Here is a 144179-nt window from a genome sequence, read left to right as displayed (position 1 = left end):
GCGGCCCTGTGACTGGGAGACTGAGTTCCCTTTTCTGTAGCTGGCTCTGTAGCTGATCCCACCCTCCTGTGTTGCTGGGAGGAGCCAAGCGCGTCCCCACGGGAGCAGCACTATGGGACCAGAGCCCGGCCCGTAGGGCGCCCTGGGCGCCTGCTCGCCGGTGCTACCCTCTGCCTTTAGAAAGTAAGTCATGTCTTAATCATTAAAAGAGCTTTCTATTAACAGAAACATTTACTCAGGACCTTTTAGAACATAGGTCACGGTAAACCTGTGACCATAATAACAATTAGCTCCCTCGTCAACTTCAGAATGAGTTTTCTTAGGGTTTAAGTTCATTTCTCGGCCAGCCTCTGGGCAAAGAAGAAGGGCATTTGCTCTGGAATTGGGCAAACCTAGCATCAAATTCCAGCTCTGCTGCTTACCTGAGGGGCAATACTGAGACAGCAGGAAATTCCTTAATTTCTCTCCCGTTCTGTGTCATCATCAGTAAAGGAGGGCAGGATGAAACTGGCTTGCAAGGTTATGGTGAGAATTAAATCTGCAATTACCACACCCCAATGTTCATAGCAGCATTATTTACAGTAGCCAAGACATGGAAACAGCCTAAATGTCCATCGACAGATGACTGGATAAAGAAGATATGGTATATTTATAAAATGGAATACTATAAAAATAGAATACTATTCAGCCATAAAAACTGACAACATAACGCCATTTGCAGCAACATGAATGCTCTTGGAGAATGTCATTCTAAGTGAAGTAAGCCAGAAAGAGAAAGAAAAATACCATGTGAGATCACTCATATGTGGAATCTAAAAAATAATAATAATAAAGAACATAAATACAAAACAGAAACAGACTCATAGACATAGAATACAAACTTGTGGTTGCCAAGGGGGCAGGGAGTGGGAAGGGACAGACTGGGAGTTCAAAATTTGTAGATACTGACAGGCATATGTAGACTAGAGAAACAAGACTATACTGTACAGCACAGGGAAATACATACAAGATCTTGTGGTAGCTCACAGCGAAAAAGAATGTGACACTGAATATGTTCATGTATAAAAAAAATTGTGCTCTACACTGGAAATCAACACAACATTGTAAACTGACTATAACTCAATTAAAAACAAATCTGCAGTTACCCATAAGTGCTTATCGTCCTGCCTGGAACACAAGGCGCGCCCCACAAACGTCAAATACCAGTAGTAACAGTAAGCATCTCCCTCCGTGAGAGATCGTGACCAAGAGATACATTTCCCGTGAAGTTTCCTCCAAAACCCTGTATCGATTCCTGATTCCTGATTCCTTAAACGCTCGCTTACTTGTTACGTTTCACAGAGGTGGGTCTCCTATGGTTTATTTATAGCCTGTGGTAAGAAGTGCATTTTTCCTTCATATTAAATGTATCAGCCAGGATAAAATCTTCTCAAAGAGAAGCCCCAGAGCCCAACCCACCATGCTGAACAGATTGAAGGTGACAGGAAAGTCTCTGCAGAGGACTCTTTTCAATAACTGGCCAGGTGTTTCTGTGGGTCTGCGTTGTGCCGTGGAGAACAACAGTCATAATAATAATAACTAGCATGTTCGAGTGCTTGCTTGGTGCCTGGGGTCCCACAATCCCTGTATTTCATCCCGGCAGCTACACCGGAAGATGGGTGTGTAAACCAGTTACTTTTAATAACTTCCTACTTTTAATGCCACCAAAAGTCGTGGCTGAAACCAACATCGCCTGACTTTTGCAACGTGTCCACGTCGCGTGGACCTTCTGCAGGTCCTCTGCGTGAGCTTGCAGGCGGTGGCGAGGGGCTGGGCCCCGCGGGAGCTGCACCCATCTCCCCCGAAGGTCCTTCCTCCTGGGCGCCGCCCTCGCCCCTCGGCCAAGCTGACCCATGGTTCTGTTCTGTTTGCTGGTGTCCTGTGTTTTGATGTCCCGCTGGCCACGGAACGTCTGGGCGAAGCCTGGGTTCCGTGGAAGAGGAATTCAGATGGAAGGAGTGATGCATCAGGTCTGTTCTTGTGGAAATCCACCAAGGGCAGAGGCTCGTTTTCACAGAGGAAAGGAAGCTTCTAGTCTTGACGCATCTTGCCTGGGTCCCGCAGCCAGCGGGCGGGAGCCCAGAAGCTGAAGCCATCCCGGCTCGTTTCATGGGACTCTCAGCACTAGTGAGCTGGTCCAAACCAATCAGGGTTTTTCTTATTGGAATTTTGTTTGTGGAAAGTCAGCAAAGTGAGGCGATAAACCCACAACATGACTGTCTGTCACAGACACGAAGACAAGACGGTGGAGAAGGGGGCTTGCCCCTCCAAAAGCCCCTCAACCCCTCACCCTTTGCTTCCCTGCTGCAGAGCCTGGGAAGCTAAGCCAGGTGCGGGCACACAGTGAAGCGCTGGACCGCGAGAGGTCGGCAGAGTTTGCTAGCGGCCTTGACTTCTCAAAATGTAAAAAGCATTCTTCTGGGGAGGACTCTTCGGACGCCTCCTCGTTTCCTTTTTCTTCAGAAGAGCTTTGTTGAGGTATAATCGGTACACAAAGAACTGCATGTCATTAACGGGTACAATTTGAAGAATTTCACCATGTGCCAACAGTTGCAAAACCATCACCAAAATCAGGAGGATGGACGTACCCACCACCTCCAAAGGCAGTCCCCTCCTGTCCCCTCCTGTCCCCTCTCTGCCTCCCTCCTCCCTCTTTCCTTCCTCCTTGTGACCAGGACAGTTAACAGGAGAGCTGACCTCTCACACGCGTGACCACACGGCTCGAGCTGCCGACCACAGGCGCACCGTCGAGCGCGGCTTCCAGGGCTCATTCACCCTGCGCGACTGGCGCTTGGCCCTTGGTCAGCAACAATCTCCTCCCCTTTTAAAACCTGAATGTGGAGCTGCCTGGAGGGGCAGCAGGCCTCCTAGAACCATAAGAATAAACACTACCGGTCAGGGAGCGGGGATCAGAAACCAGAGCAGGAAACTGAAGCTGTTACTGCGAAGCCGCAGGCCCTCCGCCTTGGGACTTATTCTTCACGTGAGGTAAATGAAATCATAAGCACCTCTGTCATGAGTACCTCTTTTAACTGCGCTCTCTGTGACTTGCAGCCGAAGGCCGTCCTACATGCTTTAACATTTCAGAAGAAGGAAAGTGACAGTGCGTTCATTTTTCAAGCAAATGGTCTGAATGAACAGCCCAACAATCTGCGCAAAACTTTTATAACGTCAACTCTCTGTTGTGCTGCTGGTGCCAATTTCCTGTTGCTGAGGACGAAGACTGTGGCCAAAATTACAGAGATAATTAAGTCATTGCTTCCCTCGCCTTGGCTTCTGGAGGCGGAGTCAACGGCCTCAGTCAGGTGGGGCTCAGGCCGATCGCCCTGTGATGCGGCCTGTTCACTCAGATGTTGTAACTTCATGCTCTGGCAGCAGGACGGTTTTAAAAATACATTTGCAAAGTTCAGATAGAAACAGATAACAGCGTGGATAATACGCTTCAGAGCGTCAGTGTTGATTAAGTGAAACATCCCCCAAACGCTGTCTGAATGAAAACTCATTTTCACAATGTAACAGAAAGGTAGCCCCTGACTCCATGACCCAGTCGGGCACGGAAAGCACCAGGCCATCTCAGGTTAGAAACGCAAATGAATGAATCCTTTGGGATTGTTTTTGACACGCACAGTCTTTCTGTGAAAACAGTTCAGAAGTGCTCACCCTTTGTAGCTTCAGTTCATGTGATTTTCTGATCAAGCCCAAGGTATTGCTGCTAATTGAAAATCCTGCTTCGCTTCTAATCGTGTGGCCGGGAGAGTTCAGCTCCTCTCTCTCAAGTTTGTTTCATCCAGAGTGAAGACAGGAATGCTGAGAGAAAAGGACTCATTTCTGGGTCAACGGGTTTTTCTCCTTCTTTACGAAAAAGAGATTAAATAACTGTAAAGAAACAGTAGGACGCACCCTAGTCAATAATAATTTAATGGGATTTTAATTTTATTAACAAAACGGCCGCCGTTCAAAGAAACTTAAGAGTGAGCTTTCTGTGGAATTTGTCCTGGGCTCCATGTTGTGTCTGTGTGCAAGCTTCAGCGTGGGCAGAACTGAGGGCAGCACCTGGGCCAGTCCAGGAGAAAACAAACAACACACTCACATCTCCAAAAAGACAGAATTTTGTGCATAATTATCCCTGTATTTCTTTGCCAATTCTGGAACCAAAGTAAAAACAGTTTCAGCGTATCAGGCACCACTTGGCGGCTAATCATCTCTCAGACTAGGTCATCAATCCACAAATACTACTTTTTATAATGTGAGAAATGTGTTCGGCTCATCCCCGATGGGCACAGACAACTCCGCGTCGTGTTCCCGGAGTCCTCAGGAGGGAGCTTCCCATCGGGGGGTAGTCAGGGGCTATAAGAAGACCCAGCGGCCCTCGGGCCGAGGGCGGATGGGGGGGGGCAGGGCCAGGCCCCGGGCAGAGGCCGCGCCGGTACCGGCGGCTGGAGTGGCCTTGTCTCTGTCGGCTCGGGCTGTCCTAGCAAAGTCCTCCAGCCCAGGCAGTTAGACAACGGAACTGTATTCCTCACAGTTCTGGGGGCTGGAAGTCGAAATCAGGGAGCCGGCCTGGCCAGGTTCTCCTGAGAACTCTCTCCCGGGCTTGCAGATGTGAACACACATAGAGGAGGGAGGGAGACAGACAGACAGACAGAGGTGAAGCTCTCTGCCATCGCCTCAGGGGCCTCTGATCCCATCAGCTGAAGGAGGCACTCTTACTATCTCGTTTAACCTTTTTTTAAACTTTATTTATGAATTTATTTTACAATATCATATTTTTTTAACTGAAGTATAGTTGATGTACAATATTATATGTTACAGTCATACAAACCAGTGATTCACAGTTTTTAAAGGTTATACTCCGTTTATAGTTGGTATAAAACGCCAGCTCTCTTCCCCCTGCCGTACACCATTGCAGCTTATTTTACACCTGAAGGTTTGTCCCTCTTACTCCTCCAGCTCCATGTCGCTCCTCATCCCTTTTTTAATAAAATACTTTATTTATTTTTAAAATTTTTGGAGGGGGGAGGTAATTAGGTTTATTTATTTATTAACTCTTGGAGGAGGTACTGGGGATTGAACCCAGGACCTTGTGCGTGCCCCACATTTGCCCTGCCACCTGAGCTGTACCCCCCTACCCTGACCTTACGTAACCTCGACCACCTCCTTAGCGGCCCCGTCTCCAAATCCAGTCACACTGGGCGTCTGGACACCAGGACAGTGCTCTGCATCACAATCTCCTCAACACTGAGAGTCCGGAGGAAGAGACTCATGGACGGCAGCTCGGGTGCACGCCCCGAGCCCCGACCTGACATCCCTTCTGAGTGACCAGGTGAGGCCACGCCAGCCTCCTCCTGGGCTCTGCCTCATCAGTCTTCTGCACCACATGGATCTCCTCGTGCTCAGATGGACTCTTGCACCACGGCTGGTCCAGGTGGAGGTGTCCAAGCTGTAACACAGACACGAGAGGGGTGGGGAGGTCCAGAGGGGCAGCATTCTGGTCCTGCTGATTCTCACCCTCCCTGGGGACCCGTGGGCTGCCTCTGCAGATGCCCAGATACCAAACACTGGACGGGAGCATTGTGACGTGTCGCCAGGGGAGGAGATGCAAAGTGACACTTCTGTTCTGGGCCCCGAGGTGCTTGAAATTACCCCCCACCCCCGACCCTGCATCGTAGTATTTAGACCGAAGTTCACCAGGACAACGTGTTGCCAAGCATAGAAAGTACCTTCCAAAAAGAAAAGCAGAGTCTCATGGATTTCCAGAGACTTAAAAATTCCAACGGCCTTTTATCAGGAAACCAAAAGGAGGGAGGAACCACTAACACAAATCCTTGCTGCGAGAGGAGCGCCCGGACCGGCCCCCTGCAGCCGGCAGCCGGCAGCCGGCCGCCGGCCGCGGGCAGGTCTGTGCGGCTGCCTTTCCAGGAGCGGCGGCGGGCCTCGCGGTGACCCAGCGGTCCGCTTTCGCAAAGTGGTTGGCCAGCGTTCTGGAATGCAGTTGGTGTCTGTTCAGTAAATTCTTCCCTCCAGGCAAACAAGCTGGCTCTAGAAGTAATCACACATGGCCGTTTATCCCCATTAGCAACCCCCAAACAGCAGAAAAGCCTAGGTTATTTTTAAATGTGCTCAGTTTAACCTGTCTCATAATTCGTGATTTCCCAACCACAAAAAAAAACTAATGGCACGCCTGTTCGAGTTACAGGAGGCTTCAGAAGGCAGAGAACCACGTGGGGAAAGAGGCAACAGAGGCCGTGCACACGTGATAAATGGGTGAAAACCACGGAACCCCAGGCAGAGGCGCCGACTTACATTTCTGCAAAGTCCTCATGAAAGTGAGAAGAAACGCCTCACGGCTTTCAGTAGCAGTCAGGGCAATGCACTGATCTCATGCTTTTCTCCCCACAGGCTTCTTGTGTTCATAAAAAATAAACACTCTCCAAGGCAGCCCGGCTGTGAAGCCCAGGAGGGCGTCAGGGAGGAGGAGGGCTCCTGGGTTCCCACCTTGGCAACTCCGCTGAGTCCGTTCAAGTCAGCCTGACTCAGCTGGAAATCCCACAGCCCCGGGGACAGGGCTGTCCGTCGACATGGAGGGGTACCCAGGCCGCCCACCCCCGATGTCCCGCTCAGATGCCCAGGACAACAGGCACAGCGTCACCAGCAGAACGTGCCTGGTGGGAAATAAACAGGAAGGTTGACACTGATTCCACGCTTCAATTAATGGGAAATTTTCAATCATTTTACACCTGTTTCTGCCACAGGACTTCCTTCCTCTGAGTAGGCTCTGAAATCAGCCATGTGCCCACAGTTACAGACAAGAAAGGACCTGGCTTTTAATATGTGACGTGATTTCCTAAAGAAATGTGCTTTTTAATAGACCTCATCGCTGACAAGGCCATGTTACAAGTCAGCCTTGCTTTCAAAAGACTCACCACGTCTTACCTGAAGGCACCCTGGCTTACCCGTGGGGCTGCCATTTCTCGGGCAATTGCTTTCATCGGTAAGTGAGGAAGTGAGTCAGCTTTACTAAGGGCCACCTCATGGTTGCTGTCCTGTTATTCAGCAGGGAGAGGAAGGCATTTTGTTAATCACACAAGCCTGGATCACCAAGCGTACAGGTCACTGTTGATACGTGCTCTTCAAACAATGACAGGTCTTGTTGTCAAGAGATCTCAACCGTCTTCTCGATTGGAAAAGTGCCCGGCTGGTCACAGGAGGCGTGACTCATCACCGCTGCTCAGCGTGAGCCAAACACAAGGCTGAAAGGACAAAATCAGCTGTGTGATGTCATCTCATGTCTGTGTATCTTTGACATAGTTTAGATACAGAGGTGGTTGAGTAAGACGCGAAGCTTTCAAATGAGAAGAATGCGTCCGAAATCCTCAGGGAAGGAAAACACCCCGCAGGGTCCAGGAATCCGGGGTGTGTGGTCTCTGCTGACACAAAGTCTTCCACGAGGTTTCAAGACCTATAAACCAGCCACTTGGGTTGGTCAAAGTGTAACTCAACTGAAATAGTTTAGGCTTCAGTTGCCATTTAAGAATGTCGAGTTTCCAGAGCAGATTGAGAACGTTTCTCATTTCCAGTTATTTGAATCCTACAAACATAACATACAGAGACCTCCTAAACGCGTTTCAGAATCAAAGGAAATACAAACAGTGTTTGTACGCAAGTGGTGGGGAGTATCCGTAGCTTCTTAACTTTTCTCTATTCTCTTCCATTGCTTTAATGAGCAGGCATTGCTCTCATAGTGACAAAAATTAAGCAGAAAACAATAGTGTTTCAGGTTTCCCCGGAGTTAGCATCTTGAGATGAAAAACACAAAAGCCAAAACAAACCGAGTAAGTAAATTGACAGCTACTTCGTAGTTTTTGTTATCATGTCAGTGAAACTGCATGACCAGGAGTGAGGTCACTGTTTACCTAACTCCACACTTGGTCCCAAAAGAGCAAGTGTGGAAGCGGCTCCCACATCCATCAGTTGTTGTAACACTAGCAGTGATCGGTTCTGTGAAGCTGGGTCACTCGTTTTGGTAAAAGCCAGCCAGGAGGAAGGAAGTACACAGGTCACAGCACAGCCAAGGTGAAGGCAGTATTTTTAGTGCTCATTTTATTTGTTTTTTGTTTGTTGTTTTTTTTTTTAATGGAGGCACTGGGGATTGAACCCAGGACCTCATGCATGCTAAGCACATGCTGTACCCCTGAGCTCTACCTCTCCCCACCCACACAGTGCTTTTAATTAAGCTGATGACACCGCTTCCTCAGGACGGCTCTGGTTGGAGAACAGCGGAGAAAGGGGTGCAGCATTAGGAAAGGTTTGGCACCACGTGAAAAACTCGTTTCTTTCAAATGTAGCAAATCATTGTTTAACTTCCTTTTTTTTTTTTTTAATTTTTTTTTTTTAACCTGCATTGCCTGTTTGCTTCTGGAAGGTCTTAAGTAAATATAGAAACTTGCTCAGATCCTTAAGAGGAAGTCAAGAATTGTAAAGGGACAGCATATCCGCCTCCCTAACCCCCTACACAGAAAGCTTGTTCTTGAAGAAACTTGGTCCAGCACGCACTGTGCAGCGTGTTTCATGAATGCTGCAGGGTTGACACCACGTTCTTCTGTCACTGAATTGCCCTGTGATCAAGCTGCCAATTCCGTGAGAGCCCCTCATCACGCAGTTCCACGGTCAGATGGGTTCTGAGTCGTCGTTGACGCCGGTCCCTGTGACGCCAGGGCTGGCCCTGAACTCCGGCTCTGCGATTGCCGCCGTTCTCGCCATGTGCCTCTCTGCCCTGTGCGCTGACGCCGTGTCTCTTCCCACTCTCACCTGCCATCCTTACGTCCAGGACGGGGACGGATCACCTTAACCTTGAGTGATCGCTGGAAGCTGCGTCATCACAACCAAGGCTGGCGTTAACGGAGACCAGGACCGTTTTCACAGGCTGTATCAAAAGCAATATAGGGAGCCCCAAATAATGACTACATATGTCAGTTGTTTTCCCTGGGTTCCCTTCTAGAGAGACCCTGATGGTTAATAATGACCAGGGAAATACGTTTTTCAGTAAAGACATAATTTAGATTTCTCTGAAAAACTGGAAAAGTGGTGCCATGTAGTCCTTTTGTATCAGCTTGCCTTAGACTTGGAATAACTTAAGTTTTAAGGGGTGAAAATGACAAATATAGAGTAACTTCATTTCTTTCTGTCATCTTATTTGAAGTTTATTTATTATTCAAAACTAACGTAACAAAATGTTTTCCCCACAATTTAGCGATTAAGTATTTTTTGATACGAGCTGCAGAAGGTCTCTGTGGGATCAGCGGTCCTGTCCTCTGGATGCTGAGTTAGTGCTGGGTGCCCAACCCCACCTCTCGCCGCGTCAAGCTGTATCCTGGCCTTCCTCCTCTATGGCCAGCTGTGTGCACAAAGTGTCTTTATCTTTAGTAAAACAGAGGACAGACTCGTTCAGACTACAGTGGCTGTGACTATCAGGTCTCTCAAGTGCATGAACGTTTTAAACAGAAGAGACAAATGAAAAGTAAATGAGCGTTATGAACGGAAGCAGGAGGTCCTCCACAGCCCCCGAAGTTTACACACAGACTTCACCAGTTTCTTCTGTTCCTTGAACAATCATGGAAATACCCTCTGAATCAGACCACAATCTATAATCTGACAAACAAAATTTTTTCAGAGTAGTAATTTTACATAGATACAAAATTCCTACACAGTTAGAAGATTTCAATTACACGTAAAGTTTAAATGACATTCAACAACTTTCCTCCACCAAATGGAGTAAACACGTTGAAAATCAGTTATCTCCTGGAAAACAAAAGACTCCTAGTGGCCACCCTGACCAGTAAAACCAGACGGTTAAGAAAAGGGCCGTGATTATCTTCATCAGCAACAGCATTCTTCTGCCTTTATTGACCCTCGGTAATTCTCCCTTCTCTCCTGCTCCACCGCAAAGTTCACCCTCTTCCTCCATGACCACTCCCACAGAGTCTTTTCTTTCTTAAGTACTAATATTTTAAATAAAATTTTAATAAAATTATGTGTAAGTGTACCCAAGCAGGACACTGAGGGTGTGTCTGTATGTAAATGTGCTGTTGCTTGACATTTGGGGTCTACCTTCTCAAAGCATCGGGCAGGTCAGTGATGGGAACGAGTGAAAAATTTTAAAAAGAAAGGAGGGAAGGGATTCGCCACCCTCCAACCCAAACAAGTAAGAAGAGAAGTTAACCATACAGGTAACGCATTTCAGTAAATTAAACTACCATTGTATTTCATGAAAGCAGCTGATAGGATTTAGTTCATTTCTACTCATCGGGAAATAGTTCGAATCAGTAAATTTGAAATGAAATTACTCCGAATGTCCATGACAACTTTTCTAGATTCAGACCGCCTTGTACTTTTTATAGTCATTATTTCACTTAGCATGGGAAACAGAAGAGTATATATACATGTATACACACACACATAGATATAGTTTTGCACTTTTTACACACACACACAGAGGGAGAAACAGACACAGAGAGACAGAGAGACAGAGAGAGAGCTGTAGGGTTCTTTCCTGTCTTGATTTGAAGATAACAGTGTGACTGTCATTCTTTATTTCAAGAAAGACTGTCCTGTGATGCTACGACACCAGTTAAATATTGTGTAATTATTTTCCAGTGGATTTGAGACATCTGATGATTACTGATCTCCGGCCAAGCATTTTAACATCGAGGGCAAACAGAGCTGCAGAGACACAGTGAGCCAGCTGCAGAGCGTCCTGTAAGGCTGGCTCCTGTCTGGTCCTTTCTATGCTAAATCACAGCAGTTGACTCAAGGCAAAACTGCAAGACTTTTCCCTTTTGAAGCCCATGGATCCGTAGGACTAAGGCGTCTAGGTTTTGTATAAATTACAACCTAGGCTCAAATTATAATTAAGGGAGGAAATAACGACCGTGTTTGGGTGTCTCCCCCCAGGCATTATGTGGATGCAGTTTCATACTCAGGAGGAGATGACCAGAATTTGTGACATCACCTGGGAGTGACAAAAAGCTAAGTGACAGAGAGTATGCTTTTTCACTGTCTTATAAAATCACATTTTCTTCGCAGAATTTAAAATATTGCTATTATTTTAGCTGCCCGAGTCCCCACGGCAGCCTGGAACAGAGGCAGCGCTGACCCCAGCGTACGGCTGCCTGTCAGATTCTTAGCTCATTTTGCAAATGACACACTCACTGTGTCTCATTTCTAATTTTTTTTTAAATTGGTATTTCTGTCATTTCTAATGGCTACATCTGGTTAGAATTCCATCACGTAGCTGAAGAACTTTGGTACCAACGAATATCTTAAACCCATAGAATATTCCATCATCGAGGTGCGGCTCTAAACTTAAGACTCTTTGTCAGGTGGGGAGCGAGCTCTTCAGAAGGAATAGGGGGCTGGCGTATTTGTGCAGCCCGTGGAATCTAAGATGCGCCTCTCCGGAGGATGACGAAGCTAAAACAGAGACCAGCGAGGAGGACCAGCAATGCAGATGTGCTAAAAGCCGTGTGTTTGAGCAAAACTTAAGCTTAAGAGAAATATCCTTAAATGACTGATAACTCACAGTATTTAAACACACTTAACATACATGTGCTCTGCTCAGAGGGTCAGCTGAAGAATCTGCTCTGATACGCTCAAGCCGTGCATTCAAATTCCGTGGAAAATCAAGTATCACATAGAAAAGACAGTGCTCTGCACGCTCAGCCTCACAGAAAAGAAACACCTAGTTCTTTCCAGTTTGGGCTACATTTGTTTGATCCAAATTAAGTTAAAATGTTTCTATGACATGAAAAGTTAGATGACGAGATAAAGAAATCGATCTTCTGAGAAAATCAGCTGGAAAGCATGAATGTTGTCTGCAGCATTTACTGTATTCAAAAGCCATACCGAGGAACGCGGGCCCACAGCAGCCAGCGAGGAGAAATGCAGCCTGCAGGGAAGCAGACATTTTTATAAGGGTGCAAATATAGCTAAGAGTTTTTCAGACTGCTGATGTTTATAAAGGTAACCTGAATCTCCACTGATGTCTCCCAGGGCAGGTCAGCAGAGAGAAAAACAGGCTTAACGATCACACACAGTGTTCGAGACATTGTCTCAAATACATTTCTACTTTAGGAATTACTGCTACTTTCCAGTGAACAGTCACATCTGATAACCCAGCATTTTGTAAACCAGATATCACAGTAATTGGCTATTTGGTGTATCTGCAAAAGCCCTCCAAATCCCAGTAATTCTACAGCCACCACCGCCAGCGCAGGAGCGGGGGCAGGGGGGGGGGGGGGCTATTCCAATGAGCGTTTATTTCAGCCAGATAGTCCCAAGAAATGAAAGAGAAACAATCAAAAAATGTCTAAAACTGAGTAACCCTCAAGGGACTGATTACACAATTAAAGTGTGTTAACGTTTCTGAGTAAAACAGTTATTACGCTATTGCAAACTTAATAAATCTGCTTAATGTACTGACTAATGCCACTGTTGGTGTGGGGGGGGGGATACACTATCAAAGAAGCAATAAGAAAACAGATTTTTTTAAATGACACCCAAAATACTTCCCTTCATCCTTGGAGGTCATGCAGCTTCTAGTCAGTGGGCACTTTGCTTGAAAATCATTAGGCAATTCTGGATCCAGCGTCATTCTAAGGAGACAAGATTTGGGAACAAAATTTAAAATGCCAGTACTATAGCATCTTCAACAAAACCATGTAGGGAGCTTGTAAAAAGCAGATTTCTGGGCCTTTCTCCAAACTTCAGCCGAGTGGGTCTCTGTGCGCACTTTAACGGCCCCCCAGGTGCCTGGGGGCTTGAGAACCACTGCAGCCAGGAGAACAGCATGGCTCTGAGTGTCTGCTTTTCCTTTTGAGACAAAACTTTGTGTGTGTGTGTGTGTGTGTGTGTACACTTATTCCCTAAAAATGTTATGTCTGCATATACCAAAAAGTGAATAATCTTAATCTTTGTAGATTTTTCAGTAATAGAGTATTATTACTAAATATGATGACAATTTAAAAGCATATTATGTTATGATCACTGTGCACACAAAGGTGTGGAGATATGGCGATACAGATAGAAATACAGACAACAATAAACACCAGATTATAAACTTCCTGGAGGCGGGCGTCACTTCTGTCTTCCCACCTTGTCCCCAACACCTAGCAAAATGCCTGGCATGTGGCCAGGAATCGTTAAATATTTTAAAGTGAATAATAATGAATATTTTCAACTGGTCTAACAGTGAGATGAAAGTTGCCCTGAACAACATCCAGAAAGCCCACCACCCAGGGCACTGCCGAGCGGACTTTCTGGATGGCCAGCCCCCTTCCTCGCTGGCCCAAGCACCGGACCCGGGTGGGCCATCCGGGTGGGATCAGTGCATCGCTGAGGGCTCCTCTCAGACACCCGCTCCCCTCTGGGAGTCTGATTACAGCACAGTCGACCTCAGGGCTTCATTTGTTTTTGCACCAAATCAGATTGTGTGGAATCAGTCCCCAGGATTAGTGCCTGACTGGCCGGGACAATGACCGAAACCCCCAGGTCTCCTCCGCGTGGCCGATTCTGCTCTGCGGGGAGCCAGGTTCCAGTTGGTGCCAGTCTGATTAGGAGCAGGGCAGAATCCGTGACAGAAAACCAGGAATCAATTCCCAGGAGCTGTGGTTAAGGAGAGAGAGCTTAAACCTTGGTCCTGGATTGTGCACTTAAATTTATTGTTCAAAAATCAGCAGTATTTCTCATAGCAACCATTCAGTTTGGGGGGCCTTTCTGTGAACGGCTATGTAGTATGACCCCTCTGCTCCAGGTGCCCCGGACATCACAGATGGAATCACGCCGTGACAACCTTGAAAGACTTCCTGGTGGAGCTCAGGGTCCAAACACTGTGTCCCTCAGGATAATTCCAGCCTGCTGCCTACTTTTGTATGACTGTGGTCTAAGACTGATCTTTTCATTTCTTTGGTGATTGAAAACCAAAACAAGAATAGTCCTTTTTTTTTTTTTTTGAGGTATAATTGATATGTAGCATTATATTAGTTACAGGCGTACAATATAATGGTTCCATATTTGTGTATATTGCAAAACAACCACAATAAGTCTAGTCAACATCCATCACCACTCAGAGGTACAAAACGTTTTTTTGCGTGGTGACAACTTTTAAGATCTACTCTCTTGGCAACTTTCAAATATTCAATTCACTTTTACTGGCTAGAGTCACATTGCTGTACGTCACATCCCCAGGACTTACTTATTTTATAGCTGGAGGTTTGAAGTTTGCACCTTTGACCTTCCATTCATTTTTCCCACCCCTGACTCTCCACCTCTGACAACTACCAATCTGTTCTCTATATCTTTGAGTTTTGTTTTTTTTTTTTAACTCCACATGTGACATCATAAGGTATTTGTCTTTCTCTGTCTGACTTATTTCACTAAGCATAGTGCCCTACAGGTCCATTCGTGCTGTTGCAAATGGTAAGATTTTGTCCTTTTTATGGCTGAATAATATTCCATTATATTCATATACACACACACACACACACACACACATAATACACATACCATGCTTTCTTCATCATTCATCTCTTGATGAACATTTAGGTTAAGGTTCCATATCTTGGATATTGTAAATAATGCTGCAGTGAACATAGGGGTGCAGAAATCTTTTAAGAGTAGTGTTTTCCTTTTCTTCACATAAATATCAAGCTGTGAAATTGATGGGTCATATGGTAGTTCTATTTTTAAATTTGAGAAATCTCCATACCCACACTGTTTTCCATAGTGACTGCACCAATTTACATTCCCACTGCAGTGTAGGGGGGTCCCTTTTCTCCACATCCTTGCCAACATTTCTTACTTGTTATCTTTTTGAGGACAGCCATTCTGGCAGGTATGAGCTGATATCTCTTATGGTTTTGATTTCTCAGCCACTCATTTTTTTTTCTGTCAGAAGTGAACCCAGAAGTGGCCTTATCTACATTTATTTTTTCTTTTTTCTCCATTGAAATACTCAGTGGCCTTCTTTTTAAGCATACGTTCTAGTCCGTTTCTTAATTTTCATATGAAAACATCCATTTTGCCTGACATTTTGATTCATATAAAAATAAATAGAGTTCTTATTTGCAAAGGAGAATTTGGGCATACTGATTATTGCCAGATAAAACAATCATAGTTCTCTGTTAGTTGTCATTAAAAGGCACAGAGAATTCCAGAAGGACATGGGGTCATTTTAATACTCTAGATATTATAAATTATATTCTGGATAAAGACTATTAGAAAGCTATATGCTTGGGCAATATCCTTTTGGATTTTCTTTTCACTAAATTACACTCAATATTATTTCTTTGCCTACATCAGTGCATCAGGAACAACCTAAGATTCGTTGACAAGAGACTGGCAAATGAAATGTGGTGTATTAATACACCGAAGTGCCATTCAGCAGGGCAAATGAGGAGACTCCAGTAACACTCAGAACACGGATGAACATCCAAAATGTAACATTCAGCAGATAAAGAAAAAGCAGAAAGATACAAATACACTCATTCCACTTACAGGAAGCTCAGAAACTTGCCAGAGTAAGTAATAGGTCGTTTACAGATGGGTGTAAGAGGGAAATATAAATCAAATCAAGCAAACAACAAGCATGAAATTTTAGCACGTGTAATGGCGTGCTGTCTGAGGGCACGAAGACGGCCTCAGAGTGACTGGCGGTGCCACCTGACTCCAGGGAGAGATCACGTCTGTGTGCACACGTATGAATGTCGTGTCTGTATGTAAAGCAGTATAAGAAACGAGAAGGCCGGGGCGGCCTCGTGGAATCTGGTCCCGTGTGGCCCGTGGGCGGGGTGTGCCGGGTACCCCACTTTCAGAGAGCCTGCTGGAAACACTCCTCACAGGCCTCAGGACCCAGAAAACTTCTGATTCAACTGAGCGACTGGTTTGTTTTAAACTTTTGAACTCTTGTGATGAAGCTAATTTATTCTCCGTTCTCATCCGAATCCAACTTACGGTCCCTGACAATGAACCGAACAGGGTCGCACGCTGTGCCTGCGTCCCGCTGCCCCTGCTTCTCCTGGGACCTCTGACTTGTCCCTTCCCGATCTGAACAGTCTTCACGTGTTTGACACCGTTGGACACCTCGTCTACCAGAAGCAACTCAGTGGCCTCCTCTTCCCCACTCTCCCTTCCCCCTCCGCCTCCTCGGCCCCCGGGTCTTCAAGGCAATGGTGTCCAAGTCCCTTTAGAAGCTCTTGATTGGGGGTGGGGGAGGGTTCAGGCTGATTCTGCCGATGGCTGTAGGTGTGGCCTCGGCAGAGGAGAGAAATGATAAGCTTTCAGTTTCTCTAACGCCTGCCAAACTGTTTTGTTGCCAGAAATTTTATCTTTGCAGTATTTTTCTAAAATCCCAGTCTCATTATGCTGTCCCCCTGCCCCCACCCTCTCCAAGCCACAGCCCGGCCATCTCAGTGACAACCTCATGCAACCTGGCCCGTCCCATCCTGGTCACCCTCCTCCTGCCCAGCCTCTGGTCAAGAGCCACCAAGGAGGCACACAGATCTGACCCTGCTGACGTCCCCACTGCCCCTGGGCAGCTCTCAGCATCCCCCCCCGGGGCTCCCCCGCCCAGCGGAGGACGTCCCTCTCCGCTCTGCCAGCCCCCGGGCTGGCCAGGCCCCTGGATTCCAGCCTCACCGCCTCGCGCCAACACTGAGTCCATGTTTCACCCCCCTGCACTAATCTTATTTTGTTTGTGTTTCAGGTAGCCAGCCGTTTTAAGCACACACATCCACACTGGATGAAGAAATACATTACAATGCCTGTATCTGCAGCAGTTTAAGTCTCTCAGTCCATTAGGGCGAATACTGCCAAAATTGTAATAATGCAACTTGAGCACTTTGAGTTACTAGAAGCCCGTGTGCTCTTATTAGACTAATGTCACCATTACTTCCCGTCTAATGGAGCCTCTGGCCTCTCCTCTGAGCCACCAGCCGTCAGCATGGGGCACTTGCGAAGCTTCATATCCAGACGGCGTAATTCCTAAAGCAGAGCAAAACGCAGGAAAGGCTGGGCTCCCAGAGGACAGAGGTATCACTCTAGAGAGAGGGTCGTCCCAGAGCCGGGCCCCGCGTCCTGACTGCCCAGCCCAAACCGAGAGATTGGAGGACTTTGGGGGGCTCCGAGACGGTCTGCGTGGTCTGCTGTCGTGCGCTAGAGGCCCACAGAAAGTTCCCGGAGAATTGCTGAGATGAAAAATGTCGAGAAACCACTCCGGGGCACTATTAACCTAACAAGGGTGACTGGAACCACTCACACGTGTTAGGAAGATGCCGCCCATCACAGAATCCTTTGCCATTAACAACTGAAGCAGATACGTGACATAAACCATGTTCAAGCAGCAGGATTTAGATTTAAATTTTAAACCATCCCGGGTAATTTGGATGTGGGGAGCTGTTTTATTATTATTAATGATTATTATTCATTTGGGGATGAATAGCCAACGTAAACACAGAAACCACTGCATGCCAGGCGCCGTTCAAATTGCTAACAGATATATAATAAATACATTAACTCACTTTATCTTTGCAAGAACTGAATGATCCCCTTGGCAGTACAGATCCGATCTGTTCTGATAAATGGAAAAAACAAAGCTGTACATTTTTTTTCCCCTAAAAGTTGTTTGTTTGCTCTGTAATCTCCTCTCACTGAAGCCCAGGAAGAGCATTAAAATCAGCTTGAGTTCCAGGTACAGAGCGCTAGAAACAGTGACTCTTCAAAGCCTTACTTAGGACGCAAATAAAATCTCTAGAAGTACGGTTTTAAATAGGAATTGCTTAGAATTTTGCTTGCGTTTTACAGAAAAAGCTTTCCTTTTGTGGGGAGAGTCTTTTCTTTTGTACAAGTTCAAATACACCTTAGTCCTTTTTAAAAAGAGATTAAACTCTAATCTCCTCAGTGGAAAAATGAGTGACCTGATTAGCACATTCTGCCATCTTCACGTTGGGCTCACAAACTCTCACAAATTCTGCCACCGGAATCTTCTGAACTCTACGCAAAGTATGGGATTTCTAATGAATATGCTGTTTACTTTCTGAGTGTGTTGGGACCTGTTTTCTGGAATCCTCTGTTAATTGGCTTAGATGTTTATTTGAATCAATAACAGAAAAACAAATGATTGGCATATGAGTACCCTTCAGAATAGCTGATGTTAGAATCCTGGCACACGTGGGCACACATGGGCACACATGCACACACATGCACATGCAGACACACAAGTCTTTTCTGGGTGGGAGCAGAGGAAGCAGCCTCACCTTGCTTCTGTCCCTCTCCCCAACACCCCAGCCAGAGCTTCTTGGGGCCCTGGCTCGGGTGGGATCACCCCCAGCCATCTGAACCAGGTCCCTGTGGCGGTGTGTGGGGACAGCAGTGAGACAACTGTGGGCAGGCGTGAGGCACCGGGCATCAGATGAGGTGCTCCCGCCAGGCCACCTGAGCTCTCCTCTCACCCAGACCCATGGACACCTGCCAGGTCTCTGGGGATCCATGAGTAGGAGGCTTCCCTCAGCCTGTGACCCTAACGCATGACTCTGGCCGCACAGACCTCCTCCCACAGGGAAGGCCGTGTCCCCAGGGAGGAGACCCAGCTCTGTGATGGCTGGTGGGGGGAAAGTAGCTCCTGGCCACACTGCTTCCCAGGCCAGCGCCCCTGTACCCACTGGAGAGTCTCCAGTGAGCCCGGGTCCTCCTGCCCAGCCACTGGCCACGACCCCACCAGCCTGCTCCTCGTGTCGCCTCTTCTGTGACCGTTTCTGTCCCATTTCTCCCCCCTCGAGGCCGGGGACTGAGTCTGTGTGTGTGACGGGGTGGGGAGGGCTGGCGTGGAGAGGGAACTATCACCCAGCTTTGTTTTCCTAAGAAAAACAGTTCTTTCTCGGAGAGGGAGGCACAGACTTGCTCCTCCGGTGGCCAACCCAAGCCAGGGCCGGTTTGAAGCCGGTCTGTAACTACCCTGCAATTACCAGGAGCCGCTGTCGTAGCCTGGGGGTTTTGTCTGATTTTCTGGAAGATCTGTGATACCGGAGCTCCAGGCTGGGCTGACAGGCGGTGACAGTTTGGGACCTCAGCCCCTCCGAAACTCCCTACTCATTTACAAGGCCATTTACATAAATCTACATACTTGAGATGTGGTTGACGCAGTGTAATTTTCCTATCATTGCATGACGCTGTTCTGTGCTTTTAAGTGTTTTAAGCACTGCACCCCCCCTCCTCCCACCCACCCCCCGCCAGCCCCTGACTTAAGTGCCGGCTTCTCTTTGGAGGAACCATGAAAGTGATGGAGTTTCTTCCTTCTGCTCCAGAAGGTTTCCTCCAACATCCACTCTGTATCCTTCAAACACTTTATTTAAGGTAAACTGAGTTGTCCGAATGTAGCCTGAGGTTAAAAGTCTGCTGGAGTCCATATGCTTGGGCTAAATTCCAGGGGTTTTCATAATCTTGTACTATGCACTCTGCAACCTTATCTCTCCTCCAAGTCACCGATTCCTTATTTTTAGAGCAGAGGCTTCCCCATGACCTCACGGCCGGTGCATTCCGCTCCTGGGCTCTGGACCTACTGTTCCAGCGTCGGGCAGAATCTGCTGGCCCTCCCCATCAAGCCTGAAGACAGGTGTACCAGATTTCCCCTCTGAGTGATTTTTTATTGCTTGGAGTTTAAACGCTAACATGGGAGCAGCATCCAGCCGTCGTGACATGGGATGATACAGTGTTTTACAATATTTACAATATTTCACAGCAAACCCATCATCTACCCCTGTTGCACGTGCATGTCATCACCTAACAATTTTTCTTAATGAAAGCTTTTTTCTTTAAAGAAGCCTCAGTCTCCATATGGACTGGACTGCTGTCCAGACTCCATGCTCACCTTGGCCCTAAACAAAACAAAAAGTCACACGCCAAAATGATTGCATTTTTAGCCAAAATATTTTCCAAGAGATTGAGGTATCTGGTGAACATAGGCTGGTGGGGAGGACATGAGAACGGCAGAACTGTATTTCAGAGGCTTTCCGGAGATTTTTTTCATCTTAGCTGAACAATTACAGCTTTTCGTGATGGTGTTCAGAATTGCAAAACTTGTGGGAAAAGATCTAAATACACTAGATGACCATTTTGGGTATTCTTCTTCTGTGGAATATTTAAATATACAAAATTACGACTTGGAGTCCAGGACTAGATAAATTTGTAAAGTCATAGAAAGGGGGAGGGTAGAGCTCCGTGGTAGAGCACGTGCTTGGCATGCACGAGGTCCTGGGTTCAATCCCCAGTGTTTCCATTTAAAAAAACAAAACAATGAAGTCAGGGAGAACCATCGTGTGAGATAATTATATTAAGCAGACTTTTTTAAAAGGTCCTTTCTTAGTATATATACTAAGGTGACAAGGAAATTGCCTTTTCTTCTGATGCTGCGTAACATCAAGCAGAATAGATGCTTTAAGAATATTTGTAGCCGGTGCATCTGTGAGAAGAGAGAATGAACATACAGAGTTGCTCTGACCCCAGAAGCCGCGCCTGGCCAGCCAGGTGGCCCCCCAGGGTGTCGCTAAATTTCACCCAGCTCTGGGTCTTCTTCTGTAGAGAGACGCTGGCGCCCCCACAGCGTCCACACTGCTCTCTGGAGTGTCCGGGTGGTAAGGACCCCAGCTGCACCTTGATCATTGTGTTCGGACATTTCACGTTCCTTCCTACAAACCTTCATGCCGTACCCACAACAAGGGAATCGACGTGGAAAAGAGGAGCCAGAGCGATTGTCTCAGATGTCAGGACTTGCGAATGTAAGTTAGTGTCAGTGGTGACCCTATGGCTACAGACAAGGGGTAATCCTCAGTGTTCGCTGGGGCTCTCTGTTGTGACCTAATTTCTCCTTCAATCACAGTTTTATCGCCAGACCACGGTCCTTTCCTTGCAGATTTTCCTTCTCTTTGAAGATCTAGGGCATAGCCTGCGCTTGGTCTTAGGTCCTTTTGACCAGCTATCTAATCAGGGTAGCTGATCGCACTCACTCATCACTTTGATAAATAAGGGGGAAGAATAGTTGAATTTCCCAGAAACCAAGTCTGATTAAAATAAAAGTGCTTAGCATTCCTCCTCCTTAAACAAAAGACCCAACAAAACAAATGGTGTCCTCAAGAGGAAAGTCACGTCGTGCTCCGGGAGCTTCCTGCCACACACTTGCTCTAGACTGAAGCCTTATTCTTTTCCATGTTTCGGTCTTAATGATGCCACAATGAAGGGTCTTGCAGATTTTCATTCACACCGAATACTGTGTTTATTTTAATTGACCAAATGCAGATCAAGGAACAGAGTCGTTATTTGAGAAAGAAGTGAACGAGGAATTCAGATAACATCACCCTAGAACCGTAGATCACACAGAAGGGTTTCAAATAACTTCACACCATAGGCAGAGACAACCTGCCTTTGAGAAAAAAAAAAAAAAAGAAATTTAAAAAAATGCTTTTTTTTTTTTTCCTTAGCGGGGGTGTAAGAGGCTTGTGGAGTTTCATTTAATTTTAAGAGGTTACATCTCTACCACCTTTGAGGGCAAGTCCTAGAAACAGAGAGGCCGTCCTTCTAAGCTGACAGCTAGAGGACACACACGGAGTCTTCAGAAACAGTGCCGTCCTTCAAAACTTTTCGTAGAATTCATACAATAAACGCATTTTTTTGGTAAAGTGCTGTATAGACGCTGAAGACACCACAAAATTGCAGAATTGCCATCTTCCTAGGTAGTTTAAGGTAATACCACACTTTAGAATAAAAAGCACTGCAGTGATTTATCTGCATGTGAGCCTTAGCTGACGCTTTTGTCCTGTGACTAAAGCAGCCCTGAGCGGGCCCTTCCTAACTCTGGGGATTCCTTTGAAAAGGAAGTTGACTTACAAAAACGTCATGTCAGCATTCATACGTTGCAGCATTTGAGCGTGTTTTGGGGGAATGCCCAAAGATTAGTCATGAGAAAAGTATCTTTATCTTATTTATTGAAAGCTTATCGTAAAACTTTTGTTTACCAAATTCCCCACCGTGGCATTGAGGATAACAGATTTCTAGGAGAACCATCCCAGCCAGTTCGTGAGAAGTGAATTTTTGTTTTGACCGAGGATCTACGGAAAGCAGGAACCCAAACCAGTCCCCACTGGATTCTCGTCCACGAGGGAGAGCAGAATAATCAGTTCTTCAGCCAAGAATCCAGTTCCTTCTGGTGACCGCGTTGCTGGTCTTTCTCTTAAAAAAACAAGCCAAAAAAAAGTCCTGCTGTGAGATGAATTGGTAGGCGTGGCTTGAAGATGAACGGTTATTTTAGGCAGGGGTGCCAAGTGCGAACGTCTAGGAATAATGCAAATTGAAATGGGATATCTCAGTTTCCTGATTACGCAGTATCATTCAGCCACCACAAAGAAGGGAATCTTGCCGTGGACTGACCTGGGGACACCACACTGACACGTCAGACACAGAAAGACAAGCGCGGTGTAGAATCTAACAGTGATCGTGTGAGGTGACGGCTGCGCTCATCAACTTGGTTGGGGCGATCGTTCCACCATGTATATCAAAATGTCACACTGTGTACCTACAGTGTATAATGTTTTGGTCCATTATACCTCAACAAAACTAGGGAAGAAAATTGAAATAGCCTATCCTGGAAATCTGTTTTTCCAAAGATAAAAAAACTTATTAAAACCTATATGCTTAGCACTCAAGGGCTGAAGGTAACTCATTTTGCTGAGAGAGAAACAAAGGTTTGAAACCGGAGACGTCTGGATGCACAGATACTCGCCCATCACTGTGGATTCAGCAAGCCCCCCATGCAGGGGCGCCACCTGAACCCCCAGCCCTGGCAGCCTTTGGGGGACAGCAGCCCTGGCCAATGTCCCACTGCAGCTGCATGAGGGACCCCAAGTGAGAACTGCACGCTGAAGCCCTGGCCTCCAATGTCACCAGAAAAGACAAAATGGTGGTTTGAAGTTGCTAAAGGTGGGAGTAACCTGCTCACAGCAGCCATGACGCACGGTTTACCGTCACAGACAGAGACCCAGGAGCACAACAACAGTGCTCCCTTAACTGAGTGATTCCAGAGCCACCGGGGAGGATGCTGGTGGCATCCAACTACCTGGGTCTCTTTTAAAGAAACATGGGAATTGGTGGGAGTAAAAAAAAGTGGAGATAGCCAAGCAGGTGCTGTTCCTAGAAGGTGTCACAATGACCCTGGTTTAATTCTGCAGCCACACGTCACACAGCAGCAGGGGCAGATGGTCTGTGGCAGGGGCAGGGTCACCTTTGGGTCCCCATGGCAACATTTTGGGGCTGCATCCTTCTGACGGTGTCATAAACTAAGGCATGGAAGCCTTCTGGGCACACTCGCAGGCAGATGTTCCCAAAACTCACACAGATGTGCCTTTTCCACCACGTGACTCACACTGCGCCCAAGTGAGGGAGCACACGCATTCAAGACCAGAGTCGTGGATACCTGTAAAGCAGCCCCCCTTTTCTCCCCTCTGTGTATCTGCATGGCCAGAAAGGAAAGCAAAGGGCACTCTCTGGTTCATTTGGAATAAGTGAGACTCTTATCTCTGGCAGCAAAAGAGAAGATTTAGTTATGAGAATGTATCACAGCACCTCCCAGTATGTCGGAAACGCTGCACCCAAGTGCCCAACGTCACACGAAGAACAGTCTACACGGAGGGCGGGTGCAGCTCAGTGGCACAGCCCGTGCTCAGCGTGCACAAGGTCCTGGGCTCAATCCCCAGGACCTCCATTAAAAAACAAATAAACCTAATTACCCCCTACCCCGCCAAAAACATTTTTTTTAAAGAAACAGCCTGTGGATCCAGGTTCTTCCGGAGCCCTGGAGAGCATCTACGTTCAGAGGCCTCTAATCATGTTTTAAAAGGGCATAGGAGTAGTGCTTTCAGTGTCCGCGTGAATCTGGCCAGTGGGACCCAGTTACGCTAGTGGCACTGGGGCGGGGTTACCAGAGAGAGCAGGTGGGCCGGGTCCCCACCCCAGAGCCGCAGGTGGTCCTGACCTGTCCTCGGCTCAGCAAACATCACGGGCAAGACTCAGCAGGGGTTGCTTACAGGGGCTAGTTAGGCTCCTGGGGCCTGGATTCTGGCCGGGAAAGTTCCCTGCTCTGTGCTCTGGAGCTTTACCCAACTTCCATTAAACCCTTGGCTTCCCTCACGTATAAAGGGAGAGCCGTCCCAAACAGGATGGGGGTGTCTTTACAGCCAACCTGATGGCTTCTGTCTAACCCCAGGGGAGCAGTGACTCCGGTGACCACTGTGGTGTGTGGTCTTGCAATTGTTTAAAACGTGGGCTGAGTCCGTGCCCATCAAAGGTAGGCAGACTCGCAACATTTCTGCCGCCTGGTCACCCCTAACACACCTGGGGGATGCGAGAAGTCAGGCCTGGGGAGGACAGGGCCAGCAGGCGCTCGAAGGAGAAGTCAGAGCCACAGGCCAGAAGGTGACCCGACGCGAGCCCCGTGGAGGCCGGCTCCGCACCGTTGTTCTCTTCAGCCGCCTGCTCGCGGACGCACTGTTGTCTGCAGGCAGCAGGAGGCGGGTGTCTTTGGGGCATTATTTTGAAACGTGTTCTAATCCAGGAGGGATGGGACGGCCACCACAGGGGAACCCGGCCCGTTGGCTTGTGAGTGTTTACGCACTGCTGTCCTGGCGTTCTGGGACACGGACCACGCGGTGTAACGGGGACGGGGTGCGTGGAAGTGACCCAGGAGCCCAACATCACGTAAGCGCGTCAGAGCCCTGGAACAGACGTCCAGGTGAGATGCACCGCCTGTGAGTTTTCCATCAGCCTTGGTCCGTTTGGTGCTCGCAGAACTCAAACATTTAGGACTTAGAGGAAATGGGAAGAAACGCCAGCTCTTCTACCTGCAAGTTTTAGATTTATGGGAAAGGGTTTTTTGTTTTTTTAACTGAGGTCCGGAAATCTGTTTCTCATCAAGCAGAGCAACACACGTGTTGGAGGATCATGGAGTAATACACAACGCAGAGCTGAGCCCCGGTCACGACGTGTCCAGGGAGGGGCTGCTTCCCCACGTGACGACCGCTGCCGCCACTCAGACCCTGTCCGGCCCTCCTAAAGGGCCGCCTTATCTCGGGAAACTAGTGCAGGAATGAGCAGTGTTACCATGGCGATACGGGGCATGTGTCCATAAAACGAACACGAACCACTGATCTGGAGGAAGACGGTATCTGAAACCTCTCGATAACCATCTGCACAACGGCCAAGTCACCAGTGCGGGAGAGCTGGAGTGCTTCCCAGCAGAACCAGAAGCCAGCAGGGTCCTGGGTGCTCTGGGATCCTTTGGGAGCGACAAATTTTACTCCCTCAAAAATGCCCAGTACCTACCTATTTGCCGATGAGTCGAGGTGGTAGATTTTTTTCTTTCCTCTCCAAGTGGGAGAAATTGTGTCTCTGCCGTGTTCTGCTAATTACCATGATCATTGATACATGAACCCTGCCCTTGAAAGCACACAACATATGCCGACTAAGAAGGTCCAAATTAATCACCTTCATGACCCAAATTTGAAAACTGATGATTTCTACATTAAGGAGAAGAACTCCTTAACAAATTACACCTGCAATGTGCAGCCCCGTGACTACGGTTACAGTGCTGTGGTGTCTGTTTCAAAGTTGCATAAAGCGTAGATCTTAAAAGTTCTCATTGCATGAAAAAAAAATTGTCACTCTGTAAGGTCACAGATGTTGACTTAACTGGGGCGACCATTTCACAGCATATACACATACCAAATCCTAATGTTGTACACCTGAAGCTAATAGATAATAGAATATTATATGTCCTTTATATTTCAGTATAAAAAAAATTTTAAGAAGGAAAAAAGGAGAAAGCCTCCAGTCCTCAGGAAACCTCCTTTAAAGCGCTACCTCCTTGCAGAACCAAAGAACATAGGGAAATTTTTTTTAACAAGGAGTTTTTATTCTGTAGGTTTTATTCCCCAGCCCCCGACATGGCGCCATCTTAGATGTTCTGAGCAGAAGACAGACGTGGTTTGGAGTCGCCCGTGTGTAGGGGCCCCAGGAGGGAGCGCTGTGCAGAGGCAGTGCTGTCCTCGCAGCCACAGTCAGCACACCCGGGCAGTGTCAGCGGGAGGGGAAGGGCTCTGGGGCAGCAGCCTGGGGAGCGAGGAGGCTGCAGGCTAGGAGCCCTAAGGCCCTTCCGTTGGCCCAGGGTGAGGAGGGGGTGTGGGCTCAGGACCGGCTGGAGGCTAAAGTCCCCAGAACACCCTCGGGCCTCCTGAAGCCCCGAGCAGCCCTGAGGCCCTGAGGCGTTTCCAGGGGGAAGGAGGCTGGCTGATCCTCAAAGGGCAAGACTGCCGTGCTGAGTTGGGAAACCACTGCTAACCACCCAACACCCACCCCTCTCTCCTCCACACGGGTGTCTCCAAATAGATGACTTTTGACGTTTTGACAAACTTGACGGCACAGACAGAAGCGCTGGGTGCCGATGCTGTTGCCCTGCCCCGCCCCTGGGGTCCCACAACGATGTCTCCCTGAAATGTGCCGACCCGTCTCCCCAGGGAACCTCCCCGTGCAGGGCTGCCTCCAGGCCCACCCAGCCCATCCCTGCGCGGTGGCAGGCCGCCTGGAAACAGCCCGAATGCCTGCGCCCTGTGGAGGGATCGTTTGCATTTCTTCTCCATCATTATCATCATCCTAACAGCATCTCTCCTGCGTCACCGTTCTCCACACAGATTCAGAATCTGAGGTCTCTCAGGTTGGAGTGTGCCGCCACGTCTGCTGGCCACTAGAATTTCTTCCTAAGGGTTTCAGTTTCCAATGAAAAGGGCTCTTGCTTGAGACTCCCCTTGGCTGCTCTTCCAGAGCGGAGGGCTCCTTCGAAATTGATGAGACCTTCAAGGTGATCACTGAATGTCGCGGACCCCTGCGAGCACCTTCAAAACCCCCAGTTTGGAAGCCCCTGGGGCTCCAACCAGTTCCTGACCTGGCTGCCAACGGTGTAAGCTGGTGAGAGTTTATGAAGCGCACTGAGAGCACGCCGGGCAACGCCATGTCCTCGAACCTGACCTCAGGGCCTGCTGCCCGGTCCACGGGGAAGGCGGTGCGCGGCCCGACAGAAAAGCTGCGGAGACGCTCGGTGGCGAGCCCTGAGGAATCCCCGTCAAACTGAGATGATCCCAGGCGCTCCCTGGCATGTTTGTGTCTACACTGAAAAAGCGAAGACACGTCCTATTAGTAAGACCTTCATTTTACTCTCTGAGCACAGAAAGTTATGTAACTCGCTAAAGGAATGCACAAGCAACTTGTGAATGTGAAACAGCTTTCAGGAGCAAACGTAGGGTGATGCTATTAAGATTATCATCAAAATTCAATTAAATGTTCTCTAGTTTTTAGTTACGAGAAGAAGAACACATAGGGCAGGGAAATGCTAGCCAGCCGTTAAATAATAATTAGCGGAGGCAGTGTTTCCTGATTCTGCCCTGAGAGCTAGTGAAGCATTCCAAATAAACTTTGTAAAAGCAAATTTTAAAACTACCTGGAGTCTCATAGAGCACGCCTTGGGAATTTGAACTCTTTCACAGATGAAAATTTAAGCATTTTTCTGTTCTGTGCAAAACATTTTCCTTTTTTTTTTCCTTCCTGTCGAAATGGTTACTTTCACCCATATATGGCCCCAGACTTAGAAACCATTTCAGCGTGCCTGTCGAAATGATTCACTCTTGACCCAGAGCTAATTTGGGATTTTCACTCCTAACAGTCTCTTCCGGGAATGCGGTCAGTGAAAGGAAGACTGTAATGTCCATGTGAAAAGCATGCAGCGCTCCCGAACAGAAACCACGCACGTGTTTGTGTTTTGTTTATTTGTTTTGGGAACGTCTGTTTATGAGAAGCTGCCCATGACAGTTGGGAAACACATTTCCAGGCGTGTGTGCCGGGGAACTCTGAATGCACTTTGCTGATTTCAAAGCACGGCCATAGCTTTCCGATGACCTCATCTTCCACGCCCCTGTACCGGGAACGCGCTGTCCTCAGAACTGCAAGTCAGGAGTGGGAGCCAAGGCTGTTTCACCTGTGAGTCTGCTTCCTGTAAGCCCAGTTTAGGCCAGTCAACCACACACAGGGAGCAGACAGATCTGATAGAGAGGCAAACCTCCTCAGTTCTTACATGTGTCAGCGTCTGGACTGATTCCTTAACCTTCACGAGAGCCTGGCCAGTTCCACACGGAATGCCTGCACCTACCGGCCTGCCGCTGTCCTCCTCGGCAGCCCGGCCGCCGGGCATTCAGAACAACGCAGAATGATTGATACAAAGTGCTCTGACCTTTGTGAGCGTGAAGTGAACCTTGTCATTTGTAATATGTGCTGTCGGCCATGTGTCACAACCCAGCAGCCAAAGCTCCCCTGCCAGCCCCTCCACAACTGCACAACCATGTGCCGAAGTTCTTAGACACACAGAGCGACAGACCGCTTTAATGAGAATAAGAGGGACTCCTCCTGGGACTCCAAGAACAGTGCCATTCAAAAGACAGAGGAGTCGACACAGAACTTCACACGCACGCACACGCACGCACACGCACACGCACACACACACAGAGTAATACATATGTTTATGTGGACACTGTAGAATGTTCTCCACAGCCTGTCCCTTCCCCCAGGAATTCATGTCACTAGGTAAATCTGATTTCCTCAATTCCATGTATAAAAACAAATAAAAATGTTCTTCTGTTTAAAAATATGTCAGAACAATTCTGAATGGAAGAGCATGTTGTTAAGCTGTTGCATTTTTTTAACTCCTGGGGGTGACATGTGACATGGGGACGTAAACTTGGACGAAGGCTGTGGGCCAGCCCATGGCTGTGGCAGAGCTTCCCCTTGCAGAGCCAGGCACTGCCAGGCTAGGTGGTGAGAAGAAATGGAGCCCAGATTGAACAATGCAGCCCCAAAATAGCAGCGAGCACCAGGCTGACAGCCACGGCAGCAGGAGTGGCTGCCCGTGCTTTGCCAAGGACGTCAGCTCTGGCCTGTCACTCTGGAGGGGCCCGGGGCCTTGGGGGCCCAAAAGCAAGCGAGAGGACAGCACACCGTTCCGAACCCCAAACCTGAAACACGAACCGTAACCCCTGGGGCAGAACCATCTTTCCGAGGGGTTTCCAAGGAGAACGAAGGAGCTGGTGTCACCAGCGATGTTCGGGAGTTGACCAGGAGAGTCTATGAAATAGGTCTGAGTGTCCTCAGGCCACAAATGAGGAAACTTAAGTCACAGCGAGTCCAGCCCATGGTGGCACAGCTCGAAGCTCTTCCTTCCAAACTACGGACCGACAAGTGTGCAGGGAGTTAGGGAAAGTGTTACGCAGGCATCCTGAGCAGATGACGGCGTGCAGGTAAAACCGCAGATGTCAAAGTCATTGTCAAGCAGCACCCAGGGACACGGCACTAAGGACACACGGAGGAGACAGGCCGGCGGACCAGGGACAGCTGGGAGAAGCCATCAGGCAGGACTGCTGTCTGGGAAGGGGAGCCTTAGCGAAGGAAGGGCCGTGGGGGAGACGGTTCACGTCGGAAGTGCACGGAGGGAGAAGGCGTGGATTGCAGGTCTTCACCACCGTCTGGGCCAGGACGTAACTGATGAGAAGCCGTGCCAAGTCAAACGGGAGAGGGTTCGGGACTTGGATTCCAGCTAAGAGACTTCGCCTGGAGGGACTGTGAGACCGTATGATGGGAAGTGAGAGAAGCAGGCAGCCCTCTGTCCCTCTGCTGTAGGGGATGCACGCCTCCACGCCAGTGCCCGGGGGAACAGGTCAGGAGAGGGCCTGACGGAGCAGGGGGGCTGGAAGCTGTCAGGTGACCCGATCGTCGCTTTAGTTTGAGCAGAAGCAGGAAATGACAGCCCGGTCCCTGCCCAGCCCACAGGACCTTGATAAGCAGAAGCAATTCAGGAGTAGACTGTATTTCTCAGGTTCCACCTGGGACGCCGAGATCCAAGTTATTTCTAAAGGCGAGGGAGGAACCAAGTCATGCCTGGACTGATTGAAAGCCTGAAATTTGCCCAAATCTACTTCGTCCTCCCCAGGTTGTGCCTGATTGTAACCCAGGCCTGAGGCCCACCTCCTGAGGGGGGCGTGTCTGACAGGAGCCACGCCCCCCCAGGAGTCTCAGGCTTCAGCAGGAGGGGGTAGGAGCACACTTCCACCTGCCACAGCAGCAGCAGCGTCTTCACCATGGTCCACGTGAAGCACAGAAGGAGTCAGGGGTCTTGGCACTGATCACAGATGCACAGGGACCGCACGGGGCATCAGGCGGACGGTTACAACCAAGCCTGCCTCAGCCGGGCTCATACCTGACTCACACAGAAGGCCACCTCGGGCTCAGGGGCAGGAAGGCAGGGTCCTGCCCATCTCACTCATTCTTTACAACTGAGAGCAAACATTTCCTTCACAATTGCAGAATGCCTACCTCCACGGTGTATGATTCTCCTGAATGCAAATAAGATGTTAATTATTACAACTTAAGTGATGCCTTTAGAGTGGAACTCTGGATGAAGCTTTAACCCACACTTGAGAGAGCAGCACGGCCAGAATGGAATTCTCTATGGGAATTCTGAAAGAGAAATGGTGGGAGCCCAGACCCGCCCATGTAGGCAACAAGACTTAAATTGGGGCCCAGCCACGACTCAGTGTTTGTCTACGGGTCCCCCTGCACCGCAGGAAGTCCTCCCCCCACTGATAAGATGCTGTTTCATTCTTACTCTAAGGGGACTGTGACACCCAGTGAGTCACCCACGTGGCTTCCTGCAGGTAAACCTGGAAGGTCCTCCAAGTGGGTCTCAATGACTGAGAATCTGACCCAAATCACGTCACCATCGAAGGCAGCCCAGGATAGCGTTCCAGACGTGTGTGGACTGGAGGCCTAGGTTCTCCTCCTCCCAACCCCCGCCTGTGTCCTCTGCGCTCTGGACCCTGTCTTCCTGTTGATCTGACCAGCGGCCCTGTCTGGAATCCTTCAGCTGCTGAGTTACAGCGACTTGCACAAATGCTAGCACTGAGGCAGAAGCATCCTGCCCTGAAGGCAGCATGACCATGAGTCACACAGATAAATCCTTTAAAATTAGCCCCGGGAGGTCTCAGGGGGTGGGGCAGGTGGTGAATTCAGGGAGCATCAGACCCCGGTCCTGCAAATAGTGCCCACTTGATTTCATGGTTCTAGGAAAGAGCTGTAGAGGGGTTTTTTTGTTTTTTTGTTTTTTTTTTAAACTGGAGGGAGGCTCAGAGATCATGCCATCCAACACCATCACTTTGTTGATGTGGAAAGGACAGGCCAAGATCAAATGGTCACTGAGGAGCCACGCCAGGCAAAAGTTCAGGTCTCCGGAGGTCCGCACGGCGGGAGCAAACCTCTCCATCTCGGGAAGCCAGCGTGCATTTGTGCTGGAGCTCTGGGGGCAGGAGTAGATGAGGACTTCCCCGGGCAGGGCTGCGGCCCCGCTTACGCTGCCAGGCAGGCCCCATCCCTTCCACTGGGGCAGCTTCGGCCGCAGCACAAATAGCAGACACGGCAGCCGCAGCTGCCAGAACCGCGCAGTGGACGTTTCCTTCTTGGTGTTAGAAGGCGAGCGTCTCTCTCCCTAAGAGCTTGTTCCTGGCAACACGTACCAACAAGGCCGCACACGCGGTGACAAACGGTGCGGGTCGGAGTCTAGCTGATGACATTCTTGGTACTGAAACAGGAAGTGACTCAGCCACGACAGACCGTGTATTTTATTCCGTTGTGTTGGCTCATTTAAAAAAAAAAAAAAAAGCTTATCGCAGGGCAACAGCGTTTTGTTTTCTAAATAATACATTTTCTTTGGAGGAAAAAGTAACATAGAGATGAATGTTTTGAGATTTTAACGAACTGTTTTCTAGGAAATTAGGTCAGACTTCCTCAAGTGATACATCATCATTAATATATTGCAAAATAAGTTCCGCAAGGATTATACAGAATCAAATGAGTATTTTTTAATGATGGGAAATTCATGCTAATATTTTTAAGGACATGGATTCTAGTATTTAGCTTACAGCTGCAAAACCATTTACAGCTGTGACCAGTAGTGTGACTGCTGTTAACTGGAGGCTTACATTTGGTTAAGGAGACCTGTTAAGACATTAAAAGGTCCTGAGTTTTTAAATTTTTGCTAATTTCAGAATTTTTGTTCATTAGGACCAGGGCTGAGCTGAAGTTTATCTTTGTCCACTGAAACTTTACAAATTGATAATGTAAAAAAGGATACTTCAAATTTTTTTAAATGTTAAAAAAATTCAGTCTTTGTCTTCTAATTCCAAAAAAAAAAAAATTCAATTAAAAAAAGATGTGTTTCAGGACAAATGCTTAAAACACGTAAACAAATTTTCATATAAACAACTGAAGTTAATTGCCTAATTAAATACTGAGAATATGTTACAGTTCACGAGGGTATTCAAAAACAAAGCCTCTTCTATGGAAATGTGCTGAAAATAAGTAATAAACATGTGGGAGGAGCATGTATCTCTGTGGTAGAGCGCATGCTCAGCATGCATGAGGTCCTGGGTTCAATCCCCAGCACCTCCTCTAAGAGTAAATAAATAAATAAACCTAATTACCCCCAAAAAATAAAAAAATAAAAAAAATTTGATCACTAGACGCTCACAAACTCCCCCACCCAGGCCTTAAATGATTCAGAGAGAGAAGCTTGCTGACAATGGAGGTAGCTGTGCGGCATTTCTTGTCCATCGCTGGCCTTCCAGTGACCAGAACCTCCACCTGCTTCATCATTTACTTCACAAGGAATCTCTCACATCCCAGGATGCTATACAGAGTCTGTGGGTGGCCCAGCCCTGGGACCACGTGGGTCCCACTGTGGGCTGGAGGCCATGCCCGGGTCACAACCAGAACCAGAACCACAGTACGTGGGCCCTGCCCATCCCTCCTCTCAAAGACCTGCCGTCTCCCCTCGTGGGAGACTCAGGACGGCCCTGCTTCAGTTGTCCACAGCATGCTCTGGCATTAAAAGGCTCTTAATTTTTTTTTTTCTGCTTTTTCCTCCTTAAATCTCAGAATGAATAGTTTCCATCTGTAATTGTTGGTTTTATAAACAGTGAACCAGGAAACTCAATGTCTCATTATCTCTGAAATGATTCGCTCATTCGCTACATGTAACTGGGTTGATAACAGCTGAAGACTCACTTCACTTTGTCTGCTCAAAGAAAGTTTCTTTTCTTATTTGCTTTTACTGTTGGTCTGTATTGCCAGTTATCTGCTCTTTCCACACTCTGCATAGATCTAATTTAAGTATTAAAAAAAAAAAAAAAAACTCAGATACCCAAGGCATTCCCCTGGATTGGCAGTTTCAAAAACGCATGTGGTTTCAAGCCGTCATTGCAGATCTGAGGCAAATTATCCCCGTAAATGTGTGAAAAATGGACTTTCCTAAAGAATGTCTCATGGTGCACATGAGCTAAAACCTATTCAAGAAAACCACAGTGCCTGACTTCCTCTCCATTATTTTCCTGGAGACATGAAGTGTCTTTGATAATTTTAGTCTTCTAAAATGACAGATTCCTTCCATTTGCTTTTTGGAGGATCGTGTTTCCTTGCACTCTGCCGTGCACTATTTTACCTTAAAGCATTAAGGAAGCCTGTCTCTGCTCTGCCATCTGGAAGGGCTTCTGGGCTCAGGAGAGCAACACAGCTTCTCACAGAAGTTCAAGGCTTTGTGGTCATATGCTCACTGCACAAAGCGACAGTCACACCATAAGGTTTCATGCTGCCATGACAACGTGTGATTTCCAAGTACCACTTTTTCTGCCAGGCAGCTCCAGGATTTAACTCCCAAAGAGATGTTGCCTTTCCACAAGGTAAGCTTTTAAAATAGTGCTATAAATAGCTCATCGCCCAGAGGGTTTTCTTTCAAGAGCGGGCTGTCTGCGGATAGGTAATTCTAGCCGAGTATTTGCTACCTACTCCATCCCTAAAATTAATTATTGAAACTCTCTTGAAACCTGGCATGTTTTTATGAATCTGTTTATCCCAACAATACTAAAAGTGGTCTAAATATACTCATTCAGGCTGTGATTTGCCCAAAGCCAGCTGCAAACTCTAACATCCCATGAATGAACTGTCCACAAGATAGCCAGGTGACCGCTGTGTGGGTGAGTGTCTGTGAGTGTGTGTGTGTCTGTGTGTGTGTGTGTGTCTGTCTGCAAACAGGAACATCTGTGACTGTCAGAGTGTGTCTGTGTGTCTCTCTGTGTATCCACTCCCAACCAAGACTTTTTCTGGGGAAATAAGAGCCAAGCCAAGAAAGAGATCAAGGAAGACAGAGAATACTGGGACCAGAGTCACAGGGATGGGCTGCACGGGCGTGCCCCCAGCCCAGCCTGCTACACACTGGCCACCATGGACCCCGCACAGTGGGGACACTTGGGAACACTCCTGTGGCCTGAGGCTGTGGAAAGGGTAGAGTGTGACCTGACGTCCCTGTCATCACACAGAGAGGGAAGTGTTCGCCCTCCAAGACTTCACCCTTCGCTCCGCGCCCATCCCTGAGGCACCGGAGGAGAAAACGGACCTCGCTGGTCACAGCTGATGTTACCCTCAGTTTCTATCCCCGGGATCTTCGCAGGAGTCAGGCTGAATTTGTCATTGTGCCTTAGACAAAATCGTGCTTACAATTAGCAGAACTTCTGTTATGAGCGAAACATACACAAGCTCATTTAATTCCCAGCCAGTCATGTAAAGGAGGCATGTTTTCAACTGAAATTCAGAGGAGCTGAGAAATGCGTCTGCAGCCAAGCAGCTGGTCCGTGCTGGAGAGTGGACCCTCTTCCTTGGCACCGAGTGGTCAGCTGGCGACAGGAGTTCAGTGTCCCCCGTTTGAGGAGAAGTTACTAGAGGTCGTCAACCCCTGGTCACCTGGACCAGCTTGCACGTCCTTCAGTAACAGCAGGAAACGGCGGAGAGTACCAAGCCCTTTGCTGTTGAAATTCCAGTTCGGGGCTGACACCTAAGCCTCCACCTCAGACACCCCTTCCCAGAGCCCTTCACATGTGGTGAGGACTCCTGGACGGCTCCTCCCCGTGAGATACCTCGGAGCCTCTGGCTCAGGGAGGGCGTGTGGACCCCAGGCTGCCCAGGGCCCCTGGGAGACTCGGAGCCCCGAGGCTTCCTTGTTCGTGTCTAGTGACTCCAAGAGAAGGAAAGGATCACATATTAAACGGAGAAGTAGCCCCTCCAAGGACCCAGTCAGGCCAAGGATGCAGTCGTGCAAACGGCCCAGTCGTGCAAACAGCCCAAGCAAAGACTTTTTGCTGGGAGTGAAGCCAGTGTTTGCCCCCCTCTCAGCAGTTCTGGCATCACAAGAAATAAATCTTGAAGAACAGTCGCTTGGGGGTGTTCTGGGCTCTTGATCAGATCCACAGAAACGTGAAAACCTAAAGCAGAGATGTTCTACTGGCTTGGGAAGTGTTAAGCAAAACCATGAATGAATTGGATTAAAAAGCCAATTTTATCTTTATTTCTTAAAATTAGAAAATACTCTGAGGTTACATCATTAACCTGTGGATAAGTCCCTGTTCTTGCCTACAGTCACTCAGGGACACATTCATTCAAAAAGTATTTATTGAGTAGCTGCCATGTTCTAGGCATTGTGCTAAACGCTAACGACAAAGACATAAACCAGCATCTAAAACCCTGAGTATCTGTACTGCTAAAAGTGGTGCCTACACCCTGGAGGTACATGTAGGGCTTGTCTGCATAGAACAGTGCACACGCTGGAACCCTGAGGATGGTCTATACAACCTCCCTCCTTTGACATTTCATTTCTTGGGAAATTTTTTGTGATTGCTAAGTTTTCAGAAAGCATTATCGGTGGTTCATTTCTATTTAGAACATGGTAGATCAAACTAAGATTAAAGGCATCTATCAGCAAACGTAGGCACAACTTATTTACAAGGGCAGACTTTAATCTTACTTACAATCGCAGATCTCCAATTATTTTACTCAACCGTTATTTTTTTCATGTTCTCGCTGTTTCTGTTTTTTTCCTTGAACAGTGTAATGCTCAATGACAGGCTTTGGATTTATACCAAATGCATCGATCATTAATCTTCAGCAATCTCCCCTTTTCTCTTTGTCTTCTTAGAAACTGTAGCTCTGAATCTTAATTGTCAGAGGCTGCCTTACAGAGAAGTCGGCGACATTACTCGCCTTAGAAAACTCCCTTAAGAAGGGTGCCTGCTGGTGTCTGCAGAGGCAGGAGGGCTGGCGGAAGGCTCAGGGACTGCCTCCTCGAAGTGGACGGTCTAACAGGGAACACAGGGCTTCACAAGCAGCTGTAAAGCAGGACAACCACGAGCCCCAGACAGGTAGACACTCGGAACGTTGGCCCTCCATGTGCCATTTCCAGTGCGGTTGATTAAGTTAAACGTCCGACTATAGCCATGAACTCTATCCATCTTTGAAAGTCCCGTGGTGGCAATGAGATGTGGGGATGGGACACAGTGCCCCTTTTTAGGGAGCTCACAGGTCTCGGGAGGAGAAACGCACAGCGATCTGTGGTCACCACACAGAAGTGACAGAGGACGTGGCGAGGTGCCTGGCACTTACATGGTGTGATAGAGAAGGCTTGCAGAGGTGCGTTTGGGCCGAGTCTCAAAGGACCAGTGGGGGGACAGGTGCAGAGGGCCTCCATATTCAAAGGCTGGACACACACCCAACTGACCAAGACACAAGGAGCTGGAGGAAGCAGTGGCCCCAACGGGACAGCCTAGTGGTTCCAGCAGCCAGGACCATGGGCGAGATAAAGGAATTAAGGTCAATCTTTATTTACACAGCTCATCACTCCAGACCCGAGGAGGGGTGACAGTTTACCTTTCCTCCTGTTACCCAATCCTGGTGATTGTCATCAAAAACAAATCCACCATCTTTTCTCTGTATCCCCAATGCTACTATCCCACGGCACCGTGGTCCTGCCTGCAGGCCTGGCCCTCAGACTACCCTGGTCTGGGTCCCAGACCTGTCACCTGAGGCTGCAGGGCTTAGGCTGTGAGCAATGGAGCATCTCCCCACCCCACCCGTCCCAACGTTTCACCCTGGGCTGCAACTCACAGCCCAGTGACCCCAGGCGAGTGACGTCACCTCTCCTCACTTCAGTCTGGACCAAAGTGGGTAACAATAGCCTTTATCCTGGAGGGTCATGCTGCCAAATGCATAGCGTCACCTTCCCCTATTCCTAGCGGGGTGATTTTGAGCATCTCTTGTGCCTTGATTTCCTCTTAACTTGGCAGTGGTGGGGTGGTCATGAGTATTTACATGGATCATCCACAGAAAGCACGTAACAGTAATTAGGAAATGACAGGGTATCCATGTCTGTTTCTGTTCAGCCTGTCTCATGAGAGTTGCTTAAGGCATTTACTGTATTTCGCCGCCCAGCTCTTCCTTACCTCTAGCCAGGCAATCTTGCCATTGTCCACACTCCCGCCAGAATCCCTTTCCAAGAAAACTCTACCCACCTCCTCCAGCCTCACCCTCCCAGTGCCCACCTCCACGGAACACTGCACAGGTGCCAGCACTGCTTCTGGTCATTCCACCTGCTTGTCACCGCGGGTCAAGACCAGCACCATGTGCTCCCCGTGCCTTCACCGGAATCAGCGTGTCCTCTCCGCATTCCCCCGGCACCGTGCACCCCTGTGGGAGCTCTGCTCTGCCTTCTCCAGGCTGACGACTCAACACTGGAATGCTGGACGGAAGGGGGCCTTATTCCTAACCCTCATCCACTGGCCAGAATTCTGTTCACCTCTGCTTTCAGACGTGTATCCTGTACAAGCAGCCTTCAACATGGGCGTCCGACCCCCTTCTGTTTTTATCAACATTCCGTCAAGCTTTTATGGGAACACTGAGACTTGTGCCCCTAAAGATGGAAGGATACTAGTTTTTTATCAGAACAAAAGGATTAAACCCTAAAAGCAACCATATTATCTTTAAAATTTTAAGTGACATCTTTGCTGTCCAAAAATATTTACTGTTGACAGTCTAGGAAATTAGGTGGCATCTGCCACAGCCTATTATCCTGCCACTAAAGTACTGTTTACTACAAGCTAACTTGTACTGTTCTCATAGACCGCAAAAAATCCGACCTCCCAAAAGATATCCACATTAAATCCCTGGATCCTATCAGTGTGGCCTTATTTGGAAAATGGGACTTTGCAGATGTAATTAAATCAAGGATCTTGAGATGAGCTCATTCTGGATTTCCCAGGTGGGCCCTAAAGCCAATGACATGGGTTCTTAGAAGAGCAGGGAGAGATTTGAAACAAAAGAGGAGGAGGCCGTGTGACCAGGGAGGAGGGGTTAAAGGGATGTGGCCACAAACCAAGGAAGCAGAAAGAGACGAAAGGGTCCTCCCCCTCACCATCCAGAGGGAGCAGGTCCCTGCCAGCACCTTCATTCAGACTCATGGCCTCCAGAACCATGAGGGAATAAATTTCAGTTGTTTTAAGCTATCAAGTTTGCAATTTGTTACAGTGTCCATAGGAAACTAACACATGATTAAATATCACCATCATCCACCACCACCATCAAGCACCGCCATCACCATCACCATCACCCACCATCACCCACCATCAACCACCACCATCACCACCAACCACCGCCATCACCATCACCCACCACCACCCCCATCACCCACCATCACCATCACCCATCACCCACCACCACCCCCATCACCCACCATCAACCACCACCATCACCCATCACCATCAACCACCGCCATCACCATCACCCACCACCACCCCCATCACCCACCACCACCATCACCATCACCCATCACCATCACCCATCACCCACCACCACCCCATCACCAATCATCACCACCACCATCACCATCACCCACCACCATCACCCATCACCCACCACCACCCCATCACCCATCACCACCACCATCACCCATCACCATCATCCACCACCACTACCATCACCCATCACCACCATCAACCACCACCATCACCCACCAACACCAAGAGAACTTCCTCATGGCTCTCACAAGTCAACTTCCATGTCTACCCACTAGAAGCAAGCAAACATCAGTTTTTCCTGTTTTAGAACTTGACTTGGTCTGAATCTTGCAGTAGGTACTTGTGTGCGCAAGGCTTCTTCCACACATTCCAGTGTTTCTGAGATGTTACCATGCTGCTGTATGGGCGGCAGTCTGCTCCCTGCGTTAACGAGCGGTACCACAACACACAAGAACACCACATCTCCTGGTGATGGACACCTGGGCAGCGTCCAGTTTTTTACTACTGTGGATAACCTACTATGAATGATCTTGTTCAAATTTCTGTGCGAACACATTCTTTCAGTGCTCTTGGTTAGACGGCTGGAAGACGGAAGGACTGAATCACAGAGTAAGTGTACGTTTAGTTTTATTAAAACAGCCAGACCTTTTTCACAAGTGGTTGTAGCATTTGACACCCTCACCAAGATGCAGCAAAGTTCTGGTTGCTCACCACACAACTTCACCAACTCCTGTTGTTTCAGGTCATCTTAACTTTAGCCTTCAGTGGCTTTTATCTCACATTTCCCTGGTGATGAATAACACCAAACACGTTTCATGTATTTACTGGCCATAGATATGTACTTCTTGTGAAGTATCTGTTCAAATATTTCCCCTATTTTTTATGTTCTTAAAAAGAAGTTATACAGCCATGTTCTCCTTCCACTCTAATGACAATAAAAAGCCAGATAATCTACAAAATCTTCATTTCCTTCAGCCTGTTTAAGAGCAGATGGCCACAGGCCCTCACGTGCACTGAATCTCAGAGGCTAAGACTCTCCGAGGAGAAAGGGCGCCATGCATGAACCATTTCACTGGTGGCCAAGGAACAAGACAGCCACCTCAGGAGAGGACAAGGATGCTGTGAGAATTTGTGATCATATGCCTGTGGGCTGGTGGGACCGGACCGCCTGGAGGAAATGGGGACCTGAGACAGGAGCTCACAGGAAAGGTGGGTGGGCAGGGCAGTGGAGGGAGAGGGAGGGAGGCGTGAACCCCACCCACAAGCCCAGACTCTCCTCTCTAAGGAAGCAGCAGAGCAGGGGCCCAGGCCCGCAGGCGCAGCCCGGAAAGCAGGGCTCATCCCGTGCCGGGAGAGGGGTGGACAACGCTCCCAGCTACGCTCCCCTCCAACAGCCCTCCTCCGACCACACAAAGCCTGGCTGCCCCGGCAGGAAGAGGCTCCCCCTTGACAAAGCCAAGCCTGGAAGCCCAAGTGCAGGGAGCCAGCCCCAGACTTTGAGGCTGCGGTCAGATCAGAACTGAGAACACATCCTGCTCGCGGGGTGGGCCCGCAGGCAGGCCCCGCCCCTCACCCCTTCGTCAGAATCTGGATGCTCCCTCCCAGCTCTGATTTCTGAGAGTTTGTATCTTGATGGGTCTCTCTGAGCTTCATCTTCTTTTAAAGGACATCCCTGAGGCCAGGCCCCCTAGGACAGTCTCCCTTTTCATGAACACAAAGGCAGCTTACAGTGAGGTGGCTGAGGTGACGCTAGGAAGGTACCCACCAGCCGCACCCAAGGGGAGGGGTCCTCAGGGCAGGGCACTCACTCTAGGATTCTGCTGGCCACAAGCTCCTTGGATGCCCATCCAGTTGGAGAATTCCTGTTTGAGAAAGTCTGGACAGGTGAAAAGTTCACAGAAAGACAGATTAAAATCTTCATCCTGCCACGGACGCAGTTTAGAATCTTGGGCAAGTCACATATTTTCTCTGAAATTTAAAGTTCTTTTTTTTTTCCCTTAACTGTAGATTATAACGCCTGCTTCACAGGTCTCGGGGGGCACTAAACAAAATAACATGAAGAGGGTTTAGCATAGGGCCCATCTCAGGGTATATATTTGTGGAATGTTAATTAATTCTCCTCCTTTTTTTTCTATAAAACTTTGATGTGTCGCTGAATGTTTTCCCACTGTCATCACACATCCCAGACTTTCACATGCTTTAAAAGAGGGCTACTCATACTGAGGTCTTAGATACATACAAATTCTCCCCCTCGGATGCCCCAGAAGCATCACGGCCACTGTCATGAGCACACTTCACATGCTGATAAATTAAACAATTTAAATGTCTCTTTAAAACTATCAATAGAGAACTTGCCTTATTAGCTATTCTCGGCACTAATAGTGATTTTAAAGAGTGGATCTATAGCTCAACGTGATTTGGTCACTGATGTTTTGGTAATGACACTGAAAACAAAAGAAAATCAAAGTGGGTCCTTGCTCAAGAGTCAGAGCATTCCGGGTCCATGTATCGGGGGGCACAACTGGAATGATCCTTAGATTCATGACTCCTCTTAAAAGCCCCTCTTGAATTACCTAGAACAATAAGATCAAAACTGCTCAAAACAAATAAACCACCCCATACATCTTTAAGCTGAAAGATAGATTTAAAATGCACACTATATTTTAAACAATAGATTGTATTTCTCTAAATGTGGCAGAGAACTTAGTGGTATAAAACAGACAAGTGTAACGGGACGTGTGAGGAGAGAAGGAAGGTGGAGGAGGGAGTGGGGTGGGCGAGAGGAGATGACACAGGGTGGCTGGGGGTCAGACACCTCCACCGCCGGGAACAGGAAAGGACCCTGATGCTGTCACATGGAAGGGCCCTAACCCTCTGAAGACAGGAGAGATGGAAAGCTTGAGAAGGAAAGATGGGGTAAGCAGGTGGGCTGCGATCATGCTCACCAGCTGGAGTTTGCTCTTTTCTCTCCAGGACTTGGGGATGGAAAAGGTGGGGGAGCAAGGCTCTTCAGTGTGGGCTCAGACAGAGATGCTCTTCTGGCACTACTGGTCCTGACTGTGGGTCCGACGTTGAGCTTAATGGCTACATGACCTGCAAGGGTGAGTTCATTGTACTGTCTGCAGTCTCTCATCAATTCAAAAAAAAAAAAAAAGAATAATAAAATATACAACCACAGCAAACTTAGAGATGGATGAGTGTTGAATTCACGAATGGATGAATGGTGGATGTTGACTGACTTCAAGTTACTCAATGACTACTTTTTGCCGTGAAGCAGGGATTTTAATGCATTATCTCTTTCTACTCTATCAAACTGATTCTAATAGTTAGACATTTTTATCTCCTTGTAAAGGACGTGACCAAGTCCACACACACGGGGGGGTTACTAGAGTCTACAGTCCATCTTTCACAAGTGCCACACGTCCCCCTCTTTTGACTTCTGTGGCCCTTCTCTGTTGATGCTTTTAGGTTTCTTTCTTTCTTTCTTTAATGGAGGCACTGGGGATTGAACCCAGGACCTTGTGCATGCTAATCATGCGCTCTACCACTGAGCCGTACCCTCCCCTATCTTTGTTGATTTTTTTAAAAAACTCAGGCGGCACTAGGATTGCTTAGATCGCACACATCCTCCTTTTCACGTAGGAAGCTGTTATTTCCCCACCAAACAGCTACATGCACCCGGAGCGGTAACAGCGCTGTTTGAAGACATCTCCCTCCCTTAGTGCCGCCTGCCTCCCCGATCACAGGGAGTTTTGCCTTTTTTGTAAATGGTGAGTCCCAAGTACCTGGCCAGTCATAGGGTGTGACTAATCTGTGCTGAATGGCTAATGGGTGCAGAGGAAGGCCAGGGCTCATCCTCGCTTATTCTCTTTGAAATCCACCTCCTGTTTTTACACTTCTTATTTTCCTGAAAACTACCATTTTGAGTGTATCTATATCGTGTCCAATTAGATTCACTATTTTAAAAATAAACTATACAATATTTTAAGAACTGGGAGGTACATGTAAGAGACAAGGACAAATTTACCCTCTATAAGAAAGTAGATAAAGAAATGTTTAAAACAATAAATAATTATCATGAAAACATCACTAATCATCAGGGAAATGCAAATCAAAACCAGAATAAGATACCACAGCTGTCAGAATGGCCATCATCAAAAAGAACACAAATAATGTTGGTGAGTGTGTGGAGAAAAGGGAACCCTTGTACTCGGTCGGTGGAAATGTAAATTGGTGCAACCAATATGAAAAACAAAATGGAGTTTCCTCAAAAAACCAACAGACAGAACTACCATGTAACCCAGCAGTTCCACTCCTGGGTATACATCCAAAGAAAATGAAAACACTAATTTGACGAGATACATGCACCCCAATGTTTACAGCAGCATTATTTACAATTGCCAAGATATGGAAGCAAACGAAGGGTCCATCAACAGATAAATGGATGAAGAAGATGTGGTGTGTGTACACAATGAAATATAAGTCATAGAAAAGAATGAAATGTTACCATTTGCAACAACATGGATGGATCTGGAGTGTATTACGCTTAGTGAAGTAAATCACACAGAGAAAGATAAATATTGTATGCTATCACTTAAATATGGAACCAAAAAAACCCCAAATAATGAATGTATCAAAACAGAAACAGACTCACAGATACAGAGAAAGAACTAGCGGTTACAGTGCAGAGAGGTCCGGGGAGACGGGATTAAGAAGTACAAACAATTATGTACAAAATAAATAGGCTACAAGGATATATTATACAACACAGGGAATATAGTCAATATTTTGTTCTAACTATAAACGGAGTATTCTCTTTTAAAAATGTGGATCACTATGTAGTACACGTGAAACTTCTATGATACTGGAAATCAACTTCAATAAAAAATAAACAAGATAAAATAAGTACTACTAACAGGAGAACAAAAGAATAATGAACTATCCAAAAGGGTAAATAAGAATACTGTAACCGTGACACCCACGTGCACTGCACAAAGAGCCATCATGGCATCTTCACTTGGACAGTATCTCCCTCCCTTCACCTAAGTCTCCTCCGCATGGTCCAGGATGCTTGCCTTCCCCTGCACATTCATCAGATTCTTACAAGTTACCAAGAAAACCCTACTCCTGATATAAGCGCATTCTTGGAAACATATCCCAAATACAACCAGCTGCTTGGTCACCAGGGGATTGGCTCATCCTGTGGATGATTCAAAGCAAGCCAGTCCTATTCCTGGAAATTAGAGTCAAGGTGCTTGCCCCACCTGTGGAGGGCAAGTCACTCTGTTTCTGGGGCAAAAATAACACAAACACAGGCCAAAGATCATTTTAATCAATTCATTATGAGTCATCTTCACAAGACTCTTTAATAGATACAATAATATAATAAGCTTTCCTAATGTGATTGACAAGGATCCCCACCTAAAATAGTATAGGATCATAGTTTTGGTATACTTGAGTTTGCTGAAAACTAACATACAAAATCCTCTCAAAATTCTTTTGCAGACTTCATTTTTTTAGAAACTTTATTTAAAAGAGTGTTCACTAAACTCTATTTTAAAATAAAAGTGAAGGCAGTAGCTATAATTCTGCTTTCCATTTCAAATTTTAAAAGGCTCATTCTTCGTGGTCTTGGCATTTTTCTTGAAATGAACATTATAGTATATTTCAGGAGATAATTTATATTAAAAAAAAAAACCCACATTGAATGTCCATTTCAACCTAATTTAAACTGTTCACACATTCACTAGGGAACTCAGTCTAGTTGTTGACCTTGGTGAGGGTCTCTGCATCTTCTTGGAATGAGGACTCTTGTAGGGTAGGTGACAAGTGAAAGGGCATTTTTTAGAACCCCAGGTCCCAAACCGTAGTGGCAACAAATTGACCTGGGGAGCTTATTCAAAACACAACGGCTGAACACAGTTGGAAACCCCTAGCTTCTGCTTCTGTAGGCTTGGGACCAGACCGTGGAAGCTGCAAGTCTAAAACGTACACATATGCAGTGGAAGGTATTCTAGTCCGGGGACCCTACTGAGAAGTTACAGGTGCCCACATTTTTAAAGGAAAAACGGGTTCCCACAGAATCAAGAGTGTAAATAATCCCCCTCAAGAGCAAGCAGATCCAACCTGGGCCTCCCTGACCCTTCTGATCCTTTTCCTGCAGGTTAGGCAGGCATCGGGGGCCCAGGTGTGCTGGCCAGGTGCTCGCCCTGTCCCTGTAAGGGGGTCTGAAGGAGGGATCTCAGAGTCACACACAGCATATCCCAGCGGTTCTGCAGCACCTCAGGCCCCTACCTGCCGACCCTCCCGCCCCTCACCACACCTGTGAGGCCGCTCAGCCCACTACCCCTGGGTCGCAGGTGCCACCTGAGGACTGGGGGATGAAGCTGGTACAGAGGGGGACAGATGGGAAACGGGTACTAAGAAGGGACGGAGAGGGGTGGAGGGGATGGAGGGTAACAGAGGAGGACAGGCCGGCACCGAGGTTGGAGGGGAGGGACAGAGGGGACCCGGCCTGGCTCCCTCAGCCGGGTGGCAGCACACTGAGAAGGGGACCGGGGCAGGGGACGGGGCCCGGCTGACCGGCCTGGGTGACGAGGACCAGGGACCAGCCCGGGTGATGGGGACGAGGACGGGGATCGGGAAGACATGGGGACGAGGATCGGGGACGAGACGGGAAGGGGCACCCAGCTCCCCGGGCCCGGCCGCGGCGCACTCAGCCGCTCGGCCGCGCACCTCCCAGCGCCGACTCCTCCGGCGCGCGGCGGCCCGTGCCTTATATACCCTGCTAAAAATAGCCTGCGAAGCCGCCTTCCAATCAGAGCCGGCCGAAGTTCGAATTCAGCCAATGGCGAGGGCTGTGATGGAGAGGCTCGGTCACGCCAGGCGGGGCCGCTGTGAGCCGCCGTCCGCCATTGGCCGGAGCTGACATCATCGTCGTGCAGCCCCCGGGCCGGGCGCGGCGTGATTGGGCGGCGCGCGGGGCGGGCGCGGGCGAGTCACGTGGGGAGGGCGGGGGGGCCGGTCGGGGAGGAGGGGAGGCTGGCAGCGGAGCTTTGAATAGGGAAGTTTTTCAGGGGTTACGTTTGCAGTCAGTCCGGTGTTTGCAAATATTGTGTGGGCTCGCGAGCGCGTCTCCGGGCTCCAGCAGGATCCGAACCCGCGGCGCCTAATTGCTGCGCACTGAGTTTGCATGAACTTCCCCGGCGCTGCAGGCACGGCTGCTGCGCTCCCGACTCCAGACCGCACACCTCCCTGTTTTCACAACAGCAGTGACTGTCTTTTCCAACCCGACATGGATGTGCTCCCAATGTGCAGCATCTTCCAGGAACTCCAGATTGTGCACGAGACTGGGTACTTCTCGGCGCTGCCCTCCCTGGAGGAATATTGGCAACAGGTAAATAGGAATTTTCGTGGGCCAGGTGCCCCGGTGCGCCGAGGAGGGAGTGCATGCACTCACCGACAGGACGGTGTGTGGTTGGAGGTGCATTTCTTTTTCTTTTTCTTTCTTTCTTTTTTTTTTTTTTTAATGGTTTGGGTAAATTTTTAAAAATTAAAATAATTAGTCTTAAAACGTACTTCTGCTGCCTCCGGTGCGGAAGGCACTTTAAAGGGGCCTTTTACGGCGTGAAGCGGAGTTGTCATTTGAGTGGGGCGCAGCAAGCGCTTCGTCGCTCCGAGTGTTTTTGCCCGTTTCTGGGGCTTATGAACTGCATCCGCCGGAGAGCAGAACCAGCTCCGGGGCCTGATCCCGGCCCCAGCCTTTGGCAGAAGTTTGGTGCTTGTACCAGCTCCAGACTCCACAGCTGGATCTGGTCATATGAACTTGCATGGACTGCCAAGGGTATTTTTTTTAAGAGATTTTGTTTTTGTTTTTGCTTTTTGGTGTTTCTACATCGAGGGCTTTTTTTTTTTTTAACTAAGAATTTCACCAGCGAAGTCGTCCACTAGCTCCGTTTCTCTACCAGACCATTTTCAGTTTCTCTAACCTTCCTTTGGAACCCTTAAGATTTGCCTCACTCTGCCTTGTTTTTCTTACCTGCTTCTTTTGTTGACCGAAAAAAAAAAGCCAGTGTTTGCACAACCAGTGACTTATCAGTCATATGACAATGAGCCGGTCTGAATTGCTTCAAGTCTGAGTTGGGGAAGAAGAGTGTCTGTTTCCGGCATTTTTTAGTAGAACTGGAATTTTTGGCATTGGACATTTAAGAAACTTAATTCCCACCCCCCTTCTAATTTGTGAGGATTGCCTGAAGGGAGACAGATTCTGACACTTGTCCCATTGTCTTTAAAAGATAGAAAGAAGGTTTGGGGTTGTCTCTGCCCTACTAGGCTGTTTTCTTTTGTCACAAAGTGATTTAGCTGATCAGATATATTCTGTGGGTTTCAAACCCTAGCAAGCTTTTAAGGGAGGTGAAATGCAAACTGTTAAAACCTTCACATGCCTGCTTAATTGTTCGCAGCCCTCTCCTGCCCCCCCTCCCCTCCCTGCTTTTCCTCCTAAAGAAGCTGCTTCCTAGGACGTGATTGAAATTGATCTAAGTAGTTTCCTTCGGGCGTTTGGGATTTGGGCCACAAGCCAGGCCGAGCGCTCGGGTCTCCTTCAGAGGCTTTTAAACTCTCCGAGAGCTTCATCCTGGCCCCCAGTGCTCGTCAGCATAATGGAGATTTTAAATTAGCCAGATTATTAAAGTTTAACAAGATCTCCATCTCTGTGCTTGCCTCTTCCTTGGGAGCACCCATAAAATACCCTGCCGTCTGGCCTCAGAACACTCTAGTATACTTTGTAACCCAGGCATCTAATTTTAGCGGTAACAAGCAAACCATGATTGTTTTTCCCCCTCTGCTTGCTTCAGCTTGCTATGTGACAAGTCTGGGGGGAGGGGGACGGTATGTGCTATATTATTGCAGGCAGGCTGCTAAGTAAGCCAGCGGGAGCCCTTTGGGTGGGCTTTGCTAATCCTGAAAATGATTTGCTGAGAAGAGCAGAGTATGCTGTAGAAAGTACATCTGTAGGATCGCGGGAGTATAGGCAGCCTTATATGGACATGCAGGCTGTAGATCCTAGTGAAGATAAGGGCAGACATAATTTAATCCTAAAATGTTTCCTACCATTTTTCTTTTCCAGTGGCTAGAAAGTTTGAGATGGTGGGGAGAGGGGATGCTGGTCTCTCGGCAGTTGTAGCTTCTGGAAAGGTTGGTTGTGGGGCTGGGGGGGCACCCTGTCCATGACACACTGCATGTATATTTGAACCGGGTCCTTTTTTGGCTGCTGGTCAGAATTTCAAAAGGAAGTCTGCTTTGGCATTGCGTGAAAGAAATAGAGTAATGACTCATACAGTTGTACTCTTGGCCAGTAGATAAAGTTCTTGTCCACTGTGGGACTCCCAGCAGACCCGGGGAGGAACTCCCCCCCTGCACCCTCCACAATAGCAGATGGCCATTCTGGAATGACTTCTCCACTCCTGTTGTTGTCTTCCTCTGACCACGGTGGAAGTCCTTTAAGTTGGGTGTGCGCACAGCCTTGCGCTTGGGAATGGCATTCTTGGAGAGCCTCCTAGGTCCTGGCTCTGCAGGAAACGGGTGGTTTCTCTGCAGCTCCTTTGGTGTTCCTGAACCCAGACCATCAGCTAGCTGCGTCTGCTCGCTGACTGTGGCCCTGAGCTGTCAGCTGCGTCTCCAGAGGGAGACACGTGCCTTGTCAGAGCACACGGTGTCAGTGTCTGTGCCTGTGCCTGTGCCTGAGAAAGGAGGAGGGCAGGGCCTTTCCTGGATGCACAGGGCTCTCGAGACTGTCAGATAATCTGGTTAAACCTGTCGAGTGGGGAGGTGGTGTCTGAGGCAGGTTTTCTTTGTGTGGTTTACAGAAACATCAACACTGTAACTATAACAAAAAGCGGGCTCCGTGACCCTCAGCCATTTGGTCCAACTTGGGGAAGCGGAGAGATGTTTCACCTCCGGCTTTTCTGCTGAACTTGTACCCATTCCTAGAAACAGCTTTCCTCTCACTCTCCCGTCATGGGTTCTTACAGTGACAAGGCCACACAGTTTATCTGCCCTTGACTCCCAGTGTTTTTGGAAATGTGCTTTCGGTTCCATTTTCAATAGTCGTCACAATCACGTGCCTTCTTGTGGTTCCTTTCACACAGACCTGCCTGGAGTTGGAACGTTACCTCCAGAGCGAACCCTGCTACGTGTCAGCCTCCGAAATCAAATTCGACAGCCAGGAAGATCTGTGGACCAAAATCATCCTGGCTCGGGAGAAAAAGGAGGACGCGGACCTGAAGATGTCCCCCAGCCCCCCTGAGGATGCTCTCAGCAGCCCCGGCTTCGGCTACAACCTAGAGACCAACAGCCTGAACTCGGACGTGAGCAGCGAGTCGTCCGACAGCTCCGAGGAGCTTTCGCCCACCACCAAGTTTACCTCCGACCCCATCAGCGAAGTGTTAGTCAGCTCGGGGAACCTGAGCTCCTCCGTCACCTCCACGCCCCCTTCTTCCCCAGAACTGAGCAGGGAGCCATCTCACCTGTGGGGCTGCGTGCAGGCGGAGCTGCACCCCCCGGGGAAGGTGCGCGGCGGGACTGCGGGGAAGCCGGGCGACAAGGGCAGCGGGGACGCCTCCCCCGACGGCCGCAGGAGGGTGCATCGGTGCCACTTTAACGGCTGCAGAAAAGTTTACACCAAAAGCTCCCACTTGAAAGCGCACCAGCGCACCCACACAGGTCAGTCCCTCCTGCGACCCAGGCGGGGGGCTCCTGGCGGGTGCCGCTGAATCACACCAGCCCTGGGAGGGGGCCGGGGCTCCACAGGAGACTGTCAGAGCAGACACATCCTCACCTCCTCATTCTTCCTCCAAGAGAGTTGGGTCTCTGGGGAGGACAGATTAGGAGCTGAAAAGCTGGACATGTGTGCCCAATGAATGCTTATCGCTTTCAGATTAAACAGACAAGAGGTAAATCACATTCTCCATCTCTACCCCATCCCCTACCTACTCCAACCATCTAGGTTTTCAGGGCCCTTTGTGCCCTGTCTACAGTGCCCATGCATAATGTTACGTGGAATGGCCTCTGATTTTTGGAAATGAAACTTAGGGGTCGGGAGTGGGTGGCTGGGTAGTGAGAGCTCACAGCGCTGACCGCGGTGTGGGGTCTGAGCTCCAACTGTCGATTCTGTGAGGCCATGTCCACCTGTGGGTACTTAGAATTTCTCTGTCATGCTGCCTTTGTTTTCTGATACCAACTTATAAAAATAAAAATGACTTCTTACAGAAGTACCACCACCCAGATCATAGTTCCATTTGAAAGGCCCATAACGGTCTAGGATCACTGGTAAAGAATCAGGAATTTTCGAGCTGGAAGGGACCTGAGAGATCAAGTCATGCAGACTCTCATCTTACCAGCAATGAGAGGAGATCTCTGAGCCCTCAAGTCAGGACCTCGGAACAGCCGAAGGCAGAGCCAGGACCGGGGCCTGGGTGCCCTGGAGCTAGGCTCAGCACACTCGGGACTGGCTGTGGCCAGTTTTGGGTTTTTGTTTTGTATATACTCAAGTAGCACTTTTAGTGAGTTCCTATTTATAATCTGACCAAGGGATGAAGTCGACTGGGTCTTTCGGTTGTCATTTAGAAAGTGCTTTGAAGGCCTTGGAATGGGGTTTCCCAGAAACTCATGACCTCAGTTTTGGAGAAATGTTGTTTCCTGGAGGAAACTACAAAGCCTCGTTCCACAGGGGAGTGAGTAAGGGACAAAATAAATGCTAGAGAGAAACCGTTTCCATGGAGAAAGCAATAAAACCCTGCCCTCGCCGAGGCTGCGGGTCCAGCGAGCTGACACATCGCCTCGGAAGCATGTCTCCCGTCTGAGTAATCTCCGCGCTTACGCGGTAACTGATTACAGCCGTGAGGGCCCAGTTCCTCCCCCGGCAGCCGGAGGCCTGAGGCTAGGTCAGGAGTGCCTGCCGGCTACCTCCGGAGTGCCAGCCCGCAGCCCTGGCTGAGGTGTGCTCTGAGTTCCCGGCGGCAGAGGCCCCGGCCTGCCGACGGGCCCTTTCCTCCCGCGCCCTGTCCTGCCAGGGAAGCAGCCTTCCCTCACGCTCCAGTGCAGTCACAGCGCGCCTGTCCTGTTCTCTCTTCCCAGGAGAAAAGCCTTACAGATGCTCATGGGAAGGGTGTGAGTGGCGTTTTGCAAGAAGCGATGAGTTAACCAGACACTTCAGAAAGCACACTGGTGCCAAGCCTTTTAAATGTTCTCACTGTGACAGGTACGTGCATGAGTCGCAGGGGTGCGGGGGTGCTGTGCCCGGAATGGGGCAGGCACGCGGTGAGCCTGAACCAGGCAGGCGTTTTCCTGGCCTGGACTGGCATTTCTCTTCCCCGCCCAAGAGGGTTTCAGAAGTCTTAAAGATGCTGCTTGTCCAAGTTAGGAAGAACCACGGTGCTGAGTGCCTGAGACGAGGGTGACTTCATTTGCACTTTCTGAAATGGGCCTTTAACAGTTTTCTAATCTGAAGGCCAGACAGTAAAGTCCAGTGAAATTCCAGAGAACTGAGTGGAGCCCTTCTTCATTTATACTCCCCTCAGCTGGAGTTTCCTGCACCAAATATGGGTGGTGATGACTCAGCGTGGTGACCGCCACCCTCCCCTGGACAGGGCTTAGATGGGGAGTGCAGGCGAGGTTGTAACCCCGGCGGGGCTGGAGACCTAACGTCCGGGACCCCGATTCTCTCTGCAGGTGTTTCTCCAGGTCCGACCACCTGGCCCTGCACATGAAGAGGCATCTCTGAAGGGGTGGAGCGGCGAATCCTGCAGGCTAAAAAGGCTTCCAGGCTGAGACGGCCGTGGAAGGAGGGTGCGTGTCCCAGCCAAAGCCATTTTGCACCCTACCCGGTCGCCTACAGGACCTACTGGGAAGGTCTTTCGAGGGCGAAAAAATTCATGTCAGAAGCGGCGGAGCACCGCAGTGTGTGGTGTTTGGGTGGCCCTGGCCCGCCACTGGTACCTGTCCTCCGAGTGGTCCCTGAGCCTTTGCCGTGAGCATGTGCACTGAGAATGTTAATGGTTGGGTGGGCTGTATGTGGAGGGTCTCCCACAGACTGAGTGATGAGGCAAGAGTCCTTTTCCTTGCAAAACTGCAAGAGACAGAAAAAAAAACGTGGTTTGAATGTTTTGTGTGTGAGGCGTGTTCCGTGCGTTGAGGTGATGACCTCCAATTGTTTTCTGGGGGGGTGTCTGCGCCTTAGAGGGGAAAAAGAAAAAAAAGAAAAAGAAAAAAAGAAGGGAACATGTGGAGGGTAGGAGTGGGCGGTCAGGACCCTGGAGTGGCGAGTGGGTGTGGGGAGGGGAGCGCCTCTCCCTTCCGAGTGTGAGGAGAACGTTCGGTGTCTGGTTCGGCTCTGAAACGTGCAGTGTGCGATGCGAGTGGCCTGAGCTGCTTGCTGCCACAGCGTCCATCTGTTACCCGCTGTATAAGCTGTGTACTTACCAATATAACACATCGGTGACTCTTCCTTATAAGACAAACGTAATGCATGGTCTGGGGAATTATCTGCTTTTCCATTTTTCAATCAGGACTCCAGTTCTGATCCAGTTCACTGAGCAGCTAAGATCCGATTGGTCGAATTCGGTGAACCCTAGCTGTCTGGGCCTGGCAATACACAATCCTTCCCCCACTTCCATTTTGTAACACTCCCCTTACAGAAAGGCATTGTGCAGCACAGGACTGTTTTTGCAATGGTTCCAAATTTGAATTGCCTTTCTGGAGAATTTCACGATGCCCGTGGAAGATGTGGGACACGCTGGGTGTCCAGAGCGCTGGGGCTGGGGATTGCTGGTCTAACGTGTTACCTTAGACTCAGAACCTAGAATTCTCAGTTGAGTGGATAAAACCACTAAAGCTTAGAAACTGTTTTCTCATGCAGCTAAGTGTCTCTTACTTATGCCTTGAGGACTAATTTCTGGTTTCCTAGCTGTTAATGCACTGTAGGTCTTAATAATGGTGCCTTATGCAAGTGGCCCCTCACGTGGGGCCTCCTACAGGGGTATGGGTGATGATGCTTCATTAAGGCTCTTTTTTCACCTGGCGTTGTACTGTATCCATATATAATACAGAGAAAAGCAAATCTATTTAAGGTCCTCCTTCACAGAGTCAAATAGATGAACACCCCTCAAACAAGTCAGTATTTCCTCAACAGTTCAGACAACTCGACTGTCAGTGTTAAAGTGGAAAACACGAGATGTTTGGAAAATCAGACCATTTCTGCCCCCGTGAGGCTTACATACAGACTTTGCACAACAACTGTATAGATCCCACACCGGCTGTGTTTAGTATGTAACATTTTCACACGTATTAGAGATACAGAAGTATAAAAAACAATAATGTATTTGCTTAAAAGGCACAAGTTTCTCGCATATCTATCTAGCTATCTGTTGGTAACACAGAAAGTATATTACTTTTTTTTTTTAAGTGGGCGGAATTCTTGTGTATGTATATTTGTGCGTATAGTATGTGTATGTGTGTGTGTGTGTATATATATATACATATATAGATAATATATAAATATTTTTTTAAGGAGAAGTTGAATGTTTAGCTAGAAAATTCCACAGCCTGTGAAGAAAGTTTTCAAAATGGCCGTAAAGGAAGTAAAAATGAAAACAACTTTGGTCAAGGCTTTATCTTTCATTTAACGACTTGCTGCAGGCTCCTGGCGTCACGTCTGTTGCAGACTGCCGGCTCGCTCGTCGTGATGGGCAGGTCTGGAATAGGGTACCTGTCTGTGGCCATGCAGATGTGGCGTGAACAGAATACTAGCCCACTGGCTGGCCTCAGACACACGAAGGTTTCGATTTCAAACGCCAGCCTTATTGAAGATCTAACCTAAGAGCAAGCTCATCACAGGGATTCTTTTGTAGACACTTTTTATGCAGATATAAAGCTATTTTCTCCAGCACATAGGTTCTTCCAGTTTTTCCAACGGGTAATTGCCCCAAATTGGCATGCCGCAGTGTGGACAGCTGCTCCTTCATCCCGCTGCTGGCTTGTGGGTGCAGATCATTTCTTTATATATATTTATATATGTATATATACACATAGGAGTCTGACTGGGCTGGTATTTTGTTTGATCTTCCTGGAAATGAGCGATGGTGAGAGCTCACATAACTGGTTTTTTTTTGTTTGTTTGTTGGTTTTCTTAAAATCTGGGCTGATGGATACACTTCCCTAAAGAATTCATTTCATTTTGCTGAGGGGGTAAAAATGCACTTTTCTTTTGGCAATTCCAAATTCCAACTTGATTTGCTGGATTTTGGAAAACTCCTTTTTTGGCCCTGCTGTGTCCTTAGCCATAACAATTCTATGAAGCAAGAAGGTAAACAAAAGACAAAAAAAAAAAAAAAACCCAACTTGCACTGGCTTGTCTCGCTTATGAAACACCGTGGAGTGGTTTGGGTGGGTGGGGCCGGGTGCCATGTATGTCAACGCCTGTAATTTTCATAATAAGCAGGTACATCAAGAATGACATTCTGTTCAGGTGATAACTGAGCCTCAATCAAGCAGAAACTTTTTGCTTGACATTAAAAAAAAATTTCTATTAGTGAAATTTCTTTTTTTTTGGAGCACCCTGTTATCTAAAGAATCTTTGTAAGATTTTTTGTAAGATTTTGTTTTACAAGATTTTATTTGAAATTGTTTTTTGCAAGATTGTTATATTTCTGTATGAATGTATTTTTTATTGGAATAACATAAAAGAATTCTTATCAGCATCTTGAGAGTCTGGTTGTTTTTTTCTTGAGGGGAGGGGGAGGGTGGTGGTGTTGAAACAAATTCCTACTGGATTAATCACCCCAGCTCCTCCCTGGGAAATCCTTGTGCAACCTGGGAGCCACTCACCTGCCTCTCCTCCCTCCAGCTCGGCCTGCAGCCTGTCCCCAGGCTCAGGTGGAAATAGGAGCCGGGGGTGCTCCCCTGGTGTGCCCTGAACGCACTTCTCCAGAGACTGGCCACCATGCTTGGGGCACAGGAGGAAACACTTGCCGTGTTTCATCTTCCTGTCACTCCAGCCAGGGGAATAAATTGCAGAGGCATCTGCACAATGTGAAACCGACACCTCGGCTCACTTCCGCGTGCGCCTGAAGCGCTGTTCCACGGCCGGTCAGAGCCCGGCAGCCTTCCCTGGCCTGGGCCGCGCAGCCGGCTGAGATGTCACCCAAGAGGGTGAAAAGGACAGAGTTGGGACAGCAGGCCCGCAAGCCTCCCCCATCCCTGGCCTTCAACCCGCTCTTCCTCACCCCTCTTCCCCACTCCTGCTCTGGACAGCCCAGCAAAATACGGCAGAGAGCAAAAGAGCAAAAGATGGTTTACAGGGTCACCAGGTGATTTTCTTAGAGCGAGTGGGATGCGTTAAATGTGGAATCGGATGTAGACTCTGAAAATAAAAAAGCTTTGGGTTTCCTAGAAACATTTCACGAGAGCAGCTTTAGGTCCTGGTTTTGCTGCGCGGCGGGGCCTGGTCCGTCGTCTGCAAGTCCGTGCTCAGCGCGCACTGAGCTCAGGCGTGCCGGTCAGATCAAGGTGTGCTTTCCAGAAGGGGCTACAGCGTGGAGTTTCGGAGGGGACACGCTTCTGCCCCTTGCCCTTCGTTGAAGGAAGTTCCCGGCATTGGTTGCTGAGGGCTGCCGTCCCTGCTCGCAGCAGATCTTCGGCTCAAGCACCGTGGTTTGCACGCGCTACTGCTCGTCTTACCACTGGGGAGGGGAAGTTTAAGCGTGCCCGCAGGTTAGGAATGTTAAGTAATTTTCTCTCTAGAACCGCGGTAAAAATACCAGGCATTTGAGAAGAGCCGCGGTGTGGGAGGGTGCAGGAAGAAATGCAGTTTTTGCCAGGACTCATGGGTGTGCTGTGTTCCGAAACACATGTCAGGATGACTAAGAGTTGGAACAGTCGAGCGCTGCGTGGGCTAAAAAAAGGCTTGACAATGCGTTCCCAGCTACTAGTAAGACTCGACCACTTTGTCATGCGGAGACTATGCCGAACAGCTCAGTTATGTTCAAATAAGCTGCTAAGGGAGCCGCCATGCAAGGGATCCGCTGTAAACCAAGGGTATTTATAGAAGGACAGAAAAATTTCAGTCTGCTTACCACAATTTTTGAAACCTAGCTTAAAGAAAGAATGTGTTCCCGTTCGAGCTAGCTGTGTGCTTTTGGACAATTTGCTGAGCTACACTGGACCTCAGTTTTCTTATTGCTACAATATTTTGGGCTAGGTCACATGTGTCCAGCATTTTAAATAGCACTGCAATTCTGTGGTCTGTGAGTATAGGGTGGACTTCAAATTACACGTTCGCCCTCTTCGGAATGCTGGGCTCAAATCTAGAAAGCTTTCTCCTGTGCTACAGTAGAAAGTATTGTTGAGAAAATTGCTCTGACTTAGAATGGAAAGCAGGACTTTCTCAATTGCCCCTTGCCCCTTTAATTATAGCTAAGTTATTTAAGCATTTGGTGCTTTATAACATACCATTTTTTTTATTAAAAAAAAAAAAAAAAAGCTCTCTGGAAAGTGCCATGGTAGACCTTGTGGATCCAAAGGCTCTCAAGTTCTCCCGACCACGATCATGTGCCACACTCCCCGGCGGACATGTGTGCCCGGAGGGCGTTGGAGGCCATGGGGGTGGGGTTGTTTACTTCTATAGTTTAATTGCTATGGAGAAAGAACACAGCTTTCATATGTAACTCCCCTCTTAGGTTTTAACCTTATGCCACCGTGAGCTATTTTTTAACAACCCTCTATCTCAACCTGAATTGTTCCCTTCCCCAAACTGGATGACAATGGAGACAACAGCTACCACTTCTTGTGCCTTGACTAGGAGTTGCATAGGCAACTTTTTACACACCTGTGTGTGTGTGTTTATATATACTTCCCAGTGTGCGCCACACGGTAGGTGTTCTCCCCATTCCACAGGTAAGAAATACTGAGGCTTCAGAAGTTAAGTTGCTTTCCCGAGGTGGCTCAGCGGGAAAGCCGCAGGCTCAGAGTCCAGTCTGGGCCTCTCAGTGCCAAAGACCAAGGTTTTACCCACCACCCGACAGGGCTTTCTGTCTCACGCAAGTTCACTCGAGAGCATTCTATTCCTTCTGTTGGATTCACCTTAAAATGAAGTTACATTCATGAAATGGAGACCGAACTTTCTTATAATTCGGAAGCACTAAAGCTATAAACTGTGCTGTAATCCTAAACAAACAAAAGTAACCATTTTGAATTGCTTTCAAGATATGAGACAGATGGCGTGTATTTATTTTTAATGTTTAAGAAGACAGAGAAAGCAATTGGGGATGAGACATCCTGCATCATTAATTGGCAAGCATCACCTAATGTACGTAGTTAAGACACAAAGAGAGGAAGACGAGGTCCATGCATCATGCAAATGAGCCAATACAACAAAGTGTATTTAACTGGATTTATTTTATAACAGGGTCTCTCTGTTTCACTCTAAGTAATTTTAATGAGAATTCTGTGAAGGAAAAGAGACAAAGAAGAGAAGGAATCTGGGCACCACATGTCCCGATAGGAGCCATGCTGAGCTGTGCAGTCACTGCAGAATTTTCAATAAAAGGCAGATTTAACGAGAATGCCCGTCGTCACTGTGAGTGTCTCCAAACGCGTGTTGCTAAGCCTTGCGCTGACTTCCCTTTACATAACTGTGCCAAAAAAGAAAAAACAGAAAAAAAGATATCATATGATCTGAAACTGTTTCTTAAATTAGGAGCCCCAATCCAAAGCTGCCATGAACAAACAATGACTAACTTTCAAAAGGCTTAGCTACTTAGATGAAGGTCCCTGTGCACCACACCACACAAATCAGCATCTCCTGAGGCTTTGTACTTACTTGATACCCAGGCACGCGTAGGGGTGACTTGCATGCATGGACGAAGCAGATTTCTAAAGTTTCATGTGACCACGTTTCCTTGTGGTTGTGCAAGACTTCCCTCCAGATGTGCTAGAGAGGTGATGACGGGCACTGGCTTTATCAATTAACTCGCTGGAAAAGCGGACGGCGTAGACCGGGCGTCATTCTGCTGTTTGCCTTGGTGAGGAGACAGGAAAGTGGTGGCACTCAATAGCAGTAAACCCGTGTGTCCTACCTTCCCTTTCAGACAGGAATTGGGGAAAGTCTTCACTGTCACCCCACCTTCACCTGCACAGTTTGCCATCCTCCCCAAAATCGGTCATTTATTCACAAGCTCAAAAGTCAGAGCAAGCTAACTCACCGACAGAGGTGTGTGTGTGCACTTTAACTGTAAAGATGTTTTTTTTTGGGGGGGGGGTCACTAGGTCTATTTATTTACTTATTATTAGCATTTGCTTAACGGAGGTGCCGGGGACCAAGCCCAGGACCTCGTGCCCGCTAAGCACACGCTCTACCACAGAGCTGTGCCCTCCCCACCTTGACTGTAAAGATTTAACTCTTCCTGGTAACACTGCCTTTGGACAACATTCAGGGCTATAAATCATCTCATTAAAGTTAGCGAGAGAGAACATCAACGTTCACTACAAACTGCAGAAATGCTGAACCATAATGATGCGATTTTCAGTGTCTGTCTGTCCTTGTCTGAGATCAGGCACCAGGAGCTCCTGCGGCCTCGGAGGTCCGGCGGCGGTGAGGTCGCCCCTGCAGGGTCCCAGGGTCTGAATGATCTGAATAGAGGTGCAGTGAGGCCAATAAAGGAAGCCTCTGTGGAGGGGATAGCAGCTCGTGAGGATGGCCCCCGGGGACCTGCCCCCGTCTCCTGGCTCCTCCAGCTGGGGATGCCGCACTGTCCTGTGTCAGGAGGCGGGAAGTGCGGGAACGGGTTTGGTCCTCTTCTGACCAGAAATCTTCACAGGGTTTAAGAGAGGAAGGTATGCAGGCGGCTTGTGGCTCATTGTTAATCAGTCAGGACCCACCCACTGAGCTTCCTGAACTCAGGTAATAAGGAGCATTGCCTTTTTTTTTAGTATTTAATTTTTTTAGGAGGGGGAGGTAATTAGGTTCATATATTTATTTTTTTAATGGAGGTACCAGGGATTGAACCCAGGGCCTCGTGCATGCTAAGCACACGCTCTGCCACTGAGCTCCACCCTCCTCCCGAGGAATGTTGTCTTTTAAGGATGCGTGTGTTCCGGTGACCAGCCTGAGTGGCATCCGGAAGTCAGACCAGCTGTACAAGAACATCTAACCCGCTGGGGCATTTTCTTTAAGTTGTGACTTTCTTTGGACACTTTTAACAGGAGCCCAAACTAGGACTTTTTTTTTTTTAAGGGAATTCTACTAATTACATTTGCAAACACTGGGCATTTAGCCCGTCGTGTTCTGGGGAAGCGATGGAGAACTTCCCACATGCAACTCACAAGTAGAGGAATCGCTCATTCCTGGCTTAAACCCTTTAAGCTTTATTTTGCTCGCTTCCAAAGCAGGAAGAATGGGAATCCTTTGAAGACTGTTGGCAAATCAGACGTATGTCAGGGTCAGTAGTGAGTCCTCATTATCTTTGTGTGTGGGTATTTATTTCTCCATCAGGAAAATAATGTCTGTCTTCCCGTCAAATTTGTCTAAAAATAGAATTGAAAAAATAGCACGAGGAAAAGTTCAGTCACGTTCAGTTTCCGCAGAACGATTTTCCAGTAGATGCAGTGCAGGACACGCTTAGGCTTTATCTGCATTTTTATGAGCAATAAAGCAGCTTCCTCTTGAAATGCGTGCTGTGTTACCGAAATCTCACAGGAAGGAAGTTCTGCAAGTCTTTGAGTAAAAGACTTTCCTGTCGAAAGCTGTGAACGCTCTGACCAATGGCAGAACTCAACTGACCAACAGACTCAATGAGTTGATTCCGCTGTTTTTGACAAGTGACAAAGAACCCAGAAGTCCCGGTGGTTACTGCCGTTTTCACAAGCGGCTGTAAACCCCGAGGACTGTCCAACCCTCCCGAGCCAGGTGGACTGTGCTCAGTTGTCCCATGAACCAGTGTCTCATCGGGCCCTCCTTTTTGTTTTTTTATTTACTTATCTATCTATCTTCTTTATTATTTAACTTGGCGCATTCTTTCTAATGCAATGGATTCTGTGCTCGAACGCCCTGTGCATCGCCAAGTATCAGCCTAGACACTAGAAGCCACTTTAATTGGGCGTCCAGTTAGCGCTCCTGTGCTTGCCTTCAGATACACGTGGTTTATTTTCTTTATTTTGCCTTGTTTTTGGTTAACTGGTCCTTGTTTGTTTGCTTGTTTCTTACTTTCACCACACATTTTTTGATGTGCATAACTGCCAGGAACATGCGTTGTACGCCCTGATTGTCCTTAGTGGAAATAAAATACCACGTATTTGCAGAGGTTTGGTTTGGTTTTGATGTCAGTGCTATTATTTGCTTGTGAAATAGCCTCACTGGCCATTGGCTTTGACAAATAAGCCCAGGGTTGATCTGGCGCAGGCCACCGCTCCGGGGGACATAGCCCAGTGCGCGAGGACAGCGCTCACGCGCTCAGGCACCCGGCAGCGAGCAGGGTGGCCCCCCGCATTCTCGTTTTGCAGAGAACAAACCGGAGGCCCAGGCAAGTAACTGACACCGTTGGTGAGGGGCAGAGGCAGAAACAACACCAACCCACCCCTTCCCACTGTCACAGAGGCTTTGTTGAGCTGGCTACTAACATCTCGACCCGGCGCCACAGAAGTCTCAGGGCCCTGCACGAGGTGTGGGCAGAAGTCACCTGCAGGCCCGCTGTCTTCTGCTAGGGCCGCCTCACCTTCTCAGCACCCGCAGGGCTCAGCTGCGCACGGCCCAGTGTTGGGGAAACCGAGGCCAAGTCTCGGAGGAAAGTGATTAGGGCAATCCGTACGCCTATAAGCTCGGTCTGCACGGCACAGTTCAGTGAGAACCATCTCCACTGGTGTCTGTTTTTAAAGGACGTCTTCCTTCTGCAAGTGCACTGAATGCTCCAGGAAGGGCCACGTCCCTCTGAACGGAGCTACTCGGGGAAATGAAAGTGAAACTGAATTAAAACCCATTTCTGGAATTGTCATTACAGTTTAAATAATCAAGTGTTCTGAAGGGGAGGGTATAGCTCAGTGGCAGAGCACATGCTTAGCACACGTGAGGTCCTGGGTTCCAACCCCAGTACCTCCATTAAAATAAATAAATAACCTGATTACCACGCCACCCCCCCACCAAAAAAAAAGGAAAAAAGAGAGTCAAGTGTTTTGATCTATTACTCCTAAATCGAATATAAAGTCTTTTTAATTCTGGACACGAGTCTTTCGCACAGGAGGAATTAATCGGGTGTTCCCAGATGACCAGTTAAAATGTCGACGAATCCCAAACCTCCTTTTTCACAACCTGCCATTTGTGGTTGGTGGTTTTTTGCTGCTTTCAGTCAAAGTGGCCGTCTCTGCCTTGAAGGTCAAGCGGGTGACTGAGCTGTCCTGCTTCTCCTGTGTCCGCTGCAAGCAGGCACGACCAAGTGCATATAATCTTTTTCCAGTCAGAAGTAACACTGCTCGGCGGGTGAAATGAGAAAGCCGAGTTTGGACCCCTCCCTCGTGCGTCCCTGTGGCCTGGGCAGGTGGCCGAAGCTCTGAGTCTGCTCTTCCCTCAGCGATGGGAGCCCCTCAGGCGGCGCTGAGAGGACTGAATAGAGGAGCCGGGCATACATCCCGGTGTCATCCCGGGGCCGGGAGGCCCACAGGAAACCAGGCATCACCCGCTTTTCTCTTAGAGGCAGGTTGCTTCTGTCTCAAACCCTTGGATAGAAACTTTTCTCACCTGCAATTTTTCCTTTTAGCAACTCTTTTCCATTCAACTGATTTTTGGGACCTGGTCCAGGGAAATACTCTGTCAGGACACTTTAGCAGCAAATAATTGTGCTTGTCGGTCCCCACTGGGGTCCCCCACTGGCTCCATCACTTTGGAGCCCTGGGTGCAGAGCCTGGAGGGAGGACTTCACCCCTCGGCAGCAGGCAGCACATCCTGCCTCAGTTCCCCATTCAGCCCTGAGTGGGGACATCATATCTTACACACATGGAGCTGAGGTCTTGCCACGTGGTGCATGATCCCACGGAGCACAGCCTTAGCCTGGACCAGGCCCAGCACGACAGCGTCCTCCTCTCACCTGTCATTCCCCGTGCGTGGTGCCCTGAGTCTGAAATACAAACGCTATTAAACCTCATGTAGCAAGACCGTACGCGAGTGTCAGAGAGGCTGAGACTGGTGCCCAGGCCCTCCGCTCCCCGTCCCGCCTGCTTCCTGCGGGGCCACAGCTTTACAGCCTCTGTGGCCTGGGGGGCAAGCCGCGGACGGGGCTGGAGAAGGGGCTGCGGCAGCTGCAGCCCGCACCCTAAGCAGCGTGCACTTGCAGACTCCGACTTACTCTTTAGACTTTATGCCTGGTACAGACTGACCGCTCTGTCCCCCCGAAACCCACGTTGCGTCCTGAATGCTGTCTCACTGGACTGTCCCCCAAATCTCGTGAGAGCAGGAATGACTGTCCCTGTTTCACAATGGCTGGAGCACACCAGCGTCACCGACACCAGACCGTCATCCAGACCTTCATTTGGCTCCCCTGCCTGGGCCCGCCCGGCACCACGGGATGATCGGGGTGCACTCAGGCTCCCGGGGGGGAGGCCTCCCTCGGGGAGCGGCTCTGCGCACAAGGCGGAGGAGGGCGGCCGTGACTCAGTTCTCCTGGGCTGGCACCCAGACGGCCCGTGAGTCAGGAGGAGAGGGGCACCTGGGGTGCAGCCGTCAAGCAAGAATCTGTACTTTCCTTGCCCATTCAGACCTGTTCTGGGAATTTCTATCAGGCCTGGAAGGCAGCCTGACGCCTTTCACAGGACTTAATCTCCTGGGCATGTGTCCCAGAGGGACCACGCCCCTAACCTTACTGAGAAAGGAAGGAGCCGGGTGAGACTCCCTGCAGAGGTGTGAGGTGTGTCCTCATAAAACTGGATTGTTGGGTGGTGACTTACACCCTGGGAGGAGCCGTGGGACAATAGGACCAGGTGGATTTGAGAACTGAGTTCTGACTGCCATGTCTGAGCTGTGTCACTGTGGGTGAGTCACTCAACCTCTCTGAGCCTTTGGTGCAACATCTGTGAAAAAAGGATGATACCTTCCTCGCAAAACTCGGTGAGAATTCTCTGAAGTGGGCATTAAGCAAATATTAATTTCCTTTTCTTTCAAATGTAGAGAATTTAACTTTTCTGGGGGCAAAGAAAGGAATGGTCAGGAAAAGACTGTCTAGGAGGCTGGTAAGCAGAGAGGGCAAGTTTGCTAGAAACAGTGGAGCAGGACCGGTGCGTCTCGAGGCCCCGGGGTCGTGGGTTCAGCTCAGCGCTTTGGAATCAAGTGGGGCGACGCACTGTAGACACGGAGGAGACCGGGGGGATGTGGCGATCCGACTGATGATTGTTGCCCAGAATCATTTGTTTTCAAGATAATTCGCTTTTTGGGTAATTTTATATTAGTTTACGTAACATTCACGAATGTTATCTTATCCACGTAGTTAATCCAATGAAGAAACTCTCAGCATCCTTATTCTCCAGGCAGTTTGTGTCCTGCCTAAGAATTCTCAGGCTTCAGCCATCTGACTGCAAGTGTCTCTGCTAAGGCGAGAAGGACACTGAGGACAAACTCGAAGGAACGCACTTGCCCTCAGGAACCTCCCAGTAAAAGTAATAAAATCTACAAATTGAAGGGTGGTGTCGCCTCAGGGCTCATAGGTCCAACAGGCGCTGAATGCTTATGAAAGTATATTGGCGTGGTGCGTGCATGACGCGGGAGCCTGGGTTTGCAGATTGCTTCTCAGTTGAAGCCCTTCTATTTGCTGTGTTCTAAATGCAGAGAAATACAAACAAGCCAATTTTAACTTAGGTGTCACTTCGCATGAGCAGACTGGTGGAAAGGGGTCCTGTGTGGGTCGCAAGTAGGAGCTCTAAACGCTGGAGGAGGTGTAATGCATCAGGACTTGGAGCACGATCATTAGCATTCAAGGGAATTCTACAGGCTGCTCACGGTCAGTGTCTCTTTTTCCAAAGTGCAGAAAAACATACGCATTTTGCCTCCTAACACTCCACAGAATGCGTTTGGAGCAAAACTCGGACACTCAAGGAATTGCCAAAAGGTGTTTGCGTGTCTGTCCTGTTTTCGAGCTGCAGATTCAGTAAGTCACAAGCAAGAACACAAAGGATGAAGGGCTTAAACGGCTGGGGCTGGGATGTCGCACAAATCACCTTGGCTTACAATCTTTTTGGCAGCTCATTCAGTCTTTAATTTTTAAATAAATTTGTCCGATTTATTTTTTTGCCTAACACTCCTCTCCACAGAGTCAATGGGGCTTTATCATCATACACTTTTTTTTTTTTAAGCCCCAAGTGTTTGGCTTAGAAATGAAACAGAAAGTTAGTATTTGAGATGCTCCGCTGCTTCCTCAAGTACACCAGCTGAGAAGCGCCAGGTGAGCAGAGTCAGGTCAGGTGGGATGGAGGCCCCCAAGTGGGATCTCTGGTGGGGAAATACCTTCCTGGTGCTTTACATGCGGAGCAGGGAGGTGAGGTGCCCTCACTGTTTTATAGCTTTTGGAGTCAAACCTTAATCAAGAGACAGAAGTCAAGATGACTTCAGAGGTCTTGGAAAAAAGGCAGGCCTCTTACAGAATTGCATGTTTTTATACGGCCTTTGCAGAGAGAAAGTTGTGATTCAGGGTCTGTAATTTTTATTTACAGACTTTCAGTTCTGCTCTTGCTTGGTTGAAACCATTGGTTCCGTCTTTCATTTCCTGTATCGCTGAGAGCAGCTTCTCTGTGTTCCTACGGGGTCTGGATCGGCCCTCGGATGAGCAGGGCCCAGTCCGCGGCTTCTACCTGCACGGGGCTGGGGGGGCTCTGGTTCACGTCAGGGGGCCCCTTCCCAATGTGGACGTGAGCGCTCTGATGCTGGGGTGCGTGGAAAGAGGGCCCGTGTGGACTCCCACAGCCATGCATGTAACCGAAGACGTGATACCAAATGCAGAAGTCGACAAGGGGAGAAAATGCCATTTCATCTGCACGTGGAACTATGGTTTTGTACCAGAGCGAACATCAGAAGATTCGGGGGAACTTGAAAGTTACCTGAGGCCTTTGGCTTAGAGATTAAAACTTCAACTTCTATTCATTCTAAATATTAGGCAGATTCTGACTCCTCAATGTACACAAAAAGAAAGAAAGAAAAGAAGAGAAAAAGAAATGGCATATTTTTGTGCACTTTGAGAAAGAAGGAATGGGTTATTACCAGTCTTCAGTATTCTCCTTAACGCTAGAAATTAAGCTCAAATTCCTTGAGCAGAAAACCAGTTTGTAAGAAAAGTCCTGTGAACCCAGAGATGGAGAGATGGGGGCCTGGGGGCTCCCTGACTGTGCTGGTCACACTCTTACTGTCACGTCACAATTAACTAAGTCCCCTAGCCTTCAACATGTCGCAGGTTTTGGAGGACACATCGCTCGAGGGCATTCTGAGAATCACCTAGCACACATTAGAAAAAGCAAGCAAAATGCCCCTTTTATTTTTTTAAGAACACAGTGTCTCAATTATCTCATCTTGGGGATGGACCAGGGGAAAATCCAGAAAATGTGAGTTCTGTTATCTGGCCACTGAGCCCCGTTCTGCCTGAGGTTTGCCTCTCGAATCCACCTCAAGGCTATATGGTGCATCCTGGGCCTGATCCTAGGGAAAGGAAAGAGGGGGTACAGGGGGCCCCAGCACCCAGAGGACCCCGGAGCCACCCAGCTTTCACCCAGCCTTCCTCGGATGGGGGGGACGGAGATGCACAGAGCTCCCCAGCGCAGGGAGCAGGTGCAGAGGAAGCAAGAGCCCCCTTTTCCTCCCAGGTCACACCTGGCCCTAACACCCCCATCAGGAGGAAGCAGCCTGGGGACACCACAGTGATAAACGTCTTCCTCACTGACTGTTTTCCTAGGCCCACAGACCTCTCCCTCTCGCTGTGTGTCCTTTACTCCCGGGTCCCCTCAGGGTTCTGCTCTTTCTTGGGTGTGCTCCGAGCTGGGAATCAGCGCCACTGTGATGGGGAAGGTGCTGGGGGAGGGGGAGGACCAGTGTCGCTCCCACAGACCCGAAGGCTCTCCCTGCGAGGGCGGGAAGCTTCTCCTACCTTCCGGGACCAACAGAGTTTAGTTACCTGCACGTCAGGTGCGCGTGGCGCCTGCTGCACATGTCTTTTAGTAAATGGGTCTTCTGTTACCCATTAGAGAATCCCGTCCTCCTTTTTAGGGAAAACTTCTCTCGTAGGAAAAATTTAAAATGCTTGTTCACTCAACATGGGATTTCAACTTCAAAATTAGAAAAGAAGAAGGGCGTGTCCCCACTCTGTGCGGAATAAGACTTCGGCTCTGCAGACGTGAATGCGCGTGGCCGTTAGCCCCCTGACCAAGGGCAGCTGTCACTTTTAGGTCCCCTTCAGGAAAACGACGTCCCAGGCGAGGACACAGGCCAAGGCCAGGGGCAGCGCTTACAACAGGTGATACTCGCTTCTCTGTTTCTGCACCTTTCTTGTCTAATTCAGTGTTTGCTCTTTGCTAAGAGTTTCTGCCCTGCTGTTCTTCCAGACCCCCTTCCGCTGTAGAGGTGGAAACCTGTGCCAGGCTTTCCTTTATGAAAACCCAAGGTCTGCTTCTGTGTAACTGAGAGGCTCCCCCTACCCCACCGACACCTCCTCTGCCAAGGACAGTGTTGGCGTTTAAGAACAAATCTCCAGGAGAATGAGGGACTGTGACTGTCCGGGAGCTGCAGACCCCCTGCTCCACGTGCCTCCTGGGGAGACACTGACGGCTGCCTCGGGGGGAGGGCCTGGGCCTGCAGGACAGGCTGGCACAGGCGTCCACCCGTCTGTTTGTCTTTCTGCCTAAGGAGCAAAACTTAGAGGTGCAGCAGGCAAACAGACCCAGAAGGACCCCAGCACAGCGGTTCCCGGGCTCTTCGTGAGACTCTTTTGTCGTTCGATCTGTGACTTCTGCTCAGTCAGGAAGCAAAGCGGGACTGTCGTGCAAGACTGGATCATTTCTGTTACGTTAGTGGCGTCTTTGCATGGCTGCTCTTTTGGGAGCCTCTCCAGTGGGGAAGTTGTCTAGAGTCCTGGGGGAAATAAACTCTCCCCTTAAATTCTTCTACAGCAGTGAATGCAGGTAAGCGAGCCCACTGCCCCGACCCCCTTCCATGGGAAAATTCAGACACTTACGTCTGCCAGTTGCGCCACTGAGTCACCCAGCAGCCAGGTATCCGAGCTCACACAACACTTCTTGGGCAAGTCTCAGCTGAGTCAGCGGCCATAGGTCCCAGTCCAGACAGACAGCGAGGGGAAGGTCTGTGGCTCCAACAGTCTCATCCCGTCCTTCTACTCTGTGGGCGAGAAGGTGCCTCCTGATCACAGCCAGTGACTCAGCTGGCCAGGACGATTAGTTAGGTTCTTGGAACATTCTTGCAGAAATCTCAGCCCAGAAAGCTCGGCAAGGCCATTCTGAAATTTTCAACTCTGCTGGGAGAACTGGTGAGATGACGTCTTATGGAAGTGAGTTCCCCGTCCCTGGAAGCACTTAAGAAGGGGCTTACCTCTGGGTGAACAGGGGTTTAGCGATCGCTCTGCTAGCTCTCAGGCTGTCCTCCCTGCAAACCTCACAGTCTGTTATGACGTGAGGTGCATCATCCCGCGAGGTGGGGGGTTGATCTCATAGCCCCTCCTGCCTCCTCCAGTTGGGATGCGACCAACAGGGACCGCCTCGGCTCCCTCTCCAATCCCCGACGAGGCTGGGAACAATAGGAGATCTAGTAGAATTGTATTTGATTTTATGGACTTATTCTGATCAGCCCCGAAGATCCCATGGTAATACATGATTTTTGTGAGTCTCCCCGAGTTTAGATTCATGTCCATGTAATAACTCAGGTACAATGCCCCAAAACCACAAAACAAGAGCGGATGTTCATCCAGGGATTATCATGCACAAGACACGAAGGTCGGTGTTTCATTGTATTTAGCACTCTTGGAAACGCGGAAGTAGACATTATTGATATGACGCTGTTACAGAGGAGGGAACTGAGGCCCGGAGGGCTGTCCGAGGCCACAAGGACAGGCACTGACCGTACTCCGCCGCTCCTGCCCCGGCGGGTCAACACGGTCAGCCCTCTGACCCAGCAGGGCCCTTCCCCTTCATACTCATCTACGTGTGCACACGGGTATAAACCTGTAAACATTTGCATCAGTGACCATCAAGATAGTTCTCACGTACATACAGATCATATGTGACTGTAAATTTAAGATCTCTTTCTTTCCCAACAGTTTAGACTGTGTTTCCACCGTCTTGACATTTTGGCCCATGTAACTGGGGGGGGGGGGGCGTCCTGTAGGGAGATCTGTCACATCCCTAGCTCCAACCCACTTGATGCCAGAAGCACCCCCACCCTCCACTGTGACCACCAAGACGTGTCCAGATACTGCCCTGCTAGGGGCAGCAAGAGGAAGGGCCCAAATCACCCCTAGATGAGAACCACTGGTTTAAAGCTTTCAGGACAATTTTATTCTTGAGGTCCCATTTCTTCATCTGAAACATAGAATGTGTTGATGGCAAATAGTCCAACAGTTGCTTGTTTGACAGGAGGAAATCAGACTGTCCTCTTCCATCTTTACTCACCACTCGTCCCGAGCAGCCGTCTCAGAGCTCAGCAAGTTTTCCCTCCTCTTCCCCGAAACCAGGTAAGAGATTCTCTGACTTTCCATCAGGCTCCAGGGCTGACGCCTGTTCCAGATCTCCCAGAACGCTGCTCATCAAAGGTCCAGTCTTACCCAGGATCTCATAATATTGCATGGCATTTGTTCTAAGTCTTCAAACTTGTTTTTCTTCTTCTCTTTTGGGGAAAAAAAAAATCTAGATTTGTTTACTAATCTTTCCTAGGCTGTGCCAGTACCAGCAGGCTTCTTCCTTCAGAATATCTAGAAGAAAAATCCTTAAAAGAAATTGATTTTAAAATAGGATGGTTTTCTCAAGTCCTCAACATGGTTTTTATTACACAGACCATCTGCGTAAGAGGTCATGAGACCTACTGAATGATGAGGTGCGTATCGATAAAAGTGTGCGCTGGCACCTTTACACACCACGGGTCTGCTATAGATGCTCCCGTTTCAGACCTCTGGACAGCACCCATTCCCCCAGAGCAGGACTGACCTGACGGCCCGTGGCCCAGCCGGAAACCGAGCCCCTCCTGTCCTCCCTAAGTCCTGGGGGCTGAGCAGGAATTCCTCCAACCACCTGTTCCCTTTTGACTACAATTCCTCCTTCATTTCTAGTGGTTGTTTTCGTTCAGTGCAGATTTATAGTATCAACTTGTAGTATAGTATAGTAATTTCTCTCCCAGATCCTGCCTTACACATACAATTTCTGGGCTGATTTCTGCCTCCTTCCAATTGAACACATATCTGAAACCACACTGATATATACCCTTGAGAAATTTTTAGACTCCAATTTCTACTTAAACTCGGCCTGAGTGCTCTGTTGTGGGTTTGTGTTTTTTGTTGTTGTTTCTGTTTGTTTGTTTGTTTGGTTGGTTAGAATGGGGCTATTTAGAATGGGGCTTTTTTCATATTAGGGGTAAAACGATGAGGTCAAATTAAAGAGGACGTATTTCTAAAATTTTTAAGAAATATTTCTAAGATTTCTAAATCTTTTAAAATGAGGCCTAAACTGAGGTAAGAGATTCTGTGTTATTTTTAAGTGAGGTGAGGAAAAGTTTTATTATTACATCTATATTTTCTTACAATGGATTTTTTTTATGAAAAAGACTGTGAGTAAATTAAATGGGAAAAAATACATTCTAAAATAACTCCTAAAATTCTCTTACCATTCTGTACCAAATTCATTATTGATTAATAAGAATCAAGGAACAACGCGACGGGAATACATTACGGTGGAAAAGCCTGCACTTGTATGAGAGAATCAATACCCCAGACGTCCTCCTCTACAGTGACAACTGATTACCGTAATATCGTTTCAAGGTACACCACTCAGAACTCTTTGACACAGCATACCACTCACAGTACAAATTTCCCTGTCACCGACATGGTGTTTACACAGTCAATTATATTTGTGCCTTGGACCAGACCTCATAACACATTTGGCACCCTGCTTAGACTGAACATCAGACCCAGGGTTTTCTCATAAAATCGAGCAATGTGGCATCGTACGCTCTGCTCCCATACACTCTGATGATGCAAGTGTGTTTCCCCATTTCTTCCTCCATTTGAAGGAAAACAAACCGAGAAGCTTGGAATCCGTGTTTCCCATCTGGAGGTGCCGCAGCCTGGCTCTCATGGCTGATCTCAGAGAATGAAAAATCCTCCTCCAGGAACTGGGCTTCAGCGATGTGGCAGAGCCTGCACCCCTCTCCCGGGAGCCACAGGACCCTGCGACGTGGAGCCGACTCCATCCGGAGCTGCCAGGAGGTGATTCCCATGTTGCGGGGTGGGGAGCAGGAGGGGAGGAATGTGTTTTCATTATCAGAAACTGTTTCCTGTGTCCAAATGTGATTTCTCTACACCCTGCAGTCCCCACTCAGTTGGAAACGGGGAAATCGTAGACGCACAGGAAGCGTTCTCTCCCAGGTCTAGGATAAAGCCTGAGTCCGCTGTGTCAGTCAAACACCCCGTTCTGTCTCCAGCTCTCTCTCTCTTTCTCCCACCACCTCACCTTCAATCTTGCCCAAAGCATTAAACAGTCACTGTATGTTTTAGGCTAAATACACCATTCCATTTATCTGCAAATTTTAAATATATGTATTATATTTTTAAAATCTTTTTCTTTGGGGGGAGGTAATTAGGTTTATTTATCTATTTATTTTTTAATGGAGGTCCTGGGGATTGAACCCAGGACCTCCCGCATGCTAAGCACACGCTCTCCCACTGAGCTATGTCCTCCCCTGCAAATATACTAACAGGAATGCAAGTGAAGTGACCCACCTGAAACTTGAAAACTCTGCCTGTAATCCCTCCATCCCACGACAGAGAGGTGACAGATAGACAGATAAACATGATAATGTAAGTAGAAAGTGTCCAGAAGGAGCAAAGAATAGCAAAAGGAGGAGAAAACCTGGCTTGAGTTCCCCTTTCCAGACATTTAAGTCACTACAGAAAGTTCTCCACATACATATGTTAATCCAACATTCCTTCAAGCTCCAAGCCGAGTCGCGCAAAGCAGTGCCAGCGCCTTTGCTAAGCAGGTATCAGCTATCAGCGGCCTGGACAGAGGGCTGTTTCCAGTCCCTGGAGTGATGACCTGCGTTGGGGAGAAGGAAAGGCCAGCCTGTTTGTCTCCTTCAGCGCTGACTCGACCTGTTCGAAGTGAGAAGCCTGGACGTGAAGACTGTGTGGCTGAGCCGGGCCCCTTCTTTGGGGGCCTGACCCCGCCTAGGGGCTGCCAGCTGGGCTGAGGGTCAGCTGTCAGCCCTAAGTGGCCGTTTGCTTCAGTTGTTCTCCGGTGTCACCGCGCTGCCATGAAGGAGGCGGTGTGATGCGGTTTCGGACTCAGTCTTAAGCCCAAACGATGGGTCCGTCTGGCTACCATTTTATTGCTATCCTCAAAGTACCTTTGCAAATTTAATGGGAAATCAACCGTGAAATTTATCTATTACAAGCAAATACCGGGGGGCTGGATTTGCCTTTGTTGTGTGTTTCCTGGTGGTTCAGGTCTGTCTCCTCACTGCTCCCAGCTGGGTCCCCTGACTCTGTCCCAAAGCTCAGGAACAACTATTTTTAGACCCAGGCAAGCCCCAGGGCATCAGACGGTAAATCATTAGCTGTGACTTTAAAAATAGTCCTTGAGCCACTTTGGAAACATTGATTTCTCCACAGCATGTGGACTTGGATTTATATCCCACCTTTGCAGCTCAGTCCCCATAAACAGACTGAACCCAACCACCAAGGCTGCCCACAGCGGATGTCTCAGGGCGGAGACGGAGCTGTAACAGTGGGGTTGTGCAGCGTTTATAAAACAAACGTTAGGCATGGCCACCGGCCTCCCCCAGGTTCCTTACTCAGCACCACACAGGCCGGCCGGCACCCAGTTGGAGTTGAGAGTCCACGCTGGACTCTGGGCTTCGTATTTTATTCCATAACATTGTGCGGTCAGATGAGGGCGGAACATTACCTCTTAGAACAGCCTGGATGTTCTAAGTCTACACCAGCGAAGTCTCCTGCAGAACTTCTGCCACCAGTTGCTGCCTCTGGTGTTTCATAAACTCGCCGAACGTCAAAATGATGTCATTCCGGACTCCTTGTTTGACTGAGAGGAAACTGAGGCCTAGAGAAGGGAAGGGACTTTTAGGAAAGTTGTGGCAATATCGCGATGGCACGAGAGGGGTCCTGACTCTCGCTGAACCATACTGTGAGAATATAATATTCTGCCTGATGCAGACAGGGGGCTGTTTCCCACGCAGTTCAGCAGAACACAGGAACATGCATCTGTTAGAGCATCGCTGCCCTAGATGCTGTTGGGGAGATGAGGTAGTGAGGAAAGGTTGAAAATTCAGATCCTCTATGATCACGTGGCACAATTCTACACGTGGTGAATTTCACCTTTAACAGTGTGGGTAGGAGAGGAGTTAATGCAAATGTTACTCTGTTCATCAACGCCAATGATTCTGCTTCCAGAAAAGACTCAGCTTTCTGCTGGTCTAAGGGACATTTCAAAAACGGAAAAGGAAAAAAAAAAGAAGAAGAAGAAAGAATAATAGGATAAGAAGAAGGAGCTTTTGTTTTGGTGCACTTTTTTTCTTTTCTTTCTTTCTTTTTTTTGAGTAGAGGAAGCCCTCTTTCACACCAGATTTAAAAGGAAGGCGTTTTAGAAGCGACAGATGCAAATACCCACCTCCACTGTTTGTTCAGCTTTGGCCAAGTTAGAGGTCAGTTTCCAGTTGTTGACAGGGAAAAGGCTAGCGAGCAAAATACCTTTATCATTAAATATTATCTTGCGAAAATATTTACGCGGGTGTAAGCATAGAACATCGTGCTAATAATGGGACACACACGTTTTGAAACTGTAATCCAACCCCATGAAACAATACCCAGGAAAAGCGTCTGTTTTCCTCCCTCCCAGGTGTACACGCTGCTTATAGTTCAGGCTTTGCAGATGTGTGATGGACGCCTACTTCCATGGATTACAATGGCTCTTGGTCAAATAGGATACTTTTTATTACTTCCCCAGATGAAATGCAAGAGAGCTTGGAGTTTCTGTGATAAAGTGTCACTCCTAACGATCAAACTTCATTAAAATTACATTCCTATTTGGTGAGCATTCTTACGTTCCTCCACTGTTGCTCCGTCGCTGCTCTTCTATGGCTTTTCATAGTGAAAAAGCAGTGTCAACAATCAAAGATAGGGTCTTGGGTGCCTTGTAACTAATTCTCCATTCCCTGAGAGCCTGGGGGTTGCCCAAGGCCCTTCCCAGTGGAGCTTACACTGAGAAAAGATTCATGCAACAAGGAGGAGGGGAATTGGGGGGAAAATAAAGTAACTCCTTTTTCCCCTGGGAGTTCCAGGACCTGGCTGTGTGGACTTCCCACATACACGTGAACCAAGCTTTGCACCCAGGGGCGCATGGTGCATCACTCTGCCTGATTTTGCAGCCTCATCCTCTTCTTAGTCCTCAGAGTTCAGGTTCCTGCCATGGCCTCTTGGCTGAGTCTTGGGCCAGCGCTCCCCAAAGTCCCCTTCACCCAGCTCACCCAAGCCAGGCCAGCTTCCTAAATGTGGCTTTCACCCTCCTCCTCCAGCCTAAGAAACAAAGAATTCCCTTTGTCAGATTCACCAGGCTTCAGGACCTGACCACCGGCTTCAAAGTCTTCCCGAGTCCTGACTGCTATTCCCACACTTGCAGCTTCCTCAGCAGGAAAGCTGGTCCCTACGCCTCCCACTTTGGTTGTGCAGACTCTGGCATCCACGCCTTTGCCCCAGCACGAAGGGCTTCCACCCGGCCACGTGCACCGGTGGGCCCTCGTGAGCATGACTGCAATGACTGCATGTCCCCACCTCTGCAGACGTGCACTGTATCTGCCCCAGGGTTTCACCTTAGGGTTCTTGGACCAGCGGTGGGTGAGAGGGCCATTTGCATTTGTACTGCAAATATTGCCAGGAGTTGATAGAATCATCAGAAGTCCCTTGCCACACAGAAAATGGGCATCCACTTTCAAATAAAAACGTTTTTGAGACAGGAGGGAAGGGGGCAGGGCCCAGCCATTAAAAGGATGACACAGCCATTGAGGATGGAACATAAACTGGTTAGAACTGACCCAGCCCCACATGGTGGAGGATCTGACTTCTAGAACTTGAGCCTCGTTACACACTCATTGTAATGGATTAGCTGCCAAATGACACACCCACAGGTGCCATGACAGTTCCCAGGCTGACCATGAAGGGAAAACAGCGAACAGTGGAGGGGGTGCCCAATCTCTGGAAATCCCCACCCCTTCCCCAACATAGCTGGAGCAATGTTGTTAGCCTATGAAATTGCCAAGCCCATAAAAATTAACCAGCACCGCATCCCGGCCTCTGGCCTCTGAGGCAGCCACGTTGTGCCTGTGGGACACGTATCTCTAGGGCCACTCTCGCTTTCCGAGACCACCCCATCTCCCGGGACCGCCTCTCTCCTTCTGCGACAGCCACGCTATGTCTCTGGAGTGTGCATCTCCCTGGATAAATCTCCTTTCACTCCCCCTCGACTTGCTCTTGTGTTCTTTCCTGCACGAAGCCAAGGACCCTCATCTGGCGGGTCGAGTCCTAGGGACTCTCCAAGACCTGGGACACAATTGTCCTCTCACGCCCCATTTTTCCTGCAACATTTTCACTTATTTTAAGTCAAGCTCAGTGAAGACCAAAGTAAGCAGCGTCAACTGAAATAAACGCGCAGCCTAAAAGTTAAGAGTTACGGTTTATTTGGCGGGAGGACTCGAGCCAGGATGACAGCCTCTCAGATGCTCTGAGGGACTGCTTGCAAGAGGTAGGGGCGGAGCTAGGATATATAGGAGCTTTACAACAAAGACCTGGTAGTTGGAACAATGAAAGATTGCTTGTTATCTAAAGAAAATCAGACATCTCAAGTTAAAGGTATGGGAGGAAGCAAACATTTGGGCTCACTGAATTCATTCTTTTAACAAGCACCTAGCTATCTAGGGCCAGTGTCCTGTCCTTTCTTATTCTGCGTCCGCTCAGAGGGCATCACTGCGAGTGGCTGCAGAGACCAGGCTGCAGGCCTGTCCTCACTGGGGGGTGGCGGCAGCCGCTGATGACCTGGTTTCAGCATTGTTTACTGATATGATTGCAGTATTTTTGTTCACAGCAGCAACGTGTGGCCGGCACTCCTACCTCCTGGACTGGACTGGGAAGTGTGGCCTCTTCCAGCCTTCTGTGCACGGAGGGCAGCACCTGGCAGGCGTGGTGGGTCACCTTGGCTCTGCTGTTCGGTCAGTATGTATTAGGTGGAAAGATACTGTAGTGACATATAGAGGTTTAAAAAAAATCCATCAATCCACATTTTGCAGTCGTTGAATGTTAAAAAGTCTTTGCCCTTAGTTAAGGTGGGGAAACTCAGGCTTAGGTGGTACATGTCCTCCCTAAATGTCTTGGCAGCAGAACCAAAGCTGTCCCCCCAAGAAGCCATCGCCTCTGCATCTCACTGGGTAAATTATAAACGTGTAACTGCTTTTGACTAGTTAAAAAAATATATATCCACTCTAAATATCAGATACTGGGGGAAAAAAATAAAGGGACAAACGGAAAATAAGTCAGCATCCAGCAGTAACAGTACATACAGTTCCTGGAGAATTCTCAGCCCCTTTTCTCCTGTCCTCTTTGTTTAACAACAGAATCTGATTTTACCTGTTTCGAACCTGACTCTTTCATAAAATGCTACAGATATCAAATCAGTGGAGATGGTGCTACATGAGCACTTTAAGATTGACATGTTATGCTTCTGAGTGGATATTGTGAAATTGTGGTTTACAATCAAAAATTTATTTGGTCTTCTCCCCCCTTTTCTGGCACAGCTAAAAACTCTTGGAATTTCCTAAGTGATAAGAGTGATAAAGGTGTCATTTGTTATGCTAATGAGGTAACTTTTGGAATGCCCCCTAGGTTACCTAAGGCTGGAGGCTGGTTGCTGGGAGAGGCGACCACGTGATGAGAGGGTTAAATCTTTCTGTTCCACCCCCTGACCTCCAGAGAGAGGAGAGGGGCTGCTGGTTGGATCAATCACCAATGACCAATTAATCTATCTTGCCTATGTAATGAAGCCTCCAGAAAACCCCAAAAGGAGGGGGTTTGAAGAGCTTCCAGGTTGGTGTGAACATTTGGAGATTTGGGGACAGTGGCACTTGGGGAATGCTGACAGTTTCGAGCCCCTCCTCCGCATCCTGCCCTACGCATTTCTTCCATCTGGCTGCTCCTGAGTTATATATCCATTAATAATAAGCCAGCAATCCACTAAGTAAGGTGTTTCTCTGAGTTCTGTGAGCCACATTAGCAGATTCATCAAATCTAAGGAGGAGATCTTGGAAACCAGTGATTTACGGTAGGTAGATCAGAGGTACAGGTGACGATCTGAACTTTGACTGGCAGCTGAAGGGGGAGGGTAGTCTTGTGGGCCTGGGCCTGCAACCTGTGGCATCTGATGCCATCTCCAGGTCGATGTTGTCAGAACTGAGTTGAATTGTAGGACAGCTACTTGGTGAGAGAGAATTGCTTATTGGTGGCGTGTGTGGGGGGGGACCCCTACCCCACCCCAAACTCACCCACCATGGAATTGTGGCCAGACACAACAGATGTAATCTCTTTTATCATCTCCATGTTGATGGCCATTTAGACTGCTTCCATTATCTTGTTAAGGTAAATATTTTTCCGCATCAGTTTCATATTGGTGCTTCTTCTCTTTGATGATTGAAGATTTTGCAGCTCATGAAATCCTAATTAACTGAGAATATCGGTTCTAATGAGTGAGTGGCAATCAAAGAAAGGGCAGTAACTTGACACACAGGGAGAGGGCCGGAGTGGAGCTGGCTCTGGGGCAGGTGAACAGTGAATGCACGTACATCTCTGCACAGGCGGGTGGCGGGGACCTGGGGTAAGTGAGAGAACACAAACCCTGATTCGTTGGTAATATTTTGTTAGATTATAAAGTTGGGTAGTGGTTATTAGATTTTTAGGAGTAAAATTTAATGTTTTTACATCCTGATCTAATGAGGAGCTTCATTCAAAGCTGGAATTGTTCTACCGTGATAAAGGGTGGCTGGATAACCCAAGGGTCAGACTTTCGGCGCTTCAGGTCTTAGACAAAAGACTTACTCATGGCGTATCCACCGCACCTAGCGCCAGCTCAGGAGCCCACTCAGTGTTCCCTGATGTCCCTTGAATTCAATAACTGTCCTTCCTTTTCACGGGGATGCTTCACGGTTCTGTCAGCTTTATGGATAAAGATATTCTGCGAGGTACAGTCATTGTTCCAACCTTCTTCCTCCTCCTGATACTGATGGTAGAATTTCAAAATGTCAAATAGTTTTTTACATTAATTGAGTCTGAAAGCTAATTGCGAAAAAAAAATGACACACAAAATGATACCAAAAGGTAAAATATAGAGACAACTATTTCAGGAAAGATTAAGAAAAACAAATGGGAATTTCAGCCAAAGAAAAATAAGAAAACAGAAACTATAAAAGAAATAAAGCAAGAATATTTTGAAACTTGAAGAACATGAGTCTTTAGACCAAAAGACCCACCAGAGACCCACATCTAGACGTGTGCTTATGATATTTACATAACCAGGATTTTAAAGGAGTTACTAAAATATTCAAAACTTGAAAAAAAAATCACTTAAAAGATAATTGCATCAGCAGTACTGAGTGAAAAATGCAGTAAAGCAAAGCTGTCATATTATTGACCAAAAATTATTTCAAAATACTGTTTGTTGGATGTAGCTACTGGCTTTTCTTCTGTGCTTGCATTAAGGAAGATATTTATTCTTTTGTTATTTATTCTTTTAAATTGTTAACCGATACATTTAGATACACTCTTGCTATTCAGCCCATTCAGGTATTTTATCAGAAGAGAAACGCTAAGCAAATGACCATGTTAGGTTTCTCCTAAAACTTCACATCAACAGAACTTAGTTTGGGTAAAGAGAACACATACCCTGGGATTTTTTTTTACCTCTGACAGATTTTTGTCTGTTGACACATGTAACCAATAACAGTCTTCCTTAAAAGCTTTACAGATTTTCTGTTTTCTTTTCTGCAAGTTAAACTATTTTTACTAGCTCATTCCTTCACGCATTTACTCCACAAACATTTATTGGGGACGTAACATGCCATCCATTGTGATAGGCAACTGTTGTATAAACCAAACAAATTGCATTTTTCTTTCTTTTTTTTCTTTTTTGTCTTATAATCTAGTGCCAGATGAGGGCAGTTGTTAGAGAGACAAATAAGGAAATAGGTAATTAAAACCCAAGTTGATAACTGCTTTGAGTGGGCTGAAAGGCTCCTGGGATAGCCATCTATTTCAAACTGGAGACAGAGACAGCACAGGAATCGTCCTGGAGGTGTGGAAATTGTAGTATAGTCCTGCTTTTTTTTTTTTTTTAAATAAAAGAAGTTATCTGATTGAAATAAGGCTAAAAATTGAAAGAATTTTCCACACAAAGGAAGCATCCTATTCAGAGTGTAGATGCCAGAGGGTTTGTAGTGTGTAAGGACCACTGCTTGCACGAAAGGTCAGAGGTGGGGAATGGGAAGAGACGCAGCAGGGCTAGCTCGCTAAGGCCTTGTCGGGGAAGTAACTTGGACCTTATCTTGAAGGTCATGGGAGCATGTTTTGGTGGGTGGCAGAGTCCAATGTATCCTTTGTTAGGAAGATACTCTAGCAAGTAGAGAACTTAACACAGGGGCAACACTGAAGGCAAGAAAGTCAGTTAGAAGGCTGCTTCCTCTGCACAGTCAAGAGAGATGGAGGCAGGAATATGAAACCAGGAAAGAGTGGGGGTGTATTGAGGTGCAAACGCACAGATGGTATTAGATAAATGTACAAGGACTCAAAGGAGAGACCTGGATAGAGCTGGAGATGGAGCTCTGTCTGCATACACTTGGTGACAACACCATGGGAACGGTCAAGATGACCAGGGAGAACGTGTGAAGTCAGCCTGAGAGTTGGGTAGGAGAAAAGGATTCCAAGAGTGAATGAAACTAGGGAACAGCAGAGAGGGAGGGGGAGAGTCACGAGAGAATGAGTACCATGGGAGCGAGGAAGAGGGCTTCAGGGCACTGAGACTGGTTAGCAGCACCTCATCCTGCAGAGAAAGCTAGAAAGACAATGACAGAACTTTCCGTTGTATTTTGCAACAAAGAAATTATTGGTGGCTCTAGCAAGAATAAGACACAGTAGCTACAAACAACTCCATGTTTGAAAACGGGTAGAAGAATTTAGGATATAGGCCTCATCACCTTTTACTTGTAGAATATGGTGACGGATTCTGACGTTGAAATCCTTTTGTCTAGACAAGTGGGGGACAATACTGCAGTGCATTTCCAGATCTTCCCTCCCATGGGAGGAGAGGGAGATGCTGTTCCAGGTCCATCATTTGGTGATCTGTCCTGGCCTCACACAAGTATACGGAACTCTCCTAAGAGACGCTGAAGCAGAGACTGTCACCGCAATCACCCGCCCCGCTGCGCATGTTACAGAACATTGTAACGTCTGTACTTCATCTGGTCCCTCCCTGGCCCACGTCCAACATGCTGTCATGGTTTTTACTCTTATTGTGCTGAGTTATTATTCCTCCTGGGACAAAAATACAGTCATTTTATTTGAATTTTTTTCACTCATTTCCTTTTCTCCATCTTCCTCCCTCCCTCCTTCCTTCCTTTCCTCTCTCCTTTCTTTTTCCCTTATCGTCATTTCCTTTTGACATCTCAGTCTTTACAATTCCATCACTGAGTTAGTGCATTTTGAGAGCCTTCTAAATTTATTCTATTATCTCCATATTTGTTCTGCCGTTTTAGTTGACATCTCTTCATTTTACTAGCTTCAAAACTCTTCAATGAAAAGCTAAAGGTAATGAGCATGGAAGGAAGGAGTTCTCAGTGGAAACAGACCTCACCTTGCACAAAGGATCCATCGGGTATCTGCGGAATGTTTACTGTGTGCTTTGCACTCTGATAGACTCAGAGGAGGGATGATAATAAAAAATGCTGTGCAATTATTATTCAATTTAATGGAACAAACAGTTCTATATAAACTTGTGAGATAATTAGCAAGTACAGAATTTCTCTCTCTATATATCTACATATATATAATCGTATACTCTGGGTTTACTCCATGAGGAATCAGTTCTTGGAACAACAGAATAACTTATGCAATTAAGTATTGGATTATGCTGACATACATGAACTTTTACTCATTGTGGTGAGCTGGAAAATTCTTGGGCTGGATCCAGGGCTCCCAAAGCCCAAACTGTTTCTACCATAGACTCAGCCACACTGGTTGGTTCCAAAGGGAGGGCTGACCACGCCAGAGGACACTCCCTAGAAATATACAGTCTTATAGCCAGCTAGTGTTCTGGCCTCAAAACCTGCTGTGTTTTCCTGGAGGTCTGGATTTGATCTCACGTAAGACAAAAGATGACTCTGGGAGAGACCAGGCAGGTCTAAGAGGCTCACTGCCTGCTGCTTTCCTCTGGGTAACTGCCCTGGTTTGGTTTTCTAAGGAAGGGGAGACTTTCCCATGTGGGAACACCCACAGTCCCTAGTGTGCTATCAGCATCAAGGAGAACGAGAGCTTCCCAAAAGACTGAACCTCAAGACTTCACCACGCAGGAAGCAAGAAGCCTTCACACATCATGGACGTGAGGATCTCTGCTCCTGTCGCCGGAATCATCTTTGACCCATCACAAGACATCACCAACTCCTTCTCATCATGCGACATGAAGTGGTGTGGGGATGTCGGAAGAGCAGTGTGGCAGCGCCGATGGATATGCCGTGCCTCTGTCCTGGAGCTCGGCACCTGCATCACCCACTCACCCACAGTCAGGTTAAGTATCAGGTAAATGTAAAAAAATGGTCAGTTGGTTATCAGGCCTATTCTTGACCACAGGTGGCGTTTCCCCTTTCACACTGGGTGTGCGCCCGGGGATTGGAACCTGCTGAGCTGCAGGCACCCTCACTGTTCCCACCATCCTCACACTCCCTGCAGTCATTGGGACCCACACACTTCACCCCTCCTCATAGCCACCTGGAATGTGAATTTTAGGAACTAGGTCACCCAGGAAGATAGAAAATATAAGACATTTTAAACTAACGTGAGGTTGCTTCTTACATGGTGTAGTTTCTACTCCTATGCAAACATTTACTTTTCTGCTGACAGTGTCTCAGGTCACTGAACACCCATGGAAAGGTTGCAAAGAGCTGTGCTTCAAAATGTTAAGAAATTTGGTTTGAAAAAATGCTAAGGTGGGACACTCACTCTGCTCGGGTATCATTTGGAATGGGAAATAACTCTAAGCTCCATGAGTGCAAAGACTATTTTGTTTACATAAATCTTTACAGTGTCTAGCATAGTCCTTAACACACAGGAGGTGGTCATTCATTATACTGGAATGAATGAAATTTTAAAAAGGGAAAATACACTTGGGGTTTGAGGGTGATTCTTGAGCACATAATTATTAGATATGTAGTTACAAGGTTGGATTTTTCTGATAGGCCTCTGATGATCTTGTTAGGTTCCTGGGGGCTGCACTTTGACTTGGGATCTAGTATGAATCTGGTGTGGACTATGCCAATGGCTTTGGGCTGAACACAAGAGGACACTGTACTGATTAAGCCCATCCAGTGGGTTTTTAAATTTCAGTTATTGTATTTTTCAGTTTTATAATTTCAGTTTGGTTCTTTTCTATAACATATTTCTTTTCTGAAATACTCTCTTCTTTTCATTTGTTTTGGGATATGTTGTAATCGATTGCTGGAGCATTTTTATGTTACCTGCTTTCAAACTCTTGTGGATAATTCCAGCGTATGACTCATTTCCGTGTTGGCATCAGTCGATTGTTTTTACTCATTTGAGATCTTCCTGGTTCTCGCTATGCTAGGTGATTTTTTTAAAAAACTGCTTCCCGGAGTTTGGCCTACCAGGGATCCCATTTCAGTCCTGTATTTTTGCATGCAGTCACCCTGTTTCGGTTCAACCCACGGGGCCGTGCCTACGTCTGTGGGCTGTGGTTCCAACGGCTGTTTAATTCTCAGAGACTTTTGTCAAGCTGTGGTCTGCTTGGTTTGTCTGGAGACACGCTGATCCATGCTGGGTTGCCTGAAGGGGTGGCAGGTGTTCATATGGGATCCCCTTTTGCTGAAGCCCTTGTCTCCAGGTGGAGAGGGGCTTTCTGGCTTCCTGGGTTGCTGGCAACCTGCCTCTGCTGTTCCCTGGGTCCTGGTGACCCTAAGCAACCGACCTTTTTCCTCCTACATTTTACTCTTGTCTCTTATCTTGGATTTTATAGTTGCCCTTGCCAGGAATGAGTAGGGAGAGACAGGTCTACATTACCTTGTCTGGACTGGAGCTGGAATTTAATGATAGTCAATGAATCTCCTTCCTAGATGGGATACCAGAATTTGCTGGGGGTGCGGGCAACGTGGACCTGGCTCTTTGGGTTGGCAGAAAAAAGAACAGTTCTAGGTGTGTGTTGGCTGCCCATGCTCACATCTGGGAGGGGTGCCCATACCCCTTCCTCCTACCTTTTCTTCCCAGGCAAACAGCCCAGGTGATTGGTTCAAGGCCTCCTTATCAGGAGATAGTGAAGGAATAACTTACCCTGTAAGGAGTAAACAGTTTACCCCATAAGCATCTTCCCTTTATTGTTTCTTGTCACTTTTGTACACAGGTATTGCAAGATTCTGAAGTCAGGATGTGCTTGTGGGCCCAGAAGAGCGAGTGCAGGCAATTACTCCTTCCTCACAGGGCATCCAGGATATCAAGGCAGCACCCGCTTCTTCACTCCGCTGGACTGTGTTGGTCTTCTGTGCCTTAGGTGAAACAGCCCTTCTCCCAGTCTGGAGCAGTGACCTCCTGTGTTCTGCCCTGCCCGAGCTCTTGGTCGTCTCTTAAAACTTTCTAAGTCCCATCAGTATCTCAGAAGGGGATCTTAGCACCAAGATGCAGACTGGTTGGAAGCTAGCTGCTCAGGCAGAGATTTTCAAGTGTGTAAATATAAACCATGCTGAGGGACCCAGAAGCATAAGCCCCAACGGCCCAACAGAGCCGGATGATCTACAGATGGCCCCTGGTGACAGTGCAAAACCTGGGGACCCAGACGTAAACTAGGGCCTGATGTAAACACCCCGGACTTCACCCCGGGCCCTGCCCTAACCCGCGCGCAGAAGTAGACCCTGGCACACGGGTAGACCCAGGCCCAAACCGAAACCTGGGGCCAGCCGTAAACACCCCCACATACGCCCGGGGCCCAATCGTAAATCTCTCACACGTAAGCCCTCCAGACAAAAAACCCTAGACGGACACCGCGGGGGCAACACCCCCAGGTGGAAACCTGGGGCGCAGACGTGCACGGCCTTTCGCCGTTAACCAGGGCCCAGTCACAATGCCTGTCACAAAGCACCCCAGACGTAAACCTGCAGACCTAAATTTGGGGTCCAGTTGTAAGCTGCCCAGACGTAAACCCCCAGTCGTAAACCCGGGGGTCCAGTTGTAGGCCCCTCAGTCATGGCCCCCGAGTCGTAAACACCCCCTGAGTCGTAAACAGTCCCAGTCGTAAACCACCCCAGTCGTAAACAACCCCTACTCGGGTCGTAAACACCCCAGTCGTAAACAACCCCCCCAGTCGTAAACATCACCCCCAGTCGTAAACGCCCCTGTGGTAAACCCTCCGGTCGCTAACCCCCGAGAAGCAGCCGCGGAACGCAGGCCTCAGACGCCCGTCCAGGCCCTGGAGCAGAGACGGAGCCGGCCAGGCCCAGCGCTCCCGTGTCAGACCCGACGCCGACGCCGGTCCGGGCGACTCCTCGACCCCAGGAGTCTCTGACGGGAGCCCGACCCTCAGGAGGCCGCACCGCGGAGGAGCCGCTGACAGGACGGCCGCCGCCGGTGAGTCAGCGGTTCTGGGGGTTCTGAGGGCTGCGGTCGTGGGGGCGCGGCCTCGAGTGAGGGCGTGCGGGCGACCCCGCTCCGAGGGTGAGGGCCGCCCCGGGGGGTGGGTGGGGGTTCGGGGTGGGACTGTCCGGCCTGCAGGCCCCTGGGAGCCCTCGGCCTCGTCCGGCTTCTCGGAGGCCCCGGGGCACCGCGGGGCGGGAGCTCGGGCCCTCCTGTGGGGCGTGTGGGCTGGCGGCGCCGCGGGGGGCCGGGAGGTGCCGGTGAGCGGCGCTGGCCGGGACCCGGAAGCCGCGCCCCGCGCCCCGCGCAGGTCCCCCCCCCCCCCGGAGCGCCGACTGCCCCTCGCCCTGGCGGCCCCGGGTGGGGTCGGCGGGGTTGAGTGGTGGCAGGGGGCGGCGCTTTCGGGCGGTGGCAGGCCCGGGCGTCTGGCTTGGCGCGCGACGCGGGCAGGGCGGTGATGCCCAGGAGCGGGAGGAGTGGCCCCAGAGGGAAACGTCCCCCTGAGCGGCGGCCGGAAGACCGCAGTTCTGTGGTGTCAGAGTTCTGTCAAGTGCAGTAGACTGGTGGCTCTTTCTGCTGCCGTTCCCGGTATCCAAAGAGTACTTCTGCGCCAGACTCCGTGCCTCTGACCGCCGCTTCTGCTGGGCGGTGGCGGTGGTGAGGACCACCGGCCGCTCGGCGGGGGTTCCGTGGCTTTGTCACAGCTGTCTGTGGCGCGGGAACGCCGTCGGTAGCGTGGCGGTGACCACGTGATTGGGGCCCTTACTCTGGATCAGGGCCCGGGTTTAGTCCTCATTTCTCCTTAAGGCCTGCCCCGGGAAGTAGGCGCTATCGCGCATTAAAAGTAGCGAGGGCACGGAGGTTCTGGCGGCCGCGGTGGTTTGCGCGAGTTCGCCCAGGGCGCCAGACGGAAGTCAGCGCCTGGATCTGCGCCTCGATGCCTCACCTCGTGGGCGCGGCCCGTGGCACGGCCGGGACTCCCGCCCGGTGTGCTTCCTTCTTCATGGCGCTTCACCCGTTTAGTGTGGGTGGAAGTGTTCTCTTTCACCCATCCCTGTAATTTTAGCAGTGTGTTTGAGTCTTTTAGTACCTGGAGGATTTGAAGATGGCAAGGTGGGAATTAAACACCTTGTTAAGAGGCTTAACGTAGCTGTACTTCCGGTTCCGCTGGCTGCGTTTTCTTTCCAAATGGGCTGGTTGGCAAGGGTGGAGCAAAGTCCTTATCTCTCCGCACCCTGTCCCTTGTGGAAGGCAAATTCACTCCCATCTTTACTTTATCATGGATTGTGGCTTGTTCTTATTTATCTAGGGAGGAGCCCTTAAACAAAAGCAGTTGTGAGCTAGTTGGGAAAAAATACATTGTGATATACCTACTCTGAAGTCTAGTGATGTTTTAGATATCGTTTTCTATAGGTTTTTTACAAAGCAGAGTGTGTATAAAGTTGATTGACACATTCTAGTGCTTTTTAGTGCTTACATGAAATATACCAACTATGTTTTGAAATCTTTTTTTTTTGTCACTTGGGGATACATTAAAATATTTTTGCTGATGACATGTATTCATTGTAACAAATATGGGAAATGCAGAAAGGAAAAAAAATCAAGGAAGAAAACAGAAACTACTTGAAGACCCACCATCCACAGGTGGCATCTATGAATACTTTGTTGTATTTCTTCCTACACCGGTCTGTCGGCTATGCTTGGATGTAATTTAGATGATGATTTTTTCCCCCTCGACATCTGGTGGTCATGGGAGAGTTTGATTTTAGCACTTTCAGGAAGCTGTTCTGTGTAGTTGTAAAATGTACAGGAGCTGGATTTAAAATATGCATCTCAACATTCTTATAAAGAAATTAGTAAAGTTAAGAACAGAATATAATAAACATCTCATCATTCCATCACTTAGACATGAGGACTGTTGTTTTTGTCTATGTATTTTCTCATTCTTTCCATGCGTATGTATTTTTCTTCTTAAATGGTATGGTTTTTACAAGTCAGTATAATATGAATAAGTTTACATACCAAATAATTCTATCACTTTTATTTATTTTTCCTAGAAGCATTTATTTTATAATATCAAAGAAATGAAAACATTTTTTGTTTAATAAAAAATATAATGGGATAACATGATTATTGAGAAAAAATAGTCCTTTTAGGTCTTGAAGAAAAAAAATAATATAAAAGCCCACCATTTTGGAATAGCCTTTTTTGCTGTATATACATCTAGGTACTATTTTTTTTCCCATGGATTATATTCATATAAATATTTTTTCTCACAAAATGAGACTGTAATATATACTGTTAACAGATTGTTCAAATATTGATCAAATATTAAGTGAACATACTTAAAGTTAAATCTTTGAGTATATTCATAATGATTTTATTCCACTTTGGAGTGGAATAATTGGACCAAAGGATTTGCTCTTTTTTAGGTTTTCATAGGAATGAGCAAATTAGTTGGTGCTAGTATGTTTCAACTTGTCTGCCCCTCAGTAGTGTAGGAGGTTCTTCATTTCCTCCTATCTAGGGCAACTTTGGATACTGTAACTTATTTTTAACATTTGATAATTTCATAGCTGGAAAGAGCATAAGTATTTTCTCTTTCAAAATCACTTGTTCATATTCTTTGCCCATTAGTCTATGGAGGTCTATATCTTTTCAAATTTTATCAGTCATTTATGTTCTAAGAATATTAACTCTTTGTGACCATATGTATGGGAAACATCCCCTCCAACTTTTAAATTGTTTATCAGATCTTGAGGCTACAGGAAATTTTAATTTTTATGTCCCTTATTTCTGGTAAGTTGACTTTCAGAATCAGCTTGGGAAGGTAAGTTGGTTTCCACCTTTCATAAAAAGAGAAAATCTCATTGCCAAGTGGCATGTCCTCAGCTTGAGTTTTTATTTAATTTTTTAATGCTCTCTCAACATTTTTAAATGGAAAAAAATGAGATAAAATAAATGCCTCTGATGTGGGGATGGCAGAGGTGTTTTCTGAACTGATAATACAAACAAAAGCCTCATTTTTGGTTTAAACTGGTAGAATAGCTTATTTTCTCTATGACTCACCCCTAAATCAGTTAGATCTCCAGTAGGGCATCTCAAACTTTCCAGAGAATGAGCCCCCTTTCCAGTAGGCACAGACTGTTACTTTGTGTGTGTGTGTGTTTGTGTGTGTAAGTCAGCATGACGTTTATGAAAGGCCAGGGCACAATCCCAGTTTAATAGGATGTCTAAGTGTGTGTGCCTGGCAGCTAACTGGTTCTTTGAATGAGTTTAATCATAATTTTCATGTCAATATATAGTAGTATTATGAATACAATTATTTTAAAGATTATTCTGCCATTTGGTATATCAAGGCAGAAAAGATTCTTTTGGTTTGTGCCAGTATGTGAATGATTGCTGAACTGACCAGATCCCCCCATGTTTTCTCATTGTGATGACTTCAGAACTAGGGCATTGCACTGATTTAGTCCCAGGAATAGATTTGAACCAGAGTTGCAATGGATCAAAATGAGGACCTTATTCCAGTTTCATTTCTCTAGACTGGTTTTGTTTTGAAGATGCTCTGAAACATTTGAATCTAAGTATTCTAGATTGCAAATAAGCTTGCTAAAGACCCCACCACTCCCTACTGTCTGGTACCTAGTTATTTCTCCTCTGAATGTTACCTAGGTGGCATTTAAGTTTGGTGTCCTAATCCATAGAGTAGGTACTCATAGAGCTGTCAAAAGTCAAGAAGATGAATGTGAGGGAAGCAGACCTCTAGATCAGATCACTAGAAAAGACTGGAGGGCAGAAAGATGGGTAGGAACCCTCTTGATAGAACCGATAGCCTGGGGCAGCTCCCCTAACCAGTGAGTGGAGACCACAGAAAGGAATATATTTGAAAGGACAAGGTGAGAACAGGGATCAGAAGAGGCAGGTGAAGCACAAGGTGGGCTGGAGTGTGGAGCAGCCCCAGGATGGTTCCTCGAAGGGCAGTGATTCTCCATCAAGGGCAGTTGTAGGTTTCACTGGCATCCCCAAGTTGTGACTGACCATCTGCGTCTTGCTAGTCCTAGGTGTGTATGTGTGTGTGGTCAGTGTGTGTGTGTCTCCCCCTACCTGCCAGGGTCTTTGTCTGGAGCATGACGAGCCATGAAGGTAAAGCATGGATAACCCATAGAGATGGTGCCCCTGAGTTGTGAATTCCAAGCTTTTCTCTGCCATCTGGGCATCACTTCAGCTCTGTCTGTTTGTTGGTCACAGAGACTAGAGTCAAGGTGAGGTGAGAGATCCACCTCGTGATGAGCCAAGTGGCAAAGAACTTCGGAGCCACTTTTTTTTTTAACTGCCACTGTGAGCTGGCACATGGCAGGGTCCTGCCATCCAGGTTCAGATGCTGGCTTTGCAATGACAGTTGCATAACGTGGATACTTTTCTACTGACTTCTGGAAAAACTTGTTTCCTCCTCTGAAAAATATGTATGCTAATAGTCATTAGCTCATGAGGTTACTGTGAGAATTGAATGAGGTCATCTTGCAAATGTGCTTAGTGTGGTACCTGGCCCATTGCAAGCATTCAGTAAATCTTAGCTGCTCTAATGTTTAAATGGAGATTGGTAATTTGGTAGGTTTTTGTTCAGGATGCTCTAGCACTGCTAGTGCCTGGTGCTCACTCTCCCACTCCCGCAGCTCCAGGACTGGGCTCTGTGAGCAAGATTGAGGTGAGGGGGCTGATACTTGCAGTTTCTCTTTCCTAAGCTACGTTTAAAAAAAAAAAAGGGAGTGACACATATGCTTCTTTGACAAAATATGTGTTAGAGTGAAATGAATTACCTTGAGATTCCATATCATCCAACGCTAACATTTTTAACCATGTCATAAAATCTTCAGAATGTTGACTGGGGTAGTTCTTTGTGCATGAAGCTGAAAAATGATAGATAATTTTTCACTTCATAGAACATAAAATTGCTGTATGTTTTACATTCTCTTATCTGAACCTTTTAGTAGCACAGTCTAGGGGAAAATTTTATTTCTACTTAAAAAGTAGTAAAGAAAATACAGACCTGTCGTTTTAGGTGTACATGTCTCTGGAAGGCAGATGGATGATGAGATTTAGTAGATAACTAGGTGCCTCACCCTGACCTTGTCCTGGTATAACTAGAAAAGATTGTGATGCTGGAGATTCCAGAAAGTTGACAATGAAAATTCCTGTAATTTAAAAATTGTTTCAATAAAACTCCCTATACTTACTGGAACCATCACATTAATTTTTAGATGGTCCTTTTTTTTCAAAGGCTAACCTCCACATTTAACCTGGGTGCATGGTAAGAGAAGAATGACAGTGATTTCCTTAATTCAGGAAAAGTTAAACAAATCTATATTGTGCTAGAGCAGTGATCTTCTCTGTGTTTTATTTTCTAAAAAATGTGATGCTTGGCTGTCACTTTTCTGTTTTCTCAAGAAATACAGGATACAAAATATTTATAGAAAATCCTCATTCATTTTATTACTAATTTTAGGTTTAAATAAAGTGTTTACTACACAGTAGTGCCCTTATCTAGTAATGATCATGCTGCTTTTATTGGTTGTACTGTGATAATATCTAGTCTGTGAAGGGTAGGAGGCCTTCTGCTGTACCACCTGCTGGGTAACGAGCTGGTGCTGCACACACACAAGGTTTCTTTATAAATGACCATTCTGACATTTGGAAAAACTATACTGGCCGACCACATCCCCTTACATAGCGATACAGAAGTCGTACAGAACACAGAACACTTGTTTGTCCTTTCTGAGCACGTAGCTTTCCTGTTGTTATGTATAATTCAATTAAGAAGTATACATTGGACGAAGAAAATTCAAATTGTACAGAAGATTTTTCATTGAATAAATGACAGAACAAATTCCAGAGTGGAGAGTGGATTAATATTATAAAAATGTAATTTCCTTCCATATTCATGTATAAATCTGATGTAATTCCAAGTAAAATCTAAATGAATTTCATAAATTTAACTTAAAACACACCCTAAAAATAACTGGATGAGAATAGTTAAATAAATCTGTGAATACTGTTAAAAAAAAAAAGAGTAATGAAGGGAATTTAACCTACCAGGACACACACAATGCACACATGTTCTTTCCTAAGACTTTAGACAAAAATGTAATATAATGCAAATTATTATCATAATATGTTTATATGGTTTAATATGATGCACAACCCCAAATCAACCCTTGTACATGTACAAAACTACTTTCTTCCTTTAAAATTTTTTAAAATGACAAGTCCAAATCTATATTTCCTATGAATAGGCTTAATCTTTGATTAAATCTACCCTAATACTAATACATTAAAATCCAATTGTAAGAAGTTATTTGGTGTAAAACAAAGTACATTTTTCAATTGTATGAGTAATTAGCATTGTATAAACGTACTTTTAAGGATGTGAGCTTAGCAACAAAGTATTTAAAATTGCACTAAATCTTCCCCAAATACACTGAGTCAGTGAGTAAACTTCAGCCCTACCAAGTTTGGTAAACTGGGCTACTTTGTAATGTGCAGCAGGTCCAGGAGGATGTGTTGTAATCAGGAGGACACTGTGTAATCATTCTGGCCTGTGAGCTTCTGGTTTCCTCAGAATTGCTTGCATGTACGTATACAATGCAATGATAACACATACGTGCTATAAAATTATTTATAAGCATGCATTTCCTTATTTTGATATAGGAAGGTGTTTGATATAGGTTTCTTGACAAAGCCTCTTAAGTGACAACTGGAGATAAGTTGAATGTATAATTAACGCATTGAACTATTTTTTAGTACTATATAAGACTCTTTTGGGCCCAAGAAAACATTGGAAGGGCCTAGGTACTGAAGCAGTGATTCACTCATTGGCCACCCTGGCAGCCTGAAAGCACACCCAAAGTGCTTAATGCACTCCTAGGCTGGGGTTAAGGCGAGAAAGATCTGGCCCGTTGTGGGTGGTTCCTAGCTGGAAACCATTTCAGTCAAATTAATTTTATTATTGAGGGAACTTACTCTGTAGCTATACTATATAAATCCTAGAACAATTTCACATTTGATATGTATACTATTGGGTAATGTAAGCTAGAACCGTTAATTGACCTAAAGGGAGAAAATAGAGATTATAATTTTTCTTACTGATCCACTCATTCATCTATGCACCAACCATATCTAAAAGTTGAATCTCTTCCAGCGAGGAGCTGAAGACAGAGATGAATAAGACTCACTTCCTATCCTGGTGGCCCTTGCAGCAGTCCAGTAAGGACTGGTCACAGGACAGGGCATGGAGCAGGGATGCCTGGGGAGTGGCTGAGGGCATGAAGGTGGGGGCTGGGGAGACTCCCACAGAGAACACAGCTGGTGCTGGAGGTGTCAGGAAAATCAGGTGGTCCAGGGAGGAGGGTGAGGGACAGTTTCCCAGCGAGGAACTCAGCTGTTTCATGTGGCTGGACCTCAGGTGCCTGTTCAGAGAAGCTGCATGTAACCCATCCCAGGCTCACCCTACCACAACCACACTGGCCTCCCACGATTCCTTGAACAAGGCAGGTGAATCCTGCCCTCCAGCCTTGCAGTGGCACTTACCTCTCACAGTGAGCTTCCCCAGGACATCCACGTTGGGCTCTCTCCCCCTGCTTCAGGCTCCTTTCGAATCTCACTTGCTCCATGACAGACCAGCCCCCTTTTTACATTTGGAGCCCTCTCCTTTTCTGACACACCAGATCCCTCTTTCTGATTCTACCTTTTGTTTTCCCAGAGTATTTCCCACCTTCTCCTGTACTGTTACAATTATTTATTCTGTTGCACATTTGTATTTGTTTTCACCTGCTATAATGCTAGCACCTATTTTCTCTGATGATATATTCCAAAACGCATAAGCAGTATGGAGCACATAGTAGGTGCAATGCAAATATTTGTTGAGTGAATGAACAAAGATATTAGATAGGTCAGGCAGTTTTCTGAAGAGGTAAAACACATGGGTTGAAAGCTGTTCAGCTTGGACCAAGAGGGGAATCCCCATACCCACTGTTGTCGCCACATTGCTGCCATGGTTACTATCACTTGGACTAGGAACTGCATCCTCACTGAGAAGACACCTTCACCACCATGCTTACAAGGAGACTTTTGGCTCTCATCTATTATTCACTCACTTCTCCATCGATTTTGCCTGCTTGGCAGAAGCCGGGTAGCCTGAGTAATCCCAGTGACAAGGAAACGTGTGAAAATGGTTTTGGAATCTCCACTCATAGGCCTGAAAGTCAAGATGGATTTGGCATGGGAATGTGTGGGCCAGTTTTTAGTTTTTACCCTTATAGGATTCTCTTTTATCTGGTTAGCTAAAAAGTTATGTCACCCAGATGGTTGGTCACCCAGGGTCTGAAGGGCTGCAGACCCAGGACTCAAACTGGGTCTCAGTTCAAGGCCCCATATGACACTCTGCTGGGCATCTTGCAAGGTACATGCCACCTATTTTCTCAGTTAAATTTTATAGCAGCTCTTCAGGTGTGAATGAGCGCATTATTGCCAGTGTTTTAAAAATAAGAAATTGGAGCCTAAAGAGGTCAAATAATTTCCCAAGGATTGATCATTTAAGCTATTTAGTGATAAAATCAGGTTTTAAAGTCAAGCAGTTTTACTTCAGGGTCCATACTGACTATGCCAGCTAGCTACTTTCTGTTTCTGTTTATTTATAAAAAGAAGGAAGATTTCCATCTTTTGTCTCTTAATCAGGCTAAGAGGCACTTTGAGGTCCTTGACTGAGCAATGCTATGCAGACCCAGCAAGCTCTAGCCCGACTCTGGAAGTCAGCAAAGTTTACTTGGCAAGCATTTGGGTGTCTGGGGTGCTGCACCACCTCCTGTGGAAGCCTGAGCCTGCTGTGTAGCTTCTGCCTTTGTCTCAGAACCACGGCCATCCATGAGAATGCTCATTCACCAGCTGCTGGCCTTAAGAACATGGGGAAAGGCAGTGCAGAAATGAAGCAGTGCCGAGCAGCAGTTAATGTGGAGCTGAGGAAAGCTAAGAAGGCCGACCACATGCTGAAAAGGAGAATGACGCTGCCTCATTCCTGATGACGCTGCTTCTCACTGCAGGAAAACTGCGACAACCAGGGCACTATAAATTGGTCTGTTGATGACATTGTCAAAGGCATAAATAGCAACAATTTGGAAAGGCAGCTCCAAGTGACTCAAGCTGCTAGAAATCTGCTTTCTAGGGGAAAACAGCGCCCCTATAGACAACATAATCTGGGCTTGTTTGATTCCAAAATTTGTGTCCTTCTTGGGCAGAGCTGATTGTAGTTCCATTCAATTTGAATCTGCTTGTTCCCCCACTAACGCTGCTTCCGGGACATCAGAACAGACCGCGGCAGGGGTAGACGGTGGTGCTGTCCCAGCATCACTTCTCTGTCGGCCTCTCCCTGGGCTGACATCAGGGACCAGGCTGTGGGGGCCCTGGGAAGCATTGCAGGTGGCGGTTCAGGGTTCTGGGACTTGGCTCTCAGGTGCGGTGCAGCTGACTTGCTGTTGGCTCTTCTTGCGGTTCCTGGTAAGTCATCTGGATATGTGTCTTACCTGGACGTGCTTAAACCTGTGTCGCAGCAAGAATGCTGCACCCAGCTCATATGCTGTTGAGCAGACTCTTCATGCTGTGGTTTGTTTTCTGCATCTTGATGACCAGAAGTATTAGCGGATGCCTGCTGGGCCATTTCCTACCTTACTGGTGGTCCAAATGGACGGACTGAAGTGGTTGTGAGGACAGAGGTGGTACCCCAACTTGTGAAGCTTTCAAGAGCTACTGAATTGCCAATTGTGACTCGTGCACTAAGAGACACAGGAGACACTGTCACTGGAACAGACCCAGGTTGTAATAGATGAGGGAGCACTTGCCGTCTTTCGCAGCCTGCTAACAGGTTCCAAAACTAATGTTCAGAAGGGAGCTAAGTGGACAGTGTTAAACATCACGCTGGCCGCCAGGACCCACTACAGTCCATTGTAAATCTTGCATTAGCCCCGTTTCTTGTTGGTATTCTCCCTAAGGCAGACTTGAGATGCAAAAGGAAGCTGTGTGTGCCGTGGCCAAGTGTACAAGTGGTGGCACAGTTGAACAGATTGCATACCTTGTTCATTGTGACCTGATGGAACCATTGATGGATCTCTTCACTGTGAAAGATACCAGTTGTTCTGGATGGCATTTCAAATATCTTTCAGGCTGCTGAGAAATTAGGTGAAACTGAGAAACTTAGTATAATGATTGAGGAATGTAGAAGTTTGGGCAAAACTGAAGCTCTACAAAACCGTGAAAATGAGCCTGTGTACAAAGCTTTGTTAAATTTGGTTGAGAAGTTTTCTTCTGTAGAGGAAGATCAAACTGTGCCAAAAACTGCCTCCACAGGCTGCACAGTCCATGTTGAGGACGGCACTGCTGGGACCTTCAGCCTCCAAACTGCACAGCTGAGGTGTAAAGGTGTCTGCCGTGTGCTTGCTTGGCATGAACGTGTCTCGCTGTTTCTCTGCTAAGAACTCTTTTTAAATGGGGTTTGTTTTTGTGACACTTTTTATAAAAGAAACTATACTTGAACAGTTCCAAACTACACATACTGTATGAAGCTTCTCCTTTCAGTGGGTCATTAAATTCCACCCTTTTCTTTACTTCACCAAAAAAAAAAAAGTTAATGGACTAAACACTTCATTTAAAAGGCAGAGAATATCAGGATGGATGCTAAAGGGAGGACCAACTGTTTGTTGTCTATAAAGGATGATTTGTTTTTGATTTAAGTGTACATAATAGTTGAAAGTAAATGGATGGGGAAAAAAAGCTATCTGAACAGAAAGCATTACAGAGCTGGAGTCACTGTGTTAACAGCAAACACGTATAATTTCAAGACCAAAAATTGTTGTCAAGGATAAGAGAATTCCAAATTGATAAAAGTGTTAATTCATCAGGAAGTCATAACGAATGTAAATCTGTGTGAACCTAGTAAGAGAGCCTCAAAATACATGAAGAGAATATCAATAGTATTAAAGGGAGAAATAGGAAATTCCACATAGTAGATTTAAAAATCCTTTTTTTTTTTAGCAACTGATAGAACAGCTAGACAAAAATTAATGAAGATACAGAGGGTCTGATTAACTATTACTTACTATGATCTAGTTGATGTTAGAACACTATGCCCCTAAACCAGAGTGTATATTCTTTTCAAGTATGTGTGGTATGTTTATCAAGGTAAAAACTCTATATATTGGGCCATAAAACAAGTCTCAGTAAATTTGGAAAATTTGAAATCATACACAATTTGGCCTCTGACCACAACAGAATTAAAGTAGAAATCAATAATAATGAGTTATCTTGGAAACCCCAAAATATTTGGAAAATAAACATCACACTTCTAAACAATTCCTAAGTCAAAGGAAAAATCACAAAGGAAATTAGAAAATATTGCAGTGAATGTAAGAAAAATAAAAGACATCAGTATTGGTGGGATGCGTACAGTGTTTACAGGAGAGTTTACAGTATTAAATGTTTCTTTAAGAAAAGAACAATGTTTTAAAAATATTGGCCCATGGTTCCACTTTAAAGAGAGAAAAAGAAGAGCATGTGAGAACATTACTACTCACCAGAGAGATTTGGGTTCAGAGCACAATGGGACACCACCACTCATTCATTAGAATGGGTAAAATTTAGAATACTGACCTCATACCAAAAGTCGGCCAGAGAGCAGAGAAACTGGAGTTCCTCCCCTCCTGGAGCAAATGTACAATGGCACAGTCACTTTGGAAAATTCTTTGGCAGATTTTTAAAGGTCAAGTTCCACCTATAAGTGGAGAAATTGGAACTTCGTGCACTGCTGATGGGAATGAAAAATGGTGAAGCCACATTAGGAAACAGTCTGTCAGTTCCTCAAAATGTTAAACCTAGAGTTACCATATGGCCCATCAGTTCCAATCCTAGATAAATATCCATGAAAATAAAAAACATTAATTCATGTAAAAACTTGTACATGAATATTCATATAGCACTATACAGAATAGCCAAGAGTGGAGACAACCCAAATGTCCATCAGCTAGTGAATGGATAAGTAAGGTGTGATGTATCTGCACAGTGGAATATTACTAGGCAATAAAAAGGAATGAAGAACTGACACTTGCTATAACTTGTGGGAATATTATGCTAAATGAGGGAAGCCAGTCACAAAGACCACTTATTGGTCACATATGATTCCACTTATATGAAATATCCAGAGTATGTAAATCTATAGAGATAGAAAGTAGATAAGTAGTTGCCTAGAGTTGGGAAAACTGAGGGAAATGAAGAGTTCCTGCTAATGGATACAGCATTTTCTTTTTTGGAGTGATCAAAATATTTCAAATGGATGTTTGTACAATTCTGTGAATGTAAGAAAGAGAACTAAATTGTACACTTTCAGTAGGTGAACTGTATGCTGTGTGAATTGAATCTTCATAAAGCTGTTGTGATACTGTGATTTATAATAAGAAATTTACATTTGGTCTTGGTCCCTATACCTTGGTCCCCAGAAATCCTAAAACCCTTGTAATTTCCCAAGTGATAAGTGAAATAAAGGAAAAAGGACTGTCTTGTTATTCTTCACAAGCCCTTTAAATTAAGCCTCAGTTTATGCTAACAAGGTAACTTTTGGAAAACTTGAAGTATGGGGGCTGGTTGCCGGGGGTACCAACCAGGTGATTAGAGTCTTGGAACTTAAGCTCTACCCCACTTTCAGAACTCCAGGGAGTTGAGAGGGCTGGAGGCCGGGTTAATCAGCAAAGGCGATGATTTAATCAGTCACACCTATGTAATGAGGCCTCCATAAAACCCCAAAGGAACGTGGTTTGGAGAGCATCAGGGTTGGTGAACACATAGGGGTGCTGGGGTGGGAGGGTGCCGTGCCCTGAAGAAGCATGTAAGCTCTGCGCCCTGTACGTCTCTTCTATAGGCTGTTCCTGACTTGTGTTCTTTATAGCAAACCAGTAATCTAGTAAGTACGCTGTTTTCCTAAGTTGTGTAAGTTCTAACAAGTCATCAAACCTGAGGAGGGGGTCATGGGAACCTCTCATCTATAGCCCATGTATCAGAAGCACATGTGACAATCTAGACCTAAAACTGGCATCTGAATTGGTGGCGGGGGCAGTCTTATGGGACTGAGGCCTTAACCTGTTGGTCAGATAGTGGGTAGATAGTGTCAGAATTGAGTTATACCCAGTCAGTGCCTGCAGAGAACTGCAGAGTTGCTTTGTTGCTTGGGGTGGGAAAAACATCCACGCACTTGGAGTACAAAAGCATTCTGTGAGTCTGGACAAACAGGTTTTCCTTTCAGCTGTATTAAAAAGTAGGTACATCTACTATACAACCCAGCCCTTCCCATTTAGGTATTTGCTGAGGAGAGATGAAAACGGATGGCTACACAAAAGCGTGTATATTATATTCCTAACGTCTTTATTTGCAATAACTCCAATCAAGAAACAACCTATGTCCGTCATTATATGAATGAATAAGCAAAAAGTGGCATATTCATACAATGGAATACCACTCAGCAATAAAAAGGGAAGACCTACCGATACACATAGCAGCTTAAATAAATCTCAAAATCATTATTTTGAGTGAAAGAAAGCAAACTCTAAAGGGCACACAGTATTTGATTCCATATTCTGTAAGATACAAGCCAGTTCACAGTGGTGGTTGTCTTGCACCGGTACTGAAGGACCTACAGGCTGTTCCAGAGTGTTAGAAACCTTTTGGGGGAGATGCGATGCTCTGTATCTTAACGTGGTGGTGGTTTTATGAGTGTAAGTAACTATCAAAAGTCATTGAAATGTATACTTTAAACAAATGCCTGGAAATAATATGTGAATAGATGTTCACTTTCATTGGTATCTAGCAAAGTACAAGTCCAGCTTAAAGGGTGATAGCTTTTCTTTCTGAGCAGACTGCAAGGAAACACCGAGTTTGACAGTACTCGTTGTGGAGAGAATCATGGGTCCTCAGAGGAATGTTTACAAATGTCTGTAGCCACATCACTCATAATGGCAAAAAGATAAAAACAAGTGGGTCCAAATGTCCACTTTTAGGCAAATGTAAAATAATGTGTGGTTTATTTAAACTATAGATATATACAGGAACAAATAGTAATGAAATACCTCTTTATCAATACAAATGATTCTCAAACACATAATGTTAAGCAAAAAAGCAAGTCACACAGTAGAATTCTATTTATGTAAGTTTCTATAACATTCAAAATGAAGCATCATATTGTTTAGAAATATTTATCACATTTGGAAAGACTTTTAAGTGCAAATGCAATGATAAACACAAAATTTAAGATGGCAGTTACTTGTGGAAATGTGGAGCTTATGATGGAGAGTGAACAGAGTCTTTCAGAATTCTTGGTAATGTTACCTGTTGACTGTGGGTGGTAAATTCCTGGGTATCCTTTTAATGCTATTTTTTAAACCATACACATACGAAGTATGTCGTAAGAGATTTTTTTCTTGTAGCTTATGGAGAAGCACATGAAATAGTGTTAACCACAGAATAATTGAAATAAAATTCGTCAATTTTAAAGTGCCATAAGAAAATTTACTGTGCCCAATAAAAAGAAAAAGAGAAAATAATTTAATATTGAATATAGGAAACATGAGTAAAACGGTAAAGATAAATTTTAATATAATTATGATTATAATACACGTATTTGTGTCAAATTACAAATTCGATGAGGGAGAAAGATCTATAATTTACATATAGAAATACTCAGAAATGTTGAAAATTACAGTATGGAAACAGATGTAGATACATTAGGCAAAAATAAAGCAAATGAATGAAAAAGCAGTTTTAAAGGGAAATGCAGTTTAATTCAAAACAGTCATAAGAGACAAAGGAAAATGTAAAATATTGGAAAAATCAATCAGAAGATGCAATACTGCTGCAGTGGGTAGCCTAAAACTTCTGATGACAACAGTTGACAAAATAATAGGGAAAAAAGATTTTATTCAGAGATTTTAACACATTTGCTGGGAAATTTTCAACTCAAGTATACAAAATACAAAAGATAATGATCTAATATACAGAAGTTCCGTGTGTATATATGCGTGCATGCTTACCCACGTATGTATATTCTATATATAACTTTACATATAAAAAACAGAAATTCCCACTCTGCAGCCCATATGGAGTATTTACAAAAAAAGGATTCTGTAGCAGCCTGCCCTGCATATCTTAATACATTTACAGAAGAAAAATAGCTGAACAGTCTAAGTTTACTAAAAATATAGTCAAGTTAGATCTAATTAACAAATTAAGCTAAAAAAAAAAAACCCTTGTTTCAAAAAACCTAAAATAATACTACCAAAACAACCCTTGAATTAAAAAGGAAGTCTCAAGAACAATACTGAAAATTGAATGACAAAGAAAAGCATTGCATACCAAAATGTGAGGAGCAGCACTAAACCAGTACTTGGATGCAAAGTTATAAATTTAACTAGAGATACAAAGAAGACTGAAAACAAGCTGAATTTTCAACTCAAAAAGCCAGGGGGAAAAAATGAGCATCAGAGTAAAATCAAAAAAGAAAGAATTATAAGGACAGAAATGATTAAAACAGAGAACTACAATAAAAGCTGAGTCTTTGAAAGATTAATAATTAAATCTTCAATATGACTGGTTATAGACAGAATACAAACAAAATCCAGAATGAGAAAGGACAAATTACTGCCACAAAGGGCATTTAGTCAAGAATTCAAGAAAATTTCAAAAATGTCAATATTAGAAATTATCACATTACTTATCTCAGGAACTGCAAGACAAAAACCTTAGGATAAACCCCTTTGGTGAAAAAAATGTATTTAAGTTCAAATCTATGTATCGTTTAAAAATCTTCAAAAAACTATGGAATGTTCTTCATCGATTCAGTTGATATTTATTGAGTGCCTACTAAGTTCTAGACATTCTTTATGCATTGAACTATAACTGGGGATTGAATTCCTGTATATTCGTGTCATGTCAATATTTGTGTAGAGACATTCTTTCATAGGGAAGATAGTGTACCCATTTATAACCATTATGTAAACAGCTTTGAATTGGCAAATTGTATAACTACCTCTCTCAGGTCAGAAGCCTCTCTCATCCCTGCGAATAATGACTTCACTTTTTTCCTATTTGCCTTTATGTGTATCAGCAAATATCAGCATCCATGCTCAGTGTTGTCTTAGAATCCTAAGACCCAGAGTTACCAAATGAAGTATAAACTACAGACTTTAGGTTTCAAAGGGTAGATGGTTTGTGTGTGTATTTGTGTGTCTTGTTTCTAACTTGACCTTTCCTTTCCTTGAGAAGGACAGGAGAGGCATTCCTAGATGGGTTCTTTACGTTTCCTTGGTTCAGAAGTGGCTCAAATCTAAATTTTTTTTGCAGGTGCTAAATAAAATCAAAACAAAGTTAAACAGATGGTCACACCTCCCTCTTCTCATCTCAGTCAGCCTGATTAAAATGGTCATTCTTCCCCAAACTTGTGTGTCTTATGCAAATGCATCAAATATTTCCACAAACCATATGTCCAATATCCTAACTTAAGCATGGGTAGATTTATATGAAAAGTTGTTATTGGCACCCACTCTAATAATGCACTCTCAGAGATCCTCAAAGGAATTCTGGTGCAGTATTTTTGTTTGATACTCATCTATAAAACATACAAATTTAAAATCAAAGATTTGAAGATATTAAGTTATTATAATACTATAAATATTATCAGGAAGCAATCAGTACCCCCAGAAGAATTCACTGTGCACTTGACAACAATTCAGGCTTATGTCATGTATAACAAGATGGCATTTTCGGCTTAAATAGAAATTTTGAAAGTCTTAATAACTTGAAAATAATTCTTTTTATTTAATCTGAATTTAACCAAATCCCATTCTTTGCAAGGATCTAGCTTGAGCAAGCAGTGAATGAGTTGTCAGTGTACAGTTTCTGTTTACGTGGTGACATCTACTTGAAATGAGTTGAGTCGACCAGTTACTCTGGTCTGTGTAGACGCGGCTGTGAAGGTGTAAGGGCGAGACCCCCTCGACTGCTTCCTTCCCTGCAGAACTGCACACACACACGGCATATCTTGGAGACACTTTCCTATGTGATTATTATGCACACAACTTGACAACTGGTGTCGAGTATTTCACAACTTGAAGACAACTTCTAGAGTATTTTATAACTTGACATGGTGTCATCAGATTAGCTTCTTTTAATATTTTATATAATTTTAAATCTGAAGAGCTTTGGGAGAGCACCAGGAGCATGTAATATGTTCCAGTTTGGCGCATAAATTCATTCAGTACCCTGAGTATAGTTTGAATCCGTATTGTTTAAAAAGTTCACTCTGTTAAATCTGTCGGGAACTACTCTAAAATAATTTGGGGATACAAAACAGGGATCAGATTAATGAATAAGTAAATAAGAGAATTTTTGCTTAGGACCCTTAGTGGGCTGGCGGAAGGAGCCAGGCTGGGCTTTCAGGCTACAGAGGGAGTCCCGGGTCCACCACTCTAGACACTTACCTGAGTGCTTGGGGTCTCAGGCTCCATGCCAGCCATGGGGATGGTAACACCTCACTCGAGGGAGTTTGAGGAGTACACCAGATACTAACATGTGTGAAGAACGTCTCCTAACACATGCGTGAAGAGCTCAGTCAATTCCTCCTATTCGTAGCAATATTCATAACATACTTTAATAATTGACCATTTATGGAACATTTACTCAGTACATGGACAACTGGAAAATAATACATGCATGTTTCTCAGGGGAAACTCTCACTGATTTCGCTGATTTAGATTTCTGGGCACCTTTTCAAGATGTCAGTTAAAGTGGCTGCCCACATTTAGAAAGTTCTTATGTGAGGACTGTGCTGTATGGGGATTCTTGATTATCAGGTTAATTGGGACTGTCAGAATCTCTGTTAAGTGGTCTCAAATTAAATTAGCAGTAAGTCCCCAGGCATAGCAAATGTTTAGTTATTCACACAAACACAAGTCATGGGCTCGGCCCCTCCTGGAGCCCTGGCACATGTCCCTTATTTGATGGGTATGCTACTACTTTAAGAATCAAAGCTAATTACTGGTCCTTCTTGATTAAAAATGCATGATTTTAAAACAAATCTACATTTAATCAAATATTTTCTTAAAATAATTTTAAAATGTCTTACAAAATACACGATTAACATAGTGGAAATGTTATATAATGTTTATTGACTAATCAAGTAATCCAAATATAGTGCCACTGTGGTTACTTTCCCGAAAGTTCAGAGTTTAAGCAGAGTTTAAGCCCCCTGAGACTCCCTGAGGGATGTAGATGCAGAGAATCTGTTTTCCGGCTTGCTCACTCCATTGTCTATCTTCCCATCCCTAAGTAGGATTGTGCAGTGTAATTTCAATCAAGTAGACTATCTCTGACGAAGAGAACGTTCTCATGTTTGTGTGTCTAGTCGTTGATTCCTGCCGTAATACAGCTTCTGTATAGGCTGAAGTCTGGGGTTTCTTCTGGTTTAAAGATGTTAGTTATTTCTCCTGCTGGGGCTGAGCCTGGTGCTCCCACTGCATGCACACTGTTACCAGGTGAGTGAAGCATCAACCTGTTTTTCAAGGTCTTACGTCTGGAGGTGGAACACTCCTGGGCATTCTGAGACAACTGGGACTGCTACACTATCCCAACAAAACCCCCACAGATTCGGCGGTTTTTAGAGGCATACGTTTATTCCTCATGGTTGTAGAGGCTGGAAGTCTGAGATTAGGGGACGAGCGTGGTGGGATTCTGGGAAGAGCTCTTCTCTGGGTTGCAGACCCCAATTTCTCATCCCATTTTCACATGGCTGAGAGCAGAGAGGGGAAGCAAGTCCTCCCATGGCTCTTACAGAGGCATTAGTACCCCTCAGAGAGCCCCACCCTCACAGCCTCAGCTAATGCTGATCACCTCCCAGGGCCCCGCCTCCTAACGCTGTCACATTGGGCGGTAGGGTTTTGACATATGAAATCTGAGGGGCACAGAGAACATTCAGGCTACAGCAGACCCCTTTCAGACCATTGTGGCTGTGTGTTTGGTTAAACCTTTACATGAGTCACAGTCAGCAGAGAACAATGGTTTTAAAAAGTGGAATTGTACTGCTCTGCAGACGTACCAGACCCGTTAGTGGGATGGGAGTGCGAGCTCGAATCTGAATTCAAAACGCCCTGGTCATGCTGTGGTGGCACACTGGATACTGAAGGAAAGAGTATTTCTGGGGCGAAGTGTCCCAAGTTGCAGATTTTAGGGACTGTCTGTAATACATGACGCAAGCCTGGTGCAGTGAGGGCGATGCTGCGGCTGGTGGTGTCCTCCCGAGGAAAGTGGAAGACTTCAAGAATGTGCTCTCATGCATTCATCTCATCTTCTGTTTAATTTTTGACCAACCTGAGGCTCAGAGACTGAGTTCCCTTCTTTACCGAGAGACCAGAGCTTCACTCCTTAGCATGTGGACCTTCTGCGTCAACACGTTACATAATTGAATTTGGCCATCCTAAGAGCACCAGATTGTATCTAGTCCCTTGTAAGTGGAAGGCTGCCTCATGCTGCCGTGTCCCCGGTCAGTTTTCCAAATGATTCCCGCAATTCTCTCAGTATGACCTAATCTCTCAGACTTTGGAGGTTCCAAAATCCACTTTTCAGCTGAGTCCCAACCACTTGGCCACCTTCCCCAGTCAGGTCCTCGGCTTTCTGGGAGACATGAACTGATGGTTATGATGGGATTTGGGGCAAGCCATCAGACTCCGTAACAGCATCTGGTATCTGCACAACCTGCACGTGCATTATTTAGAAACCTCTGGGTGTGTAAAAGGGAAGAACCCTGGCCGTTCAAATTGGCTCATGTCTGTCTTGTGATACTTCCTCTGCTGCCTGGAATAGAACTCAACCCCTCTTCCAGAGCCTCCTGCAGAATATGTGACTTGCATTTGTGGACTCAGCCTGGGGCATTTCATAACTCTGTCCTGGTAACCATGTGGTAACATGATTCACATGTTTTGCAAGCTGGGAGCTTGGGATGGTAAGGGGTATTAATAACACCTATCCGTGCTCCATATAGCATGACTGAATCAAGTATGACTCTTCTCGCTCCTGGAGTGTTGACTGCAATAGCAGATTAATGTGAAATAAGTAAAATAAACACAGTTCAGAGCAGGCTTTTGCTGAAGTGGAACGAACACTTGGCATGTTTAGCCGTAACTGGAATTTAACCTTTAACCACCAGACCCCACGAAGGGAATCCTCTTTCTAGGTGGACTTACTGTCCTGAGCTAATCACGTGATACCGCGATACACTAGTCTTTTTTTTGTTGTTGTTGTTAGTGGCAAGAATAATAAATTGGTTTGGGACAATGAGTAAATTTTACTCATTATTGCTTTTTTTTTTTTTTTTTTGCTTAAAACTTACTACATAAATGCTTGGAACCCTGAATTCTAGATGAAATAATCTGAGTTTCTTCTGTTCCTGATTATAAACGCTGGTCTATATTCACGTGTCCTGACTTGTGAGGCTGTTACCTGGTACAGATATGGCTTTGGTTTTGCCTACCTCTCTTGGGATTCATTATCTCATTCTTTTAATCATTCATCTTTATTGTATTTCCCCCTTAAGTGGCTGTTTGATGTTTTCCCTGAGATTGCTTCTTGGGAAGCCCCTGGGAGCTCTCATATGCCATGATGGGCTTGCCCTGGCAGTGGGCCTCCATCCCACCATCCCGTAACTGTTTCCTGGGAATGATCACATCCCAGCAGGGTAACCATATCGGTTTCTGGTATCACCCCCGTAACATCTGCAGGGAGCAGACAGAAAACAAGTGCATGATGGGGTTAATCAATGGGTAGGTCTGGGGGCCTGATCCAGCTGTGTCCTCCTCTGGCTGAGGCTGCTGCCCAGAAGGAAGGTGATTTTTGAGACACGTGGCTTTCCGTGGCCAGCAGCCTCGTGTCTTGCCTGGGCCCCTTCTCAGCAGCCCCTGGACTCCCGTTGTAAGTGACCCTTTCACACCTACAGACCCTGGCAGGGGGCAGACGAGCCTGATGGCTCAGTGTCCGGCACTGGGCCCCGGTCCTGCCAGGTGGTCTCTGTCCTTCGGTGCAGCCCGCTCTCCTTTCCCTGCTGCAGCCTGTCTTGTGGTCAGTCTGGTATCCAGACCTGGGCGTCAGTTCCTTTCTCCTGCTCTCATTTCTCTGAAGACCAGAGTCCTGACCCCAGCTGCACTTTGCAGGACTGAGCCCCACCTTCCCTGAGCACCATCTCCTCTCCTGCAAACTGGACTCAACAAAGACTCTTTAATCAGGTCTTGTGCAGGTTGAAGGAGCTCCTGAGGGCAGCAGTTCACAGGGTCAGTAAACTTCAGGTGATGTTCTTCCTTCCTGCCTCCCAGTGGAACCTCCTGTCACTGCGGGCTCCAGCTTCGTGGGTCTGCACAGGCTTCCAGCTATGCCACTGAACAATATCCCATTGTCTGCATTTATCCACTCACCTATTGAAAGACATCTTGGTTGCCTCTGAGTTACGGCAGTTATCAATAAAGTTGCTGTAAACATCTCTTTTATTTTCTAAAATCTCCGTAGCCTAATACACGTGGCATTTAATTCTTGATTTTCCTTCCTACCTCCACCCCCAGGCACATCCTTTTCTGCCTGGAAATACTGTCAGTTGGGTTTTGAACGTTATAAGAAGAAATCTAACAAGGAACGTTATTGTGGGGGGTGCCTGCTGACTGGGAGGGGTGATTCTGTTTCTTTCGTAGGGTTCTCCTCAGAGACCTTGGGATGTCGCCCCTGCCCCTAGCTGGGCGCCAGGCCCCACTTGGAGCGAGGGATGTTCACAACACCTCTACGCTGATCCTGGCCTGGCTGTGACACAGCCATAGGTCTACAAATCTCAGGGTATCGCCCCAGGGAAGAAGGCCTGGGGAGGTCGCCTTGTAGACAGTGAGGGGCTGCACGCCAGGGGACTTGCCTGTAGGCATCCTGTGGGCCAGTGCCATTTCCAGACTGTCTTTGCAGACCCAAACTGCAGTCCAGGCTCAGCTGACTGATCAGGCAGGCGGCACACGGCTCTCCGGGCCGTGCACTGGTCTGCACGGGGAGCTCCAGAACTTGATGTGGATCTGAACCAGCGGGGCCTTTCCTCTCTGCAAACTCAGACCAGTTCCCTTCTATGCACCTGACCTCACTTCCACTAAAGTCTAGGAACACGCGACATCGGTGCTCTGTTCTCTTTCCTGTCTTCTGCTTGTTGCCAAAGGGCCTGCCTTCCACTGGCATTTTAACCTGAGCAGACAGTCCCTCACTGAAAGGAACAAAAGCCTCTACACCCCCACTTCCACCCCAGCTTCTCCGCCCTCTTCCTCCAAAGCCACATTTCCACTTCTCCCTTTCATTCACTCTTCATAGAATAACATATTCCATTTAATTTCCCTCTCCACGTTGCTAGGTGGAAGGGATGCTTCTGTCTCCTGTTGTACTTGCTCTCAGCAGAATTCAGTCTGGTCACTTTTTCCTTCTTTCCTTTGCTTCTACCACACCATACGCTTTGGCCCTCTCCACTCGGCTTGCTTCACCTTCGTCCCCTTCTCTTACCTTGGCGCCTCTGCCTGACCCGTCGTTCTGAGACTAGTTCAAGGCTCTGTCCTTGGACTCCTCTGCTTACTTTCACCTTGGGTGATTTGATCCGACCTGTGCCTTCAGTTGCCATCTATATACACATGCAGTTCTCAAAGCATGTCTCTAACCCTAGACCTCTTTTCAGAGCTTCAGAATAGTGCCTCCAGCTCTCAGGTTAGCAGTTCCATTCGGGTGTTAAGGCCCGTCTCAGCACAGGGAAGAGGTTGATATCTGTCCAAATGCTCAAGCCGGAAATCTGGAGCCTTCCTCAGCAGTCACTGCCGCCTTCCCTCCCCTTGCAGTTCGTCGCCAGCTCCCCAGCAGGGGTGCCTCCTGACTGCACCCCTAATCTCCATTCTTTGTCTGCATTACTGCTTATTTTTTTTGTTACGTCACCTCTCATCCCCTGGTTTCTACACTCATTTTTCTGTCTGCACTTGCAGCTAGAGTGTCCTCTATATTGAAGGCTTCCTTACGTTTTAAATGCCTCTTCATTGGCTTTTCAGGGCACTTTGATGAGCCCTCAGTCTCTAATGGTACTGGTGACACCTCCAGCATCTCACTGCATCTCTGCTCAGACTCCCTCTCACCTCCTGGCTTCATCCTCACATCTTTCTCTCCGTTCCTGAGGGCTTCACACCCCTGTTCTCTCTGGATGAGACCCCCCACTCCCATGACATTAATAATTTCTTCTCCTCCTTCAGACTTCTGGGAAAGCATCGTCCCCTTGGTGGCTCAGACTTGTTCAGGTCCCTGTCACACTGTGAGCTCTTCCTCCTGGCATTGGTCATCGCTTGAAATTTTGTGTGCAGATGACAGCGTGACACTGAACCTCTAATACAGAGCCTGGCCCATAACAGCTATTCAGTTAATATGTTTTGAATGAATGAACAAACGAATCACTAAATGAGAGAAAAAGAGGGGAAACCCATTAAGTGATGTGTTACGGTGGACCAGGCTTCATCTGATGGAGGGAGCCTACATACTCCTTTCAGTCCCTTCATTTATATTTAGTAAGAACTATTTATTTAACATTTGCGAAGTTTCAGGTATTTCGACAGGCATTTCCTTGCAAGAAGTGCTCCCCAGTTAAATCCTCAGGGTTTTCAGTCTCGGTATTTGATGCTTTCTGCAGCTGGTTCTGACACGATGGTGACACTTTTTGTCTGGAGGTTAGCTTTGGGTAACCTGGTGGCAGGGGAGGGAGCTTGCTACCCCTGCTCTCTCCGCATTGCCTGCCCTGGGCAGGGGAGGGGTGGAATCCTCCATGTGTGCGCAAAGGAAGAGAAGGCCGTCTGCTTGCAGGGTGACCTTCTTGGGAACGCACATTTATGGCCAACAAGATAAAGATCCAGGGTGGCTTGGTGATTCAGTGCCTCCCCAGTGGTAAGACATTCTTCCCTCCTGTTTTTGGACCCCATTATCTGACACCAAACTATCGAAGTGAACTTGAGCCCACAGTCAGACTTCTAGGGCTGAGAGAAACCGTGCTGAGAACTGGGAGTTTGATGGCGTTTTTGAAGATTATCTCTGCTGGCCAGCTTTTTCATGAGTCTTCCAAATCCATCCCAGTTATATCTTGAGAACAGCTTTGTCATTTTTTCATCATAAATCAGCCCCCTGAGGGAAAAGCAGCTCTTAACCCTTCATGCTTTAGCACACCCCTGCTTCAAGAGCAGGTGACGAGCAAACATTCTGAGCTCTTTGTTCTGTTTTGTTTCAGAGGTAGCATTGTCTAGATTTTTTCTCAGCTCATTGTCTGAGTGTTAACAGACTCGGGGATTTGAAGATACCCCGGTGTGCCTGCAGGTGAACACACGTATACACTCACACACAAGCCGACAGGCAGAAGTGTTTGCCCTGTAGGCCTAGACACCCAAACGATGGCTACGTGAACGTGTAGCTCATGTCTTACCTGTCTGTGTTCGTATGTCAGATATGTTGTTTTGCTTCTGCATATTTGCAGATTACATGTTTTTCAGGTTTTAAGAAGAGCATTTACCCAGTTCCCTCACAGAATACAATCAGCTTCTCGAGCCAGCCTGGCTTATCTGCCAGAGAACCACTCAGTTTTCTGAAAATGTTGGAGGATGCCGGCCCTCCTGACAAACTTTTCAGGATTACTTTATAGCTCTCTTTGTAGCTTCAGGAGGGGAGCTGCATCTCTTTAAGGGAAATCAAACATTTGTTCTCATACAGATAGCGAAAATGGTTACTGTTACAGTCATGGCTATTCCCTCATGTCTCATTTGCCTCTCTTCCTCAAAGGGAGTTGGAAGGGCAGTAATACCACAATCACAAAAGTAGCACTGTTTATACTATGTACTTATAATACTGTTAGTTACAGCAATACCACAATCACAGGGTATCATTAATTAGTATCCACTGTTATATCAAATTATGTATACTGTATTACTAATACTACTATTTTTAATTGTAGCAACACTAAATCACAGTGGAAATTGTCAGTTAACATCCACTGTTGCAGAATACTATTATACTATATAACTAATAATACTGTTGTTAATTGTATTATCACATCACAGTGGCTATCGTTAATTAATATCCACTGTTATACTATGTATATATGCAGTTAATACAACTATTAATTAGAGCAATGCCACAGTTAAGCTGGATATTATTAATAGTCTATCAGAGGTGAAAAAGAAATGTATATATTCTGAAACTGCCAATGTTGTAATTGGAAAAGAACCATTTGAATAAATCTTAAACATAGAATTCATTCCCTATGTTCTTAAAATAAAACAAACCAGCTCTCGGTGTAAATGCCTCTTCTTCTCTGGAAGCTTATTATATTTATATTCGACTCTCTTTTTACCTGTCAGCAGGCATGGATGTAGATTCCAAGTGTGCTCTGAGCTGTTGAGTTAAAAAAAAAAAAAAAGCAGCAGTTCAGGACAAGAGCGATACAGGAAATTCTTTTCCTTAAAAGGAAAATCACGTATGTGCGCTTTTTCGTTGCACACTTCAGCCCTCTGCTCATAGGTGTTTCCAGGCTCTGCTTCGTAATCCTCAGAGAGCTCCTGGTGAGACTCTTCTATATGTGGCTTGACTGAAGGTGGGGTGCAGAGTTTCTTTTTCCTTCAAGAAAGTAGCTGCAGGGAAAGCCCAGAAATACAAACCAGGCATTGCCATTCCCACGCACAGCCCTTGTGGGGAGACAGCTGCCTGTCCCTCCCTGCAAAGGTGACTCCCTGCCTCCCTCTCTTCCTCCTTTCCTTTCTTCTTTCCTTTCACATTTCTTCCTTTCAGCAGCAGATTTGACCAGCACAGAACTTTTTTTCAGAACTTCTTGTCTTGGGGGTTTATGTGGATTACTTTTTAGGTAGTACCAGTTTTCATTTTTGAAAACTATTATAGCAGCAAAACTATTGCTTAAGTTAACTTGATTTTCTGAGATGAAACTCAAGATAAAAGTGGGTACTGTGAGTTCCTGGTGTGTGGTCCAGGGTTCTTCTGGCCCGACTCATAGAAAATTAGATGAATTGTTCTTTTATTTACATGGGGGGCAGAAAAGTGAAAACAGTATGCATCACACATAAATTCTTAAGCGCTTTAAAAATTTACCATTGTTGATTGTTGCATTTGGTGACCCTTCGAGTGAGGGAGAAGCTGACCTCTTCATCTAATTCTGAAGGCATAACCACACCCTAGGAAAAAGTGTGAAGTGGTCCCAGTGGCTCCTGGGCAGTCTGTGTGTCCCTCTCTGTCCACCCTTTTGCAAAGGGCCATTGTATTTCTACTAAAATTAGAAATTCTGAAAGAATCCCCGCAATTTCTGAATAGGTAGCTGCAATATCCATTCATCTTTGACTTTGGAGAGTCAAAATTCTCATTTACCAGTTACTCTGGTGTTACACTGCCTCAGAATCAGATGACAGATGTATAGAGGAAACGTGGCAATGGGATTATGCTACCCCTCTTAATATTTATTTTTCCTTATCTGAGATAAAAGACCTATAGGTTCAGTTTCATTCATTCCTACTATGTTGCATTTGTCATATGTTGGATATTTCTTTCCTCACAAATGCTGTAATTTTTGTGTTCATAAACATGGTAGGGTTTGCTAATCAGCATATGATACAAACACAATAATCCTGATCGCTCCTGATAATTTACTTGCTTTATTAGCAAAAGAAATGGCAGAAGAAGTTTTTTTAAACACTTAAAAAAATTAAAGTATAGTTAATTTACAATGTGTTATTTTCAGGTGTACAGCAAAGTGATTTAGTTATGTGCACACGCACGCACACACACACACACACACACACACACATATTCTTTTTCAGATTCTTTTCCACTGTAGGTTATTACAAGATACTGACTATAGTTCCCTGTGCTGTACAGTAGGTCCTTGTTGTTTATCTATTTTATGTAGAGTAGTGTGTATGTGTTCATTCCAAACTTCTGATTTATCCATCCCCCTTGCCCCACTTTCCCCTTTGGTAACCACAAGTTTGTTTTCTCTGTCTGTTTTATAAATAAGTTCATTTGTATCATTTTTTTTTTAGATTTCCCACTTAAGTACTGTCATATGATATTTGTCTTTAACTTACTTCACTTAATATGATAATCTTTCAGTCCATCCATGTTGCTGTAAATGGCATTATTTTCATTCTTTTTAATGGCTGAATAGTATTCCGCGGTGTGTACGTGTGTGTTTGTGTGTGTGTGTGTGTGTGTGACATCTTATTTATCCAGTCATCTGTCAGTGGACATTTAGGTTGCTTCCATGTCTTAGCTCTTGTAAATAATGTTGCTGTGAACGTTGGGATGCATGTGTCTTTTCATATTAGAGTTTTCTCTGGATATATGCCCCAGAAGTTTTTAATTATTGAAGTCTGTGAAGTTGTAGATATGTTATTGGGGAAGAATGACATACAGGTACACAGTCTTTTCATAAATAGGTGTAAAACCCATCCAGCTGCTGTCCCTGCCATGGGTACCATACCTGAGGTCAGGAGACCTTTGGTTCTGTCTCTGCATTTCTTGGAAGAAAAGATCCTGGCTCCTGTAGAAGTGATTGTAAGAACCTGTGATGTCTGCTTTAGAGAAAGCCTCCTATACATGATGCTGAGTGGTGAGCCTGAAGTGAAGTCAGTGAGAGAGAACAGTTCAGGACTCCAGATAACTTTGTATGACTGTATGTGTTCACTTGCTAATAAATCTGAGTCTCTGTTTGTATAACTATATGCATGCCGTCTGTCTATCATCTATCTGGCAGACCTTGGTCTAAACTCTGTATTTGTTAAAATGATGCAGCATCTAGGCTATGGGGGTGCCCTCTTGGTATAAAAATATTAAAAATACACAAAACAACACTTTCCCGACATTGGCCAGTGGTAGCCTAGGGTATATTCCTGAGAAAAGAGAAACAAGGTAGGCCCTAAAATTGCTTCAATTTCTGCTTGGAGGAATTTCCAGATCACTATCCAGGGAGAAGAAATCGGAACAAAGCTTGGAGGTCTGGCTGGATCAAAGAGACTGAGGATGGAACTTGGGAGGCCAAGGGGCTGAAACTCATGGGGCCGAGCTCTGTAGAGAAGGAGTTGCTGAGATCATCAGAGGGTTTCCTCTAGCCTCAGGCTGAGAACTGACCTACGTATCTGAGTCTGGGGAGACCACCCCCAGGAAGCAGCAGACCCGACACCCCTGGGCCTTGCCCAGGGCTGGGAAGAGCGTGTGCTCCACCAGCGTGGACAGAGTGCAACAGAGGCAGGGACCTAAGTCATAGGAAGGGTCATACCTTAGTTGTGGGGCTGAAGCAATCCTAGTGTAAAGGCTGCTATCGATCTAGCATACCCAGCCTCAAGGTATTTTTATAAAGACTGAAATGTTCCACATGCCAGAACAAAGGCCACACTCTCTAAAGGACTCCAGCACAATCCAGCATGCAGCAGTGTAAGCTTCTGAGCGCTGGGCATCCAGCTGAAACTTATTGGACATGGGAAGAAGAAAAATGCACTTAACGGAGAAAAATTAACCAATAAAAACAGACCTGGGAGTGACAGAGATGATGGAAGGAGCAGAAAAAACCTTAAAACAGCTATTAATTTTGTAATTATGCCAAATAATGTAAAGAAAACATGAATATAATGAATAGAGAGATGGGAGACATAAAACAATCCAACGGAAACTTACAGGAATGAAAACCTGCAGCACTTAGAAGCCGGTTTCTAGAGGCGGGAGGATGGCACTTCTGCCTCTGTAACGTTCAGGTTAAAAATCCCAATATTGATAAAAAAAACTTAATTGGCTCAAGTTGGTCTCAAAAATTCTGTTCTTCCTACACATAACCTTTTACCAAACTCTTTTTCTTCTCAAACGGTCTGGCCAAGCAAACCCACAGACTGCCAGCTACCCTGTTCCTCAGCCAGGTGGATCAAGCATCAGGAAGAACTGCAGAGTTCCTCATTCAGTGTCAGCCATTTGGGAATACATAGATGATACATTACAACATGCAAGAGAATTTCTTTCACTCCTTCTCATTTCTGAAGCCCAGAAATAACTCATGGTCTCTCAAGCAGTGCTTTCTCTCAACCTCTCTTCTCCAAATACGCAGATTTTTCAGGCTGGAAAATGCTCCTCTGCTCGCATTTGTGTGTGGTGTGTTGTATGAGTGTGCTGTGTGAGCATGTGTTGTGTGTAGATGTGCATCCATGTGTTGTATGAATGTCTACATGTGCACCTGGTGGGCACACGTGCCATGTGTGTCATGCATACGTGTATGTGCGTGTTATGTGTGCCTATGTGCGTTTTGTGTACATGATTGGATGCACGTAAGCGTGTACCTGTGGTGTGTGAGCATGCGTGTAGGCATGTGTGTTATACCCCCTGGCCAACTCCACTTGCTTCTTGGGCTCACCTAGGACATATCCTTTGCAGGACACAGCTAGAACCTGGGTCTGGTCCTCTCAGCACTTCCCACTTTCTCTGCTAAAGTTCATCACACTGCATGTTAAATGCTGTTTGCATGTGTGCATCATACAGACCATGGGTCCTTTGTCATCGATCGGCTCAGGGCTTGGGGTCTTCTGTGGAACGTGGCCTTACTATTCGTTGCACCCTGAGGCCATCGTTAGTTGCCATGGAGCTTGTCCATGAAGATAAATCTCAGGTTGGAATCTGGAACTGGTGGGACCTAGAACAAATACACAAGTACTGAGTAATGTTAATGTCCCCCTGGGTGGTGGTGTCTAAACCAGAAGGTGAAGATGAGAGGCAGAGTCACCTTTACCAAAATGCTTTCTGTGTGATAAGTGGCTGAAAATGTTCGATAATATCCTGTAGAAAAAGATCCTAGTTTTCTTAATCACCTTTCCTCATTAAATGTTTCTTTTTAGTACTAGAAATGATTAAACTGAGATTTGCTGAAGATTATTTTAGTTTATTGGCTTATGGACCCAGACGGGAAGTTTATTTTGCTGGAATATTTCCATTTCCTTTTAACTGATATTTCATTCAGCCAGCATATGGCACTGTACTTGACAGTCTGCTCTGGGGTGAGTTTCTTTCTGGACTTGGCTAGTTTCCTCCAGCACAGGTCATTTACAGGAGCCTTACATTTAGGAAGTGACTTTTTTTTCTTAAAACACTATTGCCAAGTTCACGTTGTCATTATCACCACAAACTCTTTTTGTCCAGGCTGTTCATGAAACGCTATTGCCTGAAGCTAAGAGCAAGTTGGCTATCTTTCCTGAAGGAAAACATCAGAAAAAAATCACTTATCACTTTATCCTTTTCCTTTTCAAGGATTTCTTCTCACAGAATGAGGCTTGTCCCTGAGGCTCTCTGGAAATTGACAATTCAGGAAGAATCAATGGAGAGCTGCATTTTTGATGGATGAACCATTTGAAAATTCTATGGCATTCTTCTCATGACCTTTTCTGAAGACAGATAAATAGCCTTCTAAAGGTTGCATTTTATTTTATGTTCAAAAAAACCTAGCCAGTCAAGGTATACTGGAAACAACAGAGTCACGTTAGGATCTTTCCCAGGGTGGAAGAAGTAAATAAAAGGAGAAAAGATCATGCTACCCAGAGATGTTTTCTGGAAGAGGAAGAATGGTTTGCAAAGAGGGGAGACACATCAGCACTAAAGGATCTGAACCCAAAAGGATGCAGAGAATGCAAAAAAGGTCTCCGTTTCCTTGAAGGTGACTTCTAAAATAGGACTCCCCCCTCGTTAATCATTCTGTACGTAATACATGTAGTTTACACATTGCCCCACCCATGCCATCTAAAGCTGTGCCATTGTCTGTGGGGACATCTTCAATTTCGTGGTCCATGGTATATCACTAAGGAAAGAAATTAACGCACGGAAATGACAACATCCTGACAAGATGAGACATGGCATTAACAAATATCAAGATTTAAATTATATAAGGGCAGACCAAATGTGAGGGATGCTTATAGCATATGACTCAGGAGGCACTTTGGAGAGTTTCCTAGGGGGTTTGAATGTGGAAGTGCAAAGAAGGATCTTGAAGAATTTAAATGATGATATAGAAAAGATAAACTCCAGAATGAACGATGCCAAAGCCTGTGGGCAGTGATGGACGAAATGCCTTTGAAGAACCCGTAAAGAGGTGGTGAGGTGCACCTTCGTGCTGCAGAGAAAGCATAGGGCTGTCAGTGAGTCATGTTTCCAAATCCAACCAGTAGTCTGTCAGAATTAAAATATCTTGAAATATTTAAAATATAATTTTATTTAACTGAGTTTTTTTGTTTTGTTTTGTTGTGCTGGGTTTTATAGTGTTTATGTTGAGTTAGGAAAAGAGATTCATGTGTTTCGTTTTACTGAGTTTCATATCTCCATTTGTCACGTATATTAATGTCTTTAACCAGAATAAAAATAGACCCTATTTGTTGAGCTATTGAGTTACATACTATGTTATCCACTTTACATGCATGCCTTATTAAGTCCCTTAACACTCTTAGGGCGAATGAACTGTTGTTTTGTCCATTTGATAATGTCAAACAATGACTAGGATAATGGCTTCAAGAGTTTTTAACAATTCTTCAGGAGGTATTTGATAACACATCTCAGATTCTTATTTTTGAGAGATTTCTTATCAATGTTTTTTTATGTTACTTATTATTGTCTTAATAAATTCACCACCAGAAGATCACGAAATTAAAGAAGAGGAAATAGAGAATTATAATTTTCTGTTAAAAATTGTGTCCATGAAAATAAACTTACACTCACATTATCTACAGAAATAATAAAAACTGTGACAAAAAAGTCACTTTTACCTAAGAGACACTGCTTAAGTCTACAAAATTCTAAAATACTCAAATGAAAAAAAAAATAAAGCAGTGAGCTTTCCAAGAATGAAATGAAACCCCCCAAGAAATACCTTCAGTAAAAATCCATAAGAACAAGGAATAATTTTCCGTTGTAACACAAATAAAAACATGCAGAAGGGATTCTCTATATTAATGATGAGTTACTTGAATAATATAAATTGGGGAAAAATTCTTCTCTGAGTATAGATGTTCACTTTATTGATGTTTTCTCTGACTCACTAGAGTGAAAAACATTTTGGGAAACTGAAATATTTCTTAGAATTTCAGATAGGTTTTGCAAATATTAAATCATCACTGTTTCCATCTTTGATATCATGAAATCCCCCCTGAATGCATGTTATAGACTTTGCCCTGAGTAAAGAGTGGTAAAAGTAAGACAAAAGGAATTGTACTCAGGGGTCTCAAATATAACAAAAAAGCAAGTTTTCAGTGGAAGATGGTTGGATATACATGGTGTATATGAAATGTTATTCATTATGGGAGAAGATTAACATTTACCTTACAGATTGTGCCAACATATTAAAATTTTTATATGTTCAGGCTTCAAGAGATTATGTGATCCTTTATCTGTAAATGTGATTACAAATAAGATATTTAATAATATTAAAATATAAAGTAATTCTGTCACTTTTTTCACATAAGATATGTCCCTCAAGAGACACATTTTAACTAGAAGTAGGAAGAGGAAAATATAAAGTAAGAGACCTAGGTTCCATTTAGCCCTTAATATAGATCAGATCAGGGTTGTGGGTACAGAGCATGGTGGTCACTGGGTCTCTTGTTCAAGCATCTGGTCAACCTCTATTTAAAGCCATACCTGGAGGAGGAGGGTTGTGGTAGCATTCATTAGTGTGTCCCCAGTTCAGAGACCTTTTGTTGTTAACAAACTTCTCTTCAGCTATCTTATCTCCCACTTCAAGTGTCTTAGAATATTTCTCTCAGGCCTGTCAGACATTCTCCTTCAGAGCAATCCTGTGGGTGTGACGTTCTCCTCTCACTGCATTCCCAGCGCTGATTCACTGCCTCAGTCTCTTCTCACCTTTTTCATACTGGCTCCCAGGGAGAGACCCTGCTGGACTACCCCCGAATCCAGCTCTGCTTTAGAAAAAAATCTGGTATTTTGGAGCAACATTTGTTGAAATATAATCCTTGGGACTCTAGTTTTACAAAGGCTTAACATTTCCTCCTTTCCAACACACAAAAACAATTTTTTTTTTCAGTTGAAGTGTAGTCAGCTTACAATGGTATGTCAATTTCTGGTATACAGCATAATGTTTCAGTCATACATGTTCATGCATATATTCCTTTTTATATTCTTTTTCATTATAGGTTACTGCAAGATATTAAATATAGTTTAATACAGATATAGAAAATATAGATATGCAGAAACTTGTTTATCTGTTTTGTATATAGTAGTTTGTGTCTGCAAATCTCAAACTCCCAATTTATCCCTTCCCACCCACTTTCCCCCCAGTAATGATAAGTTTGTTCTCTGTGTCTGTGAGTCTGTTTCTGTTTTGTAAGTAAGTTCATTTGTGTCATTTTTTAAGATTTCATATATAAGTGATATCATATGGTTTTTTTCTTTCTCTTTCTGGCTTATGTCACTTAGTATGATCTCCAGGTCCATCCATGTTGCTGCAAATGGCATAACTTTATTTTTTATGGCTGAGTAGTATTCCCTTGAATACCACAACTTCTTTATCCAGTTATCTGCAAAGACAGCTGCTTTGAATAGTGCATTCCCTACTCCTTCTTGGGTGTTCATGATGTATATTAACGTGCTCAAGAGTCGGAGACTCCTTCAGTATTACCTTTACTTGTTCTAGCTTTTTATACACTGAAGTGACCATGGAATAATTTTGACAAGGCATACCCTCAGCATGAGTTCTGTAAATTGCAGTCTGGGAAGTGCTGACTTAGATTACTGTGATGTTAGTACCATTCACAATTCCTCGTAAGAAATACATAGAAGTTCTAAAGACTAGGGAGGCTCTACTCAGAATTACAAAAGTTCAGTGATATCAAAAAAGTAGTAAAAATATAAAATATTCAGTTTCCTTTTGTCATTATGGACTTCCCTTCTCATCTGTTGATATGTTTGGATAATGTGAACAACAAATACAATATAATTAGAGGTTGCGTTTGGTCAGGAGTCTGATCAGGTTACTTGAGCTGTTGGAAAGGTTACAAAACGGAAATAATGGAGAACAGCAACAGGCTGAAAGTGAAGGTCATGAGAAGAATTTTAAGTATATCGTTAATCAGTTAAATGACAGTGAAGGTGGTTTTTCCTGTGGCAGAAGGGAACCATGTGACCTCTGCCAGTCTTTGCACACTAAGAAAGTCTCTGATCAGTCTGATCAGCCAGAGCCAAGCGAAGACTTGTTTCAGTCCTGCTTTGTATAGTGTGAGTGACTGCGTGGTTCCTTTGGGTGAAATCTATTTGGGGAAGATGATGAAAATCAAAGCAGCTTCAATTAAGAAGGGAGACTGTATTTCTCATTCAGCGTATTGAAATGCCGCCAGAGGGGTTGTGTCAGGAGCTGCTTCATGGGACAATGACTAATCATTGTGTGTCAGCAGAGAGCAAAATATAGTTTTATCTTCTTTGTGATTTTGTTTGCTTTTGAATGATAGGATATGCCAGGAGATTTCTGGGTGGAACTTGGAGGGCAGTGAAAAGAACTCATTAGCTCTCTAAGAACATGGAAACTGCATCCTACAATTCACTTTTAAGAACTACCCAGAAATCATATAATTATCTTATAAAATAGCTCTTCCAACGAATATTGTAACATTTGTAGTTTTTTCAGGAATGAGTATTTAGCACACAATGGTTTGTTTAAAATATTTATGGCATTTTATCATTTAGATTATGACACCTTGTGGAATTCAGTGGGTCTCAGTAATTCTTCCTTTCCAAAACTCTTCAAGGTGTGCTCATATAGCAGATTTACTGAGCTACTGAGCACTTACTACATGCCTGTTAAGTACAGTCTCTTGTTTCTCCTTCACAGCAAGCCTCTGAGGAGGATATTACTATTATCAACATCGCTGTCTTATAGGTCAGACAGCTTCTTGTGGCCGAGGCAAGCTCTACCTCCAGACTAGGAATTTTTCACAACTGCTTCCTTGTCTTATAAAGTGCATCCTAAATACATCTTCCTCTAGATCCTGATATATTCTGATTATTCACTGGTATTTTGCATAAAGCATCTCCCCCACCAAATCCTAGACTGTTCACAGTGAACTTTAGCAGACGGGTAATTTGGTTAATGATTATGTCTAAAGCTGTTAAGAAAACACATGAACCATTTGGAAAACCGTAATAAGAAGAAAAGAAGAAATCATATAGCTGTGTTTTATCCTGGCCAACTTGAGACAGCTTGTGTTTTTGACCATCTCCGTTACAGTTTGGGTTGGTAAAGAGATTGCTGAAGTATTACATAGGCCAGTTTAAGACAAAGCAGCACGTTGAGAAGAAAGGAAAAGTACTTAGTCCTGCTTAAGCAATATTCCTTTGCAAGTTGGTGCTTTTGGAATGGTTAAACATTTCTGCCATACCTTAATATGAAAACAGCAATGAGAAATCTGCGTTTTGCTTCTAATCCAGAATTTGCTAAAAGCAGTGAAACAGAACCACTTTGTTACGTGTTTTAAACATTTTAGCTTTTCGAAGTGTTTGCGTAGAATAGTGTGAGAGATGATTCCCACTGAGTGATGAAAGATGAAAGCTTCCAGCAGTTGGCAGAAGGCAGTCTAGCACAGTGGTTGGAAGATGAGCTCTGGGGTGTGACCTGGGGAGAGCTTCCAGCCCAGACTGCCCGCCATCTGCTGACGAGTGAGGGTCTCATCCGCCTCAGCCTGGAAGGACAGGGCAGTAGCGCCTGCTTTGCAGGACCACTTAGAAGACTAGCAGAGGGATGTGCGTGAGGTCGGCTGCACGGTCCCTGAGAGACTGGTGAGCACGGTTTGCACCGCCAGCCCAGGTTCTGGTCCTGTGAGCGAGGAAGGTCACGTGTTTACAGGTACTTGCTAGTCAAAAGGTCCATTCAGTCATTTCAGCACCGAACAGACTGAATTGAATGCCTGAGTTGAAATTTTTATTCTTAAAGATCTGCATATTTAACACATTACAGAAATTTTTTAAAAAGGGAAAAAAAAACCCTTGCACACGCCATTCACTCTCACATCATCCCTACTTGTCTGCATCTTTTTAAGTGATGGGGACATTCCACTATGGTTTTAAAAGTTTTCTTCTCTCTTCCGTCGTCATAGCTTCTTCACTGTGATGAGTCATTCTACTTTCTCCCACAGAGCTGCGCTCTCCGTGGGCTCCGTTCTGTTAGGTTTCTTGGCCTGACACTGCCACATGCACCTTGAGGAACAACTACAGGCAACTGGCCAAAAGCACACACCGTTTGTCTGTGTCAGTGTTTATAATGCAGCTTCTCTGAGTCTGCTTGAGTTTGTCTCCTTCAAAATTATTAAGTGATCAAAAATGGGACATTTTGGTTTGATAAGATTGTTTTTGATATAAAACTACCTTTTTACTTTAGAAAAAAATAATTACATAAACATTCTGAAAATAGAAAAAAGTCTTCATTAAAAAATAAAAAAAAATCCATGCTCAATTTCTGCCCCACTAAATGTAAAAATTGTTTTTTTACATAGATCTGTTCACCCTTCCATGTAACTTGACAGAATTGCAATCACAATGCGGATTATTTTTAATACAGAGATCACTCTCAGTTCTTCCACATCACCTTCTTGCTCACCTAGTAACTAAAGAAGCTGTGAGAGGAGGTCAGGGATCTGGACATCATAAAGAGATGCAGGACCCTGGCAGAGGTTGGGTGTGTCGCAGTGCTGGGTGATGAGCAGTCCAGCCTGAGGCCATGAGCTCAGAGAGACGGTGACTGGTCATCTGTCTGAGCTGCTGGTGCTCAGAGGCTGCCGCTCTGCACCTCGCAGTGCTGGCGTCGCATCACCAAATGATGTCCAACGGCAGAGCACTTCGCACACTGCACCGTGGCAGTTTTTTGGTGTCATTATCCCCTCCTCTTGCGAGAGCTGCTCTTTGTTTGCACTTACAGTGGGAGCACGGCTTCAGACATGGGTGGGTGGTGGAGAGGGTGGTGGCCTGTGAATCCTCTCGTGTTCTTCAGTGCAGCCCACGTGCAGAGTCCTGCTGTTAGATCATTATTTGCTGACCAGCTAACCATGGCGTTCTATTCAATTTATAATCCATTATCATTTCTAAATCTAGTAGGGAAGTCCTCTTCAGACTTCTGTCTACCATGTGAAAAACGTGCTTCTTTTTCCCGTTTGGGACAGAGAGCTGCATCTAAAGAGAAATCAACAATTTGATGGATTCGTCGGCCTGGATACTGACTTACCTACATTCCTGGAGTCAAAATGTGAAATTTATACCATATGTAAATTTTTACTGTGTGGAAACAATTCAGGTTTGCAGAAAGACCAAACCGCTTCCGTAATGATTATGAGATGTAGAAACTGTAAGAATGCAATTTGTATTCAAACAAATGACTAAAGCCATGGGAATGAATCTATTAAGTTTCCTCAGAGTCATGATGCAGAAAACGATTTTAATAGACTCCTGGTGCTGTCAGTCAATGTCTAGCTGTCTTAGCTTGGTGCTGTTTTAGGCTCACCTTGATCACAGAATTATGGATAGTTAAATCCCCGTTTAACGCTTAGTCAGCCAGACCTTCTCTACTTAGATGTTAGTGGTCTTCACCAGTAAATGCTGTGGTCCTATCCTCTTTATAATGCTTATGTTACTCAGTTCCAAGGTTACTGTAATTTATCTTCTGGAATAATTAAACTCCCAAAAAAACCTGATACATTGATTTCATGCCCAAATGTAATTCAACGATGAATTGAAATAAAAGGCCAACAAACAAGAGATCCAAGGCTGCACAAGCTTAGAGAAGGAAAGAGAGAAATGCTCTGTATGGGTGTGTATTTCAGAAACACAGTCAGTGCCCAGGAAACATACACGTAACAAAACATGCAGATTTATGCATTTTTGGCTATAGTGCTAGGGAGGAATTTAAGGCTGTGATGTTTGGTGTGAAGAATTCCAGGCTGGTTTTCCTTTGTGGTGGATGACGCTGTGTTAATGACAGAGCATCCTTTTAAGCATGCTAAGAACCTCTCCCTGCTCCTTCTGCTATGTCACTGCAAAAGGACACAAGACAAACAACTCAGGAAGCTTAACCCTTAGAATAGGCCTCTCAGGTATGTGGATGAGGCTTGAGTCGGGTCTCTTTGGAGCAAGCTAGACAAAGGGCTTGTCAGTGGGTAATCGTCACTAGAATACAGACCGTAAAAATGTGGTAGTGGAGGAATCCAAGTCAAACACATAAAATAAGCTCAAAAAATGTTAAGTCATTTGATTTTTTGAAGGACAGAATTGTTTGATATACACAGTGTTTTATCGCACTGGGTTAATACCCTGTCTGGCTTCTGCCCTCAGAGCTCCACAGAAACAGTTCTTGCAAAGGTCACTGATTGTCTTCATGTCACCAAATCAAAGAGCCATAGTTTTCTTTCTCCTTCTTTGAAATTCCAGCAGGATTTGATACAGTGGACCACTTCCTTCCTGAAATGCTTTCTTCCTTCAGTCTCTACAATATCCCATTTTTGTGGTTCTTCTTGCATCACTCTTTGTGATCTTCCTTGGACCTCCCTGCTGGGTCTTCTTTTCTCCATAAAACTTTAGGTATTGCCTTTCCACTAACTTCATCTCCAGGTTGACAACTTTTAATTTCTAATTGCTAATGCTACTCATCTGAGATTTCTTGCTGAGACTCATACTCCTAGGTGTGTTTTAGACATGGCCACTTGGATGTTTCAAGGCCTCTTACATTCAGCTCATCCCAAATGGGACCCTGGATTTCCCTTGCCCTCTCTCCCCTGTGCCCACTTGCTGTGCCCACTCCTAGCCCCCGTCAAAGCTCTGTAGCTCTGTGAAGGGTTTCTTTATGTTCTTTCTCTCCACCAGATGTTCGGGAAAACCTTTATGCGCATCCATAAGGCAGACCATCGCAGTTCTAAGCCTCCCCCAGAAAGACCTGTGGTCTGCTACAGGACAGCTGTGCCTGGGTGGTAAATGCCCAGATTTTCTAGGGTTTTGTAGGTAATGTCTCTGGTAGGACATTAATCCTTAAAGACACAAATTATCACCATGGCCTCTTGACCAGAAAGGAGTTTAAGGTCGCAGGTGATAGAGTCACGGCATGAGTCTGTTTCACAGAGGGCTCAGTTAGGCCACGGGCTCATCCTGTGGCTGTCTCCGAAGCCGTGGAGGCTATAAATACGTTTAATAACTGTCAGAATCTTACACAGATCTTCTTGCCATTGGAGTAAGGACTATTATGGTTGGAAGGACCCAAGCGGACATTCCTGGACATGCCCTCATCCTCAAAATAGTGAATTGAATTATCAGGGAGAGTAGCAGAGATTTGTGCCTTTATGGAGACATCAGGATGCAGGGGAGGGGGTTCCCATCACACTTCCATCTAACCCGTGCATCTGGCTGGTAGAAAAGCCAGGTGGATCTTGCAGAGGGACTTGGATTATCACAGACTTAATCAGCAGTGATAACCACAGCTGCTCTGCCAGATGTGGTATCTTTGTTGGAATAAATCAGCATAGCCTATGGCCCCCGATGTGTACCATGCGCCCATTGATTAAGTAAATGCTCTCTTTGCAATGCCCATCAATAAAGATACTCAGGCAGTTTGCCTGCTTCTGCCAGGGAAGCTGTAACCCTTTACTGCTGTACCACACGGCTTTGCTCAGCCTCCTGCTTTTGGACACTTGTCTGGAGGTGCCTCGACGACCCGGTAGACTATCACACTGGACCGTTATGCCAGTTACTTCATGCTAATCGGACTTGAGAGGCAGTGTTTATGATTGCCAGCACGAGGGGACGATCCCTGTGGACACCTCGGTGACTGCCTGGTTGAGGAAGCTTCTTGGGGTCCACTTGTCCTGAACGTAAGGCTGTCTCCTCCAAAGTAAAAGGCCAGTGCAGGGGCACAGCCCTCAGTGACTCTCTCTGGATTTTGGTGTGACGTACGTTGGATTTTGCTGCTCCTGAGGTAGCCCTCAGTTCTCCAGCTTTGGAAAGACATGAGGTGTCGTGGAAACTGTCTTGCCACTCGGACCTTCATCCCCCATAGACTCAGTGGCACCTAGAAGTGTCTCTGGCAGAGGAAGATGCCTTTGAGGCTCTGGAAAGCTTCAATAGTAGAGTCACACATAGGCCTAGGGATTTCAGGTAGACCACACCCACTCCTGGTGACAATGCTTTGCATTTGAAAAGCTGCCCCTGATTTGCTTCTAGACCCTGGTAGAGACTGAATATCTAACCATGAGATATCAGCAGTTATGAGACACAACCTGTCAAAATTGGGGTTTACGTGAAACATTCGGTTGTAAATGTGATGTTGAATATGCACGGCAGCATCCCATTGTAATCCCATTGTAACGTGGAAATTGTATATGCAAGACTGGGCCTGAGCAGGTGCATGGGGCACGAGTAAACTGCTCAGGACTGACCCCACGGGGCCTGTACCTGGGTCTTGCCACTTCTCTCTCAGCACATAATCAAAGGCCTCTTAGGGAGCTCCTTGTCATGAGCTGACAGAGGAGAATCTGTCACCACCTGTCTACACCAGCCAAGAGCTGGTGGCTGCTGTGCCCTAGCCCCACTCAAGAGTGGTTGAGGAGTTTAGAAGATACACCTCCAGCAGTTTGTCTGGTTGTCTAGCTCGTGGAATAAGAGATGGCCTGATGTTCAGATAGGATTCTTGGACACTGGCTGCTTGGAAGATCGGTGATCAGGAGACCTGGGGCAGAGGAGTGAGGACGGACAGAGAATGAAGGTGTCGTGTCTCACATCAGTGTCAACCAGAGGGGCATTTACTTCACAGGGGACCTCAACAGTCGATGGACAGAGGACCTCTTGTGCAGCAGGCGATGGGCCTCTCCCCGCAGGCACTGCACGCTCGTCAGAGTGCCTTACACAAGTGGCCGTGGCCAAGCGGTGCGCGTCACATGGAAGACAAGCAACTTGGGCTCCCTTGCACCAGGGCTGGGCTGTCTGTGGCCACCTCCGAGTGCCCAGCCTGCCAACACAAGAGGCCAGTGTTGAACCCTGGATGTGACACTAGTTCACAGAGGGGAGACTTGGCCACGTATTAGGTGTTGATTATTTTAGAACTCTTCATCGTGGAAGGGCAGTGATTTGTCCTCACACACGTTCCAAATACTTACCTACCAACGATACCCATAAAATTTGTGCCAACATCTTCATTTGTGGACATGCAGAAGGCTTTACTCATTAATGTATTGTCACAAAAATCATTACCTCAGACTGAAGAATTCAGTTTTTGACAAAGGAGCTTTGGCAGTGGGTTTACTGGTCTCCTTGTCACTTGGAAGCAGTGGCGATGATGTTATGGGAAGTAGGATGAAGGCTGAAGTATGGCGCCAACGGTACCCTTGCTAATACCTTAGGAGACTGTGCCCTCCCTGCAAGGCTAGGACACTGTCCTCTGGGACATGCGCCTCAAACCAGTGACCAGTCTTCTCCCCAACAGCCATGAGTCCAGGAGCCAAGGAGTAGATGCAAAAGTGCTGTTTCATTGGTACTCCTAACTATTACTCACTTTCAGAAATTCGCTTCACATCTTTGCAGTCTCGGGCTTACTAGACCTGGAGACTTAGTGTCCAGGAGAGGAATGCTTCTGGGAACACGGCCATGGTTTTATTGTGGTAGAAGCTAAGGCTGCCCCTCGCCATTTTGGACTCCTCATCTCACTGAACTGAGGAGCAGGGAAGGAGGCTAGAAAGGTGAATTTGGAGCTTGTAAAGGAGGAGCTGTAGCATCTGTGTTGTGTGTTTATCCTTTCAGTCCTCCCCTGTGCCTTCTGTTTCTGCTACTTTACATGAAAGGGCTCTGAATGTGGACAGTATTATCATTCTGGATCTTGGTGGAAGTATGATTAAACTGACAGCATTCCATAAGGATACAGTGGTCGATGGAAAATGAGTTCCCTTGTGCTGCGTATGCAAATTTTTCCATCTAAAAGAAGAAGAAATTGTACCTAAGTGGGGAAGAGGGCAAGTTACACTGGCGATTGTCTCCATATCCCCCCAGATCCATTTCCTGCCGCTCTCTCCCTGCCTGTGCCCTGAAGTGCTCACCTCCATGGACGGCATCACCTGGTCTTCTTGTCCTCCTTGGTGAATACAGCCAAGAAGAGGCACAGAAGAACAGAGGGTCGGGGTGTTCATCCCCCCTGTTCCCTCCCTGCTGGGCCCTGGCTTGCTGCGGAGCGAGACTGATACAAGGAGCAGACCTGAGACCACCTACAGCCTGGGCAGGTCCAGTTCATTGTCACAAAGGCAGTCAGGTGAACTGGCTTCTACAAGTAGGTAACTGAAGGTTACCAAACTTGTAACAGCTGAGGGGTGTTTAAGTAACTTGTTAATGTATGTGTGACAGTCACAGACTGTCATACAACAGCGAAGAGGAGGTTGTAAAGGCTGTATAGTAACATGAGATCACGAGAAAGATATGCTGTTAAGTGGAATAGGTTATAAATTATATATGTAATAGACAAAGGCCACGCACGGAAGAAAGTTTAGAGAGAAAAACATAAAACAGAAGTGCTAATGGCCATTTCCTTTCTAAACAAAAAGTATTTCACAATTTCTTCATATTTGAAGCAACTTAATGGAACAGAAAGAGTGAAGCTTTTGAAACTACGCCTGCCTGAGCTTGGATCCCTGCTTAGCCAGTTGTTGGCTGTGTGATGTTGGAGGTTATTGAACTTCCCTGAGCTCCTATTTCCTTAACTGCTTCCTCATCTTTATCTTGCTTATTTCAGAAGGCTGTTGGGTGGATGTCTGAAAAAATGTACGTAAAACATCTGCAACTAGTTCTTTGTTTTCTTCTTATATTTAAAAAGAAAAAAATAGAGGAAAGGAAGGAAGAAAGGGGGGAGGTTTTCCTCGAATGAAGTGAATGACTGTCTCTGTGGGAAGAACTTTCTGGTAAACACCTTGCAAGGAAAGACCTCCCCCTCTCTAAACAACACCACACAGATTCTCTGTGGGATTGGAATGTCTGGTACTGACACCCACTAATCCACATTAATCAAGTTCCTCAGGAACTGTGATTGGAAATCAGATCTGGGCATCACTGATCCAAACTCTAAAAGGATTACTGTACTCTTGCAGGAAGTTTTAAGTGAACTTACCAGTAAGTCCTGTGAGCTGGTTGGAGGGCCCAGGGCTGGCTTCAGTGCTTCAAGCAATTCAGGTTTCTAAGATACTTCTAAGAAACCAGACCAATCTTTTGCCTATATCCGTTTGTGAAAAGAAAGGCAAAAGGAGAAGAAAGAGTAAATTAAGAATGAATTCACATGGCTGAAATGCTCAATATTTCTTATTTAGATGACAAACTCAACAAAATAGATGGGCCAAGTTGAGCTGTTACCCTGGAAACTGCTTCTCCTTTGTTTTCTGTGCTCTGTTTATAGGCAGGAAAGTGTGTCGTTGCACTAAGACACCTGTCAACCTGATGTTTCCTGATTGAGTTTTCTAATCTATAAAGCTTTGGTGACCACTGGACAAAATACCAAATGAGTTCTGGGTAATGGCATCTGAACCAAAGCATGTGTTTCCACCATCAGGAATTGATCTGCCAAGCCACCCTGCCCCTCGGTGGAGTGTGCTTACTTTATGGAACGTAGAGTCTGTTTGCGGGTGAGCGGTCCAGAGTCACTGCATCAGCGGGGAAAGGATGGCCGCCATTCTCAGCTGTCCCCCGGGGGGCTACATTTGTCAGGCAGCACGGACGAAGTGGGCGTGACGTGGACGGTGCCTGTGAACGAGGAGTTACCATCAGACTACGGCAGCACAACCTCAAGCACAGAGTATGTAGGAGGGAAACGGGGTGATTCCCAGAATAAAGGTGTAAAACCCCCGGGGAGCCAGAGACAGGCTTGGAATGTTAAATGTGGTTTGATTAAATGAGAGACTATGTAAACCCCAGTGCTTCACATTTAATGTGTCTCATATTTCAGTAAGCCTCTTACATTGGAACGTGTTATTAAAGGGAACGGTTTGACTCAGGATTCATCTTACTAAGATTACAGAAACATTTTTTTAGATATTATGACTTTACGGCTACAGTAAGTGCCTGAGAAATGTGATGAGTTTTTTAAATATGTGCTAAGGGTCACAAAGATCATCAGATTTCTTGTCCCTCAAATTTGCCTTGGCAGTGGGTAAGCTACCTTTACTCTATTATTTTAAGAATGAAAATCGCAAAAAAATAAAGTCAGCAGTTGAAGGTAATAACGATCTTTTGAGAGAGATTTATTTACTTGAGTCTGTCTTAGTCCCATCTATAGGTTTCATCACTTGTGGGAGAATGGGAAATATTTGGAGCTATGAGGGCCTCTTGGAGCTAAAATTTCTGTTGTTCAGGAGACTGATTTTTAAGTGAGGCAAAGCCTTTTTATTCATCATTTGAGAGAATTACTGGTCTCTGTGGCTTGTTTTGTAACTCCCTTGAAGACAAAGCTTTCTGTGACATTTCTTATCACCCTTGCCCTTTGTGAGTATTTATCTGCAGTTTTAAGAAGACGTTGAAACCTTTGTACAGAATATCCTGACCTCACCAAGCAGGCTATAACCTTGCTGCGGCTGAGTGGCTGTGTGGCCAGGAGTCGGCTGCCTTTCAGATCCAGGCCCCTTATTCATTTGCTGTCTTCTCAACTGAAAATAAGCTTTATTAATTATGTAGGCCATTACCCCCCAGTATAAATACACAGGCTGCTTGGACCGAAATTTGACTTTGAGGAAAAGAGGAATAGGCATTAGCTAGAGCCACCCGGCTTCAAGCATCCATCAGTCTGGGTCTGCTCAGGGCAGTGAAATGTCAAAGCGTTTCTTTGAGTCATTTGGGACTGAATAACGAAGAGCTTTGGGCTGCTGTTCTGATTGTTTAGACAACCATTATAGAAAATTACCTAATTGTGGTTTTTCAATGTAGACAAAAATGCTTGAGTTTGGAGGAGAAGTAAAATACTGCTGTTAAACCCTGAACGTTACTGCATGTTTGTCTTTGGTGACCAGCTGATAAAAATACCAGGTTGACCCCAGTGTTTTGCCACCACTTCCCTCTCCCCGGTGAACACCACACAATCCCTGTCCGCTGAGGCAGCGCAGCAGCCCGCTGCGTTTTCCCGTGAGCACGAGCACTTGTATCGGTGTCACCAGCGCTTTGACCTGCCCAGAAGCACGTGCGCTCCTTTGGGGAAGCGGCAAGACACTGGAGTTCGGAGTTCTGTGTTCTAATGTTGACTCTGCCCCAGTCTGCTCTCACAGTGAAATAGAATGATGGGGTAGGTGAGGCTTGATCTCCATTCATCCCATCCTCATGGAGCTGCTTAGGAATGAAGTGAAGCAGCACTTTGAAGCACCTTCGGAGCCCTTAACTTGCAGTTCGCTCCACATGTGTTATTTTGTCTTTCTGCTAAGACTCACATGCATCGAGAGTTTCTGTGTACTGTTCATGTCAGTCATCAGGTGTGTGGTTAGCTAACACGTGTGCTCCTGTGTCCGTAATGTGTACAGGTGCTGAGCAATTTGCTGGGGCTGCTGCGTTTTCTGTGCTCCAGCAGTTCTGGTCCAGTGGTGGGTGAGATGTTTAGGCAAAAGATGATGCAAATAGTCAAAGAAGGGAGTTTTCACCCAGCATGTCACTGGATTATACATCCTGCTTTAGCTTCTGTCTAAGAGGTGTTTTCTTTCTTAGAATCATTTAAAGCAGGCATATGAGCCAAACCTGGCCTTGCTTGCAAATTATATGGTCAATTCATCTTTGTTTTGCCTCACAGGCTCCTAACTTCATGTTGTTGTGCTTTGGTATACAGGCAAACGTGGAACTATTTGAAACAGGAGCATCTGTTCGTGCAAAGTGCATGGTTCACTCCATGCCAAAGTTTGATGAATGAATGCATGAAGGTGTGGGTGACGGACATTTGAGTTCCTCTTTAAATGACACAGAACAGTTCAGAAATCTGATTTCCACCAATGACTTTATTTACTTAAACCTAATTTTCAGGTGTCTGTTTTCTGAACCGAGAAGTTATTTCGTTTCACATTTTTAACAATGTACCCACTTACTTTTGATCATCCTAAACATACACATTCCTATGTGTGAATTTTGCCTTGAAGAACATAACATACTTCTAAAGTAAGGGCAATTTTATCATTTCCTTTACAATTTTTACACACGATTAAGGGCAGCTTTGGGTAGAGGAAGATGCGTTGGGGCTGGAAGGTTGGATTTAGCCCGAGCTCCATCACCTGTAAACCCCTTCAAATCCTAGCTTCTCTAGAGAGAAAATGGAAGAAAAATTTCCCTTCCACTCTAACATCTCACATAATTTCTATGGTTATTAAAAATATGTGTGAAAAGCTTTGAAGACTCTGAAAAACTGCCTATCTATAGATTAATATCATTGGCAAATAAAATACACTGCACAGGAGGTTCATCAGTTGCATGCTGGAAGTACAGATTTCAGTTTTTTATATCCCTTAATGAGACCCTGCAATTGAATATTACTATTTCTATGTTATAAACCTGTAGTGCATTTATTCCAGAAATTGAATTACTTTTGAGATAATTGACAGAACACGTATATTCCAAAGGCAACACTGGAGACAGAATATTTGTAGAACAACTGAGCAGCTCTTCTCATGTTTAGAAATGTACAAATTCTTCACTAGAGTTCTATCTTGTGATATGTTAACGACATGCCAAGAAAGAGTGACCTGCATTCCACTCAGGGTCCTCAATGTAGGTGGCACCTGTTCCCACTCCTGGCTAATAGGAAGATGTCAACAAAATTGAATTCCAGTGCACTTTCTTCAGGTCAGCTGCAAAGAAGCATTTGATACAGACCATAATACTCGAGTGACTATTCATTCAACAAGTATTGGCTGTCAGGTATATTTCAGATTGAATTTAGGAACCAGGCGTTCAAAAACAACACACATGTAGCCTTTGCCCTCCAGGAAAACTACCAGGGAAAGGTTGATGAATAGCAACACATAAACAGACAAGAATGACACGTGCAGCAGACGGGACATTCGGGTACCACGGGAGGGATGTGGGCACCAGAGGGACTGTGTCGCCTGTGCTCCCTGAGTCTTGATGAAAATTTGTGTAGGAAGGTGCAGCCCTTTACCTGGAAAGGAAGAGAGAAGAGCTCATTGAAGACTGTAGAGAACAATGTGGGGACACATGCAGAGAATGATTAAAGTCAGAAGACATGTTGGGATATGTGGCTGGGGAGGGAACTGGGGACAGCATCATGGAGGAGGCATTCAGTACAACATTAAGGCATGGAAACTTTGTCCTACAGGAGATCTGCAGTGCAGGGGAACTGGGGCCACCAGTGGATGTATTTCGATCCAATGAGATCTAGTTTAGGAAACTAACTCCCACCAGAGTCTGATAGACAGACTGCAGTGACATATGAGTTGCACCAGGATCTAGTCTTGTAGCCCTTGTTATAAAAGAAGGGTGAAGAGAGATCATATGGTCGAAGGGTGAACCATGTGGACTCTAGAGCCAGACTGTCACCAGCGCCTGGCTCAGTTACTCCATGTGACTGCAAGCAAGTTACTCAAATGCCTCAGTCCCCCCCCCCCATACTATGGAGATAATATATATTGTGATAATACAATTAGTAAATACACAAATGTACTAGATAGTGTATAAATAAGTAAATAAAAAACACGAAGAGCAGTGGCTGGAATGCAAGTGCTCGTTGTGGATTCCCAAAATTCACATGTTGAAGTCCTGGTCCCTAGTATGTTTGGAGATGGTGCCTGGGAGGAGGTAATAAAAGTGAAATGAAGTCATAAGGGTGGGGCCCTAATCTCATAGGACCAGTGTCCTTAGAAGAAGAAGAGACACCAGAGCTCGCTCACTCTCCGCATGCGCAGAGGAAAGGCCAAGTGAAGCAGCGAGATGTGGCAGTCTGCAAGCCAGAGGGGCTCTCACCAGAAACCGAGCCTGCCAGCACCTTGACCTTGGGCTTCCAGCATCCAGGTTTGTTAGAGAATGAGCTTCTGTTGTTATCCCTGTTGGTCTGTGATATTTTTGTTACAGCAGCCTGAGCAGACTAATACAGTTTTTTAAAGTTGTATCTACTGTTACTACTAAAGCAGGCAAAACAGAAATGAAGACAGGCTACAGAATTTTTATGTACCTGAGAGAAAAGGTAAAACTTGGAGTAAACTAGCCCTCAAACGGTTCGACCACTTATTAGTCGTATGACTTTGGGAGCGTCAGTGAAGCCTTACTCAGTGATCCCTAACTCCCTTCTAATATCAGATCCTATAATATTTCTATTCACTTACACACTATTTACAAAAGTCGCATATTAAATCTTTGGTCTAAAAAACGTAAACTGGGTTTGTCATATCTGTTGCAGATCTTAGTCACTAGCCAATTAAATAGTAAACACCAGAAGATAGAACAATTAAACAAATGTTTTGCTGTGTAATCTTTACTATTTATGAAAAATAATTCCAGATGTCTTAACACCCACTTCTATAGTAAAATCCATCAAATTTTCATAACTAAAATATTCTGAGATTTTTGCAGACACCACTGGTCAATCTCTCAGCCAACATTTTTTAGCACCCACTGTGAGCTGACAGCCAATGGCTGCATCTGATTCTTGGGAGATTTATCCAATCAGATAAAAGTCTGTTCGTCCAGATCTTTGCCTTCTTAGACAGTAAACTGTCCAGTGGGTGCTCACAATGATGTTGCCTCATTTTATGTAGCTGCTGATGCTTCTGTGAAATTCTCAAGAAGCATCCTCTACAACTGTAGCATGTAACTGCTGTACAACAGATGTGTGGACCTGCTTGAAGGATTTTAAGCCTAAGAGAAGTTGGGTGGGAAGGTACAGACATTTCCCATGTACCCCACCCCCCCACTGCCTCCCCCACCATCAGCGTCCCCCACTAGATGGCACATTTATTACAATTGATGAACCACATTGACAAATCATCATCACCCAAATTCCACAGTTTACATCAGGGTTCACTCGTGGTGGTGCACATTCAACATGTGTTTGGACCAATGTGTAATGACACATGTACCCACCATTATAGTATCATACAGAGTAGTTTTACTGCCCTAAAATTCCTCCGTGCTCCACCTGTTCATCCCTTCCTACCCCCGACCACTGATCTTTTTACTATCTCTGTAATTTTTCCTTTCCTGAATGTCATAGAGTTGTGGAATCATACAGTGTGTAGCCTTTTGAGATGGGCTTCTTTCACTCAGTAACATACATTTGAAGTTCCTCTGTGTCTTTTCTTGCTCGGCAGCTCATTTCTTTTTAGTAATGAATAATATTCCATTGTTTGGATGGACCACAGTTTATTCACTCACCTACTGAGGGACATCTTGGTTGCTTCCAAGCTTGGGCAATTACAAATAAAGCTACTGTAAACACCCCTGTGCAGATTTTTGTGTGGACATAAGTTTTCAGCTTATACCAAGGAGGGTGACTGCTGGATCATGTGGTAGGAATGTTTAGTGTTAAGGCACCAAGCTGTCTTCCAGAGGGGCTGTATCATTTTGCATTCTGTGTAGTTTTCTTCATCGAAACTGGAAATTAACACTTGCTCTGAGGGTTCTTGGACCCAAATGCTGCTGTCTGTTCTGTCGGCTGCAGTGTCTGGGCTGCATGTTAATATGCAGACCATCACCACTTTGCGGGTGAGACAGGCCACCAAGGATCGATATGTCTTTGTGCGTGTCGGCCCTGCACGCCCCAGAGGAAATCTGCTGCCCTGCCTGTCTTGTGACCCGGAGGGTTTCTTAGTTCTCTGTTCCCTGTGACAGTGCCTCATGCTCCAAGGTACTCGTTTCCTTTTGTTTTCCCTGCCCTTCTAGCACATGAAAGAAGTAGAAAGATCAGAATGCTTCCCTGCTTGACTCTGCTCGCACGGAATGGCTAGTGCAGGCAGAATCCAGAGCACGGCTGCTGGGCCACCGCGGGTCCGCAGTGGACTGTGGCCGCGTGAAAGTGCGGGCTGAGTCCTGTGCTGCAGCTTGGAGCCAGGAGGACGGGAAAGGGGTGGGAGATGCTGGGAGGTGGGGAAGAAGGCAGTGTTCATCTGGATCTTTTTCTTCTTAACTCTGTCATTGTTCCTGTTGCTAATGTGGTTTGCTCCTTCACTGTTTAGACCCAGTGACATGATGTTGGGGTAATGACAGCAGGGACACAATCTTGAAAAATGCCCGTCTTCAGCTGGCACCCCAATCTCTTAACGGCACACCAGGCTTCTCAGAGACAAAAGCCTGCTTCACTGCAGAACCAGTACGCTTGACATTGACCGCTGACAGGGCGCTCTTTATTCCTCTCTCTTTTCCAGGCCGTGCCTCCTTACTTAGAGTTTTCCTAAAATTTTCCACCCGTTAGGATCCTTCTTATGTAAAAGTTACATGTGGAAACCACGTTGTGATTTTTCTCTTGTGAGTTATCCTGATTTAAAGTTTAGAGGAAATGAAATCAAGAGGACAGTGATCAGTGGAGGCCTGTGACGTCCAGTCCAGCCTCTCCTCCACTCTCTCACCCTGGAGTGACGCCCTCAGGGCAGTGGGCAGACTCATCGGGGTCCAAGTGCACTTTTAGCCTGTTTATGCTAAAACCGTCTCATATTTGTGTTGTAGAAGGGTTTGGAGATGATACTGTATTTCTTTCTTTTTTTTAGATAAAGGCAGGAAATACAAATGTGGCTTCTGGGAACATTCTTTTCCTGCCCTGATGTGATTTTGACGTGATTTTGATGGCGTGGGGCAGGGGCAGTCAGGAGGAATGAGCTCGGCTTTCAGAACGCAGGCCCCAGGGACACTGGTAGGGAAGTGTATTCAGGCAGGTGAGAATTCTGGTTCACATACTGTGTCAGAAGGCAGCCAGGGTACCAGACAGCTGAGTACTTAGCGTTCTCATGGCTTTTAAGTGTTAACATGGGCTGGATCGTGCTACAGCAGACTTGCCCTTGATGGTGACAACATTACAGGCTTCTGAGCTAATTCAGAATTCTTGGCAAACAAATTGAGGGCTGTTTGTAGCCTGAGGGCTGTAACATACTCACAGAAACCACTCAGTGGTCTCTAAACTCTGCCTGTTGGTAAATCCCCAGTGGCTTCCTGAATTTAGTCCTCAGTGTACTAACAGTTCCAGTTAGCCCGAAATAACAATTCTGAAAGGGTAGATGGACGGTGGCAGGAGGGCATGGATGTACTTTGTAACAAAATTAGATTTTATTTTAGGTGCAAAAAAGAGGACTTTCAATATTATTTTAATTTGTAACTAAGTATGCACGTATGGTTGATACTTGAAGATATGTTATGATGTCTTCACATTTCTGCACCACTCAAACAGAGCTGAATCTGCAAGGTAGGGCACTGGATGGCTAATCACAAATTATTATTTATATTTTCTTATTGTCCCGGTCCTTTCAGGCAGCCATAACAATGTAATTGCTGTGCTTTGGTGGCTTGTAAACAACAGACATTCATTTCTCACAGTTTTGGAAGCTTGACGTCCAAGATCAAGACACAAACAGATTTGATGTCTGCTGAGGACCTGCTTCCTGTTTCATAGACGGCTGGCTTCTTGCTGTGTTCTCATGTGGCAGAAGCAGCAGGGGCACTCTCTGGGGTCTCTTCCATTAGGGCACTGTAATTCCACGATAAGGGCCTCAACCCTCGTGACCTCATCACCTCCCAGAGGCCCCATGTCCTAACACTGTCACGTTGTGGATTAGGATTCAGCACATGAGTTTTGAGGTGGGGGATGCAAACATTCTGTCCATAGCACCAATATATTCACTAAAGAGTAGAATTTAGTAAAGGCAGGTCTGTCTTGTACCTCATTCATTGTTCAGATACATTTCTTTTTTTTAGTTGAAGTATAGTCAGTTATAATGTGTCAGTTTCTGGTGTACAGCATAATATTTCAGTCATGTATACATACATATATTCATTTGCATATTCTTTTTCATTATAGGTTACTATAAAATATTGAATATAATTCCCTGTGCTATACAGAAGGAATTTGTTTTTTAATCTATTTTTATATATAGTAGTTAATATTTGCAAATTTCCAACTCCTTATTATCCCTTACCCCCATCACCATAAGATTGTTTACTATGTCTGAGAGTCTGTTTCTGTTTTGTAGATGAGTTCATTAGTGCCTTTTTTCTTTTTTTAGATTTTGCATATGAGTGATATATGATCATATGGTATTTTTCTTTCTCTTTCTGGCTTACTTCACTTAAAATGACAATCTCCAGGTCCATCCATGTTGCTGCTGCAAATGGCATTGTTTTGTTCTTTTTTATGGCTGATAGTATTCCGTTATATAACTATATCATAGGTTCTTTATCCAGTCATCTATTGATGGACATTTAGATTGTTTCCATGTCTTGGCTATTGTTAAGCTGACTCCTATGAGTTAGGGCTAAGTGGCAAATAACACCCCAGCTAACCTGGTGCTGGCCCCCTCCCATCAGGGTGAGCCTGCAGATCAGACAGGCTGCCACTTCCCTCCCCTCCCAGTCCACGTAGGAATCTCTGTGGTGGCCAGAAACAGACAGGGAAGGGAGATCTGGGGAGTGTAGCTGTGCCTGCAGTAGTGGACACATTGAAAAGCCACCAGAACTGACCTTAGTCTAACTCGTTAAAGTGGAAGGGGAGCATGAGTTAGCAGCAGGGTAAAGAAAACGGACAGCAGTTCGGGAATAACTATCCCAGAACTGGCTGGCAGCATCAGGTTCATCAGGACCCAGCTTCGAGCTTTCTGTTCTGCCCTACTTGGTACAGGAATTAATGGTCCTCAAGGCCACTTCATGGTCTGAAAAGGCTACTGGAGCACCAACCCTCATTTCTACATTCCTGCAGGAGGGTGGAGGGGGTGGCTGTCGGGTGCACATCCCCGTTGATTGGGACACCTTTAAGGTGCTTTCCAGAAGCTGCTCCCCACATGACTTCCTCTTACATCTCTATAGTAATGGCTACTTAGGGTGATCATACACTTTAATTGTCCAAACTAAGGATACTTTTGAAAGAGCCATGTGAAATATCACTTATAATTGTGACAGTTCATCAGGCTGAGAAAGATGCTTCCGCAGGCAAACCAGAACTGCGGCTAACACCAGCCCTAAGGAGGTGGGAAACGTAGCCTTTGAGGTGCGCACTTTGCTGCCCCAAATAAAGCACTTACCTTCTGAGTAAAGGAGGAGGGAAGATGGCCATTGGATGGGGGAGAGGCGTTCCTGTCACCCAGTCCACTTCCAGCAGTGTGTTTCCTGCAGATGACTGAAAATTAGCTGCCTGATAACATTTGTTTGTGCCTCCTGTATTTCCCTTTTAAGGAAGCAGCACAGTCAGTCCCTAACACTTCAGTCTCAATGATTAGGGCAGAGCATTGTCTTCTGCCTGGTAGCACGGGTGAGGCTTTACAAGGATCAGAGAGATGGGGGGATTTCCGCTGATGCAGACTCGGGTAGAAGGAGGCTGTGGCAAGGGATTCCCAGATGGAGTAGAGGATGGGCAGGGGTATCTACACACTCACGTCTAAATCCTCCAGCTGATTTTGTGTGGAGATGACTGAGGCTGCCGATTTGGGATGAGGTTAATCTGACAACTACAGCCATACAGGCATTTAGGATATTAGTTTAATAGGGGTGCCATGTGGAACATTGACAGCCATTGGTGGAGATGATGGATCAATCTGCTGGATCTGTATCTAATTAGAAATGATCATTATCCACTTGTCTTTTTGCCTGCTCATTAGAGTAAGCGGATGCCTTCCTAGGTGAAAAGCTCCGTGTGAAAAAGCAAGAGAGGCAGCATGTAAAGTAACGTGCGTCTTGGCCAAGGACAAGACCTTGTCTTTCTGGGGGGGGGGGGGGGGGATTCTCAGCTCCCAGGACTGGCAGCCCTGCTGAGAGCTGACACGAGACACTTAAATGACCTAAAATCTCAGTAGTGCAGCTCCTCACTCTGAGTGGGAGCGTTTGGCCAAGAGGTTTTCCAATTAATTCAATATTTAAATGACAGGTTGGGACTGTCAGGCCCTGCAGCTCCTGATGAGGTCACTACAAAACATGCAGCACCCAGGACAACATATTCTGAACAAGACAGTGAACCTGAGTGTAACTAAGGCCGCTGAGTGACTTCCAGCACACAGGAACGTGGGGCCAAGGGGCTGTTCATCACAAGGAGACAGACACATCCAGAATGTGGGGCTTTCCAGGGCCACTCACCTGGTTCCTTGAACACCTCAGTGCCATGAAAAGAAGAGGGGTGAGAAGGAGGGGCTGGTTTAAGGACACACCAGAGAACCACTTCATCCTATTACTGCATGGATGTTACTGGACCTTGGTTTGACAAAAAAAGATCTTAAAAAAAATTATAGAAACCATTCTTGAAATCAGAATGTGGAGTCTGTATTAGATCTCACCAAGGAGTTATTGGTAATTTTGTTAGTTATAAAAGTAGCATTGTATTTATGTTGAATAGGACTGTTTTAAACAGGTGCGTACTAAAGTACGTAGGAATTAAATGATAGTGTTTGTGACTTGCTTTAAAATGCATCAAAAAAGAAAGAAAAAGGGAAAAATGGGGTAGGTTAAAAATGTGTGGCCATATTTTGAGCAGTGATGAATCTAGGAGACAGACCTAAGTGCTATGTGTTCAACTTTGGCATATTTTTGAAAATTGTGGTTAAAAGTTCAGAAAATACAACTTTAAAAAGAACTGCCTATCAGTCATCTAGATTATGTGTTTTACTAGCAGTTTTGGAAGAAGCATGTAGATTGCTGTTGGATTTCTGATGCTGACAGTTGCTTATGGTCAGAATGGCTGAGATGAACTTCCTGGATGACCGTGGAAGGCAATTTTGTCAAGGAGACATGTTTTCAAAAATGCAGAGTGACAGGTTATACTTCACCCCTAAGGAGTTTGTACATTCTAGGATTCTCTGTCTGTGACACGGGAGCTCTTTGTCCTGTTGAAGCAGCTACTACTGCAGCTAGAGGTGGACCTTGAATTAAGAAGGTCTGAAAACTCCACCAAGGAAAGTGAGGGGTCAGAGGTGCTGATTTGCTTCACAGAACCCGTTACCTGGCTCGAATGCTGGTGCCCTGAGTCAATGATGGCATATAAATTTCTATAATGTGTGTGTATAAATATGCATGTGAACATACACATACATTAATGTTCTTACAGAAACCTGGCGGTGACATCTGACGCTCAGGTCACTTCCCCCTTGAGCTTCTGCCTCCGTGCTTTTTGTGAACCCCAGCAGAAAATCACCCCTGTTCAGCTCCAGGGAGCTCTGGCGTCAGAACCCAGCAAATTAAAATCTCTGAGTCCTGGCCCAGTGGCTGTGGACAGGCTCTGAATTCACCGCTCGTCAGTCGGCTTCTCTGGGATATCAGCGTAATAATACTATTGATCTGTCTGGCTTTGCGCAGTGGTGCTCTAACGTATGTGAGACACCCAGGCGTGCCTGCCCTAGGAAGGAAAATTCTCTTCTCCTGAGAGCCCTCAGACTTGCCCTGGAATTTTAAAGTCAGTTTAATTGAAGTGTAGTTTATGTATAGTAAAACTTCAGGATTCCAGCCCTCTCAAGTTCTAGAATATTCCCATTGTCCTGCTGGGCGCCCTGTGTTCCTTTGCACTTTGTCTGCCCTCTGCACCTCCTGGTTTCTGACAACCATCCGTCTGCTGTCTGTCATTTTAGACGAGTTTAGCCTCAGCTAGAATTTCATGTAAATGAGTCATATATTGGGTGTGATCTCTTGTGTATGACTTCTTTCATTTATTTAAAGATATTAGGGCCCATCCACATTGTTGCATGTTATCGACAGTTCGTTTGTTGTTCATTTCAGTTAATGACCAGTGTTCCATGATGTAGACATGTGTCAGTCTGTTCGTGTATTCACAAGTTGATGGTTATTTGGGTGGTTTCCATTTTGGGCCTGTTAGAGTTAAGTATATGTTTAACTTAATATAAGTGTATGTTTATTTTTTATAAAAAACTTCCTGACTGTTTTCCAAAGTGGCTGCACCATCTGCATTCCAAATGTGGGTGAGTTCTGAGGGCTCCTCAGTCCCACCTGCACTTGTATTGTCAGGATTTTGCCTGTTTGTTTATTTGACAGATGCTCTAACAGGTGAGTGGTACCTCACCGTGGTTTTAATTTGCCTTTGTCTAGTGACTGAAGGTGTGAAGTGTCTTCACCTGCTGCTTATCATCCTTCGTCTTCATGGGTAGAAGTATTTGATCAAGTCTCTTTGCCTTTTCTAAAAGTCAGATATCTGCATTATAAATATTCTCTCCCAATTGGTGCTAGTGATTTCATTGTGTTAATGCTGAGGTTTTAAATTTTGATGAAGTCCAGCTTAACTAGTTTAAAATGTAATGATTTATTCTCTTCTGTTCCACCCATGATGTCTTTGCCTATAATCGAGCCAGAATGAGTTAGAACAAAGATTTTCTCCTATATTTGATTTTTGAAGTTTAATGATTTTAGATTTTACATTTAGTCCTATGGTTCATTTGTGAATAATGTGAGGCGAGAATTGAGTAGTTTTTTCCTCATTTGATTATATAATTATTCTAGCACAGCCTGTTGAAAATACCATCTTTCCCCATTGAGTTAATTTAGTGCTTTTGTCAGAAATCAATTGACCACATATATATGGGTCTACTTTAATCTATATTCTGTTTCATTATCCAAAGTTCTCTTTTTACATCCTTGGCACACTGCCTTGGTTATTGCAGTTTTATAGTAAGTCTTAAAGTCATTCAGGTTAAGTCCTCCAGCTTTCTCTTTTTCAAAATTGTTTTGGCTATTCCATCATCTTTTTGTTTCCATATAAATTTTAGATTAAGCCTGACAATTTCTACAAAAAATCCTGGTGGGAATTTGATTGGAATTGCACTGAAATCATAGATCAACTTGGAGGGGAATACCCATCTGTGAAATACTGAGTCCTTCAATCTGTGAACCAGGTATACCTCTTTATTTAAGTCATCTTCATTTTTATAAGCAGTGTTTTTATGGGTTTCAGTATGTAGTTCTTACACATTTTTGGTAAATGTATCCTTAAATATTTCACTTTTTGGATGTTATTGTTAATGGCATTGAAACAAATTTATTCTAGTTGTTTGTTCCTAGCCTGTAGAATTACAAGTAACTTTTGAGTATTTACTTTCTATCCTGTGACCTTGTAAAACTATTTATTAGTTTGAGAATGTTTTTAAAGGACTTCTTGGAATTATCTCTGTAAAACATTATCTGTGATTTAAGAGTTGTGCTTCTTCCTGTCTAATCTGTTTGCCTTTTATTTCTTTTAGTTTTCTCTTTGCACAGGCTAAGGCCTCCAGTACAATGTTGAGTAGAAGGGCTGAGAAGAGAGCAGTTCTCCTTGACTTGTTCTTGAGCCTATGGAGAAGCACTTCCATTATGATACTAAATACGTTAGCTATAGGTTTTCCAAAAATGTCCTTAATCATATTGAGGAAGTTCCATTTTATTCCTAGTTTGTCCATTGTATTTATCACAAATAGGTGTCAAATTTTGTCAAATGCTTTTTCTGCATCTTTTGAGCTGATGATATGTTTATCTTTTATTATGTCAATATGGTGAATCGCATTGATTTTTGATTGATGAACCAACTGCATTCTTGGGATTAATGCCAGTTGGTCATGATGTATGGTCATTTTTATATATTGATGGATTTTATTTGCAAATATTTTATGAAGATATTTGTAGGTATGTTCATGAGAAATGTTGATCTTGGGTTTTCTCATCTTCTCTTATCCTTACTTGGTTTTGTGTCAAGATAATACTGGATTCATAAGATTCATAATCCCCTTTATGTTACTTTATAAAATGTTTTTAGAGTTTGCATAATATTGGTGCCACATACAGCCAGATCACATGGCCTCTCTGTGAGAGAGGTGGACAGTTAAGAAGTGAAATGGACCTTGGAGTGACTCTAAGTGTCCTACTAAGTAGCGATGATAACAGCACGCAGGTGTATGGCACTACCTAAGTGTCGAAAGTGTTTCTTAGCACTGCACGTATGTTACCTGATTTATTCCTCAGTTGATTTTTTGAAGCGCATCATATTATTTTTCTGACTTAGAGATGAAGGCACTAGAGCACAGAGATGAAGTAGTTTGCCTGAGGTCACGTAATTAGGACAAGATTAAGCCAGGACCTGTACTCTGCCTTATAAGGTTGTGTTAACAGTTCGTAGTCTCTGCGGTAACAGAAACTAAAGGCTTTGACAAAACGCATAGATACACAACATGTTGTTTACATAACACGATAATGTCTCAAGCTGTAATGTAACAATTCTAGGTGTGTTTCTCTAGGAAGGAGCAGTTGATAAGGAGACCGCATATACATCTGATATTCTTACACTGAAATGTGTATTCTTTCCATCTTCAAAGATGTTACAAGGATGTGACTCTCTAATTCTGTGTTGACATAACATTTTTTTTTTGACTCAAAATCAATATCTTATTTTTCTAGGCTGTAGTTTGACAAAGACCTGTGACCTGAGAATCAGATTACTTAAAATCAATCCTGGCTTCCTGCTGCCCGAGCTTGCCGTATACAGCCGCGTAGAGCGTCTCAGGCCCCTGCTCTCTGCGTTTTCAGAAGGCCTGTCCTGGCATCAGGGCAGAATGCAGAACGCATGCAGGGGTGCAGGTCTGCAATGCACTCGTGCCCCGTTCACATGCTATTGAACTGCTGAACAGTGTATTTCTCGTGGATTCTGCAGCTTACTGAGAAACCCCATTCGACAGGCCTCAAAGGATACAGATAAAATTATGGTGTAAAAATATCCTTTCGCCTCTGACTTCCTTGATCTGTTCTAGAGGTTCTCCCAGAGTGAAAGTTTGATTCAGCCTTATTTGTGTTCCTGAGCCAAAGCCCCCTCAAGAATGGGGAACAGGATTGTGCAGCATTCCATCAACATTCCAGCCCTCTAACCTGGGAGCTGGTGATGTGAGCTGGGAAAAATAGAAAAGAAAATAAAAAGAGAGAAACAGTTTAAAAACCCTCTTAATGTAATGAAACAAAGCAGGCATTCCCGAGCCAGGGCCGCCCTCAGGATGGGTAGAGTAGCGAGTAATTCGGAAGACGGAGGTCGTGCTCCTCTCTGATGTGATTTGTTGCAGCCTCAGTCTCTGCCTCCACTGCCCCTTTTTGAGGACATGCAGAGAGAAGGACGACCATGAATCTTCTACTGTGGGTTTGTGCTCACGTCTTCAGCAAACACCTCCCCGGTTAGTGCTTGAACCTGGGACAATAAAATCTCGGACTGTCCTCTGGAATGAAGACAACAACAACAAAAGCTTTTATCTATCGGATAAATTATTAATCATTGCGATATATCTCCCTTGACACCAGCAAAGCCAGAAAAATCAATCTGTCTTAGTCCTGTGTGTGCTGGTGGCTGCCTCACTCTGTGATGTAGGTCAGACTTGGACTGGATGCTCTGAAACTGCTAACAGGATGGAACGTAAGAATGTAGGACGGAAGGAGAACGTCTCTTGTGCCTGCTGAGTCGGGAAGCAGCGCGGTGGGAGGGGCCTCTGAGGGGCAAGGAGCGCTCAGCCCCGCCCACTGAGTGGGCGTCTTCCTGCAGTTGTTGGAGCGTAAGTAGTGAGTGTCTCAAAGGAGGCAGTTAAAATACACAACAACTGCCCTTGGCTGCTATTTCTGTCGGGAAGATCCCAGCCAGTGAGGCCAGTGGAGACAAGGCACCGTGGGTGTAGCTCAGTTTTGCTATTGCAGTAGATTAAAAATTAAGATTTTTTCCCCCAAGGGGGAGCACCAGAATAGAAGGAGTGCATCCTCCAGATGTTTTTTGAGAGGGAGTGAGGGGAAGAATGCTTGATCCATTTCTCTTTAAAAAGGTAAAAAA

General features: G+C 45.8%; 1 protein-coding gene, 2 long non-coding RNA genes and 1 pseudogene across 4 annotated transcripts; 3 read left to right on the top strand and 1 right to left on the bottom strand.

The window, feature by feature from the left end:
- The first annotated feature begins 45946 nt into the window (after positions 1-45946).
- On the top strand, positions 45947-54643 carry KLF6 (KLF transcription factor 6). Of its 2 annotated transcripts, XM_031444811.2 has the most exons (5): positions 46145-46284; positions 48016-48083; positions 49037-49610; positions 51024-51147; positions 51618-54643. In XM_031444811.2, exons 2-5 carry the CDS (start codon positions 48033-48035, stop codon positions 51667-51669), a joined length of 801 nt encoding a protein of 266 aa, XP_031300671.1. In that variant the 5' UTR covers positions 46145-46284; positions 48016-48032; the 3' UTR covers positions 51670-54643. The 2 variants fall into 2 exon arrangements, with proteins under 2 accessions (XP_010996514.1, XP_031300671.1); XM_010998212.3 differs by lacking the exon at positions 48016-48083 and having other exon boundaries at positions 45947-46284.
- A 2676-nt stretch (positions 54644-57319) lies between these two features.
- On the bottom strand, positions 57320-57955 carry LOC135319346 (uncharacterized). Its single transcript, XR_010377867.1, has 2 exons — positions 57763-57955; positions 57320-57574 (listed from the first exon to the last, which is right to left on the bottom strand). It is a non-coding gene; the product is annotated as an uncharacterized LOC135319346 (long non-coding RNA).
- A 6377-nt stretch (positions 57956-64332) lies between these two features.
- On the top strand, positions 64333-73215 carry LOC135319377 (uncharacterized). The gene is made up of 8 exons (XR_010377908.1): positions 64333-64357; positions 64626-66412; positions 66501-67076; positions 68541-68638; positions 68838-68997; positions 69814-69934; positions 70186-70381; positions 70873-73215. It is a non-coding gene; the product is annotated as an uncharacterized LOC135319377 (long non-coding RNA).
- A 14992-nt stretch (positions 73216-88207) lies between these two features.
- LOC105104495 (importin subunit alpha-1-like) lies at positions 88208-94612 on the top strand (annotated as a pseudogene).
- Positions 94613-144179: the final 49567 nt, after the last annotated feature.

This window comes from Camelus dromedarius, chromosome 26, assembly GCF_036321535.1.
Source record: "Camelus dromedarius isolate mCamDro1 chromosome 26, mCamDro1.pat, whole genome shotgun sequence".
NCBI classification, from domain to species: Eukaryota; Metazoa; Chordata; class Mammalia; order Artiodactyla; family Camelidae; genus Camelus; species Camelus dromedarius.
This window is presented reverse-complemented; position numbering and strand designations above follow the sequence as displayed.

Bases quoted from the DNA above. Each gene is read 5' to 3' on its own strand.
- KLF6 (XM_010998212.3), top strand. From the start codon at position 46,081: ATGAACTTCCCCGGCGCTGCAGGCACGGCTGCTGCGCTCCCGACTCCA. The intron at 46,285-49,036 runs GTAAATAGGAAT...CCTTTCACACAG, and splicing joins TGGAGGAATATTGGCAACAG to ACCTGCCTGGAGTTGGAACG. The intron at 51,148-51,617 runs GTACGTGCATGA...TTCTCTCTGCAG, and splicing joins AAATGTTCTCACTGTGACAG to GTGTTTCTCCAGGTCCGACC.